This window comes from Manis javanica, chromosome 6 (assembly GCF_040802235.1).
Source record: "Manis javanica isolate MJ-LG chromosome 6, MJ_LKY, whole genome shotgun sequence".
Taxonomy (NCBI): Eukaryota; Metazoa; Chordata; class Mammalia; order Pholidota; family Manidae; genus Manis; species Manis javanica.
Window position 1 is genome coordinate 130,016,989 of NC_133161.1, and position 144,179 is coordinate 130,161,167.

At 42.3% G+C, this 144,179-nt stretch overlaps 1 protein-coding gene and 1 long non-coding RNA gene across 2 annotated transcripts; one reads left to right on the forward strand and one right to left on the reverse strand.

The window, feature by feature from the left end:
* Window positions 1–23,725: 23,725 nt before the first annotated feature.
* Window positions 23,726–26,996, forward strand: LOC140850197 (uncharacterized). The gene is made up of 3 exons (XR_012132882.1): window positions 23,726–23,791; window positions 26,135–26,266; window positions 26,920–26,996. It is a non-coding gene; the product is annotated as an uncharacterized lncRNA (long non-coding RNA).
* Window positions 26,997–43,896: 16,900 nt separating this feature from the next.
* LOC118969721 (uncharacterized) lies at window positions 43,897–120,249 on the reverse strand. The gene is made up of 5 exons (XM_073240024.1): window positions 120,168–120,249; window positions 119,565–119,968; window positions 118,369–118,471; window positions 60,450–60,549; window positions 43,897–44,186 (listed from the first exon to the last, which is right to left on the reverse strand). Exons 1-5 carry the CDS (start codon window positions 120,247–120,249, stop codon window positions 44,066–44,068), a joined length of 810 nt encoding a protein of 269 aa, XP_073096125.1. The 3' UTR covers window positions 43,897–44,065.
* Window positions 120,250–144,179: the final 23,930 nt, after the last annotated feature.

The following is a 144,179-nucleotide window of genomic DNA, read 5'->3' on the forward strand; positions in this document are numbered from 1 at the left end:
GATGGAGCTCTTACAGTCTAACAGTAAGAATGATCTTTTGTTTTGGAATAATATGTCCAGGGTTGAGATTCTATTCATGGACAGTGCCAGATGTAATCTGCAAGTGTTCAGCCAGGTGAATGCCACCGATGCCTCTGCTACCATTGCTCAAAGACACTTGCCTTCATTTGCTTAAACAATAGCTGACTCAGCAAGGGCAGCATTAAACACAGAATCGCTGAAGTGTGTCTAGGCAAAACCCCGCCCATCCCTTTCCCCTGCCAGGAGCAAGAACTACATCAAGGAGCAAAGAGGCCATGTTTAGGTAAGTCATCTCCAGGTTTTTCACTGAAAAAAGTATTTTTAAGCACTTCTCCTTTGCTTCCAGGATACTTTGGGTAAATTTTGAGATGAATGTGAACAGGAGAGCAAAGATACCGAGGGTCCGCAGTTTGCTGTCTTGGAAGGTAGCAGGGAGGAGGGCTGACTGTGGAAAAGAAGCAGATTAATAAAAGGGATGGGAGACTGGAACATGAGCAATTGGAAGTAGGTCAGATAAGTGACGGGGCTAAAGGCCAAAGACATTTAAAGGCTTTAAAATCATGTAATCATTTGAATCTGCTTCTGGAGCCCCAGAAACAGTGGCGATACAAAGTCAGCATGGCTTACATGTGGTTGGGATCTAAGGCCCTCAGGAATTCACCTGATCTAACTCCGGAATTGGGATAGAATGATGTTGCTGGAAGCCTGAAGACAGGAGGCAAAGAGAATAGAGCAGACACGGCTCCAACTGGGCAGGAGCTGGCAGGCTGGGGTGGGAGCCTCAATTCACCCCAGTGTGTTGACTTATCCAGGCAGCAGACTGCTGGTCCTCATTGTGAAGCTCCACGGGGCAGCACCAGAGCCAAAGAAACTAAGGCACCGTCACATCCAAGCGTCTGCCTGCCCTTCTTCACTTTTTTTTACACTAGAAAAATCTTACCCTTTACTGGTATCCTCCACATCTAGACCCTTAACATTGTTTAGCTAAATATATTCCTTAGTTCTTGAGAAAGGGGAGAAACTCTCCCAGATCAAAATTGCTTCAGCCCCTTTGTACCTGAGATAGCACTATGCAATAGACTGAGGACTACAGTGAATAAGCAAAAATTATGTTCGTGACACCTGAGGAAGGTGAAGTCAACCTAAATGAGTTGCGCCATTTGCTCAAGAGAACAAAATCATTTACTTGTGACCTGGTATTGCAGTGACCTTTTTCATGTGCATTCATAGTTTGCAAACCACAATATTTTTGGCAGATGAATTGCTCATCTTTACTCCCAGTGAATGCTCTGATAGACAACAGTATAAATATCCTGTGACCTGGGTCCTTGGTTTTGTACACAACCAGGAAACAATTAAGGCATTTTCCCTGATGACCAAGGGAGACTCACAAATAGGCTTCTATAAACAGAGGGCGATTGTAAAAGGCAAAGATGATGGAACCCGTTACTTTGGTTCATGATTTATGTATCCTGCCTATTACACCACCCAGAGGATGCTCTCAGCCTACACCTATATTAAAAAAGAGAGAGAGAGAAAGAGAAAGAGACCTATTTATGATATGGCTAAGCTCTTGCTTGAATCATGCAGAATACATCAGGTATATTATCTTTCAGGATTTGTTCATGTCACAAAAGGTAGTTGCCCCCTACAGAGTAAAACTGGGAATCATCAGCCACTGACTTGTTGGCAAAGCTCTTGAAATATTCCAAGACACACTATCTCAGAATCCCAGCCCTTAAATGGGAATGTTTCCTTTTCATTAACTGGAAAACTGCAGTTCTTCAGTTAAAAGCTTAAAGAATGATTATAAACACACACATCTGTGTATGCACCTGCACACTCACCTATATACATACACAGGCCCAAGTTCCAGAGAAAACCATCTTTCTTCATTTTGAGAGAGGTTAGAATAAGAGACACATTGCTGTCATTTAATTTTTCCAGGCAGTTAGATTCTTCATTATTTGGCAGTATCTCTGACATGGAGTCCTCTATCTTGGAATGTGATTGAATAGACTAATACAAGACAAAAATGTGCTTTGCAAGCACAAGTGCAAAAAAGATACTTAATGATAAACCTTGCATGTTATCAAGTAGTGGACGCCCTTTAAATAAAAACAGTGATTAATGGTATCTGGAAACCCAAGACATTAAAATTCAGGCAAATTTCCATTGTTATTGAAAAATATGTTATTGTTTATGAAATCTTTAGAAAATACTAATATCAAACATTCATTGAGTGCTTGTAGGAAGGACACTGTCCTAAGCACTTTACAAATTTTTTTTCATTTAATCCTCAAAAAAATCTTACAAAGTAAGTACTAAAAAATGAAATCTGATGAGTTTTTTGTTTGTTTTTATTTATTTTTTATTTTTTTTATTGAACTAGAGTTGACATTCAATATTACATTGGTTTCAATTGTACAACATAGTGATTCAATAGTTACTTACATTATTTTTTTTTTGAGAGGGCATCTCTCATATTTACTGATCAAATGGTTGTTAACAACAGTAAAATTCTGTATAGAGGGGTCAATGCTCAATGCACAATCATTAATCAACCTCAAGCCTAATTCTCAACAGTCTCCAATCTTCTGAAGCATAACAAACAAGTTCTTACTGGTGAACAAGTTCTTACATAGTGAATAAGTTCTTACATGGTGAACAGTGCAAGGGCAGTCATATCACAGAAACTTTCAGTTTTGATCACGCATCATGAACTATAAACATTCAAGTCAGATATGATTATTCGTTTGATTTTTATACTGGATTTATATGTGAATTTATACTTACATTATTTCTCCCTTATTATTATTGTAATTCTTTTTAATAAAATGCTGAGGTGGTAGGTAGATGCAAGATAAAGGTAGAAAACATATTTTAGTGCTGTAAGAGGACAAATGTAGATGATCAGGTGTGTGCCTATAGACTAATATTAATCCAAGCTAGACAAGGGCAACAAAACATCCACGGATGCAGAAGATTTCTCTCAAAACAGGGTGGGGGGATGAGGTTCTAAGCCTCACCTCTGTTGATCCCCAGTTTATCACCTGATGGCCCCCCTGCGACTCTGCCTGTCTTAGGTTGTTCCTCCCTTGAGGAATCTTACCCGTCTCTGGCTAACCAGTCATATTCCAGAGCCATACAGGGAAATGTGAATTTGTTAAGTGAGAGAGAAACAATATTCTTTGAAAAGGTTAGCTTTTTACTTCTTTGCAGATTTATGCCCTGTGGCTTCTATGCCCAGAAATCTGGAGAGTTTTTGAACATTAACTAGATTATACAGTACCAAGATAGAAAAAAAAGGTTCCAATCTCACCCTTACAGGCCTCTTAGAAGATACATTTCAGGTCACAGGTGAAGTTACACTTGTTTAATATGTAAACATTTCCATTTGCTTCCATTCCTCAGCACTTTAGTTCCCCATATACGTATGAATCTCTAGATATTCCCATTTCCTCATATAAATAGAAAATGCCAAGTGGCAGGTCGTGTATATACAAAAATAACAGTTATCTCAACAGCAAGTCTAACACAACCACAGCCCTTCTCATATTGCCCAGGGAAAAGCACCTTTTCCTTTTCTTCCCCATCCACAGTTTTCAAAGGTGTGGCAAAGTGCACCAGCAGAGATGATCCTTGTTGGTAAAAATATATGCATTGCCATTTTATGTTATCCTATATCTCTACATTATTACCCTTTCATGGCCTCCATGTCCTTATGCCAGCAAGAAATGTAAATGCTGTTAACATTTACAAACTACTCATATCATTCCCTTATTTACTCATTCAACAAACGTTAAAGACACAGAGTGAGGATATCAGGGTTCTTGCCTAAGCAGTGTGTAAGAATTGGGCCATACATCTGGATTGTATGAAGAGATCTTAACATATGTGCCTCACTTGATGTAGGGTTTAGCAGATTTTTTTCTGCAAAGACCTAGCGAATACATATTTTACAGGTAGTTGTCTCTATGACAGCTGCTCAGTTCTGCCTTTGTGCAAAGAATTTGGCATCACAGGCCTAGGTTAGATGACCTTTCTTAATTTGCTTGCTCATTATTGAAATATAGGTAGTAATAGTAAATATTTTAAAACATTTTCTGTGTTATTCTAACTGTACATTCATTGGTGTGAAAAATTAATCAAAAGCCAACTATATAATAAACACTACATTTATAAAAATATTTAATTATAATAACCTGTCTATTTAGTACCTGGATAGATACCATATGATTTAGATGGATCAAGAGTAAAACTTTACAAAATCTGTACATACTAAATAAACTTGAAAAACACATTTGTCAGGTCCTTTAGCACACACAATGCTTTATACCTCTTTCGAAGTAACACTTCATCATACCTTGTTTGATTTTAGTAGAAGTGCCATTATGTATGACAGAGCCTTACATTTTAATTAAAGTTGCATTTTGAGAGTTTTCCAAAGTCTAATTTGTATGAATAGTTTGGATTGACATGTCATAGTGCAAAACTAGTCACTAAGAGTCTGAATGTGTTTTGTGCTGGTCCGAGTCCCCAGTTAGAATCTCAGAGCTGTTATTTATACTGTCTTTGAGATCTCAAGTGAAGTGAACAGACGGTAGTTCCATAGACACCCTTTATGGCTACAGATAGACAGTGCAGCAAGCATAGTAGTTTTTCTATAGTAAATACTTCTAAAGTATCGAACTCATTGTCTTATTCCATTTAAGTCATAATTCCCTCCCTTCCTCAACCAACATTCACATTAGCACTCAAGAAATGTGTCACATATTAAGTGAAATGAACACATGCCAGAGCTGACAAAGGTAGTACGTGAATACAGATCTGCATGAGTTGTGGGGGTTGGGAAATGTGTGTGTTGGGAGTAGCGATTCAGTGTAAACAAACCTTTTCTCTGATGACCATTAGGTGATGGCTGTCACTAATTTAGAAATGGAAAACCATTTTTCTTGAAGAATACTTTTTATGGAGATAAACTTGAAAATTTTAAATAAAAAATAATTAAATTCTCACACTGAGCATTTAATCAGTGAATATAAAATGGCACCATTTATTAGGGTTGCACATTTGTAAAAGCATCAGTATATGATGTTTTCAATGGCTGAGATCCAATGATACCAGGAGAATGGCTCAGCCAATGCATAAGTGCAAGATCAGCACCCTATCAAGAATTCGTATTGAAATGAAGATTGACAGCCATGCATTTTAATAATGTGTGCTTCAAACTAGATCAGGTAAGGAGTTCTTTGACCAACTCATTATGATTGTGTATTATTATGACTATATATGGGGAAATTAAATGTACATAACCAAGCACTGATAAGGATCGTCATTCTTATTTTATTCTCTTTTATCGTATGAAGTAGTCACTAATCTGATATACTTGAGGGTCTTTTTTAGTATAATGAACATACAACATTAGATTAGTTTCAGGTGTACAACATAAAGACTTCACATTTGTATACATTGCAAAATGGTCACCACAGTAAGTCTAGTTACTATCACCATATAAAGTTACAAAATTTTTTTCTCGTGATGAGAACACCTAAGATAACTTCCTTTGCAACACAGTATTATTGAACTACAGTCACCAAAGTCATCATGCTGTACATGACATCCCCTTGACTTGTAACTGGAGGTTTGTACCTTCTGATCCCCATCACCCATTTTACCCACCCTCCATTCCTCTCTCCTCTGGCAGCCGCCAGTCTCTTCTCTGTGTCTGAGTTTTGTTTTGTGTGTTTGTTTTTCAGAATCCACGTACAAGGGAAATAACGGTGTTTGTCTTTCTCTGGCTTATTTCACTGAACATAATACCCTCGGGGTCCAGCCATGTTGTCACAAATGGCACGATTTCATACTTTCTTATGACTGAGTAAAATTCCATTATATACATAGCACATCTTTATCCATTCTTCCCTTGATAGACACCAAGGTTGTTTCCATATCTTGGCTATTGTAAATAATGCTGCAATGAACATAAGGGTACATATATCTTTTGAAATTAGGGTTTCTGTTTTCTTTGGGTGAATACCCAGAAGTGGGTTGCATTGCTGGATCATTTTGTAGTTCTAAGTTAAATTATTTGAGGAATCTCCATATTGTTTTCCATAGTGGCTGCTCCATTTTACATTCCCACCAATGGCATATGAATGTTCCCTTTTTTCCACATCCTTGCTAACACTTGTTATTTCTTGTCCTTTTAATAATAGCCATTATGACAAGTATGAGGTGATAACTCATTGTGCTTTTGATTTAATTTCCCTGATGATCAGTGATGTCAAGTATCTTTTTGTATGCATGCTGGCCGTCTGTGTATCTGTGTATCTTTTTTGGAAAAAAGTATTCAGATCTTCTGCCCATTTTTTTAACTGGATCTCTTATTTTTTTTGTTGTTTTTGAGCTGTTATTTGTTACTGTTCTTTATGTATCTTGGGTATTAACCCTTTATTAGACATGTGGCTTTTAAATATCTTCTCCCATTTGGTAGGTTGCCTTTTGTTTTGTCGATGGCATCTCTGTGCAGAAGCCTTCCAGGCTGATGTCGTCCCGCTTGCTTATTTTTCCTTTAGTTGCCATTGCCTTTGGACTCGGGTCCAAGAAAATATCACCAAGAGCGAGGTCAAATCGCTTACCATCTATGTTTTCTTCTAGAAGTTTTATTGTGTCTGGTCTTACATTCAAGTCTTTAATCCATTTTGAATCAATTTTTGTGTATTGTGTAAGGTAATAGTCCAGTTGTCCCAACATCATTTATTGAAGATACTGCTCTTTCCTCTTTGTACACTCTTGCCTCCTTTGTCATAAATTGATTGACCATATATGCTTGGATTTATTTATGGGCTTTCTATTCTGTTGCATTGATCTGTGTGTCTATTTTTATGTCAGTAATACACTATTTTGTTACTATAACTTTGTGAAATAATTTGAAATCATGGCAAGTGATGCCTCCAGCTTTGTTCTTTCCCAAGGTTGGTTTGGCTACTTGGGATCTTTTGTGGGTCCATAAAAATTTTAGGATTGATGCACTTGTTTTTTTTTCTTTTTTCATTAAGGTATTATTGATATATACTTTATGAAGGTTTCACATGAAAAACAATGTGGTTACCACATTCACCCATATTACCGAGTCCCCCCATACTCCATTGCACTCACTGTCCATAAGTGTAGTAAGATGCCACCCAGTCACTATTTGCTTTCTCTGTGCTCCACTGTCTTCCCTCCGATCCCCCCCACACCATGTCAGATGCACTTGTTTTTAAAAAACAACTTCCCAGGATGTATAAGCAGCCATTAGGAAAACATTTTACTTTTAACTGATGTTAAATTTTTTAAACAAAAGCATATGACATCTATGTGTTTTTCTCTTTCTTTGCAAATGATCTTTATTAAAGCTATTGCAGAGAACATGTTTGTCACAATGACAGATGGGAAGGATTGATATTCAATGAGTACCTTAATGATAACTCCATTTAACTTAGAAATTTATAGAAACAATTGGATTTTTTAAAATATTGAGTAAGAAAGAATCTAGCCACCAGTGTAGTACTAGGTGTTTCATCTTTTATTTAGGGTGTCACTGATATTGCACCCTGTTGTGGCAGTGCACTTTTAGCAATTTTAGTTTTTAATAAACCACTGTATTACCATTCACGAAAGGTACTCTGATGTCATAAAAATGAAGTAATTTGTGCTCTTGATCTCCTAACCTGTCCATCACTTTTTCTGTGGCAGGTTTGCATTTCGTGACCATGGAAGAGTAGAGAGCACATTGCTGTTATAAAAGACCATTTCCTTTCATTCTATCTTTATAGTCATTTTAGTGGATTTAGTGTTCATGGATAATTAACTATTTGACAGAGCTGTAGAGCACTTGAAAACTAAAATGTATTGTGCTGCCAGTTGTAGATCAATCAATTCAAGGTAATTTCTAAAATGAATATGTAAGTCAGTGGGAAGTTAAATAGGACTCACAGAAACTTCGTACATACTTGCTGTGGAACATATGTAATGCATAGTTGGTTATTTCTAAGAAAAATTTACATTCAGACACTTCAGTTCTGCTTCACAGATTTATGGTAGATACTTGCTTTTGAAAGCCAGTTGAATTCACAGGGGACACACGCAATATACTGCTGCTCAGGGTTTTAACTTCCTGGATGTCATTGCATCTCACAGCACTTATCCGACCGCTGGAGAACAAGTTTTAGGAATTAACGTCCTTTTCAGATTGCTAGGATTGACTGTACCCCCAACTGAAGCTATTGTTTTTATTTTAAATGGTTCATTTGTGAAAGATTGAAATGATTTATTAACAGGGAATAGCAATTCTGTAAACAAACAAGTCTGTGTGGTGTCTAGGACAGTAGTTCTTGAAGTGTGGTCCTAGAACCAGAGGTGTCACCGTCACCTAGGAGTTTATCAGAAATGCACATTTTTGCATCCCACCCAGAAATTCTGCAGGTGCGACCTGTGTCTGTGTGTTAACGAGGCCTCCAGGTGATTCTGATGCACTCTTAAGGACTGGGAACCGCTGGTCTAGAATTATTAACCAAATGCTTTTACAAATCAGAATTGTATGCATCCATTTTATTTTCAGTATGCATTTTCAGTTGTTTGAGAAATATGGTAAAAAGGAGGATTAAATTAATAAATTGTTTCAAATTAAATTAATACTTTGTCTCTAATCTTTATATGTAATAATGGCAGTAGCAGCTAAGAATCAGGAAAATTCCTCTGATTTATAGATTCGAGATCTTCAGGTACACTATGCTCTTACCCTAAGAAAAGTATAATGCCTCATTTTATTGTTGCTAGATTCTGAGCTTTGTCTTAAGGGAAAAAATAGAGTTGGGTCTTGGACCTCATTTATGATTGAAATAAAGTGAGAATATCTTTTGGGATTGCTTGTTTACATAAAAATAAGTGTTTTAGTGTTGACATTGTTAGACTGATTGGTCTTAACCATCTTAGATTATTTTTATTTCAAGGAATGTTGATGTATTAAGTTTTCATGGTGAAGAAGATTTATCTTGGATATTTTTTCCCTTAAACAGAAGGAGAAATAATATTTACCCTAAAGACAGTTTTAGGGTTGATATCATTGGGATTTTAGAAAATTGTTTTGAGTCTGTTAGCTAAGAGTAAATATGCATGTAAATTATGGGCAGACTTTTTCACCTGTAAACTGGTAGCTTACTCTTCAGTTACAAATGGGATGTCAGAAGGTCATACCAGGAAGCCTGAAAATCGAAACGCAACAGACCTAAGGACTGTGTATTGTACATGGGCTCTAGATAAATCAAAGGGACCAAAGATTGCTCTTTGCAAAGGAAAGACTATTTTCAGTTAGTCGCGGTTCTATCTAGGATAGCGAATATAAATAACTTTGTTTTTGCTTGCATCTAATTTTGAGGTAATTTTCCACACATTGTCTCTAGCTTAGTACTAAATTTAACCTCTGGTGATCTTACTCAGGGAAAATAATGGGCTGTTTAAATTGCATGCCTCATCCCCCTCCCAAATTCTCTTATGCGTTGGTTGCCCCAGAAGCATATTTAATTACTTAATTCTAAACCATGGAGAATGATGCTTTTCTGTTGACCACTTTTCTGTTCTCCTGTGAGGAAGGGACTAATATAGTACCTTAAATAGAACTGTCTCCATGGCAATGGGCAGTCAGCTTTTGACTTTGAGACTCATAAAAAAAGGAAATTCAAAAAAGCATTTTCATGGTCTAAAACAGCAGTAGAGCAAAAGCAAGGTATGAGAATATTTCCTGTCAGTTACTGCATGACTGATAGAGCAGCGTAACATAACTGTTCTTACTTAGCACTTTTTATCTGCCTATTTAAAAATGCTATACTGTAATTCCTTCCCTTAACTAATGAGTGATAATTACTATCTTCAGATTAATAGAAGACTTGGGAAGCTTGGATGTAAGTTTAGGATTGGAGTCCAGCCTGAGAAAAAAGGGTTGCCTAACTAGTCGTAATTTGATTTTCACAAAGATTAAAAATACTAACGAAATCATGGGTCATTTTTTATCATATTTATGCAGAATTATCTCTGGAACACTGGAAGCAATGACAAGACTTAAAAAAAGCTTAACAATTTATGCCATTTTTTTTCTAACTGGCTCCTACAAATTTGATTGTATGGATCACTTCTGTCAAAAAGACTCCACGGGCAGCCCGCCTCCCTAGATCCCTCTTGCTTCCACGCCTACTTAAGAAGCAGAACCCTTTGGTCCTCACTGCTGCTGGGCCATGGAGCCTTCAGGGGAAGTGAGAGTGCTGTGTACTAGGGCCCAAAGAGGAAGATCGCGTTATCTCATGTAATCTTTCTGTTCTTTTCTGTATTTCCTCCTTGACTAAGCCTTCTTTCAGTATAGGGTTAATTTCCAGTTGAATTGTCTCTCACCTTTAAAGTAGTACCAGTAAAATGCTCAATACTCTGAAGTTACTGTTAATGAGGGAATTAGTTAAGCAAATTATGTGATACACATTGCAGCACTGAGCATCTCTGAGGATGTGGATCTATGCGTTGAAGTGAACTGATGTCCATAATCGGTTATTAAGTTGGAAAAACCTGCATTGTTTTTTTTTAAGGACATGAGGCTTTTCATTTTCATTTTTAAGGTAGAGAGATACTCTAGGATGGACACCAAAATAAATGGTTTTCATTTCTTGGTGATGGGATTGGTAGAAATTATTTTTATCATCTACTTCTCTTCATTCTCTTTTGTTTGTGTTAATAATAAATGTGTACGTCATAAAAACTTGAAGAGCTATTACTGTTTTGAAATAAGAGTAGAACAAATAATTTAAGTGAAGGATGGGGCAGAGAGCAAACCTAAATGTGATGGCAAATTAGAGATGCATTAAGGTAAAAACAAAAACTCATATATTCGATAACCATGGTAGCTGTGGGTAGATTGCCAGAGAAGAATAGTGTATGTGTAGGTGGCCATAGATACATTCAGTCTGGAAGTGAATGAAGGTATTGTAGCTGTCTGTATGGCATATTACTTTATTATATCAGTCATTCCAGGGTTTTTCTGAAAACTCATGTTTATTAATATTTAATAAGAAAATTAGTTTTCCTCTTTAATTTTGAATACAAGAGATGATTGCAGTTTTTTTGCTCTACTTTTATACTGTATGCTAAATAAGACTTATTGTGTAAATTTCAGGGATTTATCAAATGTGTAATTTGAACATTGTTTATTAATCTAGAGATGTTACCTATTAGGACCTGAGGATAGGAAAAGGTGGTTATTTTAGGAGATACTTTATTTGCAGTTACTACATTAATAATTACATTTTAGAGTTTTTGAAGAATTAAAAGGTATACAGAATATGACTCAGGTATTAGAGAGCTTACTTTGTGGTTGAACAGGAAGATATTTTCTAAATAATTATGATGGGAGATAAAATGGAAAACATACCCTTTAGCTTTTTATAGATATTAATAGATTGTGCTTATCTTTAACAATTACGAAGGTATACATAAAATTTCAATCATCCAAATATGCTACTGTATGGAAAAGGATAGTAAATATTAAATATTAAATACTTTCAAGGCAGAGTGATGTCATCCTTGTGACTGTATTTTTAATAATTTTGCAACCTAATTTTTAATTCTTGAAAATGATCATCTGCATCAGGTATGCAATGTCGCTTGCTTAGAACTATGACGACCACACCCTCAGCTGCTTCTCTTCCATGTTCGCTTTCCCTCACCCTAGGTGGAAATTCTCAATATCCAGAAATAAAAGGAAAGCATATAGAAATTCAGTGTTCTACCTCCATTTCTGTCTCATAAATAAAAATGAACTATCTCAGTGTTTCTGTTACTTTATTACCAAAGATTTCATCCAAGTGTCCTGATGATTTTATTTCATTTCTTTTTATAAGTCATAAACTCTAATGTAGCTAAATACATGTTGATGTCTTGACTGAAAGTTGCTGGAAAAAGTCATTATACAGAGAGGTAATAGATTTGGTTTTCCTCTTCTAACAGCCTGTAAGAGCAGAATAAATGCTAAGATAACCGCCTTTCATTCTGTGCAGCGTGGAGGGAATGCTCTACTGCCCTTCATTTCTAGTAGCTTGTGCACCTGTGAGTAACTTGTATAAACACATAAAATACCTTCTGGCTGGTAGAAATTTTGTTGGTTTACTTGATATAACTTTGAAATTTGCAAACTTGATTCATCTTTATTGTTTATAAAAACATAATTTATATGCCAGGAAGTAATTGATGATTATTATCTGGTACCTGAGATATACATATATATATATATAAATTTTCACTCTATATTTTTACTCTGATGATAGCAGAACATCTCATTTTCTTGATAAAATTGTATCTTTTTCTGTGGACTTGGTTTTCAAATAGTGCAAATGCAGTTATAAGTTGCCTAAATTAAGTGTGTTTTAATTTTACTTTTGTTGAGTATAGCTAAAACTTTTATGTAAGGAAGACATATTTATAGAGTATTACTTATAATGAACTATGTGACATAATTAAAAGCAGATTTTCCATATTTTAGCTTTTCTCATTCCCTTTATCTTGCCTGTGAATTTTATCAAATTAACTTTTGAAAAAATAAGAGAATCTTGAGTCTAGCATATTATTATAATACATTTCTTAAGTCTTTGTCTTAGTGAGAGCTATGCTTAAGTGTATAGTGTTAGAGTGCAGCATGCCATCAGTTCTGCTATAACACTTACACACATTTGTTCCAGTTGATGTGTCAGGGAATAATTTGAGCATAAAAAAAGGTGAAATTTGCCTCTGTTTAAACACAGTTTCATCTGTGAGAAACACTAGGTGAATTCAGAAAACTGCACCCCTCTGATCTGAATGTCCTTGGAATACCCTAAACATGCACACACCTCAGACACCTAACCTCCACTGCTTCATCACTTACAAGCTGCAGCCCTTCCAACACCCACTTCCACCAGCCACCTTCAGGTCTTTCTCAAGGTAACGTGTCATATTTAATGTAATGTTTATGTATTTTTTAACAGTTTGACATGTGCAGAACTGGTACCATTTTTTGTTAGGTTACTTTTTTTTTTAATGTAAGACTGATAGAGTTTTTTTCAATGTTGTCTTTAACCTCATTTTTCTTGTAAGCCTTCTGGGTTTTAGTGCATGATTTTGTGTGGTGCAGTGACTTTCTTGGAAGCACATATTTTGTGTTATATAGCAGAATGACTGTAATTGAAAAAGTTACCTCTTTTTTCTTTCTAAATTTCTCTAGATCCTAAGATTTTAGTTAATTCATTGTAATAGGGTGATTAATTTAATAAATTTAAATATAAATGTGATCAATCAAGTACAGAAATTCAGTGTTTTTTTAAAAATAATATCATTATGAATCACATGTCTTTGAAGAATGTCACTTGGTAAGAGCAATAGAGGGGACGGTTAAAAACTTGTCACCTAAATTCATAATTAAAAGCATAATCTGTTATTGTGAAGTTACTAAAATTTGTGTTTTGGGGGAAATTTTTGGTAAAAGGAAATTACAAAATTGTATAGAATTATGATCTCTAGTAAATATAGTCTTATGTATACACATATATGCTTACAAAAATATATTGGAAGGATAGAAACTACCATGTTAAAAGTGGTTATTTTCATAAATTGAAATTGTAAAGAATTTTCATTCTTTCGTACTTTATTTTCTACCTTGAATAAATACTACTTTTGTAATCAGAAAAAAAAACTACACAGAGTGAAGGAAAAGACACACAAGAGGGTATGTGGGGGAATATAGTGCTAAGAATAATTTAATTCTTTTCTTAATGAAGGCCGTAGGAAAAAATAGTCCAGAATGGAGGGAAATTAACAAATCTTGCCAGAAATTCTCTCTAAAATTTGAATACAGGTGTACTTTTTATTTTGTGCACTCTGCATTCTTGACACAGTACTAGGTTTTTTCTTCATACCTTATCTTATTTAATCCTCATAACAAGTCTTACGAAGTTGAGATGTCATCCGTTTAAAAAAGGAATAATTTGAGGCTTAAATATTTACCTGATGCTTGGAAGCTACTCTGTTACCATTATAATGTATTACCTTTCTCTGACTCTGTGGAAATGTGTATTTTTGAAGCATTTGCATTTATTTTTTATTTCTGATAAGAAAAACAGTATCATCTTGTATTCTAAATCAGAAAAAAACATGTTTTCTGGGGAAAACAGGTTGTCACCTTTTGTGACGGACCCCTATGCCTTACAGCATTCGAGAATATTGCCGTTCAAGACTTAGGGGCGTGTATTTTGTGTTTTGCCACTATAGGAATAAATGTTACTTCAATGCTTATCAGTAAATTTAATCTGGGGTCTTTTTCCATATAGCATTCTAATTTGATACTTTAATGTTTTCCTCTAAGAAACTAATCAATAGTATTAATAAAAGAATAATAATAGCAATAATAAAAAAATTATTGGCCATCAGAAATTCAGAAATCTGCTGGTATATTAAAAACATTTAAAAATATTTGCCAATTAAATTCTGCTGATTAAATAATCACATATGTCTATTCAAACTGTTATTAAAAATAATTTTATTTGAATTATGGGTAAGAGTGACTTTGGTAAGTTTTCTTAATCATAATAGAATCATGATTTGATTAGTCTTTAAATCCTCTAAAAGCAATCACTGGAATAATTTTATTGATTTGGAAATGTACATTGTCATGTGAACTTAATCCTTAAGTCTTGGTACCACTCATGTAATTGTGCAGAAAAAACAGAGTTGTTCCCACTGTAATACCCACAGAAAAGATAGTTTGCGGTGCAACTAGTGAAACTAAGATTCTTTGCTGTAGAAGGTGAAATTAGGTCTGGAAGGGCTAACCATGAAAACTCCCGGGGAGGATCTGCAGCTTCAGCCACGGTGTCATTGGTGCTTCTTTTTGGAACCAACTGCCGTCCTTGGAGGGAGCGAAAGCAGTCCGCGTGGAGGGAAAGCCAGGCACTCCAGCCGGCAGCCCGCGCCCGCCGCCAGCCACCCGTGCGTGGCGCCTTCGGCCCAGCAGCCAGCCCACAGCTCTGATGAAGCTGGGTACGTGTTTGGCGTACCGGTGATCATGTGACTCTTCTTTTAGAAGAGAAGAATGTGGTTTTTGGAGATTGCATCCTAGTGAGGAAACAGCTGTATTTGCAGACCTGTTAATGTTATATGAACTCCCTGAAAATAAGTTATGGAAAATTAAAATTCACTTATCGGTACAGGCCTAGTAATCCTTAATGCTGAAGTTAAAATTATACAATGTATCTTTTACTAGAAATACCTGAGAACAAGTCCACACGTTATTTTGTGAGGGCTTTAAAAAATCATTTTATAATAATAGATGTTAAAGACTTTAATCTTTTAAGACCACTCTCATCATTTACATAAAGTACTTTATCAGAATCCCTTGATTTATTTTGGGGCTGAGGACTAGAGAAAGAAGAAAATTAAGCAACATGGATCCTTACAAGAAATTGATTTTAAATTTTTTATTTTTATTTTTTTGGAGTGTGGTGTGTTTTCTTAACTGGATCATTCATACAAAGTATAGAGTGTAGAACATTGAAAAAATCTTAGATATATTTAAAATTAGTCATTCTGTTATAAGAATTATGTAAATTACATAATATAATGTGGACTATTTTCTAATCTCAGTTTTATAACATTTACCAAAAACTCAGAATCTAAGTTTACCAACTTATTAATAGACTAAGTAAAATGGTTATTTTAAAAGCATTTATTTTAAACTAGTAAAAAGAATGAGAAGGCAATCTTCAAGCATTTTAGCTATTTTTCTTCTGAAATCTTTCTATCAGCATTTAGAATCTCTCACAACACAGAACCAGAGAATATTAATACAAAAAGGCCCTTAGAGATCATCTCTTTAATTTTTCATATATGAGAATTGATGCCCCAGAAACTGCTCAAAAGTCTTTTAGTATTTGAGAAGAGAAAAGAATTTTTGGTACCCTTTTCATTATGTTGGCTTACCTATAGCATTCGATTACATATCATTCCGTTTACTATTTTTTGAGGTATCAAAAATAACTTTTTGATTATTCACCTACTCGTTTAAGCTCCCTTAGGTAGCTTTCATATTTTGTGTAGTCTTAAAAGAGCTCTTACATAAGCTGTTTAACAGTGAAGAATTCTGGTAGTGCACACTGATTGGTTGTTTGATTTGAGTGTGTGTTTTTAACTCAGAATGCCTAGTGTAATGCTCTCGTTCCCGTTAGATGTCCTTTCCATGCTTAAAAATTAGTAATACTTAGATCACATGAATGATTTATTTATTTTGGGTTAACTAGAAAACTGGGTTTAGTATACTCAAGTTGAAGCTTTAACTAGAGTCTATCCTTAGTTAAAATGTCAGTTAAAATACAATTTTTAAAAACAGTAAGGTGCATGAATAGCATCTGATCTTAGTTTGCAAGCAAGTTAATCTGGAAAATGGGAGGAGGTATCAGAAAATGACAAATTAAGGAAAGTCTTTTTGATTAATAGATAATTACTTTCACAGATTTTAATTGTAACATTATTACAACTCTTTCTTTCCATCAGTGGCTACACTCTCAGAATTTGTTGCCAAAACAGAAATTCAAAACCTGTGCATGTGTGTGTGTGCACGCGCACGCATTTTAGAACTAACATGAGTCCAGGATGCCAATAAACAATTTTTAAGGTGGTTATTGTACAAAAATAGTTGCTTAATGTCACTAAATAGGCTCAGATATATAGAAATATTATGTGGCCAATCAACATTGAGAACCTGATTTGGATTAATTAAGATGGAACACTTCTTTTATAATCAAAATAGTGAAAGAAAAGATAAAGACATGTGAAGGTAGGACCAGGTGTCACCCAAGTGAGAACCCAGAAGGGACAACTCGCTGTGGGTTTGAAGGAGGGTTTGAATCCTCAGTATAGAGCATGTAGGATGAGCTGAGCTGGGCCTTATGAGATGAGTCAGCAACATTATAGCAGATAGGAAGAAGGGATGTGGGATTCCACGTGGAGGTTCAAGGACAAGGGAACAAAGGTGCAGAAATGTGCAAAGTAGTGTCTGGGATTTAGCAGATCAGTGTAGTTCACCAGTCAGGAACACATGGAAAACAAACATTGGAAAGCTACAGAAGGGTCAGAATGTTGAAAACCTACCTTACCTTCTTGTTTCCACTGTCCTTCCCCCACCCCCATCCCCACCCCTCACCCCACTGCCGCCATAGCTGGGGATAAAATGATGTAAAATGGAGTGGTGGTGGTGGAAATGGAATACACATTAGGGGCACTTGGTGAACAGGTGATAAGATAACCTAGCATGAAATGGTTATTAAATGTTAGACTGTTAGGCAGGATTAGAAAATTGGGTGTTTAATTGAGATAAAAATAATGAAAAATTGACTCCTGCCAGCAATTTTATCTCCCTGAAATCCATATCCTTCTGTATACCTGCCTAATAAATAGATATCCCTAGATTATTAGAATAACCTAAATCCAGGCTGCCTCATTCTCTTGATTCCCTTTTTATCAGTTGGTATCCCCATTATTCATCCATCATCCAATTCAGAATTCTTTGAGGCATTCTAGACTTCTCTCACTACTTTACCCTTGTACCCAATCACTCAACTGTCTCCTAAATAGCTCTTATAATTCCTTTTCTTAACCCATACTGCTTAGTTAACGCAAATCTTCTCTTTCCTAGAAATTAGAATGGCCACCTAACATGTTCTATTTCCTCCAGCCTCCTCTACCTTAGTCCATTTTCTAAATGATACAAAAATTTCCTTAAAGGACAAATCTAATCCTTTTTAATATTACCCATTGTTTATATGAAGCTCTTCACTATGTATTTATGATACGACTCTTGCCTGTGTCTCTAGGCTTACTCCCTGAGAGAGGTTCAGGGGTCATACAGAAGAGCATATAGGTACTCAAAGTGTGGTGCCTTTGCATTTTCTATTCCTTTTGCCTGGGATATTGTACCCACAAAGACCCATCTATTTTTTTCCAGGTAGCCTGACACATATCTATTCCTTCCTAAAGATTTATCCCATCTGGAAGGATTTTTTGATCCATTCCCTTGCAGGGAAAGTTAGGCATTCCTATTTTGGTTATCTCCATAATATCTCCTAACATGTATTGTAATTGTACATACATACTTATTTACCTGATGTTTCCTTGCAGTCAGCACGTAATGCCTTATTCTCTTTGTACTTGGCAGTACTTAGCCCAAGACCTTCCAGATAACGACCTTAAAAAAAGGGAAACAATCTGTTGAATGAATTAATAGTTCTTTTTAAAAGCCACCGCTTAATTTTAATCTTAGTAAGGTTTAAATAAACATAACACGTTTTCTTCTTTAACTTATTAATACCAAACGTGTATATTAATAATTGCCATTTACTAAATGTCAGGTGTTTTGCTAGGCACCTTTAAAAAATTATCATGAAAAATGTCAAACTACATAAATATAGAAAGAATAGTACATTGAACCTCCAAAGCCCATCACCAGATTCAGTATTGGCGAGATTTTGCCTCTCTCACTTCATCAGTCCCCTGTTATTATTCTTGAAGGAATTTGAATTAAATCTCAAAACTCATTTCCTTTCACCCTTGCATTCATGAGTATGCACTTCCAAAACATATGAACACATTCTTGTATAACTGCGATGCCAGGATCACATCTAACAAAATTTGCAGAAATTGCTCCATATCATGTGAGATCCCTTCTTAATTCAGTTTCCTTCCAATTGTTCAAATGCCTTTTGAGTTGACTTTCTGAATGAGGTCTACCATTACATTTGGTAGTTATGTCTTTCAGTCTCTGTAAAGAATCATCTCTCCTCTTTTTTGTTTTGTTGGTTTTCATTTTGTTGTTGTTTTCAGCCTTTAGCTGGTTGGGTCAATTGCCCTGTAGAATTCCTGGATATGCTTTCTCATAGCGTCATTTAAATTGTTCCTCTCACTCTCTATTTCCTCTCTTCCCCATCAATTTGAAGTTTGGGCTAAAGGCTTAATTAAATTCAGGTTCAAATTGTTTTTGGTACATAGGCCTTTTCCTCATCTTTTTTTTATGGCTATATTGATAGATTATATTTCTAAAAGTAGGATTGCTGGGTCAAAGCATATATGCATATATACTTTTTCTAGACTTCGTCAAATTCCTGCCTTTGAGGGTTGTTTGATTTTGCATTCCCACAGTTTTGCCTGTTTCTCTATAGTCTTGGCATTAAATATGTTGCCTGACTTGGATTTTTGAAAATCTGATGTATGAAATATATTTGCTTTTCTTCTGAGTAATTTCTTCTGTTACTTGCTCATTCTTTGTCCATTTTTTGATTTGGTTGGTGGTTTTTTCCTCTTAATTTTCAAGAACTCCTTATATAGTTGGGGTAAAATTAGCCATTGTCTGTGTTAAATTGTAAGTATTTGTCATCTGATTTATTATCTTACGGTGTTTTGTTCCCTGCAAAGCGGGTTTTTTTAAAGTTGTGTTTAAATGTGTTTGTGTATACTTTTTATCGTTTCTGTATTTTTAGTCAATTAGGAAAGTTCCATTGGTTTGTGACTCTATACATGTGCCAACACAACTTTTAGTTACAGACATAATGTATCCTACTCTACGGTATAGCCTGTACCCCTCCTACATTGCTCTTTTACAGAGTTTTCTTGGTCATTCATGTTTGCTTAACTGATTGAAAGCTTACTTTACAAGTAAGAAAATGAGCACTTCCATAGAAGTTATATGAACATGGAGTAATGAGAAAAATAAGAAATAATTGTTCTTAAGGGTTTCTTAATACTTTTTCATAATATGAAGGTTAAATGTAGCAATCTTTTTGCAGATGATGAAACTATTTATAAGCATACAAAATTAAAAGGAAGAGAGACGAGAGTGTATTGGAAACATTTATTCCCCTCAGTGGTTCCCAAAGTGTGGTCTGTGGACCTCTAGCCCCTCTGCTGTAGTAATCATGTTTTCCTCAGCATCATATTCATAGTGAAACAATATCAGTTTTATTCATGAATATCCTTGATAAAAGTAAAAATTATATACTTTATTAAATCTCAGCCTTATCTTTTGATTGAATACTTATCTTTTTAATAGTCTCTGTTTCAAATGGAGAATATGTACAAAGCTCTTCCACAGGCCAAAGTGTGGGAAGGCAGCCTGTGACTGAGTTGAGCCAGACTAGTCACTTTTTACTGAACCCCATGTTTACATGAAAGAATGACTGATAATTGTGGTCATTCAGACTCGGGTGTTTGGCAGATGTTTTCACAATAATGAACAAAGTGAGCCTGTTACTTTAAGAAAAACAATTGACAGGATTTATTGCCAATGATAAAATTTGAGCTTTCAGGAGAAAAGAATTTTGAAAAATTGGTATTCTCTACACTGTGAGCCTGACACTTCTAAATACTTACAGATTTTTCTGATGTTATCGGTGGTTGTATTAGCAAACTTTAATTTTATACTAAGTGTGTTAACATTTGGAAGACCTGCAAGTCTCAGTGAGCCAACATCTTCAAAATGACCCAGTGGATAACACTACAGAATGGTGTGTAGGTAAATAATCCATTCAAAATGCAAGAGAAGCAAGTGGATTTTATTTTAACAGAGTAAGAAATTTATTGATATTACTTCAGATTCCACATCGCAACAAACTTAAAAGCTACTACTTGTCAAGCTTTACTGTAATAGCAAAGAATGCCCAAATTATCTGAAAAGGTGACTAAAATACACCTTGCCTCTCTCTTTTCCAACTATATATCTTTGTGTGACTGGATTTTCTTTATGTTATACAATCACAACATATAACAGCAGATTGAATGCTGAAGTAGATAGGACTTCTTTTTAATTAAGCCAGATATTTGCACAACTGTAAAACGATACTACTTTTCTTGTTAATTTTTGTTTTGGAAATTATAGATTCCCCAAAATTCATTTGTGTCAACATGTAACAGGTTTATTATTTCTATTTTTATTTTTTTATATTAATGAATAATTACATTAAAATTTTCTTTGGTTTAATTTCTAATATGGTAATTGACAGATATTACCCACATAAAAGCTTTTGGGGTCAGTAATTTTTAATAATATAAAGAGGTCCTGATATCAGTAAGTTTGTGAATCATATTTAGATAAGCATAACAATTCATGGTTTTAATTTTGATTACAATAGGTTTTACGTTTCCCTGTATACATTAAAGCACAATTTTGTAGTCTTCTGGGTAAAGAATTAGAGGTTGACAAAAAATATAGCTGAGACGAGGTTGAGAATTTGCTATACAGATGAGATTATTCTAAGCAAAAATTAAAACACAACTGTCCTTTTTCAAAACTAAAAACAAAACTTCTGCTTTTTCTTTTAAATTTCATTAAAACTGAAGTTTAATATAATTCACTATAAATTCATACTTTTAATTGTGCTTGGTTGTGTTGTCAGGAAACTGAGCGAAAGATACTTTCTCAATTTAAATAAAAGCATGAGTTCTTGTTATATTTGACTACTCAGTGTGTAAAGAAATACTGGTTTTTAGATGGCTAAAATGCCATCTAGAGATTTGGTAAAGCTCCAGAAATCAACTGTATCTAATGTTTTCCCCTGATTTCTTCAAGCTGAGCAAATGGTCTTGTGTTTTGTTAATTATTGTGTTTTGAAAGATCTGGAAACTATCCTGTCAATCTGTGTTCCATTAGAATAACCTAAAGGCCTTTGATTTAGTTACAACCTAGATATTGATGCTGAGTATAGAGGTTTGATTTGAAATTCTACTTTTCCCTTATATACCAAGGGAACTGCATTCACAGCATATTTTTTTGTTTCTCTTTAAGACCGGTAGCTATCAACAATATAGTGAGTAATATCAGAATTTTATGTAGCTATAATTTTCTCTAATGGGAGTCTTTCTAAAACTCCAAATCCTAATTTCTTTTGATCTAATTGGGGGATAATTTTAATAGATAAAGCTTTCTAAAATTCACCGAGTTTTTTTATTATTACACAAAACCGAACATTTATATAGAAGTAAAGCCCTTCTTTAATACTTGAGACCTGGAAAGAGATCTTATGATTAGTGGGAGGAAAGTATATTATCTATATGTTAATGGGGAACATTGAGTTAGGTAGTTAACTATGGACTCATATTATCTCATACAAGTCTCAAAGACACAGTTCTCTCTTCATTTTCTTGGGCTTTAGCCCAAATAATAGCATATTCAACAATACTGTGTGTTTTGTAGTACTGCATCTCAAAAGAAATGACTCAACATTTTAAAAGAGCTTATATAGGAGCCTTTATTGTTCAAGATTAGTGTCACAGCAGCCAGTATGTTGTCCTGATTTCTCAGAAAACAGTACCTATTATAGGAAATTGCAGATAAAAAGGTTAGAAAATAAGAACACCAATGTGGACAGAGACTTACATGTCCTGCGAAGCCTAAACTACTCACCATCTGTCCCTTTTCAGAATCAGTTTGCCAGTGCCGGGTATGTGATGAGAGAGGGAGAGCAAGCCATCATTTGTTTACTTTTGTTGTACTGCAGTTTTGGGGAGTCATAGCTCATAAATTAAAGATCTTAACACTGTATAGAATGCTTTTTAAGTAGAAAGATGATAAGGGTACTAGGACTTAACCATCTGAATGAAAAATAGAAGAGCTCTTCCCTCCCCACAAAATTCCTTGAATAAAGCTTGGTGCCACACTGCAAATAGTAGGAAGTAAGCATGCACTTACAAAAGAAAGAATTTTAATTGCAAAATGACTGAATTATTCAGGCACAGAGGAAAATTTTCCTATTTTGTGTTCAGTAGAACCTATAATTGGTTTTTCTTTGAGCCAGTACCTTTACTTTAGTTTTTAGGAAACATTGTATTACCTTGTTATATCGAAAGTGTGGATTCTGGAAACTTAACAGAAATAGGCTTGAAATCCCGCTCCCCCTAGTCACTCCCTTAACCTAATTTTCTGATTTTCAGTTTCTTCCTCTGTGAGGTGGGGCCAGTAGTACTCACTGTGTAGGACTGTTGTGAAGATTGTGTTAATGAGGACTAAGTAGGTAAAAGCATGTCGCGCACAGTGTCTGGCAAAACACAAGTCTCGTGTAACCCCTTATTCCTTCTCCTTTCTACTATTTCTCTTTCATTATGTTAAATTTATGTTTGAACAGTAAAGGAGTTATCTTTTAATTTGTTTGTATGGTTATTAAAAAAGGAATATTTTACTGAAAAGGCTATTTAAAAAATTAGTAGTATTTACAACATAGGCATACTTTTTAATTCCCATTATTTAGTAAATTGATTTATGTACTTTGTATGAAATTAGAAAAGCAAGTAATCACCATTTTTTAGTTTTCTTAGCTATCCCTTTGTAGGGATCGTACTTAAAAAATCTTTATCTTATTTAAAAATATTTATTTTATTTAAAAACTTTATCTTTTTAAAAATAAACAGGTCAAAAAATAAACATGATGTTACTTTCTTTTTGTTTTTTTTAATAGCCTGGTTGTTGCCAATGGTGGTCTGGGTAACGGTGTGAGCAGGACGCGGCTGCTCCTGGTCGGCCGAGCGGTGGACGCTCTCCTGATGCCGCCTACGAAGCCCTACTCGTTTGTAAGACACAAAACTACAGAAGAATCCGAGAAAGCCTGTGTTACCCTCAATGGAAAAGAAATAATGAATGATTTAGGACAAAAGATCATTCTGTACTTGAATTTTGTGGAAAAAGGTATATTATCATACAGACATCTTTTTAAAAATACCTCTTTGCTTTTGTATGAGTTTTCTTAAGTTGGGAGGTTCAAAATCGGACCCAGCCCCTTTTTGTTTGACAGACATTCTAAGCGTGTGGTTTTGCCTTTTGTGACCCGTAGTTGAAGGGAGGTGATTTAGATATTGCCTACTTGTAAGGAGCTGGTCCCACCAACCCAGCAATGTATTTATTATACATGTTACTTATTTTGGAATGCTGCTACCTAATTGTGTTTTTTTTTCATTTAATATGTTGAGGATTCAGATGACCAATTTATTTTTCAGTGTCTTCCCAGAAGTTTTCATTTAATTACTTAAGAATTGATTGATCCAAATGTTTATGTACCAAGCTTCATATTTATGGAAGAACATTGTTATTCACAAAAGATCCCCAAAGTTTATAGTAGCACTGTCCAATAAACTTTTTGTGATATGGAAATATTCCTATGTTCGTATATGTGCTAACATGCTTGTTTGAGGAACTGATTTTTAAATTTCTAAATTTCTAAATTTTAATTTTATTTAAATTAATTAAGTTAATTTATTTAATATAAAAGCTTTATAGGCTGATTTACGGAATTACTGCAGGGATTATTACATTGTTTCACTACTCTCCCATGGATAGGAGATGTGTTAAGATGAACTTTGATTTAGACATCTAATCTCCTTCTGTTTTATTTATTTGCCGTCTATTTAAGCAATTAAAGAATTTTGTTTAGATATCCTGGGGGTGGGTAGGTGAGTATAATCTGATCAAATTTATGTTTTTGTAAAATAAGACTTAAAGGAAACTTAAAAAAATTCCTTTAAAGGTATATTTTAAAAGTTGTAATTCTCACTGCCTTTGTATTTGACTTTAAATCTGACTTCACAGATTTTTAAAACTAGATTGTATTTTATGAGTTTCTGAAAAATTGAATAGTTTTGATCATAAAATACTGTCCTTGGGTATTCCCTTAGGTAGTATGTTGAACACTTTAAGAAAGTGTACATAGTGAGTTTTGGAGTGTTCTTTATTTGAAATCCTACATTAGATCCAGATGTACTTCTAAGACTGTTTTAATCACATTTATATCCTTGGAAATCATATTTAATAGAATGAATAGAATAGAACTGTGTCTGAAATGTTTTGATACTTGTTTTGGTATCTACCACCAGATAGTTGCTAAATAGCAAGTACAAGAGATTATTAAAATTTTTTTAAAAAACTACTTAGAAAATTAAATGTGAATCACCTGTACTATAAATTACCTGTCTTAAGGAATTCTTCCCAAAGTTTTCCTTATATAATTTGAATAAATAATGTAATGCCTGGCATATAGTAAGTAGTTGGTAAATATTTATGAGATCATTCACTATTTATATTTCTGAAATATTAATAAAATCAAGTATTTTTATTACTGTTTTTATGAATTTTTATATTAAATGATTCAGAGATGAAAGCTGTTCAGCAGAGAAGGTTCAGAAACCACATTTATAACATGAATGGTCAGATAGCTTAACAGCAAATGTGAATTCCACTATTCCCTTTAGTCAGATTCTTTTTCTTTTCGTTTTAGAACTATATCTAAAATTTTGAAGGACACAGGGACTTAAATTACTTTAAATATACCAAATAAGTCTTCATAAAATGGTATTTTTATTTCTTTAAAAAGTATTATGTTGTCCATTTTTCTGTTACTTGACCATAGCTAGTATCAACAATCTAAGGGCAAAACTGAGCATTTAAATTTTTGTATTCAGTAAAGACAGTCTGACTTTTTTACAGGCATACTGTAGATATTATGAGAAACCTTGTTTCTTATGAGATTTAAAAAGTGGCTTAATCATGCTCAAATAATATTTAGGTAAATTCTATTTTATTTGCTGTTGGTAATTGTAGTGGATAAAATTTACCATAATTTTTATCCTCATCTTTATTTTTATACTTTAATATGTTGTGTGCCTTTAGCATTCTTATTTCTGAAGATGAGAATTGGGATTCTTCTGAACTGATAACTGGCTGCTGGACTGAGTTATTATTATTATTTTTTTTAAGTAACCTATGAATAATTTTTTTTCAATTTTGGTATCATTAATGTACCAATTACATGAGCAACATTATGGTTACTAGACTCCCCCCATTATCAAGTCCCCACCACACACATACCCCATTACAGTCACTGTCCATCAGGGTGGTAAGATGCTGTAGAATCACTACTTGTCCTCTCTGTGTTAAACTGCCTTCCTCGTGCCCCCCCCCCCGACCTACATTATAACTGAGTTATTTGTATGTAGGAACTAAGTTTTGTATGTGACTATCTAATTTGGTTTCCCACAGTACAGTGGAAAGAGTTGGGTCATCAAGCCTTACCTCCAGGCCTCATGGTAGTAGAAGAAATTGTTTCTTCTGATGATGAAAAAATGCTTTTGGAAAGCATTAACTGGTCAGAAGATACAGACTATCAAAATGGTGAGTAAGACTTATAAAAATCTTTATTTAAAAGTTTCTGCAAAATGCCATATTACTGCCCCTTCTCTCCTCCTTCCGTGGTGTATTAAAACTCTTAATATTTCCTCAAAATTACTGAAAGTAGCCTGGATCTAATTTTACGCAATTCATACGAGCATTAATAATAAATAATATTTATATAGTTACCAGTTTAAAACTCCAAGCTAATTAATATTAGGCAACATTTGTAGAGCTAACATTGATAAGTCCTTTCACATATATTATCTTATTTGATCCTGTTCACCCTAAGGCAAATTTCCTATGAGGAATTGGAAGTTCAGTACATACCACTGTAATATAAAGTGATCCTGGAGATATTTGCAAATTAGAGTTACTCTGACTCTTTCCAGATCAGTTAGCAGTCTTATGTGTGCCCGTGTGCATGTTTAACTCTTTCGGATTGATTGGGAGAAACTCTAAGCATTTGTTATAATTTTAGCCTTAAAAGAACAGCAGATATTAGATAAAATGTTTAATTTTATTAAAGACAATAATTTTGCAGTTAACAGGTTACCATTACTAAACAAACCTTATTCTCAGTGTCAACTTTGAAATATATAAAAGATTGCAATTATTTTCTTCCAGGTAGTTCACTTCTTTTTCTTTTCATATAGTTCAAAAGTCCTTAAAACACAGAAGAGTAAAGCATTTTGGTTATGAATTCCACTATGAGAACAACAATGTAGATAAAGATAAGCCATTACCTGGGGGTAAGTAATTGTTAATAAAAAATAATTGCTGGTTCTGAAAAATAATTTAATATATTGGAAGTCTATCCTAGTTAAGGATAATGTTTCATTTGTCATCTTCTGGTAAGCTTTTGAAACATTGAATAAATTTAAAACAAGTTAGATGCATAGTGCAGTTTTGATGTAAAAACATCATATCATGCAGATAAAGCGCCTCTTGAACACTATCCTTAGTTCTATGCTTTTTCCCAGGAGTAGTACTATTAACTGGTTAGTATATATTTTTCTAATCCTTTAAAAAATGAAAAAATGAGTTTATATCCAAATAGAGATACCTATAAAAGTATATAGTTGTTAACATGTAATATATTGTATGTGTTGTATATTCACATATTACATATATCATTCCAACGGACTCTTTTCCCTTTATGGTATGTCTTGGAGATCTTAAAGTTTTTCATTTTATTGATTGTTCAGTAATGGCTTCCTCAGTTCCCTTTTAATAGACATTTAGGTTATCTCTAGCTTTTGACTTTTACAAGTAGTGCTGCAGTGAATATCCTTGTATACACCTTTTTATGCAGTAAGCAAAAGTTTCTCTAGGGAGACAACTGAGAATTGTTGTGTCGAAGTTTTGTTCATTTTGAAATGTCAGTGGTGATGAAGTGCCCCCCAAACAGCCATACCAACATACTCAGACCAAGTGTGAACCCGTTTCCCTTCACTCCTACCAACATGTTGTATTGTAAACTTTTAACTCTCTAATTATCTGATGACTAGTGAGGTTGGCCATTTCTGTGACTTCCTTTTCATAATCTTTACCAATTTTTTTGTGTGTAATTGATTAATAATTTACCATATAATCTGATTATGAATCCTTTGGTAGAATTCTTTGTTGGAATTAAATTTATCTGTATTTTTATGACTTTGGTCTTATTTAAAAATTTTCCTTCCCTCATGAAGTAACATTTATAACTCCAAAGAAAGTAAGTTAGTACCACTTTGAAATAATTAAAATAAATTTAAATTTAACTTAAAGTAAGTGGAATAATTTAAAATAACAAGAAAGAAAGTGGTCAGGCTAATTACCAGTATGTAATAGTCAATTTTATAATTTTATTTTTTACAGAGTACTAAAATTGTCAGCAAAATTGTTCTTTTGGGTGTTTTATTTGATAAAAATCAGTAAAATAGAAGATTCTTTAGAAAATTTTGTTTGCTTGTGGGTTTTTTGTTATATTTAGATCTGACTGCTAAGTTAAAAGCTGTGTGATTATTATCACAGTGAATAATAATTTTTATTTTTGAATAAAACATGCAAAGTAAATATTTTAATGTTTCATCTTTATGATTACTGACTTCAGGTCTTCCTGACATTTGGGATAGCATTTTGAAAAAGTGGTTGAACAAAGGTTTCATTAAACATAAACCTGATCAGTTGACCATCAACCAGTATGAGCCTGGGCATGGTGAGTATTTCTTCTTAAAATTCCAGTCATGTATTTCATAACTAAGTAGATTATGTAACTCCCTAAGATCAAACATATGTTTTAGCTCGTACTAATTCCTAGTTTGCTTATATTTGTTACCTGCACTGACTTGAATCCCTTGGAAATCTACATGTTAGTCCCTTGAGGAATTTGCTTCTCAAAGGGTAAACAGACTGACACAATTGCTATTTGTGATTTTGTTTTTTTGGATCCTCTCTCAGTGTTTTATTTAGAGGGGAGAAGATGGTTTTAAAGCCATAGGAGGCACGTATAATGGAAGAAACCAAATCAGTTTACAGATGCGGAGATGAAGGCTAATTGGTTGGGTAGTCTTGCTCTCCTCCTGTGAGAATGTGGAAGACAACTCTAGGATGACCTGTTAGTAAAAAACCTTCAGGTTATTGATTTTTTTGTACTTGTTAGCAAGATCTGCATGTCCTATTTATAGTAATCAAATGGTCTTAAATGTTTTATTAATGGGGGCATCATGGAGGTTTTGGGTTTTTCTGCATTTATCGTAATGTCTTCTAATTGCCTAGTTACCTATCAGTCTTTCTGCTGGTCTGTATGCTTCCTGAGAACAGGGACTTTGTCTTATGGCAATGTGTACTCTCACTGTGTAGCAAAGTGCCTTTTTCTTAAGAGGTGTTCAGTTAACATAGATTGAAAGATAGGTAGTCAGCCATGTTTTAATTATATATACTCTGTTTTCATACCTGACTATTGCTTTTGTTCTGTACGTACTTTGGGATATAGTGTTTAAGGGAAAAAATGACTTCAATATCTCTCTCTAACATCTTCCTCTTAGGCTGGATTTCAGTAAATGTCCTAGTTAGGCGGTGAGTCTTGAGTCCTGATTTAGAACTGAGTCCCAGTAGTAGTTGAAGTTGAAGGTAAGATCATTTTAATTTATATTTATTTTGATTCTGTTTAGTCATATTCACCCTAAATGTTTCTTTTTAACTAAAATTATAGTACATTTATGATTATCAATGTTTTCACTATAATAGTGTGAGGCTGTATTTAAAGTCATCTTAAATCTACCAAAGAGAAAAATGAAGTGATGTGTTAATCCTATTTTCCATCCCAGGAATTCCTGCTCACATTGACACACATTCTGCTTTTGAGGATGAAATCATTTCTCTCAGTCTGGGGTCAGAGGTAAATGTTCAACATTTTTATTAGCTATCAACAAATATCTTACCTTAAAAATGCCATTTCTTAATTCAAGTGAATTAAGATTTAAAGATGAGAAAGGCACCATTGGCACTTTAATTTCTTACAAAATGAGAAATTATCATAGTCTCTCTTATCAGGTGTCCCAAGTTTTATCTATTAGCTCATCGGATACCTAGAATTTAATTTCACTTTTAGCAGTTAAATAAAATCCAGACTTCCCTTGGTGCAGCATCTTACTTATGCAGCATTGCCATCTAGTGGCAAAATATGATAGCTTCAGGCTATAGAAAAAGAAAAACCGAAGTGTATGTGTCCAGAATTTTGATTAATTTTTTCACATATATTACCTGATTCAATCCCTTCAAAAACTCTAAGCAATAGAGGATAATGTCCTGATTTTTACATGTGAATAATAAGAGGTCCATATCTATGCATTGATTTATTTCTGTAGCTGCACTTCACTTGAACTGCTAAAGAAGATATATAACACCTGATTTAAACTGATCCACACAAGATGCAGATAGAATTTTAATTAGAAATAAAGAGTTTTAAATCTAGAAGAATCCTTAAAATATGAGGGCATCTCATCTAACTGCAGGTTGCTTCAAAATCTGATCTATTCTTGGAAGCAAATACTATTTACTAGTATTTTTTTTGTGTGTTTGTGTAGTTCCCGTTGCTAGGTCTTTAGGGTTTTGGCCTTTTAATTTTTGCTGAGCTTATATGATCATGTTGATACTGTGAGTATAGATTTAGCATTATTTGATAAGACAAAGCCATTTTATCAACTGTGTGTAGATTTTTATTAAACGTTTTCAAAAGTAATGAGGATGGGTAGGAAAAGAGCTCTTTGTCTGGTTTATTTTTACCTCTTATTCAGTCTTGTAGCTCTAGGGACCACTAAAGATCATCCTTGTTTTTTCCCCTCAACTGTATAACCAATTGAAAAATGAGACAAAAGATAAATGGAGGAGAGAGTGACAACTAGATCACTGAGAAACATGGAAGAGCATGGCTTTAGAGCCCTTGCCAGTGGGCTTGTTAATACTTCACCTGTGAGGTAGAGAAGGCATACCACCCTTGTCACTGACCCAGCCAGGCAGCTAGAGATCTCCCCTATAGAGGCAGAGGCTTCCCTGTCATAGAGGCATGAAGGAGCATATACTAGATTCTTCAGAGCAGCTGGGTCTGAAGGAGGCTCAGCCAAGCAGGCTTGGCTCTGGCTAACCAGTCAGCTGAGACATTCCTTCTAGGAGCTAAAAGTGAAGGAGTGGAGAAAAGCACGGTGTGTTCCTCCTGTACATCCTTTCCTGTGGAAATGCCCTCCCCTCCTAGGGAAATAAGAGGAATGGGGACTAAGTGTTTTCCAACACTGCATAGTCACTAAAGTTGTAAAAAAGGGAAACCTTGCCCTTTAGTTGCACTGAAAATCTGCTGTTATTGTTATCTTCATTTGGTGTCTCTGGAGGCATATCATTTTTATCTGCCGATTTGAATGGAGTTTTGGGTTAAAGTCATCTTTATAATAAGCAGGAAAGCATTCATGTTCTAAGTTATGACAAGAACAATAGATTTTCTTTTAAAATACAGCTTTCGAGGGGAAGTGAATCTTTTTGTAACTTTGAAAACAATTTACTAAGTATTTAAGTTTATCATGCTATTTAAATAGTCTAGGATATTTGGGGCCCCTTATTTCATCTGTAAAATGGCACAATCCTCGTGCCTGGCTGAAGGATTGTGATGAGCATGTGAGTTAATGTATGTGGAATGTTTTTCAAATTTAGAGCCATCCTTACAGGTAAAGGTGTGTTAAGGTATGCTGCTTCTTGGGCTCCTTATTTGGAGGCTTCACTTCTGTAATAAAGGAAGTTCTTATTCCCATGGCCTCACCATAGGGTTTCAAGTGTCACCAGAAAGACGGCTTTCATCTTTTCTTGCATTCACCCGCCATTGCACCCTGTCCTGTTCTGGGTTTTCTTGGTACTGTGGGACTGAATTCTCTCCAAACTCCTTGCAACAGACGTAGAGTCTGGGTCCCATACTTTTGTCCCTTTTTCTTTATCTTCCCATCCTTGACATTCTTAATTTTGTAATAAATTTATTGTAATGTCTATTCCAGCTTCCTTTTCATTGTACTAATTTGTCAGTGCACCACACTGCACTGTTTTGGTTTTTAGTGTTTGCTTCTCCTAGGCTGAGGTTATGTCTAATTCTTTACTTTCTTCCTTTTCCCAGAAAATTCCTAAGATCTTTAAATTTTTTTATTAAGTGTAATTGACATACATGATTACATTGATTTCAGGTTTATGATGTAGTAAACTGAAATGTATATACATTATAAAATGATCACATAGTAAATCGTTACCATCTGTCACCATACAAAGTTAATATATTATTATTTTATATTGTCTACTCATTACATTTCCATGTCATTTATTTTATAACTAAGTTTGTACCTCTTGATCCCAATCTTTGCCCATTTTTGCCTACTGCATAGTCCCCTCTCAGTGGCAACCATCAGTCTGTTCTCTGTACCTATGAGTCTGGTTTTGTTTTGTTTTTTAGATTCCACATGTAAGTGAAATCATAGTATTTGTCTTTCTCTGACTTACTTTACTTAGCATAATACCCTCAATGTTCACCTATATTGTCCCAAATGGTAAGATTTCATTCTTTTTTATGGCTAATACTCCATAGTGTGTGTGTGTTGCACATCTTTACCCACTCATCTATTGGTGGATGCTTAGGTTGCTTCCGTATCATGGTTATTATAAATAATGCTGCATATGGAGGTGCAGATATCTTTTCAGGTTAGTTTCTTTGTTTACTTCAGATAAATACCAGAAATGGAACTGCTGAATCATATAATAATTCTATTGTTAAGTTTTTGAGGAACCTCCGTACTGTTTTCTATTGTGGCTGCACCAATTTACGTTCCTGCCAACAGTACACAGGGTCCCTTTTTATCCAGATCCTTGTCAACACTTGCTATTTTTCATTTTTTAATAGTAGCCACTGTAACAGGTGTGAGGTGATATCTCATTGTGTAGCAACCCCTATTGTATGTTTTGCTTTATAGGAAACAGTCTGTGGCCTCAGGAATAGATATACTCATGACTCCTGTGGTTCTTGTTGCTCTGTCTCATTTTGGTTATCTATATCTATATATATATCTGTCGATTAAGTTTGTTTGAGGAGGAAAGTCTAGAAAATAAACAGATGGAATTTCGGAAGCCTTCTGTACAAAAATGTAAGCTGCACCACTCATAAGCAATTTCTAAATTTTCAAATAAATTATTTATGACAAATTCATTTATTCACTCAAAAGTATTTGTTGAGTATAATTTGCTAGACAATCTAGCAAGTAAACAAGGATAAAATCCAAAAAAATTTTTAAGCTAAAATACCTCATTATCACTGTAGCCTTAGCATATACAAAGTAAAACAATTTTATTGAAGTGGTTTGTGATTGACTTTTCTTTTGAGAATCGGTTTTTGGTGGCAGTGGATTCACTCCACAGTTCCTGGAAAGAAAGGAAGCTACAGTGTGATACACGAGAGCTCACAGCAAGTGGTCTCATTGCAGACACGTAAGCGCGATCACCATGGGCCTTTACACTAAGCATTTATAGTACTGAATATTCTGTGGTGGCTAAAGTATCTCCAATTTAGCATCTTTTCTTTTTCAAGCTTATTTTTCTCTTGTGCCGTGTTCATTTTGCTTTCCATTGTGCCGTTTGGCAATGTATTTAATGTACCACGAAACTCCAAGATGCCTTCTTTTTATTTTATATTCCACTTGAGATAGTCAGATAAAACAGTTCAAGATCATTTGTATTTGGGAGTGAAAAGGAAGAGATGGCAGAATCTATGTTCTTAGCAGCTGAGACCTAGTTTTTTAAAGCAGAGCTGTATTTGAAAGGTGGCATTTGCTGACATGTGCTCTAAAGTAGATTTGTTTGTGATGTTTTCTTTTAAAAATTGAGCCTGATATAATTTTGCTTGTTTCCTATATGCAATACTGCAGACAAGTTCCCAGGTGTGTACCCTAAAGGTATGTACACAGTATCTGATCAAGTAGGAAAGTTTTCGCACCAGAAACATCAAATGATGCTCTGCTTCTCGTATCCCACAGAACAATGAGAAAAAGTGTGTTTGGGCTAAAGTGGTATATTCCGCTGCAGATGCCACTTGAGCGACCACAAGCACCATCTCATCTCCGTGTGCTGATATGTGAGGTATTTTTCACCTTATGATGAGAATATTGAAGCCAATACTTTATATAATTGCTCTGACTGCAGGACAAGGGAGCAGAGCTTATTTCATTTACTCATGTCGGATGGGAGATCCTATGTCCTGTAAGTCAGTTCCAGGATGTGTTGCTGTCATGTCTCCTTCGAGTTTCACAAGACTTGGTAATCTTGGATCATTGTTTTTATGAAATTTATCAAATGGATTCAAGGCTCCTAATTTTTAGTTTGTTTTGTTTTTTTAAAACATACCATGCCAGTAGGAGTCAGGGAAGGGAAATGGGTTTGTTGAGGTCCTTGATTTTAACTTGTTTTAAAGCATGGAAATTAAGCAGGTGAATATGGCGTAGGTAAGAGATTTAAAGGTCATTGACATTAGCCACTGGTCTCCAAGGCAAAATTCCTATTAATTCCTCTGCCCTAGAAAAATGTGGTATATCAGCAAGTTGCTTTTCCAGCTACTTTCCAGCCTAGCAAAATATACTTCTGGGAGTATCATCTTTTGTAGAGAGAAAACTATTTGTTTCACTAAAAATATTCGAATTTCTTCTTGTCCACAATGGACCAATTATTTCATGGTAAGTGGGATTGTATATTTGTAAATCCAGGGGAGGCGTGTAACCAGACATTTTTGACATGGCTGTACCTCTTTGTAAATAGTTTGTAGCTTCAATCTCGTGTCCTTGCAGTTTCGTCTGTCTGCCCTTTCTGGCCCTCCTTTCCCACTTACCTAAACGTGGTAGACATGGCCATGAGGAAGTATGTGGAAACCACATGTGTGCTGTTTAAAAGGCAAGCCTTTATTTCATTTGAGTCCAGTGAAAACATTAGTGTAGCTACAGAGGGTTTATATTTGTCAGGGAAACAGGCAGACTTCTCTCTCTTCTGCAAAATCCTCAGCTGTGGTACATTTGCTTCAGTTAAATGTAGTGACTTCTATCCTCTCAGCTTTCATCATTCTGTATGAATCACACATTCTTCACATCATATTGTTTCTTGCCTATTTGCCCTTTGGGGTTTTAAAAGGTTAATGATTGCAGCCTATTTCTGACCAATAAAGATTAGGATTAAATTTGTCTTCTTTCTCAGAAGTGTTCCCAGTAGCAGTATATTCTTCATTTTCGTATTTAGCCAACATGGAGGAGATCTATTCATTCCTTCATGTACTTGCTTGTCATGTATCTTTACCTAAGTGATAGACAGTGATAGATGTGTCTGGGGTTTTCATTCTGTTGTATTTTGGATGTGTAAAGGTTTTATAAGATGAGAATGTCTGGGTTTTTTGTGTGCTTGCTTTGAACTGAACATTATCCTCTGTCATGCCCCAGGAGCCTGCTGGGAACTTGATCTTTATTGACTCTGCCATCTTAGAAAATTAAGAAAATAGGTAAAAACCAGAAAGAATAATTGGAGAAAGCTCCCGTGGAGCAAAGCTGTCACATGACACAATGATTCAGCAGTTGCAGGGGAGCATTACTGATTGTGAACCCTCAGTGAGTTTTTTTAAAATATTTTTTTCTGGTCTTTTAACAAAGATGATTTAGTTAGGAAACAGATGATTTAAATAAAACACTGATAACAGTTTATGATGGAATGTTTCAAGATTAATTTATTCTTCATAGAAAATGTACATATAATTTTTAAATAAAAATGTTTTTTATTAAGGTGTCATTGATATACAATCTTACCCTCAGGTTTCACATGAGCAACATAAAAATGTTTTCTTTAAATAAAAAGAACTGTATTCTCACATTATATACCTACGACATAAGGAAAAAAATATATATTTGTCTGTTTGCCCCAGTTTCTGGCACAGAACTCCTAAAACTGTTATAATTTCCTAAGTGATAAGAGCACTGGAGCATCTTTGCTCTAATGTTTGTTCTCTCATCCTAGTTCCCAACACGGAGTTCCTAAATCCCTTAGAATTTCCCAGGCGGTAGCAGTGTCTTTTGTTTTAATGAGCTGACTCTTGTTAGACCCCTGAATAATGGCTGGTCACCAGAAACACCAAGCAGTGATTACAAGTTTGGAATTTTCAGCCCTCTCCCCCATTCTCCAGAGAGGGGAGAGAGGCTGGAAATGGGGTCTATAATTGATCATGCTTACGTGATGAAGCAGCCATAAAAATCCCAATAGTACAGAGTTCAGAGAGCTTCTAGGTTGTGGAGCGCATGGAGGTTTCTTATCCAAGCACCTGAGTATTGTCTTCCCTTTCATCATACGAGAAGTTTTTACAGAAATCCTTGCAGGGATTAATGCCTGTTTTAGCAAAACTCAAATGTTATCTATTAAAAGATTTCTATTCTTTTTTTGCCTGAGGTGAATTCACTATTAAAAAATAATTTTTATATATAATGGTTAGGTCAGGTGTTGATTTGGAGGTCTGTTTATATATTTTGCTGTTACATGCTCAGAATTTTGGATAGTGTGTGTGCATTTGGGATTAGCAAAGGCATTTGGACCCATCTCCAGGTAGTATCAGGACTTCTTTGTCTAGGGTATGTATGTTAAGAACAGCTCTTCCTTTTTAAGTGTTTCACATGTATCAAACTATTCAATTCTCATAACATAACCTTATAAGTAGGTTTATTATCTTCATTTTACTGTTGGGGAAAATAAAGTACCAACTTTCTGAAGGTCACACCTCCATTGAATAGTGGACTTGGTATTTAACCCATGCAGCCTAGATCCAGAGCCTGGACTCCATGATTAGAGTGGTATATCGGTAAATGTTTTTAACAACAAGCAGTCCTGAGACAGGGATGATGGGGTCTGGTAGTTTGTGTTTCTTTCGCTGATTTCATGAAGTAATGTCATGGTGTAACCAACACCTAGGCTTAACACATGATGCTGTTTTGTCATACTTGATTCAGACTTATTCCCCACAGAAGCAACTGAAGACTTCCCACCCTGTCATTTCCTCTCTCCCTGGTGATAATCTCCATCACACGTACTTGTATTCATTAAATACACAAGCATGTGTATCACTGATGGTTGATGCATAGTGTTATGTATTTATATCCTATATTTTCCCATTACGATTGAAACACCTTCAATAGAGTGCCCATGTGCTAGGCCACTCTCCTACTGGCTTAGACTGGAAGCCCAGATCTTTGATACTTCTGACAGTACCCTACTTTTCCTGTTACCCTTCCTGTGCTCTTTCATGTACTGAATGAGCAGGAAGCCTGCTAAAATGGCTTTCCCCCTCTAAATCCACTCCATCCTTTGCCCTGCTCAATACCCCAGGAAATTGACATCTGTGCACTCTATTAACCAGAACCCCTTTCTCCTGGTTGGCTTTTGCAAATGGAAGAGACCATTAGGAGAAGACTGGTGGAAAGAAAAAGAGGTCCCAGGGTGTTTTCTCATTTTTCCCTGGCATGCAGTGGTATGGAAATACAGTAGTCCTCCCTTATCCACAGTCTTTCACTTTCTGCAGTTGCAGTTAGTCAACCTGGTCTGAAAGCAGTTGGGCCTCTTGACAAATTCAGATGGTCAGCAGTAGGCTGCCGTTATCTCACAGTAACTCCATCACTCACCTCTGTCCATCTCATCATGTAGGCGTTTTATCATCTGTCATCACAGAAAGGTGAGTCAGGGTAATCTGAGGGAGAAAGGTCTTTCTCAAAACTTAATATTATACTTGTTCTGTTATTGTTGCTAATCTCTTATTAATTTATAAATTAAACTTTATTATATGTATGTTTGTATAGGAAAAACAAGTGTTTATAGATATAGCATCCCATACTGTCTGCAGTTTCAGGCACCTACTGGAGGTCTTGGAATGTGGCTCCCAGTGGTAAGGGGGGACTGCTGTAGTGTGCTCCCCTCCATCACACCTCCTGCCGCAGCTCTCCTGCAGACAGAGATCTCACAGGTGCAGGAATCACTTTTCCTTGCCTTTTCATAGGAGTAAAACATCTTGCCCTTGCTTGGCTCAGGCTGCTTCACCATCTCTTGTAACTCTGATTTATCCTTGCCTACACCTTTCATTCACTGCTTTAAGGGTTTCAATGTATTTTTTGCTGCTGTCTTGAATAATATGTAGTTTGTATCTCAAGTAGCCCCTGAAAACAGCCTCAAAGTGAGATTTCTGGGATTGAAATGATCACATATTTGATGGATATGCAAATAACTTTCTTGTCAGGAGAAGTGGATACGTGAATTGGTGGCAAGAGATGATTTCACATTTATTCAAATTATCACTAGTGCACTAGTGCTGTGGCGGGATGGAGGACTGAGTTGGAGGATCACGTGGCTGTAACACTGAGTTGCTGTGACCATGGGGGATTACAAAGGTGGCTATGAGAGCTGGTTGTTTTGGATGTCTATACTGTATACACACAGGAAAAAGGGTACATCGAAAACATCAGAAAACTTGCAGCAGCTCTAGGGGAGTATCTTGTCTTTTGTAGATGACAGAAGCAGCCCCTCCTGAGGGAAACAGTCTTTTCCTATTCCTGTTCCCCCAAGAAAAAAAGGTTTCAGTGATTTCAGCTAAGATAATTCTCTCATAAGGGTATCAGTTATCCAAAGGACCCACACCTACCATCTGTCTATGCAGAAGATACATGTGCCTACACAGGAAAGCTGCAAAATAACACCACTTTCCATCAGTAGGAGTCTGTGGAATAAGCAGGTGTAGAGGTTAAGCCAAAAAAAAAAAAAAATACATGAGGCCAGACATACTGAAACGGGTATTCTCCAAGAAGAGATGTGGTTTAATGCATTCCCTTGAGAACCTCAAAACAGGGGCACCAATGATTCAATGGCTGCCTACAGTCAACTGCACTGAAATGACAGAACTTCGCTGGCATGCTACGAAGGGAAGAGTTCAAAGTCCTAGGGAGATGGGAATGTGGGTCTGTTCTGTGCAAACCTGCTCATCATCAGAAACTTGGTTTACAGTAACAGAAATGTATTCTCTCAGTTCTGAGGGCCAGAAGTCGAAATTAGTTTCACTGGGTGGAAATTAAGGTGTCGGCAGAGTCCTACTTCCTCTGGAGGCTCTAGGGCTCAAGGGGAGAATCTGTTCCTTGCCTCTTCTGGCTTTTGGTGGCTGCCAGGATCCTTTGGCTTGTGTTCACATCACACCGATCTTTGTCTCCATGGACACATGCTTCCTCTTTTGCATGTGTCAGATCTCCCTATGCCTCTCGTACAGATACATATGATTATATTTAGGGCCCACTCAGATAATCCAGGATTCAAGATCACTAATTAAATTTTATCTTTTGGTCTCTTTTGGTACATAAGATAACATCCATGGGTTCCAAGAATTAGGACTTGGTACTTTTGAGAACCATTATTCAGCCTACAGCAATATGTCCTTCAGTGGGCAAATGTTTAAACAAACCGTGGTACATCCATACCATGGGATACTAACTCAGCAATAAAAAGGAATGAACTATTGATACACATTACAGTCTGGTCTCCAGAGAATTAAGCTGAATTTTAAAAAGCCAATCTGAAAGAGTTATATACTATATGATTCTATTTATATAATACTCTTTAAATGGCAGAATCATGGAAATGGAAAGATTAGTGATTGCCAGGGCTTAAGGAGGTGGTGGGGTCAGAAAGTAGGTAGGTTTGACTATAGAAGGAAAATATGAGGGATCCTTGTGGAAATGTGTATGTTATGCATTTTGATTGTGAATTGTTCTATAGTTTTGCATGCAAAGGTACATAGGACATCTCTAGTAATTTACAGCTGTGTGAATTTACAATTGTCAAAATAAAAAGCCTAATTAGAATTCTTGAAATAACGTTTGTTTTTTCCTAATTGGCACTGTTTTACAGACACAATTACTCTTTAAATTCTTTTTTTTCACCTGGCTTCAAGGGTGGAAGAGGCTATGTGTCTCCTCCTCCCACTCTGGCCACTGCTGACCAGTGTCTGTGTTGGCTCCTCCTTGTCTTCCTAAACCGTAGAGCAGTCCACATCACGGTCCCTGAGCCTCGTCTTTTCTACCATACTTACTCGTTCAGTGATTTCATCCAATCTCAGGCTTCAAATCTATTGACTCTGATGTGCTGGTGCCTCCTCAGTTTTTATCTTGGCCCACACCTCTCCAGACCTCACTTGTTTCAAGACGCATAACTCCACTGCATGCTGCACACGTCTATTTGATACCTCCCTGACCTCATCTCCTGTCATTCTCCCCTTGTTTGCTCTACTGCAGCCGCTCTGGCCCCCTCCGTGATCCTCGGCTATATCGGGCACACTCCTGCTTCAGGGCTGTGCTCTCACTTGGCCCACATCTCCGTACGACCCATTCCCCCATTTCCATCAGAGCATCACTCTGACATCACCTCCTTGTGGGTCCCTTCCTAGGTGCTCACGCGAACTAAAACAAGAAATGGCTCCTTTCCTATCCTGACACTCTGACCTCCCTTCCCTACTTTTTCTTCCTGGCACTTACCATCATCTGTTTTCTTGTTTACCATCTGTCTCCTGCCAGACTGTAAGCTTCATGGTGGACAAGGGCTTAAGATAGTTTTGTTTACTGCTAATTCTTTACCATCTTAAGATAGTGCCTAAATCATATGAAGGCTCAAAAACTATTTGTTGAATGAATGAATGATGGGTTTTGTATTAGTTAGCTAGGGCTTCCATAATAAGGTATCAGATCGAGTGGCTTAAACAGAAATTTATTTTCTCACAGTTCTGGAGGTTGAGTCCCAAATCAGGACACCAGGACAAGTGCTTTCCTCTGAGGCCTCTGGTCTCACCTATGGATGACCACCTTCTCTCCCCGTCTTCACATGGTCTTCACCCAATGTGTGGGTGTCCCAATCTCCTTTCAGAAGAACACCAGTGACACTGGGTTAGGGTCCACCCTAACGATCTCATTTAATAATAATTACATCTTTACAGACCCAGAATCCAAATACAGTCACATGGGGAGTTAGGACTTCAACACAGGAATTCTGCGAGCGCAATTAATTCTCTAACAGGTTTCTGTCTATATTACATATTCATTGACTTCCTCAGATGGGTTATTTCTATCCCATTCCTCCTCATTTGCTCAGAGTGTTAGTAGCTTTCTTCTTTACCCTTTTTCCAAGTTGTAACTAGATATCTATCTGTTTATTTGAATAGTGTCTGTCTCTTCCTTCTGCCTCTAATTCCCAGGATTGTGTTAACACTTGAATTGTGTCCTTAACTCTAACATCATAACCTCTCTGTAAGGTTAATACAATTATTCTCATTTCAAAACTACACAATTGGAGAGATTAGGTCATGTTTCTGAGATGACAGTACCCAGTGTCAATCTGATTCTAATTTAGTTCTGATGGACTCAAAAGTCTATTTTCTTTCTTCCACCACACTGGAAGATGGCGGTAAAAAAACCATAGTTCTGTCTTATATAAGTGAGACTGCCTTTGAAGCAGGTCTCACATAATTAGGAAATGGGATTAAATTTAAAATCTGAATAATTATACCCACAGGTTGAATTTGAATTCATTACATGCTTTTTTTACGCTGCAATGTTTTCTTGATGATCATCTAAATTTATGCTTCCCTTTGCAAAATTTAGCAACCAAGAGTATTAAGGAAGTTTGTTACCTTATTAAAGGGTCAGAATCACACAACAAATTCATGGCAAGGCGATAGCTGTTATTTTAGTCTAAAATAGAGGAAAAGGTCATTGCTTTTATGAGAGTTTAACATAGTTCTTGATGACATGGCACTACCTTCCTTTTCTCCCCTGACAGTCCTTAATCATTTAAGAAATTCTAAACTCTCACATTCCTCAGTTCTAAATCTTGATTCTTCCCACTTGCTGGTAAACCTTGGTCATTTTGGCAGGATACATCAGTGTTGTATATTTTGTGTAAGTTCTTGCATGCCTAGACACCCCTAGTATTTTTTTTTTTTTTTTGGTAAATTGAAGCTGAATTTAAGTAAAACTTTTTTGAGTCTGTTTTAAGAAAAGTCTTAAAAGTACAGCTGTCACATGGAAAGAACAAAAAATGTGAAAGTGGCATGTGACTGATGAGTTTGAGAAATACTGGTGTAAAAGGGAATGAAAGGCTTTGGAGTCAAATCTGGGTTTAGATATTGGCTCTATTACTTCATAGCTTTGACATTTTGGCTTCTCTCTTACCTTCCATTTCTTCATCTGTAAAATGGGGATAATAAAGGGTCTCTTAGAGGATCATGAGGACTATAAATGTGCTGGACTCATAGTTGATGATTTTTAAGTGGTAGTTCCCTTCCATGGACAAGGACCTTAGTGAATGAGCTCTGGAGACAGCTCTGGTCTTTCTAGGATAACAAAATAAACTTCTGGAGGACTGTGGGGAAACAGTATCTTGCTATTTATATCTGGGTTCCCAGGGGAGAATACTAGTATCTGCTGGAGTCTTGATGGGCAGACCATTGCGGTAGGCAACAAGGATGATGTGGTGACCTTTATTGATGCCAAGACACACCGTTCCAAAGCAGAGGAGCAATTCAAGTTTGAGGTCAATGGAATCTCCTGGAACAATGACAATAACATGTTCTTCCTGACAAATGGCAATGGTTGTATCAATATCCTCAGGTGAGGGTTTCTAGCTTAGGGGACTGTCATATCTTTGCACTGGGTACTGTGGTATATACAGAGATGAATTAGATGTAAGTCTGTCATGAAGAGCTTAAAGGACAAATAGTAATGAATCCTAACCTCTGTTGAGCACCTCCTTAGATGTTTGAGAAATTATGTTTTCTCTAGAGTCTTAGAGTGATTGTTAATTTTGCTAATGAAATAGGCCTTCAAAATCTGCCCAGTTGGTAAACCTCAGCTCTTCTTCTTTTATATCGTCATTATTGCTTCAGAGTACTGTTTTTCTTTCTAAGAAACACCATTCACTTGCTGGTTCTATTTCTCTTTTCCTCTCTCCATTTTTTCCCCATAACTGTCAAGAGTTTTTTAGATGTATACATAAGTTTTTGGATGCCATGTTAACTATGTTTATCTTCAATGAAATATTCTACAATATTTTTGGTTGTTTTTTTTTTTTCATGTATTTTACCCAGCTCCCATTACAGTTAGGGCATATACTTATTGAAAGTAGTAAAAAAACAAGCATAGTGAGTTAAGAATTTTGACCTAGAGCAGGATTGCTTGGATTTGACTTTGGAATTTATTTTGCCAATCTATGTCTTGATTTCCTTAGCTGTATAGTAGGGGCAATAATGTGTACCTACCCTCTTTGGTTTTTGTGAAGATTAAAGAAGTTAATATAAATAAAGCCTCTAAGACAGTGCTTATGAAAGTTAGCTGTGATTACTATACAAATATTTTTTAAAGTACTCTTTGACTTTTAAAGAACAGTATTTCTTTTTCTCCATATATTGTGTTTCTTCAAGATAAGGATCCACAATGAAGTATGTGCCAAGAGATATGTGTATACAGTGTGTGGGGGTTTTTCTGGATAAAATGTAATTCAAGATAACTGCTGAATTTTATTCTGCTTAAGAATAAGCATTGTTGCATATAGGAAGGTGCAGTCTCTTTCCTTTATAAATCCGCTCAGTTGAGCAGTTTCACCCTTCTTTCCCACTCTCTGTGCTGCTGCAGTAATTCAGAGCCCAGACTATGGGATTTTCTCAGTTTAGCCCCACAGCCCCACTAAATCCGGAATGCTGAGGTTAGAGGAAACTACATCCACCCTAGACTTGGGCACACGGTTTTTTCCTGTTTTTGGCAACACTGCACACACTTTGTGGCTTCTCAACTAATGGTATGAAGTACTGTTTGCCCAAAACAGCCACTCTCACATTAAAGTCTGCGGAGTGTCAATTAGCTATAGATGACACTCACGTGGATCTTTAACAATCCTCAAAAAGATAAATTATGATTTGTTCTCTAAAATGGAAGCTTCTACTAAGTCACAAATATTGCATACTGGTGTTTTAAATAGCACAGCTTTATAACATAAGAATGTGTTAAAGTTCTAAAGATGACAATTTGAAGCAGAAGAGATTTATTTCAAAAGGTTTGGGATTTGATCTTTTATTTTTAAAAAGGAGTTAAAATAGAGAATATTTAAAAAAAATGAAACATGACTTTGAGTACCAGCCGACAGGGCTGTCACTCACACTCCTCACTGCAGGCCCTCCCGCCTGCCCAGGTTGCTGCCCTGCACAGAGGGCTACAGCTTCTGAATCAGCACGGCTGACACACCACCTCCTCCATTGCAAATACTGGCAAGACCATATTCTTCTTGCTTCAGAGGATGAGCCCCATGAATAACAATCCTGGCTCCAGACATCCTAGGATTAAGAAAACATTCTGGTTCTTTAATAAATTACAGATTTATAATTAACCAAACTGAAGGGTCCCCAGCAGTAAGATGGCAAACTTCCGGCTTCTCTTCGGGGGTCCTCAGTTCCCGCCGGCGCCACCTGAAGCCCAATCACCTCTTGCCCCCCTCCCAATCCCAGCACCTAGCCAACAGCCACCAGCCCCGTAGAAGTGACACCTCAATCAATTCATGCCCCTTCCTATATAACCCAGCACCTTTCCCTAATAAAGCGGAACTCTCCGGTGAATTGCTGCTATGTGTCGCTCCTTTCCTTTCATTGGTGCCGAAACCCGGGAGACGGGACACCCCAACTGGGCCCCGTCTTCCCCCCGACACCAGCAGCAGCTTGCCCTCGTCCTCTTTTTCCGGCGCTGGCTCATCACACTCACCACTCCTCTCTGGCCTTTAGGTAAGTTTTCCCCCTGGAGTGGGCCACTCTTCCCCGAGCTATCGCAGTGCCATTGACCATGATCGTCCGGCAAGGCCCTGACGCTTTGGGATGAGGAGGGAACTCTCCCCGCCTCAGGCCTTCATGGCTGCAGCGGACCCTCAGGCCCCTCCTCCGGCAGCCATAAATCCCCACCTCAGGCCTTCACGGCTGCGGCGGACCCTCAGGCCCCTCCCCAAACAGCCATAAATCCCCGCCTCAAGCCTTTACGGCTGCGGCGGACACTCAGTCCCCTCCTCCAACAGTCATAAATCCCCGCCTCAGGCCTTCACGGCTGCGGCCGACTCTCAGGCACCCCCCTCCAACAGCCATAAACGAGGTGACTCCTTTGTGGATGACAACGCTCCCTTTTCCCCCCCTCCTCCTCCTTCTGCTCCGTCCGCTGAACACGCCTAGCGCTAGGTACCTCGTGACTCCGGCACTCTGCCTTCTTAGGGAAGTCTGGGTGATGACCCACACTTCCCAAGAAATTCTGACTCGTACACGAGTTTCCGCAGACCACCAAGGATCATCGGGGACGCCCTTTGTCTCCTTGTGGTCTGCTTCCAGTCCGAGGATCTCCGTTCGTCTTCCCCTGTTTGTCTCCTTCTCTGTCCTTTAGCCATGGGAGCCTCCTCATCCCTCCCTGAAAGTTCACCTCTTGAATGCCTGCTTAAGCATCTGGCTACCCTCTCCCTGATGCCTGATATAAAACCAAAACTTCTCCGTAAATATTGCTCCCAAGATTGGCCGACATACCCCCTAGACAATAACAACCAATGACCCGCAGGGGGAACTCTTGATCCTAACATCACTCGCGATCTGTTTAACTATTGCCAGCGCCTGAAAAAATGGAAGGAGATTCCCTATATGGAAGCTTTCCACCTCCTCCTCCCCCCTTCCGCCCCCTCCCAAGTTCTCCTAGCCTGCAAGCCGCTGCCCCCGCAGAAGCCTCCCATTCACTCCCTTCCCCTTCTTCTCCTACAACAGCCCTTCTCCCTTCCTCCCCAACCATCTCCTCCCCCATCTCACCTCCTCCACCTTCATTCCCTGCAGATTAAGCCTGTGCCTTTCAGCCCCCCTTTAACTAGGTCCCAGGGGCCTCCTCCGTCTTTGCCCTCATCACCTGTTTCTCCCCTGTTAGGGACCGCCTTTGTCTTCTCACATGTTTGTAGAGAGAATGGGAAAGCACCTCCCCCCATGTCTGAACGCAGCATGGGAAAGCACAAGCTAGAGAACAACCGGTGCAGTCCTTCGAAGTTATCTGTCCACAAAAACATATCTTGCCAAGACTCCTCACTCTGAAAATAGGGAGACCTTGAAGATGTGTAGAAACACCGCCCCTGCTTCTAGCTATGCCCTTCCCCCACTTGCCGATGTGGCAGGAATAGAAAACAACGCATTCCATAAGCAATTAACTGGAGCCCTGCTGTAGCTCAGTAGAGCATGGGACTCTTAACCTCAGAGTCATGAGTTCAAGCCCAACTAAAGCAGCAGAGGCAAGCAGCTGGGCTGCTAGCTGGCGACATGTGGGTCCGATTCTATCTTTCTTTATTTTCTTTGCCCCCCTTCTGCACTTCAGGACCTGCTCGACTAGGCACGGCTAGACCGCGTCACTCCCCCACAGACTGAGCCAGAACCCTTCAGTCCCCCTCAGACTCAGTCCCGAGAGCCTCCCAAAATTATCGCCCCCCTCCGGGAGGTAGCAGGATTCGAAGGCATCGTGCGCATTCACGTCCCTTTCTCCTTAAGAGATTTAGCCCAACTAGAGAAATGCCTAAGTTCCTTTTCCACTGATCCCATGACATACATCAGGGAGTTTCAATAGACCCTCCAGTCTTACAGCCTCACACATCATGACATTTTCATGCTCCTGGCCAATACTCTCCTCCCTGAAGAGCGTACACGAGTTTAGGACTCCGCCCAAATGCAGGCTACTGAAACCCACAGGACTGACCCCACCTATCCCCCTGGCCCCACTGCTGTCCCCGAACAAGACCCACACTGAGATTATAACACCGCCATGAGTCTCCGCTCTCGAGATATTTTTGCCTCCTGCTTAATAGCAGGTCTGAAAAAGGCAGCTTGTAAAGTAGTCAATTTTCAAAAGCTCCAAGACATAATTCAAAAGAGAGACGAAATCCCCTCTGAGGTCTTAGACAGACTCACTCAAGCCCTATTACAGTATACCAGCCTGGACCCAGAAACACCTGAAGGAAGACAAGTCCTTATGACATACTTCCTAGCTCAAAGCTACCCCGACATTAAAGCTAAACTCAAAATGTTAGAACAGGGCCCCGCTACCCCACAGACTGAGATCCTAACAGTGGCCTTTAAAGTCTTCCATAAGCGGGAGGAGGAGAAAGAACGCCGTAAACAAAAGGCTGATCAGGCCAATTTCCAGATGTTGGCCCAGCTGATAAAACCACAACCTGGGCGCCCCTCTACAAACAAGACCCCCCAGGAACTTGTTTCAAGTGTGGAAAAGAGGGACATTGGTCAAGGGCGTGCCCCTCCCCCAGATCTACTACCACCCCATGCCCCAGATGCCACAAAAAGGGCCACTGGGGGTCTGATTGCCCAACCACCCGAAGGGGAGGCTGGACGAACAACCCCCATCCTAAGCCCGCCGTAGTGGGGCTGGCAGAAGAAGATTGATGGGGCCCGGGGGCTTCTCGCCCAACCATTTCCATCACCAAACAGGAGCCCAGGGTTACTTTAACAGTAGACGGTCACCCCATCTCCTTCCTCCTAGATACAGGAGCCACCTTCTCAGTCTTGTGAGAATACCGGGGCCCTACCACGCCAGCCATTACTCCTATAGTCAGAGTAGGAGGTAAACAGATTTTCCCATTAAACCCCCCACCCACCCTTTTATGCACAATCCAAGACAATCCCATACCTTTCTCCCACTCCTTCCTGGTTATGCCCCAGTGTCCCATCCCTTTACTAGGACGAGACATCCTTTCCCTCCTCCACGTTTCCATAACTATATCCACTCCCACAGCCCCCAGTACTCCCTTTCTGATGGCCCTCATAGCCGACGACCCCCCTCTACCCAATGAAAGCTCCGGTTCTGCCCTCATACACCCTGTAAATCCCAAAGTTTGGGACATTACAAGCCCCTCCGTGGCCCTATGTCCCCCTGCCTCTATCAAATTATGTGACCCCTCTCAGTATATCTGTCAGGCCCAATACCCCCTAACCACTTCAGCCCTCATAGGCCTCCTACCCATCATTCAAGCAGACCCACTCACTCCCCATTTAATACCCCCATATTAGCTGTTAAAAAAACCAACGGATCTTTCCGCCTTGTCCAAGACCTTCACCTCATCAACATAGCCATTGTCCCTATCCATCCCTTAGTTCCAAATCCATACAGCCTCAGCATCCCACTTCTCAGTCCTAGATCTCAAAGACATACCCCCATATTAGCTGTTAAAAAAACCAACGGATCTTGCCGCCTTGTACAAGACCTTCGCCTCATCAACATAGCCATTGTCCCTACCCATCCCTTAGTTCCAAATCCATACAGCCTCAGCATCCCACTTCTCAGTCCTAGATCTCAAAGACCCATTTTTCTATCCCTCTAGACCCCTGCTCCCAAGATTTTTTCATCTTCACCTGGACGGACCCATACACAAGACATTCTAAACAACTCACTTGGTCAGTTTTGCCACAAAGCTTCCGAGATAGTCCCCATATTTTTAGACAGGTCCTAGCTCAGGACCTCAAACAGTTTCATTATGATCACTCCAAGTCCACCTTATAATACATAGACAATCTTCTACTCTGCAGTCTCTCGTGGGAACAGTCTCAACTTGACACTGCCTCCCTACTTAACCTTCTAGCTTCCAGAAGTTACCGAGTATCCCCCGTCAAAGCTCAAATCTCTTCCCCTCCTGTCACTTACCTCAGATTCCTTCTATCTCAACAAAGAAAGTCCATTACCTTAGACAGAAAATAGCTCCTCTCTGACCTGCCCGTTCCCAAAACCAAGACAGAAATCCTTTCCTTTCTAAGCCTGGCTAGATATTTTAGAGCGTAGATCCCTAACTTCTCCCTGCTCCCTGTTGGCAAGACCCCTATACGACCTCAGCAAGAGCCCCCCCTAAAAAACCATTATCCTCCTCACCCCGACACTCCTTCATTAAGCTCTGTCAAGCCCTTGTGGAAGCCCCAGCTCTCCATCTTCCTGATTTGTCGAAGCCCTTCTCATTACACATTCATGAGAGGTCCAGTCAAGCTCTAAGAGTCCTAGGCCAATATTATGGCCCATCCTTTGCCCCAGTAGCTTATCTCTCCAAGCAATTAGACCCCACAGTTCGGGGATGAGCCCCCTGCCTACGAGCATTAGCCGCTAGACAGCTCTTGCAGAAAGAAGCTCATAAACTGACATTCAGGGCGCCCCTTACCATTCTGTCCCCACATCACTTAAAAGATCTCTTAACCTACAAAAGTTTACAGACTCTCCCTCCCTCCCTCCAGACTCCTGACCTTACTGTCCTCTTTCCTCCAAAACCCCGTTCACCCCCTTTGCCATCCATACCCGAATCATGACTTTTTCCTCCTTTACTGCTCTCTTGCTTTTTTTCCTCATTCCTATTGTCTTCCCCGCCATCCCAGCCTCCTTTGTATGGCGATTCAAAGTCAGACAGACTTACACACAGCATCAAACAAAAGTTACTGCCCTCATTGCCACACCAGACTGCCCTCTGAAAAGCTGCTCTGAGCCTTTATACCTCCATTTTCCTCCCTCCACCGAAGTGTTCACTAGCAGCTACCCTTATTCTCCCTACCTCTGCTTCCTCTATGACCAAAAACAAGCCTATTGCAGGTGATGGCCAGACACCTACGGGAGATGTCCCTACCGGTCTTGTGCAATTAACTACATGAGTAACTTCCAGTACCCACAGTATTACTCCTCCAACCGTTTCATGAAATATCCCAACGGCTCATTCTCCTTATCAATCCCAGATCCCTGGGACTCTCGATGAGCTGCCAGAGTCACAGCCTCAGTTTACTATGGGGGGGTCCTCGACCCCCACAGTACCCTTCATATCTCTCAAAAGTATGTTCCCTCTCATTCCCAGATCTCTCAAGTTGCATCAGATATCAGACATTCCGAAAAAGTCATTATCCAAACTCTTGACGGCGCCTCTTCATCTTCTTATCCCCGCCCCTCTTCCCATTTCTCCTACTCTTCATTACAGCTCATTCAGGACACCACCATCTTTCTCAACCACACCCTTAACACAGCCAATAGTTTCTTGTGCGCATCACTACAGTGCCCACTGCTGGCTGCCGTGCCCCTTAATATTTCCAACTACTCCTTCCATGCAGAAAGACAACCCCTCTGCCCCCTGGCAGACATACCCCTATGGGAACCAGAATAGCAGATATTCTCACCATCCACCACTGTGTAGGCCCAACTCCACCCCCCTCCAGCGCACTTCACTGCCTCTCTATCTACACCCCTACCTCCAGCTCTAAGACTTTTACACAACCGGGACACTTCTTTTGGTGTAATGGCAGCCTTTTCAACTCAGTGCCTCTCAACTCCGATACACCCTGCATTCTCGTCACCCTAATCCCACAGTTTACACTTTACAGCATGGCAGAATTCCTTGAGCTCCAACCTCCCTTGCCCTCGCGCACAAAAAGAGCTACTTTCCTTCCCATCATGGTTGGTATCTCTTTGATCACCTCAGCCATTGGGGCAGGGTTTTTGGGAGAAGCCTTGGGTCACTCTCTATAGGCAGTTAGAGATCTCAACGCCAAACTTGAGGGAGCCCTGACATCCACTGCCGATTCCCTAGCCTCTCTCCAAAGACAGGTCACTTCGCTAAAGTCACCCTTCAAAACCGGCGGGCCCTAGATCTGCTTACAGCCGAGAAGGGCGGCACCTGCGTCTTCCTCTGGGAAGAGTGCTGCTATTCCAGCATTGTAGAAACTAACATCACCAAACTCACTGACCTTGCCTCCAGCCTCCACTCTGCTTCCAATTCCAACCCATTCTCGTCAATACTAACAAACCCCCTCCTCACCTGGCTCTGGCCCATTGCAGGCCCCATAATACTCATTCTTCTCGCCTGTCTCTTCTTACCCTGTATAATAAAGTTCATCAAATCCCAAGTCAGAAAAATCTCTAATCAAGCTTTCAACCAGCTTTTACTCAGGAACTACCAGCTTCTGGCCACAGAAGATCCCTCACCCTCACGTGACCTCCTCACCACATGCTGAGATGGACCCCTCTCTCCACTGGAAACTGTTCCTGGAAACAATGGCCGCAGACGCCTGGCTCCTGACACCCGTATCCTCTTGGCACCATTGGAATCAACAGGTCCTCAACCTATAGTTACAGGGAACCTTTATTGATTTCCAAACCTGAAGAAGTCCACATCTACTCGTCCTTACTGCGGAGAGTCCTATCAACCCTTTCCTCCCAATCCTCAAGCCCTCACTCCCTTCTCCGCCCCTGTTCAGCAGGAAGCAGCCAGAGAGAAAGCAACGTCCACAAACCCATAGAGGAGAAAGGGGGGAATGAAGGGTCCCCAGCAGTAAGATGGCAAACTTCCGGCTTCTCTTCGGGGTCCTCAGTTCCCGCCGGCGCCACCTGAAGCCCAATCACCTCTCGCCCCCCTCCCAATCCCAGCACCTAGCCAACAGCCACCAGCCCCGTAGAAGTGACACCTCTATCAATTCATGCCCCCTATATAACCCAGCACCTTTCCCTAATAAAGCGGAACTCTCCGGTGAATTGCTGCTGTGTGTCGCTCCTTTCCTTTCACAAACAATGTTTCTATCCCAAATTAACTTCTTCAAAAGTTTATTGGCTATTCTTGTAGCTGAGCTTAACTACTTCTCTTAAACATAAGACTTGTTTCAGGAATGGTTACAGCTCTTTTAAAAGAGCAAGCATAACCTTTAATCTAAAATTATCTTCTACCACATAAAACAGTATGTTTCAAGCAAAATATGTAACAGGTCTCTGTGTTCAGTGTTGGATCCTAAAAATACCTTATGAAGGACAGGTGGGAAGAAAAACTGTTAAACAAAGAGCAATACAAATTATCATAGACAATTTAAATTTAGATCGAAATGTATAGACAGCCATTAAAGAGATGTTTTTCATCATTTCACCTACCCAATTCGATGTTCCAGAGAAACAGCTCCTCCATTGATATTCACTTTTTGGGGATCAACCTCCAGCATTTTAATGTTTGCTAGTACGACCACACTAAAGGTTTCATTTACTTCCTACACTGTATCTTCTTCTTTCAATCCTGCATCCTTAAGAACCTAAATTTTTTAAAATTTAGATTATGTTGAAACAACTGTCAAAACTTTTTTTATTTTCCTGAAATTCTGCAATTTTGGTTTATATTACCCTTGGTGCCACATACATTTAAATGTGGAATTTCTTAAGTTTCCAGGAGCAATGGCCCTTTTATTTTCTGACTTGAATTTATCTTTTTGGATTGTATTGTAAAAATTTTGTTTGTTATTTTTTATTCTAGGAAGAGAGGGAAAACTCGATTTTCTTGACTATTCCACAGAGACCTGAAAAGAATATGTACTCTCTGTTTAAGTGAAGGTCTACTTTACTAATGATACATTGTTTAGTTCTAGATTCTTGATCTGTCAAATAAAAGCAGTGTATTTGTCTCCACTATTAGAGTGTTTTCTGTTTTTCACTGCTTCCCTATAGTTTTTGCTTTATAAACATTGCTATGGGATTATTTTGGGCACAGATATTCAGAACTATTGTATATTCATTGTAAATTATCTGTTCCAAATTTTCTATTTCATGATCTCTTGTTCTGGTAGTTCCTCAGCTATGCATGAAGGTATTTTGGTGCTACTGGTTATCCTTAGGCTATTATCTCACTAAACTACTGCTAATGTCCTTTTTCTTTAGAAATTTTTGTGTTGTGAGCGACAATAAAACTAACTTGATCCTATTCCTCCCCTTTCCTCTCTTCCTCCAGTGGGCCCAGCTTCTCAACTTGCACACTCAGCCTCCTCTGTCCCAAGCACAAGACAGCACGGTGCAGAAGTACAGCTGCTTCTCTGGCTCACAGTCTAGTCAGGGCCAGCATCTGGCTTCTACTTTCAGAAGCTGCGTAGTTCTTTTAGCCTCCTGAGATCTGCCACCTCTGGACATATCATTACTCCCTGTGTTTCTGATCCTTCTCTATCCTTATTCCCCAGTGATTTCTGCTTGCTTCTTTTTTTTTTTTTTTAAATAATCTGGGTGCTGCTCTCAGTAGTTCACTCTCAAGGTGAGATCCTTTCCTTCTGAAAGGAAGTATTTGCTGGAGTCTTTGGAGTTCCCTCGACCCCTACACCTCCTCATCACTGTCTCTTTTCCTAAAACCCCTTAGCAACTTCCCACAGAGACAGGCTGACAGTTGTTGCAGGATGTAGACTTTCCCCACCATCAGTAGGTTTTTCTGTACTTCAGTTTTACCTCAAGACCTGCTCCCAGCCATTCCCTTTCAGGATGGGACCTCTCCTACTAGTGAGTATCTGCTTTGAATTAGAGAACCAGGACTGTCGGCATTCCTTTTTTCCTCTGCCACACCATCTTCCCATTTTATGGTTGCCATCGCACAGGTGTGTGGGCTCAGCATCATACTTACTTACAAGCACTTCAGTTATGTAGTATTTATCTGCTCCACTGAAGATGTTATTTGTAGGTTGCTCCTTTAGTGTTTTTGTTTTGTTATGCTTGTTGCTCTAATTGTTTTCAGAAGTGGGAAGATTGGAAGCCAAGCTACCTCTATGCTTTGGCAAATGAACAACATTTAAAATCTAGAACTTGCTAATTTGATTAAGCAAACCCGAAGTTGGCATAATGGAGCACCGTCCTTCCCTTTGTTCTCACCTTAGGCACCGCATATGCAGGCGCAATCGGAAAATCAATAGGTTCTACAGCAGCATCAGCAAATGCTTCATAAAAAAAAAACCAAGTTGTTAAAATTTTTACAAGCACCCAAAGCTATATCCAACACTATTATAGTACACAAATAAATGTATTTGTTCCTTTCCTAAGATTCTACACTTTGTAAAATTACACCAATCATCTAAGCCATTGATTCTCACAGCTTAGGGGAAATGTGCACCCAGGGACACCAGCCTTACCTAGAGACATTTTTGGTTGTCACAACAGGTAAAATGCCACTTGTTGTGTGGTGTCTAGTGGGTCAAGGCCAAGGACACTGCTAACACCCTGCAATGCAGAGGGAAAAGCCCCCACAGCAAAGAACTGTTGCCAAATGTCCACAGTGCTGAGGTTAAAACCCATGGTCTAAACTAAGAATAAAACCAAGTTGCAAGGCTTCTTCTAAGGTAACAGAATGATACCTGTTTAACTCTTTATGAAAAAAGGAAAGCACATTTTACAGCTAAACAGAATAGGCTTAAGGAGACTGAGGGTATGCCAAGGCTTACACAGCTAATAAAAAATGCCAGAACATCTAGATTTCATACTTCTAGACTCCTAATCTCACATTCTGTTTATTCTACCTGTGGGCCACCTTTCCCCACAGTACCAGGGTAAAACATGGACCTTGTATTCTCCCACTTACCACACAGGACAGGAAAAGATTTTTAAAGCTGTACTCATATACAGCAAGCTATAAGGAAAATATTAAATATGTATTAGCTAAGTGCTGTCACAAGCTACAGTCTATAGGTAGAAATAGGCAACTTCAATATTGTGTATTATGTATTACTAACAAGGAAACTCAATTCAGGAAGAGCTTTCAGAGGTTTAGGAATAAACAAGTTCAAAACTTTCTACCTGCTATTCTTGCCAGGGGTGTAACACCCGAGCCTCCTGGCCGCATCTGAGGTCATGAGAACCGCAGCAGCTGCCCTGCCGTTCAGCATGCTGGCACTGGCCTGTTAACTGTGCCTGAAAGCACCAGTGGCATGAAGTCAAACATCCCTTCTCACTGAACTCATTTGGTTCAAATGAACAAATTCTTAACATACATTGCCTGGGTTGCCAGATACATAAATTACAAATATGGATGTAGGTAATTCCTGCCTTCAGGAAACATACACAGCTAACTATAGAACAACTAATACAAGAACACATTTTGTGTTGGTTTTTAGTAACAGTTCATTCAAAACCAGCTCAGGAGCCCATGCAGGATGGCACTAGGTCTTCAAAGATAAGGGCCAGTTCTTATTTTTTTCCCTAGGGTCTAACTCTTTGCTTATCCATAAAAAAGCAGAGATTGATTATATATTTTTTTCAAATCAATGTCAAAATCTTCTCTGTAATCACTTGAAATTGCAATGAATACTAAAAATCACTGAACATTTTAAACAATTTAATGGTATGTAAAGTATGTCAAATTATATTTCACCGAATACTAAAAAATCATTAAACTGTACAATTTAAACAGATGTCATGTGAATTGTGTCAAGTTCTTTAAAAATATCAGTGAAGACAGCTGCTAAAATTATAAAAGTATACTCTTGCAATACAAATTTTTATATGATGCTTAATAAAAACTCATCCATTCCTATAGTTGGTATTGAGAAATTCAATCAAGAAAGCGGGGGAAGAGTAATTTCAGATTGTTACTGCAACTGTATACAGTCAATTTTAAAAGCAGAACTGACCTTTTTTTCTCAAAGGATTTCAATACCATTAATTTAGAACTCTGTGATCCCAGTCATGCTAACATTCAATAACTATTTATTGAGGAACTGCTATGTGCCAGGCACTAGAAATACTACAGTGAACCCAGCTCTTGTATTAGTCCTCAAGAAGCTTACAGATATTTAATAAAACATGTAAATTTGATTTGCCTATCACAATAAACTTTCCAGATGAACTGCACATAATCATTCCACAATCTCTTTCCTAGGCTTTGTATATTGGAGGTGTTCACTGTTAAGCACTTTGAAATATACTATGGACAAATATTTGTTAATTTCACTGAGTGATATATTGAAAATGTTAAATAACATCTGGATGTTCTCTAGAATTACTTTTTTAAAATCCTTAGGCAATTCTAAGCCTAGATACTCTATACTGACTCCATTTCTTACACTTCATTTCTTAATACTAAACATTTTCTTTTTGGAAAACTGTCTTCAGCTTTGGAACTTTGCTAAAATCAACACGTTTATATTCTGCATCTTCTTTCACCACTGTATCCAGTTTACCTAAAGCAAAAGTCTTTTAAGTAACACCAGTCAAGACAACAATTATAGCCACTCAGTAAAAAACTGTTGTACAAGGTGCCTGGCAGTCTGTGCCTCCCTTTGTATGACTGCATATCTTAAACCATCCTGAGTAAATTCTACTCTACAATCTACCAACTGTAATCTCTGTCAGTGTCTTAAAGAATAATTTATTAGATAGCATAATGAAATTTAAATCTCCTATTGGGCCAAATCCCATTCACTTCTCTCTCTCCGCCTCCTTCTGTGATCACAGACCCCATTTCATGATCCCAGGGGCAGGCCTATGACCTAGGCTGGAGTATTCCACCACTCTGAGCACAGTAATCACTGCTAGAGTGGACATGCAACCTAAGCCAAGTTAATGAGTCTTCACTGTGGATTTATTCTGCTGGAGTTGGTGAAGATGTTTCTTTCCTCTTTGGCTGATAGCCCTATAGATGTGACTCTATAGATGGAGGTAGCAACTTAGAAAGGCTGAGAAAATAAAACACAAAGGCATGCAAGACTGAAAAGCCAAAAGAGTACATCCCAATAGTACTGAAAACCAAGTTTCAATCCCTGAAGTTCCCAGAGCTGACTAGTTGCTGCTCAGTATCCTTCAGTTCTGGGAGGGACCCCTCATAGCCTTCTAATAAATCCCTTTTTCACTTAAGCTAATGTCTTATTTGTCACTTATATAAGAAAGTGAGCAAGACATTGCTCAATTTAAAAATGATATGCTTAGTGAAATTTGCAATGGAGATGAAGTTTCATATTAAATCGGAATAAATTATTACCTGTGTCAACATTTCCCTTTATTAACCACATGCAGTAGTGTCAATGTCCTCAGCTGAAATGAACAAAGATAAACATGTTCTAATTTAAAACTCAAACATAAAAAAATATAGCAACATGTAAAGTCTACTAAAAAATTTAAGATTTTGGAACATTATCCCTCTACCTTTTACTGTCACTGTGACAGGAATAGCTTCATTTCCAAATTTTCCAGCTTCCCATGCTGCTTTACTTCTGGTGTAGGAGTTAATAGCATAAGTATCCTATTCATCTTGTGCAAGATTCAGCTTCTTTGAAGCAATCTCAGCACAGTTGCCCTGGTAAAAGTTAGAATATTTAAAAAACAAGTTCACTTTGCATAATGTAGCAGTTAAATTTAGTTTCCTAACATATACTTACTTCTGTACTAAATAACTTTTCACTCATGTCTCTTCTTCAAAGATTTAAATTAGCCCAGAAGTTGCTTTTCAAAGGCAAATAATTAAATAGTTAGGATATCCACTATTACAAGTCAGAAATGTCCTATTCCAGTTTGGGGCAATCTATTCAGAAATTGAGCCAAGTTGATACAATGACCACAGAAAAGTATTTTCCTAAAATGAATGGCTAAAGTCAGCATTTATAGAGCCCATCCTTCAGTTGGGTCCCCTAAATTACATGTATTTTAAAAATCAAACTATACTATATACTCGATGGCATTTTTCCATTAAAACACGATAATTACCATATGAATTTTATTGTAGACATACGTCAGCCCATCTTTTATGATCAAATCTTCAAGCTTCACCCCGCCATATGGTGTTGCCCCTCTGTTCATCACATAGGGGACATTGGACATGCTCTCCGTGCCACTTGCCACCATGACATCCTGCTCAGCAACACAAAGACCAACATCAATTCAAATAGCTGCAAACCCATCATACCCTTTACAGAGCTACGACCAGCAAGCATTCTACATATGACCTATGTTACACAGCGAACACAGGAAGAACCCTCTTAGCCCTGATGAAAGGAAATGCTCTAAAATGTGTAATAATTAAGATTTGAATCAGAAATAAGAATGCCAGGAATCCTTCATGTAAGACCATCTTCTGAAATTCTTCTAACCCTTCATTTCACTTACACTGCTAAAAACTTACTGTCTTCTAAAAGATTAGAAATAATCTCAGTTTGTGGGAATAATCCTTCTACATCCAAGATCTTCTTCATCAATTCTTCCTGGACAACTGTAATGATTTTCTACTTGGTCATCTGACATGCAGCTTCTTCTAACACCAGGTGTCATCTACAGTCACCTAAGTCATTCTGGCTAGAATGTAAGTCTGATCATTTCCCTCTTTAAAGGCCTCCTCAGCATAGTATATAAGGCCCTTTATGATCTTACTTCCCTCTCCCTTTCCAGCCTCATGCCTGGACCTGGACCTCATATGGAAACAAGTCATATGGAACTGCTGAAAGGTCTTCAAAGATATCACGTTCATTCACACAGACCTCTGCCCTTTTTGACCCATCCACCAGCATGCAAAATGCTTACAATAGCCTTTAAAACTAACCCTGACTACCTATTTCTATTCTTTCTTGGAAGTTTCCATTCCTCCTGTTGTGTTCTGCAGTTACTGTGTAATGCTTTTCTTAGTTACACTGTTACACTGTAATGTAGCTATATTTGTACAGTTGAAACTTCTCACTCAACTAAGCTCCACTGACACCAGAAACCTTGTCATATCTATTTTTGTATTATTGGTGCCCGGCATATACCCAAGTTTAATAAGTACTAATCAATTAACCTGTTATTACATAAGTCAACAAAAGACATTAATTTGCATCAGGGGCTAGTTTAAAACATTAATGTAAACTTAAGTTAAAATTAAGGCCAACTATTATTTTCTCACAGCCTTTAATCAGGAATAAAGACAAACAGAAGTTCTACCCACCCCCCCAAAAAACTATTTGAAATACAGAGATTTTCAATTAGTTCTCATCTAAGTTTTATTCAGTTATCCTGAAATACTGAATAGTTTCTGGGGATGATGGCAAGAATAAGTGACAGAAAATATGGTATCAATTATTCTTCAATGTGAAATAGACCGTTTCCTAAAATCATAGATTAAATATTCAAAATAAGGCAATTCCCAGTTTTCTTATGACTCAGATTAATTGTACACATGCACAAATGAATCAAATACTACTAACTGAAGGCATTTCAATGTAGTGCAAATAGCATTTCCTATGGAACCACAATAGCTTGAATGAGACAAAATGTCTGTCTATTCAGTTTTCAAACATCTAAATAATCTCATGACCACTTTTCACCACTGGTTTGACAAGAGTTTGATAACACCCAATGTCAGCATTATCTTGTGAATAGACAAACAAGTTCTCACAACCTTTGTGAAGTGTTTAACTGGCTTTAATGGGAAGCATTTGAAAATATCATTATTTTAAAATATGATTCAAATTTTCCTCAGGAATTTTTCTGAAAGACTTGTACACAATGAGATTAATGTTTTGCTCACCTATCTCCAGTGAATGTCACTAAGTAGGTCCTCAGCCTATAAGAGAAAGAACTGGGACTTGAAATTAGTTTGGCCCCAGACCTTGTGTTCCTAACCACTGCACTACTGCCTCAGTGGGACTGACTCAAGTAGCTACAAGTACACAGAGCTCATGCATAGGGGCACTCACTGCAGTATTATTTAAAATAGTAAAGAACTGGAGACAACCTAGATGTCCATTCAATAAGGACCCATAAAATATATTACAGCTGTTTGGTTCAATAGAATATTCTCTTATGTACTGACACAGAAAGCTCTCCAAGACACTAAGTGGGGCACAGAGTTTAAGCAACTTGCCCAAAACGCTCCTGGCTCTTAAGTGGCAGAATATGAAGAAAGTGGGAGATAAGCCAGAGACTGGGGTGAGAAGAAAGAAGACTTCTTACTCTTTTTATATTTTTCTATGCCATTTCAGTTTTTAGCATGTGCAGATCTTTTATAATAAAGTACCTGATACATTAGCCCAGGCATCACTTTTTCCTCTTTGGTTTGCCTGACAGACGGGAGCAAACAAGGGAGGAGCAGCTGAGCAGCGCGCACCTGTGATTCTCGCACATGGACGAGATCCGTCAAGACCTCACCGCTGAGCTTTAGCCTGGTGTGTTTATGCCGATAGGCTGGAATTCACCAGAAAGGGCAAGACACGTGTTCTCTGATTTCAGCCCGTAACTATGTTTATGGTTGTCTCGACCCCACTCCTCAGCTGAAAGAAGAAAGTCTGGGATCTGATAAACCATGAGTCTAGGTTTAGTCTAACACCACAGCATGTTTACTGAGCAGCCTGTCTTGCTTGACTGAGGTAAAAACAAGATCTAAATAAAATTAGCAAGACCAATGGAAAGCCTACACAATTTAACAAATGAACCCAAATACTCATCAATTCAGGGTTCAAACAATGGCCTGGTTCCCAGGGTCAGTACCTTTATTCTCATTTCAGATGAAAATCCTTCTTATTCTAGCATATACAAATTTTATTATGTTTTAAATCACCCAGAATCTTAGGGAAAGATTCCAAGTAAAGAGTCATCCAAAGACTAAAACATCTTGGCCAAAAACTACTTTTTAACGCAGGACACTGAAGGTGTCATTTTGACCTCTTTGTCAAAGGGAATTCACAAATCCAGACCCACTCCTGAGTATCTGAAACACAGCAACTGTACTTACGAGAAAAAATCTCACTTCTAAAGCATGACCTTAATTAGATTTTAATATCTTTTAATACTGTAAATTACTGTAGTTATAAAATGGAACAGGTGATTCATACCTGATGTCTGCACGTAAGACTCTTGAGAGGCCATCATAATGGCTTTCATTCCTGAGGCACAAACTTTGTTCAGTGGTGCATGGCGTAGAAATATGTAAGCCTAAAAACAATGCAAATAAGTCATACTTCAAAAAAATTCTTCAAACACAACTGTTGAATTAAAATTAATAAAATAGAGCATATTAACCTATAATCTGCAACACTCCTTCTGCCAATATGTCTATAAATGTTAGATTGCATTATCCATTTAATATTTTATTTAAGCTGAAATAGCCTCCACATTGCCATGTCAAACATTCTAAGTATAAAAGCAGAAAATGTATTCCTGGTACCTGCACCCAACACTGCCTGCCTTGTAGGGGCTTGTCCCTCACCTCCTTGTAGAACATTACCCATGTACACTTCCATCCCTCCTTTGTCTCCTTCCAGGACTCCATGTCCCCTCACCCTGGGGCCCCTGGAGGGGTCTCAATGCCTGTGGAGCTCCCAACCCCACCCCACATACAACAATGTCACGATTCACTAATACCATACCCTTGCATTTGATCAGCCCCAACCACAGACATGGCAGGGGGAGCCCCAGCTGCAACCTGCTGGCTCCCGGAAGCATGTATTTCAGAATTTCTAGACCCTGCTCAGTTCCAATAATCTGACCACTTTCCTCTTTCCATTGCGGTTAAGTTCCTCAAACCTACACTTATGGAGCTGCCCCTCCAGCTTCTATGGTAGTTGTCTTAGTCTGTTCAGGCTGCTGTAACAGCATATCTTGTGACTCGGTGGCTTGCAAATAACAGGAATCTTTTTCCTCACAGTGTGAAGTTTGAGGGTCCAAGATCAAGGTGCTTGCAGATCTGCTGTCTGGTGAGAGGCTGCTTCCTGCTTCCTGCTTCTCACACAGCACCTCCTGGCTTTTTCTCCTCCTTCCATGTATGCTTGCCTGCAGGTTGCCAGATGAAGTCAACATCTGCTTCCTGCAGGCAGAACTCCAAAACCCTCTCTTCAGCAGCCTCCTTGCTGGGGGTGAAGCTGCCATGGCTGGCATGGGTTTCAAGGTAAAGGTACAAGTGGGCCCAGGTCTTCACCTGAGCACCCAGGGCTGTGCAGCTGCCCTGGTCCCCATGTCTGTCCAATGGAGGTAATGTGTGCTGCTGGCTCCAGGCCCTTCCCCTGTGGGTCTCCTTCCTCGGCTCCTGGCCACACCAGTGGGAGGTTAATGTGACAGAGACAGGGCAGATGTGAACGTTTGTGTCCCTGCAATGAGGTAATATGGTCCCTCCATCTCTGACCTGTATGTGTTGTCTCATTTTTGGTATCAGTCACTTCTATGATGCCCGGGTTCTGGTTTGGGGAGTCGAAAATGAATTTCGCAAACAACCAAGGTAGGAGAACCAGGGAGAGGTTTTTATTGAGAGATACAGGGAGAGGACAGAGCTCCTGGCTCACACCAGGAGGGGACTAGAGAGCCCATTAATGGGTGTTGTCTAGGGGTTTTATAGGCAGTTGAGGATTTTAGGGAACCGGGTAAAGGCTTAGGGGTGTGGACTTGTTAAGTACTCCCAGAATATTTAGAGTTAACTTAAACTTCCTGTTCTGATTTCTCCCCGAGATATCAGAGTCTTGGTCTGGGAGCATATCAAACAAGGCCGCCTGCCCAGCCCTCAAGGTGGGCTGAGGTATTATTTGTGAGAGAGTAAGTTAAGAACCTTACTTCTTAACTTCCTGGGTGTTAAAATGCAATCTTATCTTCACGGTGGAATCCTTCCTGCCTTTTACTATATGTTGTTTATGGCTGGGCCTGCATGCTAAATTCGTTGCCCAGTTTGCAAATCACCTCATCAGGTCTGAAGGAGGAAAAACAGCACATAGGCCTGGGACTTTTATTACACATGATTACAAATGATTAGCATAATAAAAACATGTGCTACTCTTCTTTATCTGGGTAGTTTTAACTGATCTCACTGAAGAATGACTCTAGAGCTTAATGTTCAGTAGAGTTTGGTAGGGGGTCTCCTTGCATGTAGTTACATTGCTCTGACTGCAGATATCCTGCCTTGCTTTTTCCAGAGGCCCTCACCCTCCTCTGACTATACCCAGGGTCTCAGTCTCATCTACAAACAGCCTTGGTTTTGTTAGGCAGGAAAATAGATATGAGCAGAGTGGAAAGAGAAAAAGGCCATAAAGTCCACTAAAAAGACCCAAAATTAATCAATTAAAGCTCAAAAAGCCAGGAACAATTTGGCCTGGAATGTTTGAATATTACCCAGATAAAGGAGGGTACCCTCAGCATAGCCCATGTCTTTATTGTGTTTATCATGCAGGCCCAGCTTATTTTTTTAACTTTACCTATATGCTGTTTTTTCTCCTTCTGGCCCTAATTAAGTAGTTTGGTAACCTAGGCAACTAATTTAGCATGTGGGCCCAGCCATAATCAACACAGTAAAAGGCAGGAAGAGTTAAGTAATATTCTTAACTTGCTCTTTGGCAAACAGACAATAATTCAGCCCACCTTGGGGGCTGGGCAGGCAGTCTGTTTGACACCCTCCCAAACCAAGACACCGGTATCCTGGGGAGAAATTAGAATTAACAACACAAGGAACTTCTGACCTAAGGTATTCAAAGACCACTTAAGAAGTCTGCACCCCCAGCCCTTAGTCACAGTCCTAAAGAATCCTTAAAAGGGGGAACCCCCAACCTTTCAGGGCGTTCCTCTCTCTGGTGCGTATCCTTTTAATCTTTTCCCAAACTTTCAGGGGTGCCTCTTCTCTAGGGCAGCCAACACTCCCCTTTCTCCAAGTGTGCTTCTTTTGCCTTAAACTTCTCACTTAAACGCATTGTGTCTGCGCCTTTCCAGTAGTGTTTTATTACTTCGCTTTGTCATTCTAATCCTCCGAATTCTGGCTTTAACCTTCACTCCATCCTACCTCAGACAAGTAAGGAGGGGCTGCTGAGCGCTCAGACCTGGGCTTGCAAAATACCATCTCCTGGGGGACCAGGGACTGCAGCTCAGTCAAGCTCTTCAGTAACCTGCCTGTAAGTCTCCCACCTAGGAACGGTGACCCTGGCTTAAGGACTCAGCAGGGGTCGTGCCCCATGCTGAGTAGCTATTCAGTGAACTCCCATTCCCTAACACTCTTGCTTTAATGAATTCCTTCCTCACCTTGTCCTCTGACTTCCCTGTCACCAAACCAGACTCTCCCTGACAGTTTCCTTTATTTGGGAATGGTATTTAAAACTTACATGTGAGACTTACATGTGCTCAGAGGACACCACAGGAAATCTATCAAGTCTCCAACCTATGCATACACTTTTTTTAAGTAGGAAGTTTTCTATGTTGAGCTTTCTGTATACATAGTAAGATAAAGAAGAGTTTATACTAATGTCTCCAACCAGATCTATTATCACATGGGTATTGTCACATACTCTCCTGGCTTATCTGTAACTGTGAGGGGCTGAAGCAGTTTCAGACATAAAATAGGACACAAAGCTCTCTGTAAAGTTAGCCCCAGACCCTAGTCACATACCAACTTCTGAGAAACTAAAGGAAAAGATATAAATCCCATGAGAAACAGGATGTTCAACTAACTCCACACTATTTTTGCTTCTGTACATTGCCTTGAGACCAGCAGTATCACCCGTTTCTGCAGCAGGTGGGCAAAACAGGATGCTTAAGGCCTCCGAACATTAAACAAGGAATATAGCTTGCTGAATTTAGGCAAAGGCGGAAAAGTTGCAAAAACTAAGCAGGATGCGGTAAAAATGCTTAAAAGGCTATTTTAACAGGGGCTCGGGGCTGCACTTGAAGAGCTTGCTCCTTGGCAGACACAGGCCAGCTAAAATAAAGGCTCCCTTTTTATAATGTACTTTTCTGTGAGGACCTGTTTCCTTACTCCTGCTCCGGCCTGCCCGATCTAAGACCCACAACATAACCTCCCACTGCAGTACTGAGAAATCAGCCTCCCACCATCCGTAATTTATTTAATTCATTGATTGCTTTGTTCCAGATTACAGATACAGTAGTTTCAGCACAAAAGTCTCTTATGAACATGACAAAACACCCATTTCAGCTTTAGGACTCTTCAGTGTTTTCAGGAACTGGAGGTGAAGATGACATATACATTAAGTCATCTGAGTGACTAAATGTGTATTTCTTATGACTTGTTATACCACAACTGTACCTTTCTATGTAAGTGGCTGAAACCCAGTAATAAAAGACAGATGAACATGAGAAAACAAATTTAGTATCATTCATCTCTCTGGTTTATATGGAAGATTCTCAGTGAAATTTACTAAATTCCCCAAATGACCCAAACCATCACCATAAGTGCCACCTTCATCTAAAAACAGAAGAAAGGTGTTAGGTGACGGGCAGGCTAGTTAAGGGAAGTTTTCAGGCAAAGCACTGTAAAGAGGGTTCAGTTGTTTCGAGATCTAAGTCTTTGCCTTTGCCTGTGCTAAGAGTTTCTAGATTTAGTCATTCCCATCTTCATGTTTCAGAGGGGCAGACACCCTGTCATTTCATACAAAGGTCAATTTCTAGTGGGTTTTCCAAGCTTCTCTTGTGCTTGCAGTTTCTTAAACCACCTTAGAATAATCACTAACAAAGATGAATATTGTGGGGTGGCAAAATAGGCATCTCCTTCAGATCCTTAACTATGGAGAAGTTGCAGGACATTTGGTTCCATTACAGTCTGAATTTCCAAAATTTAGTGGTTCCCTGTATGGAACCTGGAACCCAACAGAGGTGACTTGCAAATCAGAGAGAAGATGGACTAGTCCACAAATAGCAAAGGGTGGTGCTGGGAGCTTTTACTCAGTATGGGAAGCCATGAAATAAATCCCTGGCATAAGCCATGTTCATTAATTAATTACAGATGATTCAGAGACTTCACTGTGAAAGGCAAATCTTTATAAGGCATTTTAAGATGAAATGTGTTACACCTTAATGGGGAAGGATTCCTTGAATCAGAAACAAAACAGCACATGTCCTGAAAGACTGTTAAACTGACAAATCAACTAAATATTAAAATCAAGAATGTTCAATGTAATGTTGTATTTGAAAGGAAAGGAGCGACACACAGCAGCAATTCACCGGAGAATTCCGCTTTATTAGGGAAAGGTGCTGGGTTATATAGGAAGGGGCATGAATTGATTGAGGTGTCACTTCTACGGGGCTGGTGGCTGTTGGCTAGGTGCTGGGATTGGGAGGGGAGAGAGAGGTGATTGGGCTTCAGGTGGCGCCGGCGGGAACTGAGGACCCCCGAAGAGAAGCCAGAAGTTTGCCATCTTACTGGTGGGGGCCCTTCAGTACTGATGCCAGGGTTCTTGTTTGCGGAGCCGAAGAATGAGCTTCACAAACAGTCAAGGTAGGAGAGCAAGGTATAGGCTTTCATTTAGAGATAAAGTGAAAGGACAGAGCTCCCGGCTCACGCCAGGAGGGGACAAGAGAGTCCATGCTGGTGCGTTGTCTAGGGGGTTTTACAGGCAGCTGAAGATTTTTCTAGAACATGAAAAAACTTAGGGGTGTGGACTTGTTAAGTGGTCCCTCAATATTTAGAATTAACACAAGTAACTTCCTCTGATATTTTCTCTCTGAGATACCAGCATCTTGGTCTGGGAGCATATGAAACAAGGCTACCTGCTCAGCCCCCAAGGTGGGCCGTGGTGTTGTTTGCTAAAGAGTAAGTTAAGAATTTCTAACGTCTTAACTTCTTTGGTATTAAAATGCAATCTTACCTTTAAGGTGGAATCCTTCCTGCCTTTTACTGTGTTGTTTATGCCTGGGCTTACTTGCTAAATTAGTTGCCCAGTTTGCAAAATCATTTAATCAGATCTGAAGGAGGAAAGACAGTACATAGGCCTGGGCCTTTTAGTATGCTAAAGAGAACCTTACACATGATTATAAATGGTTAACATAATAAAACATGTGCTACTCTTCTTTATCTGGGGAACATTAACCGATTTCACTGAAGAATGATTCTAGAGCTCAATGTTTAACGTAGAGTTTTAGCAGGGGGTTTCCTTGCATGTAGTTACATTGCTCTGACTGCAGATATCTCGCCCTGCCCCCTGCGGAGGCCCTCACCCTACACTGACTACATCCACGGTCCCTGTCTTAGTATGTTAAGTAAACTTAATCGAAATCAAGAACTTTTGCTTTATTGCAAAAGCAATAAACATAGTGAAAACAAGCCACGTGTTGCAAGAAGACAGTTCCAACAATTGGTAAAGGATTAGTATCCTGAGTATGTAAGGAATGCTAAGGGATCAATATGAAAAAGAGAAAAACCCGAATCAGACAATGGATACAGGTAAGAAAAAGTACTTTCCAAACCAGAGAAAAGGAACGACCCAACATCATGTTGAGACAGGGACAGTGGGTGTAATCAGAGTAGGGTGAAGGCCTCTGGAAAAAGACTGCTACAAAAACTCCATATTAAACAATTAAACAAAGACAGAGTCACATCAATTCTCTAAAGTAAAATACCAAACTAGGAATATAAGCATTCTTCAGTGAAAATTAGTTAAAACTAAAAAGCCAGGGGTAACTTAGCCTAGAATGTTTGAAAATCTCCCAGACAAGCAAATAACTCAGCACAGCCTATGTCTTGTTTGTATCAATTAAATCAAGTCATTGTAAAATTTACTTTAGCCTGCTAAAAAGCCCAGTTTATCTTTAACTTTACCCAGATGCTGCTTTTCCTCCTCCAGCCCTAATCAAGTCAATAACTCAGCTCACCTTGAAAGCAAAACAAGCAGCCTTGACTGAAAAACTACCAAACCAAGAAACTGCTACTCTGAGAAAGGATCAAAGTAATAAATTTCTTACATTAACTCTACAAAATAGTCTGGAAAACTGATAAGAAACTTAGTGTCTCTTTACACATTTAGAGATCATCTGGTGGATCTTCATCCCTAGCCCTTTGTCTCTCAACTGCCTATAAATCCCCTAGACAATGCACCACTATGGACTGACTCTCTTTGTACCCTCCTGCATGAGCCAGGAGCTCTATTTTCTCACTGTATCTCTAAATAGAAGCCTCTCCCTGGCACTCCACTCCTACCTTGACTGTTTGCTAAGTTCATTCTTCGACTCCGCAAACAAGAACCCTGGCATCAATGTGAATGGAAGTTCTTTACCATCAGTAATTACAGAAATGCAAATTAAGATAATTCAATTTCAGTAGGTAATTCTAATCAGTAGGTAAATATCTAAATATGACAAAACCAAGTGTCATGAAAGTGTTTGAAGCAGGAGAAGCTAATATGCTAATCAGAGATGAATAATTCCATCAAATACAAAATAGCCTCTATTTAATATACCCCATCACTTTAAATGCATCACACACACACACACACACACACACAAATCCCACCAAAACAATGTGTTTATGGCTTGTAATTTTTATGTTATATAGAAAGATCTATTTTAGACTTATTAGAGAAAAAATTTGAGCATATATCACATCTTATTTTGTACATACAGAAGTAAAGAAAACCAAATATATTCCTGGAGGCATTTCTAAATACTTTTACATGGATGGCAGTCTGAATTCTGGAAACACGTTGCCCATGTTTTTCCATGAAGGAGACGGAAACCATTCCCCCAACCATAACACTCTCTTAATTTCTGCTCCACAGAACCTGTGAGCATATAACACGGTTCTCTTTTATGTCACTGACTTTGGGATGGTTCAATAGTCAGCAGTAGATAACTGGAATGTCCCTCATTCAGAAAAAACACTGGCACGCTTGCACAATCTTTTTTTCTAGATCCTTCTGTCCCTTCGGTGACTTGTGTTCACATGAATGACCTTTACAGCACTCCAGTATCCCATTTCCTGTTCTCTCCTCACACAATGATGTCCTTAATTTAAGTCACCTCTCTGTTTGCCAAAAAAGTCAGGGTTCCTCTGGGATTTAAAAGGATGCCTATGAAGGCTTGAGATTCAAGGGACACATGGAAACCTTATCTTACTGCCCCTACAAGGACCCTATGACTTCACCGTGGGGTTACCAATAGGCAGGACTCTGAGCTGAGCCACAGGTCACAAAGTCACCATGCCAACCTCCCATACATCATAAGGGACAACACAAGTAATAGTGTCTGCAGGTTGGGGTAAGGGCCACTCAGGGAGTGGAGCTTCTTGCCTTTGGCTAGTGTTTGCCCCCACCCCCGCCAAATGCTTACCTCTTCTGCCACAGCAGGTACAGGTGGATGTTCACAAGGCCAGGGAGCCTCAGTGAAGGGCGGGAGGGGCTGAGGCCCCTGGGCACTGGCAGAGGCAGGGGCAGGGGCTGGGGCGGAGGGGAACAGGTGCTGACTGCTCTGATCCCTTCCAACCTCAGGAAAGAGGAGAGTGACAGAGGAGACGATGGAAGTGAGGAGCAGGTGCCCCTGGGTGCCTCACCTGTTCCTGGTGCTCCTGCTGCCACATGTGCTTTTGAGCACAGGACAATCCTCGTACAGCCCCTCAGGCTGGAGGAATGTCTATGAGGACACAAGGCAGCCCAAAGAGAAGAGGCTGAAACCCTGTGAGGCTGCCTTCGACATGTATATCATCCTCGACGCGTGAGTGGCCCTCCAACCCTGGCCCCAGGTGCCCCTCAGGGTGTGCCTGTCCCCAGGGTCACAGCTGTATGAAGTGGCCCAAGGGGACCCCTGCCTCAGAGAGGGGGAAGCAGGGACAGTTATCACTGGGTTGTTCTGGAAATAGCAATCATTCATGGAATGCACCTGGTTTATACATACTCAAGAATGATAATCCTGACATCTTTAGAATTCTCAACCCTAGTTTTCTCACCTTCTGTTGACAGTTTTAGATGCAGCCTAGAAAAGCGGAAGGAATGGTAAAGAGGAGAAGGATGCCCTTGTGTCTGTGAGAATCTCACATGTATACGTGACATTCAAAATGTTTGTGGGCATCAGAGAAGGACCTCTTTGCGGGCTTTTCTAAATCGTATGATATACAAAGGACATCAACCATCACAGCTCTAGGGAAAGAGCCCAAGGACAGCATCCTTAGTTACTCCCCTTTCCATCCATGGGATCTTAACCACAATACTCAGGGAGCTTGCCCTCCATAACCTGGAAAGAGCAGACCTACACAGAGGAGCATTTGTTAAAACTTTTGAACCTGGGCAAGTAGGGCTCGTGGACACACTTCCCACCTAGACATACGAGGCCATGAGGCCCCCACCCCCTTCAGCATCCTCACTCTCCATCCAGGGAGTCAGGTGGGAGCTGATGGGAGGGAAAATCTGACAGTAGGGACAGGAAGGGCCTGTGGCTTCCCTGCCAGTCACCGCATGGTGATAGGAGAGCAGTGGCCCCCGCCAGCTCCTGCCTGTCCCTGGCAGCGCTGCTGGAAAAACCTTCCATGTCCAGAGGGGCTCTGCTTTGCAGACTGATAAGAAAGAAGGGAAATAAATAGCCTGAGTAGCACATCCTCCCTGGCCTGAGGAGCAGCACCTCTTGAGAATGTCTCTTCCTGCCTCTGTGGGTGCTGGGAAAATGGTGGAGTGAGCAGAATTTGGGTGCATCAGGAGGAAGTACTGCCATGTCACATATGGACTTCCAAATGGACTCCAAGCTAAGGGGACACGCTGACATAGTGCGATGCCCAAGAACTGAGATCCAGCAGGGGATTATTGGACAGGACTGGGTTAGCCTCTGAGCCTGAGGCTTCTGAGTTTCTAAAAGGCTCACAATGGAGGATGGTGCCAAATGTCCTGCCCCCCTCAAACCCCTGAAAAGGGCAGGACTGGAGCAGACGGCTGGGGATGGACAGTCCAAGGGGAAGCGCAGACCAGGAGAGCCAAGAGAATCAGAATCAGAACGAGTTTTCCAACTGACACATCTTCTCTCAATCCTTGCATAATAGCCTCACCTACCCATGACCAAGCATCCTGGTTTGCCACGAAAAGCCCATCATCCCTGAGGACAAGTATCTGATTTGCCACCCTGCCTCCCCTCACACTGATCAGTCACCACCAGGGGACCCAGATGTTGCTGAGTGTGCATGACCAGCTTCACCTCTGTGGGCCGGGAGGAGCTTGGCAGAGCCTGCTTTAGAGTTCTCAACCCCTCGGACTCACGTCTCCTTTGTTTTCAGGTCACACAACGCAGGAGGAAATTGGAAGGCTATACACCAGTTTACAGAGGAATTCGTGCAGAAGTTCCAAAAGTATGGCCTCTTCATGCTGTAGGGGGTCTGCCTGTGCCAAGCAGCAATACAGCTGCTTAGGCTTGATGGACATGGGAGGCCCTTGGGTCAGGAGCACAGAATCCTTAAACGGGAAAGAAGGAAGATCACACTGGGTCCATTGGGTTTTGGCAGCTTCGTTGGCTCCTGCCTGGGAGTTAGGCCACTTTGCAGGGAACACAGTCTGTCCATGAGGTCCTTACAGGGTGGGAAAGGAAGTCAAGTCAGGCTGACCAGTAACTCAGTAACCCAACACTTGGTTAAATGGTGGTGAGGGCAAAAATGAAAGGACAGAGTCTTGCCATGGTAACAAAGGACAAAGCAAGAATAACAAGGGAAAGAAATCAAGGATGCCCTCCCGCAGCATGTGGAAACTTGAACTAGTTCTTGAAGGATGGGAAAGACAGAGTAACAGGCATCATCAAGGAGACTTCTTGTGTAGTGAGTGGTCCAGATCACAGGGTTGACTCTGGAGGGCTGGGAGGTGATGCTCCACAGGTGAGCCTGGGCCCAAGGCAATAGAGGCTCATAATGCCCGGCTGAGGGGTTTGGATATCTTCTGTGAGCATCAGAGAGCTATGGATGATTCTTGAACAGAGGTCTGACATGCTCAAAGCTGTGCTTCAAGAAAAAAATCTCCATAGTTGAGGGTAAAATGTACAGGGACAAAAGCCAGGACCCCTAGGAAGCTCAGCTAGGGATCTATGGTACCAATTTAAGTAAGGGATAATGAGGGTGAGGGCACCAGAGGAGAATGGCCATGGAGAGCAAATGGATGGATGTGATATGAGTGGCCACCAAGAGGGAGAATGATTTCTTGGAGATGAGAGGGAGGTGAAAAAGTAGGTGGGAAGGAAGGAAGGGTGGTGAGTGTGTAAAGACCTTTTCAGTAGAAAAGAGGTCCATGGGAAACCTCATGCAGGGGTGTGTACGCATCCATTTCCTTGTGAATGCATGGTGTGCATGCGTGTGTGTCACTTTAGGGCAGGATAGGGATGGAGCAGGATGCGATCCTGGTACTCCTTGCTAGGGAGGAAACACATCTTACAGGACTCAGAACTTCCCACTCAAGTTATGGGAAGTTCCAGAGCTTGGAAAATAGGCTCCCAGAGGAGTTCATGGGGAGCAGGGAAATGGGCATGCACACCTCTTCTCTCCAGCTGCTCTTTAGCATCTTTTCGCCTGTCATTATGGCCTCACACTAGCCCATGCTTCCTCCCCAGCCCAAAACTGAGGATATCTTTTATAACCTTTGGAACAGATGCCAACACCCTCATGCCTCTCACCTCGGATAGGTAAGTGATGCTTCAATCCCCTAAGGCAGCACCAGCAGGCCAGGCCATAGGACAGCCAGAGGACTGAGGGGCTCCCTGAGGCTGCAATGGGGGGCCCAGCTGGGCTGTCTGGGCTGCACTCAGTGCCCAGTGACAGCCCTAGATCCCTGGCTCCCAGGGACCCTTCCAGGCCTGACACTGGCTGAATCCTGTCCTACTAGACACTCTCCTCCTCTCTCAGCCCAGCCCTCCATCTGCCCTCAGTCCTTCCCTCCACGCTCGACCCTTTCACTAGAACAGGCTGTGAGGATTCCCAGAATCGGGTGGAATAGAGGTGAGGTCCTTTATATTCACTGCTGGGCACCAACTGTTGTGTGTCATTCTCTACCCTGCGCCACTGGGTAAAGAGACAGAATCAGAACAAGGGAGGAAGGGATGGGTGGTGTCCAAGTGTTGGTGCTTCATTGGAGGGGAGCATGCCCAGTGGTCAGTTGATCTGAAGGACTGGATCCTGAATGCCAGGTTGGGACAGGGTGCTGGAAAAAGGCAAGATAGGCCCACATCCCAGGTGGGTCACAGGTGGGATGTGGTAAGTTTGTGGAGCTTCTGAGTGCTGGGAGGTTAAGATTCTCATGGAGACAAATGACTAGAACCCACCTGAGAGTGGGTGGATTACCAAAGAGAGTCCCAGGACCTGTGGCACTGGGAAGAAATCAGGAGCAGAATGAGCAGAGATGGCCGGCCCTCGGGGGAGGGAGCCTGGTGGCACCAGGGCATGAGGACAGCACTCCCAAGTCTGACCCTGAGGAGCAGGGAGCACACGCGCACTCTGTGGGCTGGGTGACCATGCCTACACATGGTTTGCAGGTAGGGGAGACAGACCTGTGTGGGTTTGAGGTAGTAGAAATCCGTTCCACTGGAGGGACTCTGGCAGAGGAGGGAGAGAGACAGAGAGAGGCAAGGGTGCTCGGCCTGGGCTTCTGGAGGAGCAAGTACCAGATAGGGGGAGGAGGACACTGCCACCCAGGCCCCATGAAATTAGAGAAGCTATGGGTAGGCTCATGGAGGACCTCCGTGACCCTCTCTGGGACAGGAGGTTGAAGCGCACTTCCTGGGTAGTGTTCAGGACAGGAGTGGGCCCAGGAATGGGAAAGATGTGAAACCCCATGTCTTTGGGACAGTGTTATTTTTAAGAGGAGGTGGTCCTAATCAGGATCCTGGTGTCCCTTTCATGAACAACACTGGGAGCAGGGCTGGAGGGGCAGTTCTCCCAGGGGAGGGCCAGCTCAGACAAGAGAGATGCCAGGGTAAGTGGGTCCTGGGCAGGGACTGGGGTGGGCTCAGAGGGGCGGCACATTGGGGAGTGCAGGTGGCCAGTGGGAGATCTCCTTGTGGATCTTCCAAACTGTGGTGAGAGGAGGAGAGGGTGTTTGCATTGGGCTGGACAGGGCAGTGCTGGACCTGGAGCCCTCAGATCTCACCCCTGGGCAGCAACTCTCCTGCCATGGCATGAACCCAGTCTTCAGGGCGCATGTTGTCCTTAGCCTTGCTGTGCCAGCGCACCTCGTAACACAGGGTCAGCCTGACATAGGCCCCCCCACGCCCTCCCAAGTTCCAGTGCCAACCTGAGCTGTCTGCACTTAACAGGGCTCAGTCTGGGGGTCTCCATGCCTTCTGCTCTTTGGGAGCAGCTGATGTCCAGCAGCCTTAGGCCTATAATTCCACAGCTTCTTACCTCCTAAGCACCCATCCAGAAGGGGAATGCCTTGGGGGGACTGAGTCACCTCAGGGTGGGGCAGGCCAGTGGTATGAGAATGACCTTTCCAAACTCAGCCTGGTGTGTGGGAGGACAGTATCCTCCCCAGGGGACCCTGGGGCTGAGCCATGCTGCCAGTCACACTGTGATGGGATCACAGTCAGGATGTCCCCATGCTAACCATGCACAGTCAAGGCATTTCCACAGAGTCAGACAGTGCTGAGCACAGAGAAAGCCTGGCCATAACCCTGGGACCAGCAAAGCAGCATCCCCTCCCCAGCCTGCTCATGAGATGGGGCACTGGGAAGGTGGCAACTAGGTTGGCCAATGCCAGAGACATAGGGCAGAAGGGCAGGAAAAGGGCTACTTGGCCCTCTCCCATCTGGGTGGGTCTGCAGGTGCAGGGGGTCCAGGACAGCCCGGGACTCTCTGTAAAAGGCAAGTCCTCATTCCAGCTCCCACCTGCTCTGATCTTTTTCAGCAAAAAAATCCAAACTGGCTTGAGGCAACTTGCGTCTACAGTGCCTGGAGGAGTCCCAAATATTCATAAGGGATTTCAAAAGGTATCAACTCTAGAGCTCAGAGAACTGACTGCTTTATCAAGCTCTTAGAGGATCATGGGATCTTCTCACACCCCCACACCTCCATTTTCCTTCTTTGTGTTTCAGGCAAGAGAGGAGATCCAGAGGGTATACTACCAGGAAGGTAAGCTGCCTGGTGACTTCTTTGCAGTCAGGTCTGGGGACAGAGCCAGGCCTGGGCCTCAGTGAGGTATGGGGCTGGCCCTCTCCGGTCACACCCAGGCACTGACTCCTGGAGCTAGTTGCTTGTCCTGAGCTGCAGCTTCTTGCTCTGGGCAGTGAGGCTGAAAAACACCCCTAGTGATGTTTCTCGGCACAACATGGGGTCATGTGTGCACCTTCTAGGCTCATAGGAAATATGAGGGGCTGGCCCTGGAGTAGGGCTGCATGAAGAGGAAATGGGAAAACCCAAAGGGGCTCCAGTTTAAGACGAGAGCTTGATCTTCTCCCTTGCCGCCCACACATTCTGGCCCTGACCCTGACTCCTCTCTTCACCTCCTTGCCTTTCATTGATGCTCCTGCTCGGTGTTTCCCACAGTGGAAAAGGCTGTGCCCAGCCCAGAACCATCTTCACCTTGACTGTAGGCTCTAGGAACATGTGTGGGCCCAAGGAAAGGCATTGAGCTAGGTGGGGAGTCTGCTGCCCAAGTGCCTCTGACCTCATGCCCTGAACCTGCGTTTGCAGACGGCCGCAAGAGTGCCACAGCTGAGGTCTGGAGCTGGGCCAGGCCTGCACGGACCTGTGGGAATCTTGCACGGTGGGTGTGGTGTGCCTGCTCCTGCCTTTGCTCATCTGGAAGGCTATGCTCATCCAGTGAAATTGCTGGAGTTGACTTTCAGGGCAAAGGTTGTATGTCTGGTAGAAGTGACAGTTCTGTAGGAAGAACCCTGAGCTGGGCTCAGTCTCCTCATTTGCAAAGTGGGTCCTGGGTTAGGGCCCCTTCTTGTCCCAGGAATAAGCAATGCAGCCTTCCAGGGGTGTGGATGGCAGATGTTCGGGTCTGGGCGTCCGCTCCTCAGGAGGGTGAGTGTGGGGAGCAGTGCCGGGACCCTGGCAGCCTGTGGCAGCTCATCCCCGGTCCTTCAACCAGCGTGGCCACTCTTCCTCCTGCAGATTACAACATCATCAGCCTGGTTGTTGCTTTGTCGGCTGGGAAGCTGTCACCAACGGCCCTTCAGGAGACTAAAAATGAAGTGAGTCCAGTCTGTCCTACCAGCACTGTGCTCCCTGTGTTTGCTGTTTGGGTATTTTATACTCAAGGTCTTCTTTCTCTTAGGCTAAGGCAGCTCAGAATTATGGGGCCAAGATATACCTCGTCGGAATAAAAGATTATTCTAAAGACCAGGTAATTCTGAACAAGTAACCAGGTGTCATCTGTGAGTCTAGCTGGCAAAAGGTTTCAAAGGTGGCTTTCACAGGGTTGCCCAGAAGATGGGCCTGTAACCCACCCCAAGTGTCTGCACAGCAGACGGTCCTGCAGAAAAAATAAAAGTGTTATGTAAAACACACACAACAGAGGTGACAGTGGAAGAACTTTCCATTCTCTGAGGGTGGACTGCTGGCAGATGCCAGGGTCTGGCCCTTGGTGCCTAACATGGCATGAGGCAAGAGACTGTCCCCTGGAATGGTCACCTCTGAGTCACCAATCCCTGGCTGTGGGCCCATGAAATCTTCTCTCCCTTGCAGCTGGATAGTATCGCGGAGAGGAAGAACCAAGTATACGGAACCAAAGGCTATACATCCCTGCAAGACATTGTTTTCCCAGTGAGTGTGCACCTAAATTGAGCAGGGGGAAGGGGTGGCTTTAATCCATGCCCCTGCCAATCACTGTCCCTGAACCTGCCATCCCTCTCTATTCCAGCTCGTGCTGAATGCCTGTAATGAGATTACGGGTGAGGACGCTTACACGTACTGTGTGGGAGGTAAGAGCTGGAGCCACTCTCTCTCTCTCTCTCTGTGTGTGTGTGTGTGTGTAGGTAAGAGCTGGAGCCACTGTGTGTGTGTGTGTGTAGGTAAGAGCTGGAGCCACTGTGTGTGTGTGTGTGTGTGTGTAAGAGCTGGAGCCACTGTGTGTGTGTGTAGGTAAGAGCTGGAGCCACTCTGTGTGTGTGTGTGTGTGTGTGTAGGTAAGAGCTGGAGCCACTCTGTGTGTGTGTGTGTGTGTGTGTGTGTGTGTGTGTGTGTGTGTGTGTGTGTGTTTTGAAGGTGTATGAGTATGTGTTACCTTTACGTTTGCAGGGCAAGAGTTTGTGTTGAAATGTGCAAGTGTGTTGTGTTGGGGTGGTACATGGGTGTTATTAGGGCTAGTGCGGGGATGCTCCCATGTGTGGTATGAGCATATGGTCTGCATGCATGCATGTGTGGGGTGTGGGCTGCATGTGGGGTGGTATGAGTGGACTGTGCAGTCTATGTGTGTGGTGTAGATAGGAGGGGTACTTGCATGGAAGTTTGCAGGGCAAATGGGTGTGCTTTGGGTGTATATTAACGTGTTAGTTTGCAGGGTATACGTCAAGGGTTGTGGGGGGTGTGTGTGTGTGTGTGTGTGTGTGTGTGTAATGACTTTTTCCCCAATACTACTGAGACATAATCGACATGCAGCTCTGGATAAACTGAGGTATACCACATAATGATTTGACACACATGTATTGCAAAAGAAGTAGCACAGTAAGTATAGTGTAATTACTTTTTAAAAAACCAGAAAGAATGTATTATAAAAGTCCTCCAACCTTCCCCATGAGGCTGAAGGCTGGCCAGGTCCCCTCTCAGGCCTTTCAAGCTCTGGACTCACAGCCCCGTGAGCTGAAGACCAGAGTATAGAGTGTCTCAGAGGCTTGTCCCCAGAGGAGCTGCATGATAGCTATGCAGATGGGTGTAGAGCAGAGGTGGCATCCTATGTGGTCATGGATTGGGCACTTGAGATCAGATCCTGGCCCTATGCCTGCCAGGAGTTGGGTGTAAGCCACATGTCCCATCCTGACCCCAGAGTCCATCTCTGTAATGTTGGGGTAGTAATGCCTAGCTCACAGGTGTTTGTAGGTTTAAGTGAGAAAGTGTACAGAATGGCACAGAGTAGATGGTCTGTTAGAGGGAAATGCCCTTTTAGATGAACACACAAGTTGAAGCAATTGCCTTGTGGTTCCTTCTGGCTCCCGGCTGTGGCGGCAAAGACATACTTGCTTTTGTTTCTCACGCAGAGCCTGATCACTCCATGTGCAGGCAGCTGAACCTTCCCTTCCCTGTCCATACTAATATGACTCATTAGTTTACATCTCTGTCTTGCAGAGCATTTGCAAGCTTCACTTTGATCTGATGGCAGGGTGAGGAAGCCCCAAAGCAGGAGGAATTAGGTCTGCCTGGTCCAAGGTTGCACGGGCACCTGAGGAATTGTTTCTCGAGTTAACTAACCTTGGGCAAATAAGCATCAGGTTGGAACTGGCCAGGCCTGGGCTGAGAGGGAGTGGTGGAGTCTAAGGCCCTTGATTTTGCAGCAAGAAGGCCTGCATAATATCCTGGCTCACTCCCTGGGGCTGGGTCACTAGTTGTCCTTTCTGTACCCTCTGGTGTCTGCTCAGGGACCGGGAGTCACTTGGGGATCCGAGCACCCTGGTGAAGGGCTAGAGCCCAAAACTGCACCTCCGCATATTAGTGTCTTCCACTCTGGCTGAAGGAAGTATTGTGAATCTTAGCTAAGTTGATGTGGTCCACAAAGGTTCAGGAAGAGTCAGGGGGAAGAGCAGTCAGCCGCAGACTTCTGGAACTACCACTAAGACGGGACATGTCCTCCCATTTGGGCTTCTCCAGTGCAGGGTCCTGGGCCCCTTGAGGGCCTCACTCCAGTCTGGCCTTGCTTCTCAGGTCTCCAGTCTGCCACAGACACAGAGAAACCTGGGGAGGAGGGAACAGGTGCCCCGGTGGAAGTTCCACAGGGGACACACCGGGCGAGGGTCCTCACGTAGGCCTGAGGCAGAGCTGGCTCAGTCTGGGTGTCTGACTCCTCTCTCATTTATAAGGCTGGGCCTGCCCCCTTTAGGTCTTTCAGGTCAGAAACACATGGTGGGCTTTGCCCCATGTACAGGATGAGGCTGGGTGCCTTTAATGGGCTCCATGGGTCATGGGCAATGAGGAGGGGCCCCTCGAGGGCTCAAGGCCCAGCCCAGGCTCCTGAGAGGAGACCCTCAGTGGCACCAGGTGAACAGCTGGCCCTGAGGGTTATACAGACGTTAGTTCAAATACAGCTCCTTCCTCATAGGAGTCTCCTGGGAATTCTGTTTTTGGGTTGTCTGCCATAATTGAGAACTGAGGGAAGACAGCACTAAGCCCTTCCTCACACAGACCTTTGCATGTTCCCTTTGCAGACCCCTTCACTGCTGATTTTTATGGGCCGGGTTTAAGTGATAAAAAAGATGACATCATCTGTCGAATCACAGGGGACACTGGTGTCGTGGGTAAGTGGCCCCCTTGGTGCATCCAGTGACAGCAGCCCCACAGCAGGCTTACTGGCCCTCAGGGAGCCAAACCTTCAAAGCCCTTGCTGACCATTCACTGTGGTCCCTGTAGGGTAGAGGCCACATGGACAAGTAGAAGGAGGGAAGGTTGGGAGCCTGGACACCTGCCATGCATACCAGGAAGTAATCCATCCCCAGCACCACCATGCACCTGGAAGCAGCCTTTCCTGAGCCCCAGCTGGGGGTGGGGCAGGGTCTGCCCTCAGAGCTGCCATCCCCCTGCCTTTCCTGGGCTCTCACTTCCCTTGAGAGACAAAGACCCAAATCCAAGTGTCTGCTGGAGGTGAGTAGAGGCAGCCCCAGTTCTCCTGAGTCTCTGCCAGGAAAAGAGTGACATAGTTCACAAGGTCATAGCTAGTCTGACAACTGAGTCAGGGCCAAAACTGGTCCTCATGGAAATGAACCATCTGTAGGGAACAGCCCTGACCAGTGGTCACAGATCAGGATGTAAACGGTGCTCAGCAGTGAGATGATGCCGCAGCTACTAGTTATGGAACCTCAAGTGTCCTGAGTGTCACCTCCCGCATTCCACAAAATAACAGAAATACCAGGAAGTAATCCATCCCCAGAGGCTGATGTCTGTCAGAGACGCAGCTCTGGCTTGCCAAGGGCAGACAAGAGGGGAGACATGGCTGTGGAGACATGCCCACTCACATGATTCTCTCTGGTTTTCTCCTAGAAAAAGAACCCATCGAGGTGAACTCGGAGTTCATAATTTGCCCTGCCCATATATTTCAGAAGGAAGGAGAGTAAGTGCCCCGGGTGGGCCACATGGTTAGATTTATGCACCACGATGTGTCCAGCATGGGGGATGCCACCTCTGCTGGAGCTGCACTTGCCTGTTCTGGGAGAGCTCAGGGACATCCTCTGCACCAACCTGTGCCTGTGGTCCCGAGGGGCTCAGTGACGCCCTGTCTCCCAGGCTCTACCAAGGAGGGCAGGATGTAGGAGATGATGGGCCCCAGGGATGGTACCTATGGTCCAGGCAGTCTTCTCAGAGCTAAGCCAACATAGTCATATGGAAGAGTTTGGATGGTGATACCAAGCAGCCAGCCTGGTCACATAGCCCATAGCCACCAGGGCGTCTGCCCCACGCAGGGCTCCTCACGGCCTAGTCAGCCTTCATTGCAGAGGTTGACCTCATCTCGCTTGGGGAGAGCTCTCCTGTCCCATGCTATCGGCTCTTGGCAGACCACATGCCTGATGTTCAGTCATTACACTGAGGACAGCTATGCAGTACAAGTGGAGTAGGTGCAAGAACTGTGTCTCTCCGGGCTAGCAGTCACCATCTGCCATTTCTGTGCTTTAGGGTGGTCGAGATTCAGTATAGCCTGGACAAGGGCATCACCTTCGTCAATGGAAGCCTTAAAGTCATAGGCCTGAATTGTGTGAGTACCAGGGTGGAGACGCCTCCATGCATATTAGAGTCCCTGTACTGGAGGGAGAGAGAGTCTCAGAGGCAAGAGATGAAAACAATGTCCTAGGCAGGCCCAGAATGTAGCGTGGGCAGACAGGCAGCTGAGAGGCACCTTAGAGCCAGCTCTAGGCCCTTAGCCCTTCACCAGGGAACGGTGCCCCTGCTCAGGCTTGGGAAGTACCCTGGGAGTGCCTCCACGAGATCATCTCGGGTGCAGCCAGCTGTCCAGGCCCTCCCTGCAGGACCTCTGCTCTTCAGATGACTTCTTTTCATAGCCCCACATCATCAAGATGCCTAGCCCCCAAGGCAGCATGATGTGGGTAACTGAGAGCATCAGGCTGCAGAAGAGGTGTGCCAGGGAGGAGGGACACCTGGGTCTACCAGCACCACCGTTGTGGCCAGTACCGGCTTCTGAGACTATCAACAGTGCTGATGCTACTGTGCGTGTCTGTTTATACTTGTCCCTGGATGTCCACTCACAGATCAGCAGACTGAAACTGAACTGACCCATTTGCCTGCCAGGTGTCCCAACTGGTGGCAGCTGCCCTTCTACAGGCACATTCAGAGTAGAACTCAGGAGCTGCCTGTGGCTGCAGGCCCAGCACAGTTTCTTCTGTGCTGGCCTCTCCTTTCAACAGCCCTGTTTCCAGGGCACTGAATCTCTCCCCTCGTGTCCCCCTCCCACGTCTGAAGCATTTCACTTGGTCTCAGGGGGCATTGTGTGCTATGAGAATCAAGACAGTTGCCCCATTCCTTAAGGGCCTGGCCTCTGCTAGGACTTGCTATGGACACTCTAAACCTCACAGGGACCTGCTTATTGGCTCCTACAGATGTGAAACATGAGGCGCAGAGAGAATGACCCCAATGAGCTTTGCGGAAGGGTGTGGGATGGGTGGTGCTATGGGGAGATGGCCCAGTGGCCCTGCTGCGCGTTCCTGCCACCCCCATTCACTCTGTCCCCCAGCAGCCCCTTCCACAGCCATCTGTGTGCCTTAAATTCTGTGCTCACCAGTTCCCTGTGCTGTCAGCCCAGGTGTGCAGTGGGCCTGCCTGTGGCCCAGCAGAGGATTCTGGACTTCCTGACAGGGCTCTGGGGTAGAGCCTCTGAGCAGGGTCTGTGGCCCATGACTTCACAGGGCCTCCCTGGGTACCAACCTCAGCCTCCCATCCAGGTGTGGCAACTCATCATGGAGCCACCTGAGGACATGGTGCTTGGACAGATGGGGAGGTCCAGTGTGTAATGGCCAGTAGGGGATGCCTGGGAAGAGGCCACCCAAACCTCCTCAGGTCTCTGCCTGATATGCTTTTGCAGGATAAGCCTCCAGAGGAGCAGCCCACGGAGCCTGTGGTAACTCAGGAGGAGCCCACGGAGCCAACAGTGCCTGAGGCTGCCCCAACACCTGTCAGCCCTTACCTGATACCGTGCCTTGTCCCAACGCTCTTTGTGCTAGTGTTACTGATCTTATGCATCTGGTGCTGCAAGAAGGTGAGGGAGCCCTACCCACACAGCCCTGTGCCCAATTCTCCAGCACCCTCTCAGGTACCCTGGCACCTGCCTGCCCTAGGACCCAGTTCTAAGGTCATCACCTGACCAAATGCTTAGGTACAGATGCTGCCCCCCCAACCCTGGGCCCACATAGCTGGATGCTGAGGGGCTCTGCACCTCAGGCTTGCCTCAAGGAAGTGGCCTATGAGATGCCATGGCCACTGGGGAGAAGTGACCCAGGCTCTGTGATGGGGCTGCCTCACAGGAGCCAGTGCTCTGCGGGACTCAGGTGGACAAAGTCTGGGGAGAGACCTCTACTGTGGAGGGGAAAAGGGATCTCGAAGGGGCAAAAATGGCCACAAAGGGAGAAGCAGGTGCCCCAGGATTCCTGTCCTCTGGGGCAGCTGTGCCCTTCAAACCTGATGCAGCCTCTGTCCATCCCTAGGGACTTGTCATTCCTTCCCAGTCAGTACTCTGGGCCAGGTTGTGCAGGGACCTGCGCTGCGCACGGGACAGAAATAAAGCAGCTGCATTCCTGCCACAGCAGCTCCAGGTCATGTCTGCACTGCTGTTGGTCCCTGGGGTGTCGAGGGTAAAATGTCACCTTCACAGTGTGTGGCAAGTGCCCTGCCTGAGCAGGGCAGCAGCAAAGGCCAGAGGCAGGTCCAGGGCAGGGTGGGTGCAGAGGCGCTGGCCAGCCGGCCCCGCAGGGACGCGTGCAGGGCTCTGGGAGAGGGAGGACCTGGAAGAGGTGGGAGACAGCAGCTCCAGCAAGAAGCCAGCAGGTCCCAGGTGGATGAAGGGGGCCGCGAGGGCAGCAAGCCAGGCTGTGGGGTGGCCTTCCCCGAGGGCGGGGCACTGGGGATGGGGGCTCATAAGCTGGCAAGTGGAAGGGAGAGCAGGAAGGGAAGAGGGAGCAATTGCTGGGTTCATAAAACATGAGGGCCTGTCAATGAACACCCTGAGTGGGACGACTGTACCGGGAGCAGCTGCCTGAGCCTGGCTGTCTCCCCGCGGACCTCCAGGAAGGTGTGGTCTCTGCTCAGGCAGGTAGAGCAAACTGGGCACAGGCCCACAGGCAGCGGGCACTCAGACTGACATTGAAAGCTCTGTTCGGGCCCTCTGCTGCAGCGTAGGGTCCCCTCCCTTTCTGCATGGCTAAGTCAGAGCCCTCCACACCCCTTCCTGATTGTGTTTATCTCTTTATCCTTCTATTTTCCAAAAGCCACCACCAAAACCAGACAGGGTTAGTCCTGTTTGGTTGTCATCGTGTCAGATCCTGATGGGCACACTGGCCTTCCCAGAGGCCTCCTGCAGCCTAAGGATATTTCTTCCCACCCTCCAGCTCTCAGCACCTGGGCAGAGAGAGCTGACAGAAGAAGAGGGTGACAGAGGGGCAGGGTGGGCCCCCTAGAGGAGGTGGGATTCACACAATGTCACCCAGATGACACCCTTATCATGCTCCCATCAAAGCCTAAGGGTTTTCTCTGTCACAGAATAAGCAACCTGGGGGCCTGTTTCAGCCCTGGTATCATGCCCCTGAAACAAAGGGGCTTTTGATCAGTCCCCAAAGGACTGTTGTAGGAGGCTCTTCTGCAGGTCTCAGGCAAGTTTTGGAAAAAAAGCTTATCAGGTTTCAGGACCTGGTCCCCACTCTGGGCTCTGATGTATGTTGGGCTCCATTTCACAGGTGTTCATCCCTGAATCCCGGCTGAGACAGGGGCTAGACTAGGGCTGACCATTAGGGGCAGCAGGGCTGGGGAGGGGGAGGGCATCTTACCTGGCACTAGGCTGTGAGGGAGGCTCAGCCCAGGTGAGCACAGAGCCCATGGACCAGGGAAGCAGGCATGGCTCACCTGCCGTGGGGCCCCAACCAGGGCCCATAGCTGGGGCACAGCATCCCGAGGCAGGGAACGAGTGTCTGGATTACTGGGAAGCAGGCCTCCCTGCCCAGGGCTATACCCTTCATGGGTGCAGTGCAGCCTGGGGAGACCAATTTGCCAGTGTTAAGTAAACACAGCCCTGTGCTTGCAAATGCTCACATCCCTGACAGCCCTATTTCAAGTCACAGAGCCCCAGGACCAGGTTTCTCTAAGGAGCGCTGCCTCAGGGCATAAAACGGACATGGTAGAGTTTCTTGCCCTTTTGGGGAAGAGCCATATTGCAAACTAAAAGGAGTTTGCTGGTTTTTCCCCTGGAGGACTCTCCCCTAAGGTACAGGGCACTACTCCTTTGTCCTTCAGTTCTCCCAGCAAACATTTGCTGAGTGGCCAGTACATGACTGGTGCAGGGCAACAGATACCATATCACTGCCCCAGGAGCTGCCCTGCCAGGAAGCAGACACTGTTTTCTCTTCCTAGGACCCACAGCTGGGTGACCGGATATGCCCCATGGTGATTGTGTCATGTTGTGGGTGCCCAGACAGGGTAAGAGCTATAGAGGTGAGAAGGGCCCTAGGGAGAAGCTGAGGTGTTGGGCGGGGCTGAGGGAGGTCGGGGGCAGCCGCCTCATGCCTCACAGACATGGACCCAGAAGGCATGGCCTGGGCAGAAGCCCTTGCAGAAGGCCCTTCAGCAGACTGGGGGCCAGAGCCAGCTGCAGGGCCCTTGAGGCCCACTGAGAGGAGGGTTGACGGGGTGTGTGTGGAGGGCTCTGAAAGAATCCTGCCCCCAAGGAAGAGCTAAGGCCGCACCCAGTGGGTCTAGCAAAGAGCCAGATGGGACTCTCTCTCTCCCCTCCTCTGGAGGCAGCAACCAAGCTGCAGGCTTCCTGACAGCCACGTCTGCTTTTCAGGGCAAACAGGACACCTGGGGTGACTTCACCCAGAGCTGCACGCAGGGCCTCCAGCGCAGGGCCCTGCGCTGTCAGCGCAGGAACATGATAAGCCAGGCATAGGGATGCTCCTCTTGCACTAGGGGCCTTTGCTTTTTGCACCTGTCCATTTCACTCAGGGACTGATGCTCCGAGAGTGCTGTCCAGGCATCTGCCAAGGAAGACGCCCAAGATATGGAGGCATGGTGCTCATGAGCCCCCCCAGCTGGCCCTGGGCATGGCACCCATGCAGTCCCTTGCACTGTGGACTCATGGGTGTCAGGAAACTTCCTTATCTAGAGCATTACCCAGCCCTTCAAAACTAAGCTAAAAAGGGCTACAGGGAGACAGGCCAGCCAGGCCTTGGCCTCCCAGGTATCATCCCTCTCCTCTGAGCCCCCACCCTGGGGCTGTGGTGGATCCTCCCACCCCACCCGCTGAGACTCAGGACTCAGGAGTGGGCGGGAGCATGGCGATGCCCCCTCAGTACTGCCTGGATGACAATGACTGGTTTTTCCAGGTAGTAAATATTCACTCCTCATATCATTGCCTGTGACAATGGGGGGGAAGCCCAAATACACAATTGTCGCCTGGGAATTCAGTTAACAGTGACAATTAATTTTTACTGAGTTCTCCCTCATGGGACAGATGCTAGCCTTAGAAATGTACATATTTCCCAGTTTCAATCCTCCAAGTAACTGCACATGTAGGTACTAATACCATGCCCCATTTACCAAGACAGCTCTGACACACAGACAGGACAAACGCCTTGCCCTAGGTCACAAGGCCTGGAGGTGGCAGAGCTGGACTGGAACCTCGAGGCCTGGCTCCTCCCTTCTCACTGCCCTGCCCCCCTTTCGGGGCTGCACTCATCACTTACAGTGGCTCTACCCCCAAACCGACAGAGGACTGCCCTACTCATCCTGGGGCCAAGGACAACAGTGGTCCTGGCTCACCTGGGAGGCATGTCCGAGATTCCTCATGTGTAGACTCCTTTCACTGACCAGGCCAGGGGAACTAGAGGCCATTACTCTGCCAACATCTATCTGAGGGCTATATGGCCACATTCAGGGAACCCCAACTCTCAGCAGCTGGACAGGTGAGCATTTAGAGGCTGTGAGCATTATTCTCTTTCTATACCAAGAGGTCCTTGGAAGTGGCTGCCTCCACAGCCTGTCACCCATCTGGAGGTGCCCTACTTCCCTCGCACTAGTGGCCTGCAGCTCATCCCTGCAGCACAGTCACGGACAGGCCCTGCACAAGGCTTGGGCTGCAGTCACAGTCAGATCTTGTTGTCTTCCCTGCCCTCAAATGGCAGCAAGGGAAGTCATAACAAGATCTGAGGAAAGGGAGTCCAGAGCCAGGACAAGGCGCTGCCTAGGGAAGGTAGGGCAGATTTTGATGCCCGGACAGAATCTCAGAGGAGGAGCCCAGGCTGGAGGCCAGCATCCAGGGACAAGAGGGCATCCATAAAGGCCCACCCTCCCAGTCCTGCTGGGTCCTGACCTCGACTCCTTTGAACCAAGGAAACTAAAGCCTTCTGCTCCCAATTCCAGTGGCATCTCAGTGACCTTCTCTGTCTTCTCTTCCCTATAGGAGAGGTACATCAACTGTACTCCAGTGGATCCCCTCTGTGGGCAGTCACACTGTAGCCCAAATATCTGCCTTCAATGCAGACAAAAGTGCTACCTCCGAAACAGCTGCTGCTCAAGGTGCCAATGTCCTGTACCCTCCCTGCCTCCCACCTGGATGCTGCCGCCAAACCCTCCCTCTCCTCAGCACTGTCTGGAACCAGACTGACACTCCCACCCCACACCACAGCACCACAAACCCCAAATCAGTAAGAACCTTTTATTGAGCAAGCACACAATTCAAGATGGTGGCATGAGAGGTGAGACAAGAGAAATCCTCTCAAAACCACACATAACTAATCCTAAAAGAGCAATAGGAAAGAAGGCTGCACCAGACTGCATACACCTGGAGAACAAAGCAGACCTCATGAAACAGGGTAATGTACCAAAGCCTTGATTCGGTGGGACCCAAGCCCTAAAATCACCCCAGCTCACCAGCAGGAAGAAGAGAAATGGAGCAGGGAGGGGGTCGAAGCCTAGGACTGCTGAACACCCAGCCCTGGAGACCTGCTTTGGGAGCACAAACCTACATTGCATGGTGCTCTGGAGATTAGTGGGGTTGGAAAGCTAAGACAGGTATAATATTTGGAGACACTGAGATTCCAGCCATTTGTGGATGACAGGGGTCCACATCCATCTGCTCTGGGACAACGGAAAGGCGGGCAGTCTGAGAGGCTTCCTAGAAGTGAGAGGGCTGCTGAAGGGGTGGGGCTTGCATGGAGTTTGCTGCACAGGAGAAAGGGATAGGTGGACAAAGGATATTACGTAATGATAAAGGGGTCAGCCCAACAAGAGGATATAACTATTATAAATATCTATGCACCCAATATAGGATCACCTACATGTGTGAAACAAATACAGAATTAAAGGGGAAAATTGAATGCAATGCATTCATTTTGAGAGACTTCAACATACCACTCACTCCAAAGGACAGATCAACCAGACATAAAATAACTAAGGACACAGAGGCACTGAACAACACATGAGAACAGATGGACCTAACAGACATCTACAGAACTGTACACCCAAAAGCAGCAGGATACACATTCTTCTCAAGTGTACATGAAACATTTCAAGATTAGACCATATACTAGGCCACAAAAAGAGCCTCAGTAAATTCAGAAAGATTGAAATTGTACCAACCAGCTTCTCAGATGACAAAGGTATGAAACTAGAAATAAACTACACAAAAAAATGAAAAAGCCCACAAACACATGAAGGCTTAACAACATGTTCCTAAATAATCAATGGATCAATGACCAAATAAAAAAGGACATCAAGCAACATATGGAGACCAATGACAACAATAATTCAACACTGCAAAATCTGTTGGATGCAGCAAAGGCCGTGCTAAGCAGGAAGTATATTGCATTACAGGCCTATCTCAGGAAGGACACTCTAAATTCACGAGGCCCAAAGTGAACAAAAGGACAGACATAATAAAGATTAGAGCATAAATAAATAAAATCGAGAAGAATGAAACAGAAAAATTAAATGAAAGCAGGAGCTGGTTCTTTGAGGAAATAAACAAAACAGATAAACCCCTAGCCAGAAACGACAACTTTCTAGAAAAATGCAACCTTCCAAGGCTGGCCCAGGAAGAAACTGAAAATATGAAAGGACTAATTATCAGCAGCAAAATTGAATTGGTAATCAAAAAACTACCTAAGAACAAACCTCCTGAACCAGAGGATTCACTGCTGAATTTTACCAAACATTTAGTGAAGACCTAATACTCATCCTCCTTAAAGTTTTCCAAAAAGCAGAAGAGGAGGAACTCCCAAACCCATTCTACGAGGCCAGCATCACTCTAATGGCAAAATCAGGCAAAGACATCACAAAAAAAGAAAATTACAGACAAATATCCCTGATGAATATGGATGCAAAAATACTCAACAAAATATTAGCAAACCCAATTCAAAAATACATCAAAAGATCATCCATCATGATCAAGTAGGATTTATTCCAGGGATGTAAGCATGATACAACATTCAAAAATCCATCAACATCATTCACATTAACAAAATGAAGAACAAAAACCACACTATCATCTCCATAGATGCTGAAAAAGTATTCGACAAAATTCAACATCCATTCATGATAAATTCTCTGAGCAAAATGGGTATAGAGGGCAAGTACCTCTACATAATAAAGGCCATATATGACAAACGCACAGCCAACATCATACTTAACAGTGAGAAGCTGAAAGCTTTTCCTTTAAGATTGGGAACAAGACAAGGATGCCCACTCTCCCCACTATTATTCAACATAGTTCTGGAGGTCCTAGCCATGGCAATCAGGCAAAACAAAGAAATAAAAGGCATCCAGACTGGTAAGGAAGAAGTTAAACTGTTCCTACTTGCAGATGACATGATATTGTACATGAAAAACCCTAAAGAATGCACTCCAGATCTACTAGATCCAATATGTGAATCCAGCAAAGTTGTAGGATACAAAATTAATACACAGAAATCTGTTGCATTCCTGTACACTAAAGATGAGCTAACAGAAAGAGAAATCAGAAAAACAATCCCATTCACAATTCAATCAAAAAGAATAAAATACCTAGGAATAAACCTAACCAAGGAAGTGAAAGACGTATACTCTGAAAACTACAAGACACTCGAAAGAAACTAAAGAAGATAGCAATAAATGCAAGCACATCCTGTGCTCATGGATAGGAAGAATTAACATTGTCAAAATGAGACCATCCTGCCTAAAGCAATCTACAGGTTCAATGCAATCCCCATTCATCAACAAACTATAGCAAATAGCATTCATCAACAAACTATAGCAAATAGTTCTAAAATACATATGGAACGACAAAAGACCCAAAATAGCCAAAGTAATGATGAGAAGGAAGAATAAAGCCAGGGGTATTAGGCTCCCCGACTTCAAGCTCTACAAAGCCACAGTAATCAAGACAATTTGGTACTGGTACAGGACCAGAACCATAGACCACTGAAACAGAATAGAGAGCCCAGATATAACCCCAACCATATATGGTCAATTAATATATGATAATAAGGAGCCATGGACATACAATGGGGAAATGACAGCCTCTTCAACAACTGGTGTTGGCAAAACTAGACGGCTACATGCCAGAGAATGAAACTGGATTATTGTCTAACCCCATATACAAAAGTTAACTTGAAATGGATCAAAGACCTGAATTTAAGTCATGAAACCATAAAAGTCTTAGAAGACAACATAGACAAAAATCTCTTAAATATAAACATGAGCAACTTTTTCCTGAATGCATCTCCTTGAGCAAAGGAAACAAAAGCAAAAATGAACACATGGGAGAACATCAAACTAAAAAGCTTCTGTACGCAAAGGACACCATCAATAGAACAAAAAGGCATCCTACACTATGGGAGAATAGATTTCTGAATGACATATCCGACAAGGGGTTAACATCCAAAATATATAAAGAATTTACACGCCCCAACAACCCAAAAGCAAATAACCCAATTAAAAAATGGGCAGAGGATATGAAGAGACAATTCTCCAAAGGAGAAATTCATATGGCCTACAGCACTTGAAAAGATGTTCACATTACAAATTAACAGGGAAATGTAAATAAAAACCACAATGAGATATCACCTCACACCAGTTAGGATGGCCAGCATCAAAAAGACTAAGAACAGCAAATGCTGGCAAGGATGTGGAGAAAGGTAAACCCTCCTACATTGCTGGTGGGAATGTAAGCTAGTTCAACCATTGTGGAAAGCAATATGGAGGTTCCTCAAAAAACTAAAAGTAGAAATACCAATTCACCCAAAGAATGTAATTTCTCAGATTCAAAAGACTTATGCACCCCTATGTTTATCGCAGCACTATGTACAATAGCCAAGAAATGGAAGCTACCTAAGTGTCCATTAGTAGATGAATAGATAAAGATGTGGTACATATACACAATGGAATACTATTCAGCCATAAGTAAGAAACAAATCCTACCATTTGCAACAACATGGATGCAGCCAAATGAGATTATGCTCAGTGAAGTAAAGATAAGTACCAAATGATTTCCCTCATTTGTGGAGTGTAACAACGAAGCAAGACTGAAGGAACAAAATAGCAGCAGACTCACAGACTCCAAGGGACCAGTGGTCACCAAAGGGGAGGGGTGGAGAAGGGAATTCAGGGGTATCATAATTGGCACACATGGTGTGAGGGGTCACAGGGAAGACAGTGTAGCACAGAGAAGGCAGTAGTGAATCTGTGACATCTTACTACACTGATGGAAAGTGATGCAATGGAGTATGGGTGAGGACTTGATAATATGGATGAATGTAGTAACCATATTGTTTTTTCATGTGAAACCTTCATAATAGTGTATATCAATAATACCTTAATAAAATAAATAAATAAATAAAAATACATAGAGAGGTTTCCTGTTGGGTAAGCCTGTCACCATTAGAACACCTGAGTGGACCAGGGACTGCCTCTAGGGTTGTTAAGGCCCCCATATTCCATTGGGACTTCCTGGGAGACCCCAGACTCTGAAGACAGGGAATGACCAGGATGGCTGCTGTATGAGCCTCCCTGGGACCTTTGGCCGGTGGTTCCCCTGAAGGAGTCAGTTTCCTTAAATGTCAGGTCTGGGTTGAACCAGATGGAAATTTTCAGCATTAATTCTGCAGCATTTATTTTGCCCAAAGGAAACAGACACAGCCTGAGGGAGAGCTGCCCAGAAGAAATGGTAATGGAGGCCATTCAACATGCAGTCCCCCTGCCCAGGCCACAGAGACCCAAGGGCTCATGGACATGGTGGAAACCCAGGCTGATGGGTCTTCTGGGTTCTCAAATAAAAGGGATTGGCCCCAAACCCTCCAATTTAGTCCCACATTTTCCCCTCCTTCTTTCCCCTCCCCTCAAGAAGGGCTCAGGAAAGTGTAAGACTCTAAATGCCAAAAACAAAGGGATGAGCAGGAAAGGGCTCATCGAAAGTGGAGCCTGGAGGTCTGGAAGGATGGGGGACAGGGGTAGGGTGTGCAGGGAGGGGATTCTGGGTGTGAGGTCTCTGACGTGATCTGGCTCAGCCTGCAGGCAGCGCCTTTTGGGGGCTGTGGTGGGCAGGGAAGGTCCACCACACCCATGAGATGTCCCGTTTCTCTCCATCCATGACTCCACCTGGCTGGTGGCCTGACCACCACTGAGAACAAAGAGGAGGGGCCCCTGGTCACGGCAGGGCAGCAGCGACATCTGTGTGGGGTCAGCCCCTCCCCTCTGGGGCTGTTGATCCAGTCACTGCCACTAGGTGGCTTCGGCTCCTCATCTGGACATGGAGGGTGGCCAATCTTTGGGGAAGCCTCCCAGGCAAGCAGATTCCAAGAAGCTTTGTGTCCATTCCACTTGGAGGTGGAGGGGAGCCATGGTGGCAGCCAGGTGACACTGAGTCCTCACGACCCTGGGAGGCAGAGGGAGGTGGCAGCCAGGTGACACTGAGTCCTCACTGGACTCTGGGAGGCAGAGGGAGTTCACTCACACTCTCAGATGAAGAGTGTGATGATGCCCAGCGGCAGCCCAAGGGCACCCGTGAGTGCATACTGGGGCTGGGACTGTTCTAGAATGAGAGCCCGCTGCAGGTGGGGCAGCATAGAGACCGGGTTACTGGCCAGATGTCCAGGGACCAAATTCTGGTTCCTGGGGGGACACTGGGAGGGGAGCATGACCTTTCTGACCTGTCCTTGACCCTGGAGGAGGTGACCTTCATTTTGGACAAATGGAAGTGGGGCCCCCAGGACAGGCATCAGCAGGTGAGAGGGGAGGGGCTGGTGCCAGGGTGGTGGGGGCACCCCCCAAACACCTGCTCCTGGTGTTGCAGTCCTTGAGCTGCCTGCACTGGAGGGACCAGGAGGAGGGCTGAGAACAAGGAGGATTTTTTCTTTGCAGTGGGGGACAGGGACACAGACCTTGGGATTTGCAAAAAGCCAGTCCTGGGAGGAGACAGGAGGGGAGGCGAGTAGGAGCAAGGTGCAGAGAGACAGCTCAGGATCCTGGCCTCCTTCATGTGGAAGCCTTGAGGGGCTGGAGGCTGAGAATGAGGGGTGCAGGGGAAGGTATGAGGGGCCCGTGAGAGTGGTGGGGCTCATCACCACCCCACCCTGATGGCACGGGGCATGGCCCCCTTCCTGGGCATGTTTCTTTCTGACCTGCTGCTTCTGTACAACCTGGTGGATGACTATTTGGAGGTGAGAGTGCCCCAGAACAGGAGGCCAGGATCCAGAGGTGTGGAGGTGAGAATCTCCACTGAGCCTGGAGCTCTCTGCACCTGGCCACCTACCCTCCAAAGAGCCTCCCCTCTGCCCCTGGAGCTGGACTTCTTAGGGAGGAGTAAACAGGAGGAACCATCTAGGCCTCAGTCTTTCTTTGTCCCAGGGCAGGTGGAGCTCAGGGCTGCAGGGGGCAGTGCCCAAGGGGAGGGATGTTGGCCCTTCAAGGCAGGAAGCACATCAGGAGGCTGCCAGTGTCTTCCTGAGGCCTCAGCCTCCCCACCTGTCATCAGAGAGTTGTACAGGAAGGCTGGCCTCACATCCCCTGTCCCCCCTTTTCTGTACCCTCGAGTCTGGCTTTAAGTCCTGGAAGAGGAAATCCCAGGGCAAAACACCTCTAAAACAGAACTCAGTCAAAGGAAGAAATAAAGTTTAAAATCTGTTAATTGTTTACAAACTGGTCTGGGGCCATCTCCCTTGCCTACTCTAGCAGAAGCAAGCAAGCAAAAACCTACCCCCCTAACCTCTCAGGTTCAGATAAGCCCTTGGTTGCCAAGGTAATTACCCACTGATATGGAGATGGACTTCTCTCCACCCCTGAGGGTATACAAATGCACTAAAGCCAGGGGAGATATTCTGTAAATACTATAATTTTACCCATACCCCCCCACCAGAAATCTCATCTTACATTCTACTCATTCCCCCTCTTCCACAATGGTTCCTGGGGGAGAAAACAGGGGCATTGTGACCAGACTGACACAAAACAGCTCCAGAGGCCACAGCTATCCCAAAGGAGAAGACCACAGGGCCCATGACCATTCCACAGGAAGAGACCACAAATCCCATGACTGTCCCACAGGAAGAGACCACAGAGACTAACTGTTCCATAGAAAGAGACGACAGAGACCTCGACCATTCCACAGGAGAAAAGAGAGCCCACGACCCTCCCACAGGAATAAACCAGAGCCAGTGACTGTTCCCCAGGAAGAGACCACAGAGCCCAGGACTCTCCCACAGGATGGCTACATGGCCACATCTGGGGAACACCACCTCTCAGAGGCTGGGCAGGTGGGCATTTAGGCACTGTGAGCATAATCACTCTCATTCTATCCTAAGAGGCCTCCACAGCCTGTCACCCATCTGGAGGTGCCCCAGTTCTCTTGCACTAAGGGCTGGCAGCTCATCCCTGCAGCACACAGTCCCTGACAGACCCTGCACAATGCTTAGGCTGCAGTCACAGTCAGACCTAGTTATGACTTCCCTTACTACCATTTGAGAAGACAATACCAGAGGAATGGGGCTGCAGAGCCAGGACAAGGGGCTGCCTAGGAAAGGTAGGGCAGATTTTGATGCCTGGACAGAGTCCCAAAGGAGGAACCCAGGCTGGAGGCCAGCATCCAGGGACAGGAGCACATTCACAAAGGCCCACCCTGCCGGTCCTGCTGGGTCCTGAACCTGATCCCTTTGAGCCAAGGAAACCGCAACCTTCGGCTTCCAATTCCTGTGGTAGGGAGCCTTGGTAAAAGGGTGGGAGGGGCCCAGGCAGAGGTGGTGGATGTAGAGACTGAGGTGGCCAGGTGTGACATGCTCTGATCACCCTCCCTCCCCAGGAAACAGGAGGTCATCAGAGGCCAGCCAGGAAAATGGGGAACAACAGCCCCTGGGTGGCTAGCCCTCCCCTCTTTCTACTTACGGGGAACTGCCTGGATAGCCTCCTCCATGGGGAACCCATGTACGAGGAGTCAAAGCACTCTGGGAAGGCACCCGCACAGACCAACTCCTGAGACGGTAATTTCCGCTTCTACTTCACCGTGGATGCGAGTGGCCCTCCCACCCTGGCCCCAGGTGCCCCTCAGGGTGTGCCTGTCCCCAGGGACACAGCTGCATGAAGCGGACCAAGGGGACCCCTGCCTCTGAGAGAGGGGGAAGCAGGGACACAGCTGGTCAGACAAGGAAACCTTTTGTGGCCTCCTTGTTCCTGGGGTGGAAAGAATGCCCCAGTCGTGTTCCCTGGGACATTTCCTTTTCGGAAGGAAGAAAGGCCACCCCCTGGTCTGGATGGCTCTCAGCCCCTCCCTCCACATGGATCTGTGGCCTGCGTACCCCTTAACCAGCTGGAGGGGCAGGGCATTACTGGGAGCAGCTTCTCTGCAGGTGTTAGCTCACTGTGGGGTTGGGTTGGTCTGTTTGCTGTTTTCAGTTGACTTCTTTTCACCCAAATGACTTGTTTAAATGTGCCCCAGCCAGATGGCCATGTCACTTCTGTTGGGGGTGATTATAATAAGAAAAAAGGTGACTACAAAACACTAAATAATCCCTCTGGATCTCCTTTTTCTGAAAGACGGAATAATAATGATTCCAGTGTATGTATACACCACATTTTCCTTATCTGTTCCTCTGTCACTGGACATTTGGTTTGTTGTACAACTTAGCTATTGTAGAACAACTATTGCAAGAAACACGGGAGTACAGATCTCTTTCCAATCCTGATTTCAATTCTGTTCTTTTGGGTACATTCCCAGTAGTGGATTGCTAGATTACATGTTAGTTGTATTTTTAATTTTTTGAGGATCAAGAAACTTTTCCCTAGTGGTGGCACCACTTCCATCCCCATCATGTAGAAGGATTCCAATCCCTCCACATCCCCACCAACACTTATTATTATTCCTTTTTTATAATAGCCATGCTAACTGATGTGTGATTATATCTTTTGGTTTTGTTTAATATTTCTCTGACGATTTGTCATGTTAAACATGTCTTCATGTGTGTGTTGCCCATTTTTATGTCTTCAAAGTAGTACCTATTCAAGTTTTTGGCTCATTTTTAAATTCTTTTTTCTACTGAGTTGTAGAAGTTACTTATTTTGGATATTAACCCCTCATCAGATATATGATTCTCAAATATTTATCCCATACTATAGGTTGCCTTTTCATTTGATTATTACCTTTGTGGTACAGAAGCTTTTTAGTTCTATGCAGCCCCACTTGTTTATTTTTTCTTTTGCTTACTTATTCTTTTGGCATCTGACCCAAAGTGATCTGCAGATTCAGTGCTATCTCCATAAATATTCCAACGGTGTTGTTTTAAACAAATCTAGAAAAAAAATCCTAAGATTCATATGGAACCACAAAAGTCCCAGAATAGCTAAACAATCAAGAGAGAACAAGGTAGGAGGCATCACACTTCCTGATTTATAACTAGACTATAAAGCTACAGTAATTAAATCAGCATGGTACTGGCATGACAGACATACACCACAATAGAAGAGTGAGCACAGATACAAACATATATGATCATCTGATTAAGGAGCCAAGGATAACAAAAGGAAAAAGAGTCTCTCCAACAAACCATATTGTGAAAACTGAATAACCACATGCGAAAGAATGACATTGGAGCCCCATCTCACACCATATGCAAAAATATACTCAAGTGGATTAAAGTCTAAATGTTAAGACATGAAACTATGAAACTCCAAGACAAAAATAACAGGAGAAGGCGGAGCCAGGATGGCGGCGTGAGTAGAGCAGTGGAAATCTCCTCCCAAAAACACATAGAGCTATGAAAATATACCAAAGAAAAATCTTCCTAAAATAGAGACCACAGGACACAGGACAACATCCAGACCACATCCACACCTGCAAGAACCCAGCGCCTTGCGAAGGGGGTAAGATACAAGCCCCGGCCCGGCGGGACCCGAGTGCCCCTCCCCCCGTCTCCCCGCAGGCGGAAAGAAACTGGTGCGGTTTTTTTTTGGCGTGTGCTTTTTGGAAGCCTTAAAGGGACGGGCCCCCGTTGCTAGGGAGGCAGGGTGGCGGGACCGGTGAGCAGGTGCCTGGGACCGGCACCTGAGGGCAAAAAATATCCCGCGTTTCTCCCTGCGGGACCGGCGGGCGGTTGCTTGAGGCCGGCGCTTGGGGACGGAGGAGGTCGCGCGTTTTTCCCTTTTTTTTCCTCTTTTTGGCGAGCACTTTTTGGAAGCCTTAAAGGGACAGGGACCCCGGTGCTAGGGAGGCAGGGTGGCGGGACTGGTGAGCGGGTGCCTGGGACCAACGCCTGAGGACAAAGAATATCCCACGTTTTTCCCTGCAGGACTGGGGGGCGGGTGCCTGAGGCCGGCGCTTGGGGACGGAGGAGGTCGCGCGTTTCCCCCCTTTTTTTTTTCTCTTTTTTGCGAGTGCTTTTTGGAAGCCTAGAGGGGACAGGGACCCCGGTGCTGGGGAGGCAGGGCAGTGGGACTGGTGAGCAGGTGCCTGGGACCGGAGCCTGAGGACAGAGAATATCGCACGTTTTTCCCTGTGGGACCGGTGGGCGGGTGCCTGAGACCGGCACCTGAGGACGGAGGAGATCGCGTGTTTTTCCCCTTTTTTTCCTCTCTTTTTGGCGAGTGCTTTTTGGAAGCCTTAAAGGGACAGGGACCCCGGTGCTAGGGAGACAGGGCGGCGGGACTGGTGAGCGGGTGCCTGGGACCGGCGCCTGAGGACAAAGAATATCAAGCGTTCCTTCCCTGTGGGACCGGTGGATGGGTGCTTTTTGGAAGCCTTGAAAGGACAGGGACCCTGGTGCTAGGGAGACAGGGCAGCAGGACCAGTGAGCGGGTGCCTGGGACCGGCACCTGAGGACAAAAAAAAAAAAAAAAAATCGCGTGTTTTTTCCTTTTTTTTTTCCTTTCTGTTCCCTCTCTCATTGTTGCTGTTGTTGTTTTGGTTTGGAGAGTGCTTCTTGGAAGTCTTAAATGGGCAGGACAGGTCACTTAGACCAGAGGCAGGGAATCTGGGGATCTCTGGGCACTCTAAGCCCCTGGGCAGCAGGGAGCACAGAGGCCCCTTACGGAGATAAATAGCCTCCCATCCGCTCCCCCTCCAACGGGGCTCCACCATTTTGGAGGAACAGCCCCAGCCAGGCCAAGCCCACAGCAAGAGCGGAGATAAACCCCAAAGCAACTGGGCAGGAAGCAGAAGCCCTGTCTGCACACAGCTACCCAGCACAAGCCACTAGAGGTCGCTATTCTCCCAGGAGAAGGCCACAAACCAACAAGAAGGGAAGCTCTTCCAGCAGTCACTCGTACCAGCTCTGCAAACTATCTCTATCACCATGAAAAGGCAAAACTACAGGCAGACAAAGATCACAGAAACAACACCTGAGAGGGAGACAGACCTAATTAGTCCTCCTGAAAAAGAATTCAAAATAAAAATCATGAACATGCTGACAGAGATGCAGAGAAAAATGCAAGAGCAATGGGATGAGATGCAGAGAAAAATGCAAGAGCAGTGGGATGAGATGCAGAGAAAAATGCAAGAGCAGTGGGATGAAGTCCGGAAGGAGATCACAGATGTCAGGAAGGAGATCACAGAAGTGAAACAATCCCTGGAAGGATTTATAAGCAGAATGGATAAGATGCAAGAGGCCATTGAAGGAATAGAAGCCAGAGAACAGGAACGTATAGAAGCTGACATAGAGAGAGATAAAAGGATCTCCAGGAACGAAACAACACTAAGAGAACTATGTGACCAATACAAAAGGGATAATATTCGTATTATAGGGATACCAGAAGAGGAAGAAAGAGGAAAAGGGATAGAAAGTCTCTTTGAAGAAATAATTGCTGAAAACTTCCCCAAACTGGGGGAGGAAATAATCGAACAGACCACGGAATTACACAGAACTCCCAAGAGAAAGGATCCAAGGAGGACAACACCAAGACACATAGTAATTAAAATGGCAAGGATCAAGGACAAGGAAAGAGTTTTAAAGGCAGCTAGAGAGAAAAAGGTCACCTATAAAGGAAAACCCATCAGGCTAACATCAGACTTCTCGACAGAAACCCTACAGGCCAAAAGAGAATGGCATGATATACTTAATGCAATGAAACAGAAGGGCCTTGAACCAAGGATACTGTATCCAGCACGACTATCATTTAAATATGATGGCGGGATTAAACAATTCCCAGACAAGCAAAAGCTGAGGGAATTTGCTTCCCACAAACCACCTCTACAGGGCATCCTACAGGGACTGCTCTAGAAGGGAGCACCCCTAAAAAGAGCACAGAACAAAACACACAACATATGAAGAATGGAGGAGGAGGAATAAGAAGGGAGAGAAGAAAAGAATCTCCAGACAGTGTATATAACAGCTCAGTAAGCGAGCTAAGTTAGGCAGTAAGATACTAAAGAGGCTAACCTTGAACCTTTGGTAACCACGAATCTAAAGCCTGCAATGGCAATAAGTACATATCTCTCAATAGTCACCCTAAATGTAAATGGACTTAATGCACCAATCAAAAGACATAGAGTAATAGAATGGATAAAAAAGCAAGACCCATCTATATGCTGCTTACAAGAAACTCACCTTAAACCCAAAGATAAGCATAGACTAAAAGTCAAGGGATGGAAAAACATATTTCAGGCAAACAACAGTGAGAAGAAAGCAGGGGTTGCAGTACTAATATCAGACAAAATCGACTTCAAAACAAAGAAAGTGACAAGAGATAAAGAAGGATACTACATAATGATAAAGGGCTCAGTCCAACAAGAGGATATAACCATTCTAAATATATATGCACCCAATACAGGAGCACCAGCATATGTGAAGCAGATACTAACAGAACTAAAGAGGGAAATAGACTGCAATGCATTCATTGTAGGAGACTTCAACACAACACTCACCCCAAAGGATAGATCCACCAGGCAGAAAATGAGTAAAGACACACAGGCACTGAACAACACACTAGAACAGATGGACCTAATAGACATCTATAGAACTCTACATCCAAAAGCAACAGGATATACATTCTTCTCAAGTGCACATGGAACATTCTCCAGAATAGACCACATACTAGCTCACAAAAAGAGCCTCAGTAAATTCCAAAATATTGAAATTCTACCAACCAATTTTTCAGACCACAAAGGTATGAAAGTAGAAATAAATTCTACAAAGAAAACAAAAAGGCTCACAAACACATGGAGGCTTAACAACATGCTACTAAATAATCAATGGATCAATGAACAAATCAAAATAGAGATCAAGGAATATATAGAAACAAATGACAACAACAGCACTAAGCCCCAACTTCTGTGGGATGCAGCGAAAGCAGTCTTAAGAGGAAAGTATATAGCAATCCAGGCACACTTGAAGAAGGAAGAACAATCCCAAATGAATAGTCTAACATCACAATTATTAAAACTGGAAAAAGAAGAACAAATGAGGCCTAAAGTCAGCAGAAGGAGGGACATAATAAAGATCAGAGAAGAAATAAACAAAATTGAGAAGAATAAAACAATAGCAAAAATCAACGAAACCAAGAGCTGGTTCTTTGAGAAAATAAACAAAATAGATAAGCCTCTAGCCCAACTTATTAAGAGAAAAAGAGAGTCAACACAAATCAACATAATCAGAAATGAGAATGGAAAAATCACGACAGACTCCACAGAAATACAAAGAATTATTAAAGACTACTATGAAAACCTATATGCCAACAAGCTGGAAAACCTAGATGAAATGGACAACTTCCTAAAAAAATACAACCTCCCAAGACTGACCAAGGAAGAAACACAAAAGTTAAACAAACCAATTACAAGCAAAGAAATTGAAACAGTAATCAAAAAACTACCCAAGAACAAAACCCCGGGGCCGGACGGATTTACCTTGGAATTTTATCAGACACACAGAGAAGACATAATACCCATTCTCCTTAAAGTGTTCCACAAAATAGAAGAAGAGGGAATACTCCCAAACTCATTCTATGAGGCCAACATCACCCTAATACCAAAACCAGGCAAAGACCCCACCAAAAAAGAAAATTACAGACCAATATCCCTGATGAATGTAGATGCAAAAATACTCAATAAAATATTAGCAAACAGAATTCAACAGTATATCAAAAGGATCATACACCATGACCAAGTGGGGTTCATCCCAGGGATGCAAGGATGGTACAACATTCAAAAATCCATCAACATCATCCACCACATCAACAAAAAGAAAGACAAAAACCACATGATCATCTCCATAGATGCTGAAAAAGCATTTGACAAAATTCAACATCCATTCATGATAAAAACTCTCAGCAAAATGGGAATAGAGGGCAAGTACCTCAACATAATAAAGGCCATATATGATAAACCCACAGCCAGCATTATACTGAACAGCGAGAAGCTGAAAGCATTTCCTCTGAGATTGGGAACCAGACAGGGATGCCCACTCTCCCCACTGTTATTTAACATAGTACTGGAGGTCCTAGCCACGGCAATCAGACAAAACAAAGAAATACAAGGAATCCAGATTGGTAAAGAATAAGTTAAACTGTCACTATTTGCAGATGATATGATACTGTACATAAAAAACCCTAAAGACTCCACTCCAAAACTACTAGAACTGATATCGGAATACAGCAAAGTTGCAGGATACAAAATTAACACACAGAAATCTGTAGCTTTCCTATACACTAACAACGAATCAATAGAAAGAGAAATCAGGAAAACAATTCCATTCACCATTGCATCAAAAAGAATAAAATACCTAGGAATAAACCTAACCAAAGAAGTGAAAGACTTATACTCTGAAAACTACAAGTCACTCTTAAGAGAAATTAAAGGGGACACTAATAAATGGAAACTCATCCCATGCTCATGGCTAGGAAGAATTAATATGGTCAAAATGGCCATCCTGCCCAAAGCAATATACAGATTTGATGCAATCCCTCTCAAATTACCAGCAACATTCTTCAATGAATTGGAACAAATAATTCAAAAATTCATATGGAAACACCAAAGACCCCGAATAGCCAAAGCAATCCTGAAAAAGAAGAATAAAGTAGGGGGGATCTCACTCCCCAACTTTAAGCTCTACTACAAAGCCATAGTAATCAAGACAATTTGGTACTGGCACAAGAACAGAGCCACAGACCAGTGGAACAGATTAGAGACCCCAGAAATTAACCCAAACATATATGGTCAATTAATATTTGATAAAGGAGCCATGGACATACAATGGCAAAATGACAGTCTCTTCAACAGATGGTGCTGGCAAAACTGGACAGCTACATGTAGGAGAATGAAACTGGACCATTGTCTAACCCCATATACAAAGGTAAACTCAAAATGGATCAAAGACCTGAATGTAAGTCACGAAACCATTAAACTCTTGGAAAAAAACATAGGCAAAAACCTCTTAGACATAAACATGAGTGATCTCTTCTTGAACATATCTCCCCGGGCAAGGAAAACAACAGCAAAAATGAGCAAGTGGGACTACATTAAGCTGCAATGTTTATGTACAGCGAAAGACACCATCAATAGAACAAAAAGGAACCCTACAGTATGGGAGAATATATTTGAAAATGACAGATCCGATAAAGGCTTGACGTCCAGAATATATAAAGAGCTCACACGCCTCAACAAACAAAAAACAAATAACCCAATTAAAAAATGGGCAGAGGAACTGAACAGACAGTTCTCCAAAAAAGAAATACAGATGGCCAAGAGACACATGAAAAGATGCTCCACATTGCTAATTATCAGAGAAATGCAAATTAAAACTACAATGAGGTATCACCTCACACCAGTAAGTATAGCTGCCATCCAAAAGACAAACAACAACAAATGTTGGCGAGGCTGTGGAGAAAGGGGAACCCTCCTCCACTGCTGGTGGGAATGTAAATTAGTTCAACCATTATGGAAAGCAGTATGGAGATTCATCAAAATGCTCAAAACAGACCTACCATTTGACCCAGGAATTCCACTCCTAGGAATTTACCCTAAGAACGCAGCAATCAAGTTTGAGAAAGACAGATGCACTCCTATGTTTATCGCAGCACTATTTACAATAGCCAAGAATTGGAAGCAACCTAAATGTCCATCGGTAGATGAATGGATAAAGAAGATGTGGTACATATACACAATGGAATATTACTCAGCCATAAGAAGTGGAAAAATCCAACCATTTGCAGCAACATGGATGGAGCTGGAGAGTATTATGCTCAGTGAAATAAGCCAAGTGGAGAAAGAGAAATACCAAATGATTTCACTCATCTGAGGAGTATAGGAACAAAGGAAAAACTGAAGGAACAAAACAGCAGTGGAATTACAGAACCCAAAAATGAACTAACAGGTACCAAAGGGAAAGGAACTGGGGAGGATGGGTGGGCAGGGAGGGATAAGGGGGGGGGAAGAAGAAGGGGGGTATTAAGATTAGCATGCATGGGGGCAGGGAGAAAGGGGAGGGTGGGCTGCACAACACAGAGAGGACAAGTAGTGACTCTACAACATTTTGCTAAGTTTATGGACAGTAACCATAATGTGGTTGTTAGGGGGGACCTGATATAGGGGAGAGCATAGTAAACATAGTATTCTTCATGTAAGTGTAGATTAAAAATTTAAAAAAAAAAAAAAAAGAAAGAAAGAAAAGGGGGATTACTCCTTAACAGGATAAAACTATTGGTAAATCAAAGATCAACGTATGCTTTAAATATCCTTAATGTTGATCACTTAAAGGGTGTCAGATGATCAGCTATGGAGGTACTCTTTTCTGATAATATTCCTTTCTCTTAATTAAAAAAAAAAAAAAAAAAAAAGCAGTTACTGTGTGCTGACCTCCAGTGAGTTCTGCACAGTGGTATAGAGGGCATGTCAAAGTGTGGGCAAAGGGTCTGTTTGTTTCTATGCAGAAGATCAAGGCCTAGCTTGGATACCCAGAAAATGAACTAAGATACGATATGAGGAGGAGCTTCCGGCATCAGCACTCTCTGGAGGACTTGTGCCGGGGGATGATCATCAAAAAGCCTCCACAGGGATCCGGACGATGCTGCGGTTGTGGCTGCATCCAGCCCACCGTCTCCTGGACTTGCCATAGGAATGAGGAGGGAGATGTCTAGGCTGGCATGTGCATACAGTGAGACAACGAATTTGACCGGATCTGTACTGTTGGAACTCAACCAGGAGTTGGGAGGGGTGCAAGTTGTAGCGCTCCAAAATCTCATGACTATAGACTATCTATGGTTAAAAGAACATATGGGATGTGAACAGATCCCAGAAATGGGCTGCTTTAATTTGTCTGATGGTTCAAGTACAGTTGGACAATATCCATCATATCATAGAAAATTTTTCACAAATGCCTAGGGTGCCTAAATGGTTTTCTTGGCTTCACTGGAGATGGATGGTAATTATAGATTTGCTTTGTTTATGTCACCGTATTCCTATTATGTTAATATGTGTGTGCAAATTAGTTAGTAGTTTAAAACCTATACATACTTAAGGTACTATACAAGAAGATATGTCAAAGAAATAATCAATCCTCCCATGTTTCCTTCATATGCTACATCTATAGCTTTTCTTCTTCCTTCCTAATTACAACCCTTAAATAGAATTCGTGCCTCATATCGAATTTACCGAGTATCATAATTCCTCCAGGTGGTAAAGATACCTCGAGACAAGTGCTGGGCATAGAAGCCACAGGGCATAAATCTGCAAAGAAGTAAAAAGCTAACCTTTGCAAACAACATGGCTTCTCTCTCACTTACCAACTTTACATTTCCCTGTATGGCCCCGGAAGATGACTGGTTAGCCAGAGACGGGTAAGATTCCTCAAGGGAGGAACAACCTAAGACAGGCACAGTTGCAGGAGGGCCATCAGGTGAGAATTTGGGGATCAACAGAGGTGAGGCTCAGAACCTCACCCCCCCTGTTTTGAGAGAAATCTTCTGCATCCGTGGATGTCTTGCTGCCCTTGTCTAGCCTGGATTAATACTTAGTCCATAGGCACACACCTGATCATCTGATCATCTACATTTGCCTTCTTACAGCACTAAACTATGTTTTCTACCTTTATCTTGCATCTACCTACCACTTCAGCATTTTATTAAAAATAATAATAATAATAATAATAGGAGTAATGTGGGATCAACATATAAATCAAGTACAAAAATCAAACAAATATTCATATTTGACCTGATTGTTTATAGGTCATAATGCATGATCAAAACCGAAAGTTTCTGTGATGACTGCCCTTGTACGGTTCACCATGTAAGAATTTATTCACTACGTAAGAATTCGTTCACCATGTAAGAACTTGTTATGCTTCAGAAGATTGGAGACTGACGAGAATTAGGTTTGAGATGGATTAATGATTGTACATTGAGCGTTGTCCCCCCTATACTGAATTTTATTGTTAACAACCATTTGATCAATAAATATGAGATGCCCTCTCAAAAAAAAATAAAATAAAATAAAAAAATTAAAAAAAAAAAAAAAAAGTGATTTTGACCAAAGAGTGGGCTACGTTTAAAAAAATTTTTTTAAATACTTGTATAAGAAAGTTTACTTAACATGCTTAATCATTTCTGAATATCTAAATATTCCAAGCCAAATTATGAGGATTTTCCAAAAATGTAATTTGATTTTATAATTTTAATTATAATGCTTCTCTTGAGAAGTCTTTAGAAAAATGAAACTTAAAATGAAGCTTCCTACTTTTAAGTTACCAACTAATACAAATAGATCTAAAATCTGCTTGTTTCTTATCAGTTCTACTTAGTGGATTCAAAACATTCTAAACTTTGAGAAGATGGACCGTGTGCCTCTTGATAGTGCTTTATTATGACTTAAGGTATTTTTAATCAGGATTATATGTATTTTTTGTGCTTTTAAATCACTTGCTCCCAATTACTTTTGAAACATCTGACTTTTCTTCACATTAAAAACGACCAGATTCTCTGAAGGACAGTAATAATAACAATAAAAAAACCTCAATGAGAAAAAAAAAAAAAATAACAGGAGAAAACCTTGACATTAGTTTCGGCAATGAATTCTTGATACCCTTTTAACAAGGGCTTGGAGACGCAGACCATTAAAGAGCTCCCATGCTCGCTCGCTCTCTCTCACAACACACACACATGGTCATTACATATCAAAGATCCTTTGCCATATCTGGAAGTATAAAACCCTATATTTTCACACACCCCTGTTTTAAGTAGAACTGTTTCTGGCAGAAAGGTAGAGGACAGAAAAAACAACAACAGGATCTGGAAATCTCAAGCTGGTCAGTGGAACTGGAAGCTGAGGTAACCTCAGGGCTGTGCAGCCCTGACAGGTAAAGTTAAGAGAACTGTGCCTGGGTCCTGGCCATGGTGGGGGACAGGCATCCCTGGTCCCTGTAACCAGCAGCTCCAGCCCAGCCCAGCTGTGACTACAAGGGCAGTCACAAGAGGCCTTTCAGCAGCCAAGGAGAGGGTGAGCAGCCTACATAGAGTTCATCTCTCCCACCGAGCATTGGGGAGAGACCTACAGCAAGCAGTAACTACACAGCAATGGGGGTGGACCAAGTCATCACCCAATTCAGGGAGAGGGAGAAGTGAATTTGTTTTGTTAATAAGCTCCAGGGTTTACCCAGTGGTATTCTGTAAAACACCAAGAAACTACAAGACATCTTCTTTATTTCTTTTAAAGCCTCTACAAACCTCTTGTTAGGTCACATGATGAAGCCCAGCGGTAACCTGGCAGCAGTGCGCACAGGCAAAGCTGGTCACTGCCCGAGCACCCTTTGCAGGAGTCACACTGGACTCCTCTGGGCTCTGGCCTTGCCCCTGCTGTTCCTCTTCAACGTGACCCACCTTCATGCCTCAGATGAGGGGCCACCCCACCCTGCACCAGGCTCAAGCTACTCAGGCCCATAGCAACACCAGCTCCTTCTGCCTCCCCGCCTGCATCTTAGCTCAGGTGCAGGATGGAGCTAAACAGCTTCTGTGCTGTATTGGTGAGGACGAGTCCAGGGAAGCAAGAATTCAGGGAAGAAGGCAGTAAAGGAACAAGAAAGAAAAGTAATAGGAGGGCATTTTATTGCAGTCTATTCCTTGGTCTGCAAACATGGATTCCTTAACAGCAAAACAATCATGCTGTCACACCCGTACATCTCATGTAGCATTTATACAACAGAACAATAGTACCAATGCAAATAGGCCTGGCATTTGGAGAGACCTGTGTGTGCTGGGCACAGATTTAGTGATAACTCATTTGACCTATAGTCATTACAAACACTTGTATATTGATTCAGTTTGTCAACAGATCTTATCACCCATGTTTCTCCCAGTGATAAAACTCCAGTTTACAGGCTGCCATGCAATCTTGCCCGGTTGCAAAAGCAGAGATGGTCTTGTCAAACATAGTTTCACTCTCTTGGGCATCTTGTATGCTTTGGTTAAGAACTGTGCCTGGGAGATACATTGTTCTCTTGGCCTGAGCCTCTCTCAAGGTAATAATGAAGTGTGGATTTCTCTTGGTGCATAAGCCACTTATCTATCCCTTTTATCCTAAGCTATAGTTTATCCCTCTCTCCATTTGCCATGTATCTTTATCCAGACTTTTCCACCTGTGAAGGGGACATAAGCATGGCTATTGTGAAGGGGACATAAGGTACGCATACTGTGCTGGTCCAGATGGCTGGCACAATACCAGTCTCACAAGTGCCTCCCCTCAGTCCACTCACACTCACGGAAGGTAGGGTTACCCAGGAGCAGATCCAGCTGGCTGTCCTGGCCACAAGGCAGCACAGCTCTGCTGTCAGCCCTGACCTGGACACATGGGGTGAGGGCACAGTCCACCCCATCAGGCCTTTAAGAATTGTGGCATAAATATTTAGGGTGTGGTTACACGTTCTTCCTATTATAAATATTCCCTGCTTCTGGCACCCGGAGAGGAAGCCCTGGACCTGGAACCACTGCATCAGGTAGGAAAAAAGGAAGTGGCAGTGATGTGGGGAAGAACTGTATGGTGGCACTAGCATTCTCCCCCACCACAGCTTCCCCAGGACCCCCGGAAAAGCAGAGGAATGTACCCTGTCTTAGTACCCCTCATGTTCAGTGTGAGCACACATTTCTGAAGTGTGTAAGCCAACCCTCTCATGCCTTTCTCTCTCCCAGTTTTAGACAGCCAATGTTTAAACTGCCCATTCCAATTTCCTATTAAACCACTGCTCTGCGGATGGCATGCTAAGTGGTACATCCATCTGATGGTATGTCTCTTCGCCCACCATGGGACACCATGGGCTGTAAAGTGTGTCCCTTGGTCTGAAATATAACTTGGTGGTTCAAATTGGTGCAGAATCTTCTGTTCCAATCCTTCAATGGTATCTTGTGCATTTGCATCTACCACTGGGTATGCAGAGCCTAGTCCAGGGTAACTGTCTCTTCTGCTCAGGACCCACGTTATAGCTTCCAGGAGTTACTGGCATTGCTCCAATGTATTCCACTGGCCAACTACTAGCAGGTCATGTCCCTGGGGAATTTTCCCCCAACACAACTGTCTCCTTAGTAGATAGAATAGTTCTTGTCGGCACCCTCACAGGGTGCAAGAGGAGTATGTGTTGATTCATCCCGTGTCTGCACTGCTGCAGCTCCCCCATGTCCACTCATTTCATGGACCCAGGCAGCCACCTCTAAGGACAGCACCTGACAGGTCCATCTGGTGGATCCAGTCACCTTCCGCTCGTCGAAGGGGCGTTCTTCTGATGGGAATCTACATCTCCCACTTTAGTGAGCTCCTTAAATTCCCAGAGTGATTTCCATACAGCTGCAGCTCACAAGGGCATTCCTTTCATAGTCGTTTTCCACTGCTCATCTACCTGACCATACAGCCAGGCCATTGGCTACAGCCCATGAATTCGTAAAAATCACTGTTCAATTCTTCCATCGCTGCAAGGAAAACAGCTTGCATTTCAGCCCACTGAGCTGATTTGCTCCTCCTTCGTCCCAACCAGAATCTTGGCACCTGCGGTCTTAAGGCAGCAGCTTTCCAAACAGGGTATTGTCCATTCCGCCTGGAACTACCACCTGCAAACCAAGCAGCTCTTTGTCATTCAGCCGAGAGCTGTTCCTACAGCACAGCCCATGCAGCAGTGGGTTCCAGCAGCTCATTGGGGGGCTTCAGTGTCCGTCTGAGAGGAAACGCGACCTGCTCACGGGTATCGTGTGGGCCTCTAGCATTCCCCGGGCAGCCTGCTCCTGCACAAACCATTTCTGTTTGGTTACAGAACTCTTCTGGGTGCTGCCTTCCCTATTAGCATGTTTCTCTGACATCACCCATGACATTATGGGTTATCTCAGGCTTCAAAAATATTTCATGTGCTCTATCACGGAAACAGCCTCAATTAAGGCCCAAGAGCATACTAATAATTGTCTTTCAAATGGTGTATACCAGGCAGCAGCAACTGGGGATTTTCTGTTCCAAAATCCCAACAGTCACAGCTGGGAGGCACTCATGGGCTTTAGCCCCAAGCCCCAGTGTGCAGGGCTGTGGGGGTCAGACACTTCCAAAGTCATATCTGAGTGGGGGTCATAAGGGCCCAAAGGAGTCAAGAGAGTAACTGCCATTTATAATTCGGAAATGGCCTGCTTTTGTTCAGGAGCCACTCACATACGGCTTTTTTCCATGCAGTCCCATAGACGGGAGCTAGCAATAGTCCCAGGAGTGGAATATGAGTCCTCCAAAACACAAGCCAACCAACCACATGCTGGGCTTCTTGTTTGGACTTAGGGGTGGGGAGGACAGTTTATTCTTAGTCACACTTGTGGAATATTCCAGGTGGCTCCTGCCCATGTTATTCCTCAGAATTTCACTGTTTGAGCAAGACCTTGGATCCTTGCTGGATTTATTAACCAGCCCCATTTGGCCATGTATGTCACTACTGCATCAATTCAGTCCTAGCCTGCTTCTCTGTTTCTGATATTATCATGTCATCATATAGGGTATTATTCCACTCGAGCCCTACACCAAATCCAAATGCCTCCTAACCAAGTGGTGACAATAGCTGGTGAGTTCAGATAACCCTGTGGCAGCATGGCAGAAGCAAACAGATCCTTCCCATGTGACAGCAAACTGTGGTTGACTCTTCAGAGATCAACATGGAGAAGAAAGCATTTGCAAGGTCCATCACTGAGTACCAGCCTCCTTCAGCCTGCTGTACTTTCTGTATGACTGAGACCAGGTCTGGAACTGCAGAGGCTATGGGCAGTACAACTTTATTTAAACCTCGATAGTCTACTCTAGTCTCCACGAGCCATCCACCTTTTCCACAGGCCACCCAGGAGCACTGTACAGTGAATTCATGGGCACCAGCACCCAACTTCCAGCATGTCACTCAAAGTGGTGATCTTTTTGTCCACCAGGTATTCTATACTGCTTCGAGTTAACCACCTGTATGGCTAGGGCAGTTCTAGTGGTTCCCATTTAGCATGCCCAATTAAAACTGGCAAGAGGGTGAGCTTACATGCCTTCTGTTTTACTGTACTAGGCAGGGAAAGCAATCCCCAGTCAGATATAATATCTACCCCCAAATAATACATTCAGGTACAGGGGATACAACCACCTCACAAAATATCTGCTCAAATACCCAATATTCATCCAAACTTCATCTCAATCCCATCAACCACTGCATTTCCATATCCTCCCAATCTAAGCTTAGACCCCATAGAATTCACCAATAGGTTTTGGAATCAGTGCATTGGGGCCCCTGCATCAAGAAGTCCCAGGGAAGATTCCCCTCCTTCCCCTGGCTGTTTTACCCATACACATGCAAAAGGCCTCAGGTCCCAGGCTGGGGGTGCAGCCAGAGGACCCTGGCCCATTTGTTAATCTTTAACTTGTTAACCTGCCTGACCACCAGACCAGCAATCCCTGGTCAGGTTTCTCACTGTAATCTTGGCCTTCAGGCTTTTCAAATTCCTCCAAACTGGGGTACACAGAGCAGTTTTGGGGCTGATGTAATGTTGGTGGAATAGGGGTTCCCACTGGCCCACCCAATTTCTGGAAGTGCTACATTAACAACTTTGTTGTCACCCCATCAGTGTCTGTTGGATTCACCCAATTTTTCCATAAACATCTAAAAACTTCCACTCAATTGGGTGGAGTCCCCTGCCTCTCTCTTTTGTCCCTCCCTATTTTCTTAACTATGGTAATGTTCTTGGTATCATAAGATCCAAAGGGAAGCTGAGAAAACAAATCTCATAAGGCTCCTCAAACTGTTGTTTGACATTATAGCAGTAACATTACATGGGGTGCCCACATAACAGGGGTACCTTGATCACAGCATTCAACATAACGTGTGTAACAGGAATATTCAGTGGGGGAGTATCTTTGTCATCCTAAAGCCTATCCCACGTGGCCTGCATATGAAGCCTATCTGCTATGTCTTCTGGGGTGTTCCATCTGGCATTTACAGGGGCAGCTGGGCAGCCCCCTTCTCAAGATAACCACACCTCACAGGGGCTCTTATCCAGTCCACCAGGTTGTCTGTCCCCTCGGGAAGAACCTCCTGTGTGTCTGCATTACGTAATAGCCCTCTGGAATTGTCCAAGAGTGAGTGGAGGGTCCTGTATCAGCCCAAACATGCCCTTCCACTCCGAAGCATTCAAAACTGGACACAGCCCCAAACTGGTGGCTCTCACAACGCACTTTACTAAAGATTCTTCAGGAAGCTGGTGATGCCGATCTACACAATGACCGGTTCCTTTACACTGTATCCCCTCCTTCCACACATTTCCTGGTTTTCTCCGCCCCCTACATGACTAGAGGTCTTAAGAGGTACTTGCTGTTCCTCTGACATAATTTTCCCTTTCTGGGCAGCTTTGAGGCTAATGGCTGAAGCTCAGATTGAACCAAATCTCACCCTGGTTCAGCATCAAGCCCTTTTTTTTTGTTTTCTTTTTGGCTGTTCCAGTTAAAAACAACCATAGAATGGAATATTTAGCCTGCTTCTTACCAGTCTGCATTTCCTTACCTACCCAAGAAGCCAACTCCACAGGAACTGGGGCCACGGCCATTTCTAAATTCCACTGGTAACTTGTACCTTTAGTAACCGATAGCAGTGCAGCTGCACCTTCATGTGAAGGGTGTGTGCACAGCCATCCAGGCATCAAAGGCTCCTCATCCCCTGCCTTTCATTCTTTCTCTTCAAAACTCACATATTTCTGAGAGCCTGGGCCGTTCTAACAAATCCCAGTACCCACCCTAACACCAAATCTGTTTTCTCATACACATCATGGTACAAACTCCATTTGAGTTTGCAGGCATGATTCCAACAAGGCGCACGTGAGCGTGTGTATGTGTGCGTGTGTGTGTGTGTGTGTGTGTGTGAGAGAGGGAGAGGGAGAGGGAGAGGGAGAGAGGGAGGGGGAGAGAGAGAGAGAGAGAGAGAGCAGGTTGCCTCACACACACCAAGCAATTCTTAAACACCAGCAGCATGTCTGAGAACTCAACAATTTTGATGCTATCTGCCCAGAGACAGCACTAGAATCCTCAGGTTAAGGGCTCCATCCCACAAGACTTCCCACCACCCCCAATTCCAGAAGCCTGTCCCAGGCCCCAGGCAGTTCCCTGTACTGCTGAAGAACCAGCTACAGATTTGAGGGTCCAATGAACTCCAGCTTAGATTAAATTTATTTGCTAGAGCAGCTCACAGAACTTAAAACACATTTGCCAGTTTAATAAAGGGTACTATAAAGGATACAAGTTAACAGACAAATAAAGAGGTACATAGGGCAAACTCCCAAATAAAGGAGCTTCTATTCTTGTGGAGCTTGGAACTTGGGGACTGGCTCTGTGGGGCATGGAATTTTTTGGTTCCACAGTGTGGAAGCTCTCTCTTGACAGAGAAGCTGGATCCAAGGGAAAGAAATGTGCCCTTCTCGTGGGTTTTGCTGAGGGCTGCATTGTCTATATCACTGGTCATTGGCTGATTCAACCTTCAGCCCCCACCACTGGGTCAGGTCTAAAAGTCTCTCATTAACATGACAAGACACCCATTCAATCTTTAAGGCTCCGCAGTGATTTCAGGAAGTGTGGACGAGGACCAAATATATCTGGGATATGTATTTGGGTCACTGAATGACCAAGTATATATTTCATATAACTCATTGTATCACAATACTCAAAACAATGTTACTCCCTACACTATGCTCACTGCAGTGCTAGGCCCTGGGGATAGAATCATGCAAGCAAAACCAGTCTTCAGCATGGAGAGACCACCAATGATAAGTAAGCAAACAGCTAAGTAAACAAGGCAGACGCTGGCTGTAACCAGTCACAGTAAGTCACTAAATAGGACACTGAGATACCAATTCATGAGGGGAGGGAGGACCAGGCTGAAGGAAACCATTTCCAGGAGGTCGCACACAGGCCAAGACCAGACGGAGGACTTCAACAACACAATAAAAGGGTCATGTGTCATGATCAAGTGGGATTTACTCTGGGGATGCAAGGTTAGTTCAATATCCACAAATTAATCTATTTGACATGTCACATTAACAAAATGAAAGATAAAAATCATGATAATCTCAACAGATGGAGAAAACTTAATTTGACAAAATTCAACATCCACTCATAAAAATTCTAAACAAAGTGTGTAGAGACAGAACACACCTAAACATAATAACAGCCAATATGACACACCCACACCTATCAGACTCCACAGTATAAAGTTGAAAGCTTTCTTCTAATAGGAACAAGACAAGGATGCACATTCTTGCCACTTTTGTTCAGCATTATACTCAAATCCCAGTGTTAGCAATTAAGAAAGAAAAATAAAATATATCCAAATTGGAAAGGAAGTAGTTAAACTGTCACTATCTGCAGATGACTTGATACTATATACAGAAAACTCGAAAGCCTTCACTACAAACGCAATAGAACTAATAAGTGAATTCAGTTGAGGTGAAGGATACAAAAGCAATATTCAAGTCCATTGCATTTCTATGCTCTAATAATAAATTACAAGAAAGAGAAATTATGAAATCATTCCTACTTACAACTGCATCAAAAAGAACAAAATACCTAGGAATCAACTGAACCACAGAAGTCAAATGACTAAATGCTCAAAACCATAAAATATAGATGAAAGGAATTTAAAACTACGCAAGTAAATGGAAAGAAACTACCCTTATGGGCTGGAAGAATTAATAGTTATGTCAACACTACAAAAAGCAATCTAGAGATTCAATGCAATCTCTATCAAAGTACTAACAGCATACAAAGCTACTACTACAAGGTTATAAGCTACATTACCTACGCTGTAATTCCATCCCTTTGACTGAATTACTTTATAATTTGATGTTTATACCACATTAACCCCTTTACCAAAAAAGAATAAAGATTAGAACCCTGAAAAAAACCTACCAATCACATTTTTCACAGAACTAAAACAAACCATTCCCAAATTTGTGTGGAACTACAAGACCCCAAAGAGCCAGAGCAATACTAAGAAACAAGTATTATGGAAGTATTAGGCTTCTAGGTATACTACAAAGTACAGTAATCAAAACAATACGGTATTGGCACAAAAACAGATGCTTACATCAATGCAACAAAATATAGAGAGCCCAGAATTAAACCCACACTTACATGGTCAGTTAAAATTGGAGGTAAAAATACATAATGAGAAAAGTCTCTTCAGTAAACTGTATTGGTTATACAGGACTGCTACATGCAAAACATGGACCACTTCCCTAAAGAATATATACAAACAAACTCAAAGTGAATTAAAGACTTAAATGCAGGACTTGAAACATAAAATTTCCAGAAGAAAACACAGGCAGCAAGCTCTCTGACTCTGGCCTTAGCGATATTTTTCTCTCTCTCCTCAGTCAAGGACAACAAAGGCTAAAACAAACACATGGCACCTACATCAAACTAAAATGTTCTATACAGCGAAGGAAACCATCAACCATACAGAAGAATAACCTACTGAATGGTAGATGTTCGAACATGACATATTCAATATGGGGTTAACATCCAAAACATGCAAAGTACTCATACAACTCACTATCAAAAAGACAACCAATTAAAAAAATGGACAGAGGACCTGAATAGACCTTTTTCCAAAAAGGATGTATAGTTGGCCAACAAACACATGCAAAGATTCTCAGTATCACTAAGCATCAGGAAAATGCAAATCAAAACCACAATGAGATCTCAATTCAAATATTAGAATGGCAAGTTCAAATTAAAGACAAAAAATAACAACGGCTGGCAAGGACGTGGAGAGAAGGAAACCCACATATACTATTGCTGGGTGTGTGAACTGGTGTATCCACTATTGAAAACAGCACGTGGGTTCCTTCAACAGTTAAAAATAATATAATACCATATAATCCAGCAATTCTGCTTTAGGAATTTACCCAAGGAAAATGAAAATAATAATCTGAAAAGACATAAGTGATCTTTATGTTCATTGCAGCATTACTTACAATAGCTAAGATATAACCTAAAGCAGCCTAAATGTCCATAGATACATGAATAGGTAAAGATGTGTAACACACATACACACAGCGCAGCATATTACTCAGCCATAAGAAAGAAAACAAATCCTACCATTTGGGCCATCAACAATCTAAGCCTTTGGAGCACATGCCATTGACAGGAGGTACTGTGAACAGTACTTGCCCTCTGTGGCCTTCTTCCCCCAGAAAACACAACTCCAAGTGATCACAAGAAAAACTTCAGGTTAAATCCAACCGGAGAGAAATTCAAAACTGATGACAAATAATCATGCAAATAATAAGGATCATCCAAACTAAAGAATGTCTCAGAAACTCTAACAAAGAGCGTCCTAGGGAGACGAGATCACTAAATGTAATGTGGTATCCTGAGTGGGGTCTTAGGGGAGAAAGGGAACTAGTAGGGAAAACTGAGAAAAAGAAAGGATGGTGGATGGTTACAAGGCAGCAACACTGTTTCATTAATTATAACAAGGAACTATGATGTGGGATGGTAAGAGGGGAAGTAGTCGGAGCAAACAGTGAAATCCTGCAATACCTTTGCAAATTCTCTGTGAACCTGAAACTGTCTTCAAAGTAAAGTGTATTAAAATCCATCAACATCATCCACATCAACAAAAAGGACAAAAACCACATGATCATCTCCATAGATGCTGAAAAAGCATTCGACAAAATTCAAGATCCATTCATGATAAAAACTCTCAACAAAATGGGTATAGAGGGCAAGTACCTCAACATAATAAAGGACATATATGACAAAACCACAGCCAATATTTACTTAAGAGCGAGAAGCTCAAAGCTTTTCCTTTAAGATCAGGAACAAGACAAAGTTGTCCACTCTCCCCACTTTTATTCAACATAGTACTGGAGGTCCTAGCCATGGCAATCAGACCACACAAAGAAATAAAAGGCATCCAGATTGGCAAGAAAGAAGTCAAACTGTCCCTGTCTGCAGATGACATATTGCTCAAAAAAAAAACCCCTAAAGAATCCACTCCAAAACTACTAGATCTACTATCTGAATTCAGCAAAGTTGCAGGACACAAAATTAATATGCAGAAATCTGTGGCATTCCTATACATTAACAATGAACTAGCAGAGAGAGAAATCAGGAAAACAATTCCATTCACAGTTGCATCAAAAAGAATAAAATACCTAGGAATAAACCTAACCAAGGAAGTGAAAGACCTATACCCTGAAAACTACAGGACACTCTTAAGAGAAATTAAAGAAGATACCAATAAGTGGAAACACATCCCGTGCTCATGAATAGGAAGAATTAATATTGTCAAAATGGCAATCTGCAGATTTAATGAAATCCCAATCAAAATAACAATAGCATTCTTCAATGAACTAGAGCAAATCGTTCTAAAATTCATACGGAACCACAAAAGACCCCAAATAGCCAAAACAATACTGAGAAGGAAGAATAAAGCACAGGGGATTACACTCCCTGACTTCAAGCTCTACTACAAAGCCACAGTAATCAAAATAATTTTGTACTGGCACAATAACAGACCCTTAGACCAATGGAACAACTTAGAGAGCCCTGATATAAACCCAACCATATATGGTCAATTAATGCATGATAAAGGAGCTATGGACATACACTGGGGAAATGACAGCCTCTTCAACAACTGGTGTTGGCAAAACTGGACAGCTACATGCAAGAGAATGAAACTGGACTATTGTTTGACCCCATACAGAAAAGTAACCTCAAAATGGATCAAAGACCTGAATGTAAGTCATGAAACCATAAAACTCTTAGAAGACAACATAGGCAAAAGTCTCCTGAATATAAGCATGAGCAACTTCTTCCTGAACGCATCTCCTTGAGCAAGGGAAACAAAAGCAAAAATGAACACATGGGACTACATCAAATTAAAAAGTTTCTGTACAGCAAAGGACACCATCAACAGAACAAGAAGGCATCCTACAGTATGGGAGAATATATTTGTAAATGACATATCCAACAAGGGGTTAACATCCAAAATACATAAAGAACTCAGATGCCTCAACACCTAAAAAGCATATAACCCAATTTAAAAATAGGCAGAGGATATGAAGAGACAATTCTCCAAAGAAATTCAGATGGCCAGCAGACACATGAAAAGATGCTCCACATCACTAACCATCAGGGAAATGCCAATTAAAACCACAATGAGGTAGTATCACCTCACACCACTAAGGATGGCCAACATCCAAAAGACAAACAACAACAAATGCTGGCAAGGATGCGGAGCAAGGGGAACCCTCCTACACTGCTGGCAGGAAGTAAGCTAGTTCAACAATTGTGGAAAGCTGTATGGAGGTTTCTCAAAAAACAGGATTACCACTTGAACCAGGAATTCCACTCCTAGTAATTTACCCTAAGAATGCAGGAGCCCAGTTTGGAAAAGATATATGCACCCCTATGTTTATCTCAGCACTATTTACAATAGCCAAGAAATGGAAGCAACCTAAGTGTCCATCAGTAGATAAATGGGTAAAGAAGTGGTACATATACACAACAGAATATTATTCAGCCATGAGAAGAAAAAAAATCCTACCATTTGCAACAACATGGATGGAGTTAGAGGGTGTTATGCTCAGTGAAATAAGCCAGGTGGAGAAAGACAAGTATCAAATGATTTCACTGATCTATGGAGTATAAGAACAAAGAATAAAACTGAAGGAGCAACACAGCAGCAGACTCACAGAACCCAAGAATGGGCTAACAGTTACCAAAGGGAAAGGAACTGGGAAGGGATGGGTGGGAAGGGAAGGATAAGGGGGGAAAGGAGGCATTATGATTAGCCCACATAATGTAGTGGGGAGGGACATGGGAGAGGCAGTATACACTGCCAACAATAGCATCTTACTACACTGATGTACAGTGACTGTAATGGGGTATGTGGTGGGGACTTGATGACAGGGGGAGTCTAGTGACCATAATGTTGTTCAAATAATTGTACATTAACGATACAAAAAAAAAAAACCACAACTCTATGTTCATCTTGAAACATACAGAAAAAAGCATTTGGCAAAATTCAACATCAATTTATGATAAATATCTCTAAAAATAAAGTGGGTTGAGAGGGAACATGACTCAATTACCCACAGCCAAAATCACAATGGGAAAAGCAGAAAATGTTTCCTATAAGATCAGGAACAAGACAAGGATATCTGCTCTCAACACTTCTTCAACACAGTACTACTACAAGTCCCCGCCACAGCAATCAGAAAGAAAAAGAAATCAAAGAAAGAAAGCTCCCCAAACTGGTGAGGAGTAAGTAGGAGTAAGTAAAATTGCCATTATTTGCAGATGGCATGGCACTCTATCTAGAAAACTCTAACGAGTCCAACAAAATTAAAACTAAGTAATGAATTCAGTAAAACTGTAGGATACAAAATGAATATACAAAAATATATAAAAAAACAAATTTGCAGAAAGAATGTAAGAAAACTATCCCACTTGCAATTGTAGCCAAAGTAGTAAGAGATCTGGAGGATGTTTAACCAAGGAGGTGACAGAGCTGTACTCTGAAGATGCTAAGATTACTGACGCAAGAAACTGAAGGTGACGCAAGTTAACGCAAAGCATCTCATGCTCATGGAATGCAAGAATTAAAAAGGTTGGTATTCATACTAAAATAAAAGTTACTAGTATTGTTAAAACTACCTGTAGCTCTGGGAGGAAATTGTAAGTTGGTGCAGCCACCATGGAAAGCAGGATGGAGGTTTCTCAGAGAACACTGGGAAGGACACTGAATGGTGACTTGCTAAGGATGCTAAAAGGAATTACCTACCTGCCTCATGTGACCCTTGAGGTAGAGAGCAGATGTGTGCAGACATGGACCAAGTAGAACTTTCATGAGTTGACTTTAAGACGAAGTTGTTCCCTGTGGAGACCTTGTAGGGAAAACAAAAATGTCACTAAGGGGGTGAACCTGACCCACTGGGCTTCTCCATTAAGAAGGGCAGTCCACTCGCAGATGGCTTCTTCTCGGAGGCAGGGAGGGTGGGTCACAATGGAAGCCGTGATTTGCAGGCAACCTGCTTCGTGCAACGGGTTGAGAAGGGTGCTCTCACCTGTGACTATTCAAACTTCCTGCTGAGGTCAATCTCCCCAGCAGCCCACCCTAAAGTCTCCCCACCTGACTCCTCCTAGGCGGTTGTGGGGAGCCAGGTGCCCTCCTCAAGCTCTCCTGTGCACAGGCACGCAGAAACACACTATCTATCCTAGGCCGCACAGTGCTCTAACACACACACACACAACACCACACCACACGTGCAAGTGTTACCACACACACAGACACATGGAGGGGAGCCGACACCACAGCGACGCACTCACCAGGGAGCCAGGCCGCGCAATGCAGCCCCAGGGACCTTGACACACCCCCGGCCTTCCACGCTGACCCGTATGGGAGCACAGGAGGCCCCCCACCCCCGCGGATGCACCCTCGCAGAGCCTATGCCTGCGTGCCCACCGACCAGACACCCGACATGGAGGGCCATGCTGGGCGTCCGTTGAGGGCGACTCCGTTCCCTTACGACGTTGCCCCCACCCCCAACAGACACGAAACGACACGGCCAGCCACCGCCAACTGTCGCTCACCACCACCAGTTCTCACCCCCAACCAACGCCATCAACAGCCTTGGATGCTGCCCTGCCCTCCCACTCTCAAGGCCACTGCCTTGCCCTCGCCCTCTAGGTGCACACCTGCCAACAACAGCCTTGGAGGTCCGCCCCGCGCACGGACACCCACTCCCGCCGCTGCGGACGCCACAGCCCACCACAGAGGCCGCCCGTCCATGCTACGGCACACCACAGACCCCGCTCCCCGCCTTCCGCCGCCGCCTCTCAGGGCGCACCTGAAGAAGGCGGGTTGGACTCCGCCCCAGCAGCGAGGCGCCGCAGCCTCCCGCAGCGGACGTCTTCCCCACCCAATTCCTCCTCGACCCTCGACCTGTCGCTGCCCGCCCCCTGGGGATGGCCGCTTACCGTGAGCTGCCGCTGCGAGGACAGGCATGCGTGAGGAAGACGGCGGGAGGAGGCTGCGGGCAGTCGCTGTCGGAAGACGCCTGCAGGCGGCGCAGGGCTTTGGAGAGGCAGGGCAGCGTCACGGGGAGAAGGCTTTGACGGCGGCTGGGTGGGAAGCACCGACGACCAGGCGCAGGCGGAAAGCTTCCTCTGCCTTAGATGGGTGAACACTGTTAGAAGTAAAGATAGCTGGCACCGGAAGTGTACGGTATCGACCGTTGGACGAACATGCGCGCCATAGGCTGCGCGCAGACCCCGACCCCTTAGGGCGGTGCCTTTACCCCGTAGAGAGGCAAGCAATGTAAATGGCAGAGGTAGCAAGCTGGAAGGGCATGCGCGGCTCGGCTCCGCGCCGACACCGCGCCCTTAGGGAGCTGCCCCTCCCCCCAGAGGCGGGATCTGAAACGGGCGGGAAGGCGCGGGGAACAGGCGTGACGACTATGCGCGGCGCGGACCCCGCCCCCTTAGGGCGCTGCCCCTCTCCCCAAAGAGGCGGGCACTTCAAACAGGGGCGAAGGGCGCGGGGAGCGAGCAAGAGGGACGAGCATGCGCGGGGACGTATACGCGCGGACCCCGACCCAGAGGTCGATGGCCCTTCATAGTGGCCGGCATGGGAAATGGAGGCGGGGTCTGGCGGGACGAGCATGCGCGGTGACGTCTACGCAGACCCCGCCCCCCGAGGGCGATGCCCCTTCTCTCAAAGAGTCGGGCACAGTTAGCTGTGGCGCTGGGAGACGGGAGGAGCATGCGCGGCGCAGACTGCGCGAGGACCCCGCCCCCTCAGGGCGGTGCCCTTCCACCCATAGTGGCAGGCACTGGAAACCGGGACGAGGCAGGCGGGAAGAGCCTGTGCGGCTACGTCTACGCGCGGACCCCGCCTCTTGAGGGCGATGCCCCCCTCCAAAGAGGCGGGTAGTGGAAACGGGGGGAGGTGGCAGTCGGGAAGAGCATGCGCGACTTGGCTGTTCGCGGACCCCGCCCCCTTAGGGCGCTGCCCCTCCCCCCAGAGAGGCGGGCACTGGAAGTGGTTCGCTGGGATTCTGGACGAGCATGCGCGGCGGCAGCTGCGCGGGGACCCGCCCCCCTTAGGGCGGTGCTCCTACCCCTAACGACGGGGAGCTCGCGCGTCAATCCCACATTCCTCTGTGGGTGCAGCATCCGTGTGAAATAAAAGAAGATGAGAAAACTGCAAAAGGAAACTGAGCAGTTTATCTAGATGATAAAGAATTAAGGGGTAGATGCTGTGAGAGTAGAAGTGAGAATAACTTTTCAGATTGCATGTAGGGGAATGTTTACTAATAACCTTCAGAACTGCTGTCAAGTAAATGAAATTAGGCATGGAAAAATTATATTGAGTAATGTCATTTCTGGTAATTAAATAATCTTGCAGAGACTGTCAGCTCATCCAAACAGCACAGTCCTGGGAGCCTGCCTGCCCCTCAATCCCCCTGCAGCTCTCTGCTTTCGTTAGGGCACAAGCTGCGCGTTGCATAGTCCGGAGGTGAGCAGTTCCACCATCCTGAACACCTGGGCCCAGATCTGGGGCCCCGGTGCTGCTTCGGTTCTCATGGTCCGCTGGCCTTTAGAAAGAAGGAGAGGGACCAGGGAGGCGTGAGTAGAGTGGCAGCTGCCTGTCTGTCTCTCTTTCCCATGCAAAGCTGCTGCATCTGCGTCCAATCTGGCAGCTTCCTTCCCTGTACAGTGTAATACTAGAATAGTTCAAAGCCAGTTATTGTTCTCTAAAGGGTGAGACTTTTCTATCCTTATACTGTTGCCTGAAAAGCCCATATACTTAAAGGCACTCAGACTAACCTGAATTGGGCAAATATCCATTGCATCCACTTAAAAATAACAAGAACTGGAGATAGAAAGTATAAAAAAACATATACTAGGCAACACATTCATTGTATTTGTTCTTCATTCATTTGAACAACATGCATTCTGCACGTGGCACTGGGGACAATGATGGGTTAGGCAGGCATGGTTCCTGTGCTGGACATGGACATCCACATCCACTCTCCACCTTCCTCTCTGCAGATGACGTCAGTGGGTATCCTCACCCTCAGAAATCTGGAGAGAGGAAAGAGCATTAAGTAAGGGGTACCTATGACCTGGCTCCCTGTCTGTGCAGTCACTTAGGCTGGCTGTGCCCCTCTGTCAGAGGGGACTGCTCCAATCAGGGTGCTCCTCTGCACACCAGTCCCTCCCTGCAGGCCCAGTGACTGCTCCCTTCCCTCACCCCATGAGGCAGAGGATGGCAAGGCCCCACTTTTGCTGTCTAGGGGGCACCGAACCATCCCTGGGGTTTCTCTACATCCTGCCTCAACCAGTATGGCCCCACCCTTCAGTGTCGCTGAAGGCCTTGGATGGCTTGCCATAGACTCCCCGCTCTGACCGTGACTGGCGGAGTCGTCCCCCTGGGGGCTCACTGTCTAGCGGGAGGGACAGACCACAGACAAGTATATGACCACCAGGAGTGATATGATCCATGGAGGAAAACAAAATCGATGGTGTGAAAAAGAATGAGAATCTAATTTAATAACAAAATCTAATTTAGGCAGGATGGAGATGATGTTTAAGCCAAGTCCTGGAGAACAAAAAAGGAGTCAGAAAAAGTGGATTCTAGGTGAAGGAGGAGGCACAAACAGAGGCTCAAAGATGGGAGAGAGCTTAGTGTGCTCTAGAAATTTAAGGAAGAGAGGGAGGGAGGGAGGGAGGAAGGGAAGCAAAGAGAAAGGCGTTGTTGCTAACTGTTGCTAAGTGCCACGATTTAGAGTTAAGTCAGCAGATAGATTCAAAAACACTTGATTATGGTATTTTTAAAAAGATTTTCTCAACCCTATAAATCATATGTGGATTTTATCCCTCCTCCCCTAACTCCTTAACTATGAACATTCTCAGTTTAGCTAATATTTAGTGACATTTTTTATTTCCATGTGAAACATGCTTCTGGTAAAATACATACACACTTAAGGAAATATCTTATTTCAACCTGTGCCCAACATACACCTCACACAAATGCTTTCCCTAACCCCTGCCCCTCACTGCCTCTTCAACTGAAGATGTTGTTAATTCAAACATGCAATTAGCTAAAACCCTCTAAAGTCCGTGAATCTGCTTCTGGTGAATGCAGCCCGAGCGGTATTAGGAGTCCCAGGCAGTTTGGCGGCTCCCAGGCAGCACTGTGATACCAGCTGCTGGGGATGAGGGCTCATAAGACCAGACGTCATTCTGTCCTTTCTTTGGAAGAGGCCATGGCCTTGGGCCCTCACCTGTTGGGTCCATCTGTTGAGGGGGACACAGGTAGAGGATAATAGGGTCCATCCCAGCCCTGATGGTCTCTGTGCATAGCGATCATAAGGCTTCCGGGGAAACGTGTGGACCTTTGAGATAAACTACTTCTTCTAGACCATTTTAACCCAAGCTTTCAGAATGATAAGCCTCTCTGTCAGATTCACGGTCCACATGTGTCTCCACCGCTTCTGGTTCCTTACTGGGAAATGGCGTAGGTGACTCCAACCCTTAAGGGACACATCACTTGGTCTAGTTTGACAGAATTGTGTCATGTAAGGACATCTGTTATTAGCTGTGATGGTTAATTTTACACATCAACTTGGCTAGCCCACAGTACCCAGATATTTGGTCCAGCACTTGCTTGATGTTGCCAGGGAAGAGTTTCTTAGATGACATTAACATTTAAATCAGTAGACTTTGAGTAAAGCAGATGACACTCCATAACATGGGTGGGACTCATTCAGTCAGTTACCGGCCTTAAGAGAAACAGGTGGAGGTTCCCCGCGGAACAGGGAGTCCTGTGTCCAGACTGCCTGAGGATGTGGGCTGCAGCACAGACTCTTCCTGGGGTCTCCCATCTGCCCTAAAGATTTCTGGACTTTCAGGCTTGCACAGTCATGTGAGACAATTCCTTAAAACAAAATCCTCTCTCTTTCTCTCCATCTCTCTCTCATCCCCACCCCATATACACACGCTGTTGGTTCTGTTTTCCTGTAGAACCCTGACTTATATACTAGCTAACCACACATAAAAATATAACCCTTTAGGAAGCTGAATTTGAGAAATCCTAAGCGTTTAATATCATACCTTTGAATGAGGAGTGAGGATCTTTATCTCCTCCCAGAACTGCCACACTCTGGCTACTAACCCCAGTGTTGCTTAAGCTTCCTAAGCCACAAACCCCCATTTGTAAAATGAGAGTAAACTGGCTATTCTGTTAATTTTAGGAGATTGGTACAAAGAATATAAAACAAATGTGTGTGAAAATGCTATGGTATTTTGGTATTGTATAAATGTATATGTATAAATGGTATTATGCAATTAATAATATTAGCCTTATTACCTTTAATAACAATTTGTATACATATATAATTAGGAAATATCTCATCCACAAAAAACACACTCTGTTTCTTAGATTAGTTAAAGAATTTCAGTTTCTGACTGGAGTAAATAGTTCTCCAGTTAACTGACAAATGTAGAGGATCCTCCACTAAGCACAGGAGGGGAGATGTAGAAATAGTAAACACTGTTTTTGTTTTTAATAAATAAGAGCTCTAGTTCACATTAGTAAAATGAGATGAATAAACATTGTAAATAAATGTTTATCCTCCTCACTTAGGTTCTTTGAAGAACAAATTATATAAGCAGAACCCCTGCGGGAGTTATGTGGACAAACACTTATAAAGAAGAAAAGAGAAAGAAAAGGAGAAGATGACAGAAATCACGGAGGGAGGGAGGACGAGCCTCCTGGAAGAGTGACACTGGGAAATAGTGGTCGATCTTGCCTGAAGACCAAAAGCGAGTTGTCTGTGGTCAAATCAGCTTGGGAAATAGTGAGCTAACAAAGTTAAACAAGTTTCTTTGCTACAGGATTTCTTCAAAACCTTAAGACGCTAATGTGCACACTGAAGTCAAAGATGCAACATTTTGCATTTTCTCAATTTTTCTCAGTTTCGTTTCTCATTTTCCCAAAATTCTTTGACAATGGATTCTCCCTCCACCTCACTCTTCTCTCATTGGATCAGCAGAATGGTTTGAGAAATGTTGGCATATGGAGAAAAGTCTTACACTAAACTCAGAGAATTCGAAGTTCTAGCCCACACTCAGCCACTGGCCCTTCTATGGTGTTGGTAGGTTGCTTTAAACTCATTTATCCCCAAGGTCTGCTGTATAAATAAGGTGGTTTCATCATCTAAGCTCTCTAAGATTACTTCCAACTCAAATATTTCCCAGCTCTAATATCCCACGATTCTATACAAGAAAATAAACAAGAATATATGGTATTTCCTGAAAAGTAAGAAACATATTTTGATAAAACAAAAGAGTCACTCTTTGTACAGCACTGAATGGTCACTGAAGGCATTTTTACCAATTTCTTCTCAATTCATACTACCCTGAGCGACAGTAATATTTATTGTGCTCCTTTTACAGGTGAAGAAAGCTTCTAACAGGCTTCCCTGATTAAGACAGTGTACCCTTCAAATTGTCCTCCACATGCTGTCAGGGTGACAGCTCTAAAACTAAAATCTGCCCCTGTCTATACTTTACTCAGAATCTTCAATGGCTCCCCACTACTTACATGAGGAAGTCCAAGTACCTCATCAAGACTTCCTGCTCCCTCCCTATAATTCATGTTCTAGCAACCCTGACCCATTTGTAATTCCCACCCCCACACCCCCAACCCATTCTGCTGCAGGAGGAAAAAGTACAGAGGTGGGTGTCGCCAGGAACAGAAGCAAAAGGAACTTCAGATTGAGGAGGTGCTCAACAGGGTCAAGAAAGATGTGGACTGCAGTGCTTCGATAGTACGGGGCCTTAGGGAGAGCAGCTCCAGGGCCAGTGGGGGTGGAAGGAAGCTAGAAGGCAGGGCATGGAGGAGTGAAACAGAAGTGGGAAGTAGGGAGCGCTCAGCTGACAACTCTCAAAGAACCTGATCTTTAGAGGTAAAGAAGCCATACAAAGGTGCTGAAGAGGAAGCCACAGCAGTCAATGAAAGCTCATAGGAGGTTACATATTTAGGATGGTACTGATAGGTTGATAGGGAAAAATAACAGAGATCCTTACCAGCAAGAGAAAGGGCATCTTATGACAAAGCTCATCTACATCAGGAGGTTTTCTTTGAGCAACCCCTTCCCGCACCCCCAACCTAGCAGAGGGGCACTGCTCCTCCAACTGAACACTGTGTACACCCTTGTCATACTGAACTGAAATCCTCTATTTATGGATCCCCTCATCTCATACACTCTAAACCACTTGAGTGAGCTTTCTATTGCTGCCATTACAAATGACCATAACTTGAGTGGCTTAAAACAACAAAAATTTATTATCTTCCAGTTCCAGATATCAGAAATCCAAGATGAGTCTCATGGGATAAAATCAAGGTGTTGGCAGGACTGTGTCCCTTCTGGAGGCTCTAAGGGAGGATCCAATTCCTGGCCTTTCCCAGCTTCTAGAGGCTGCCTGCCTTCCTTGATTTAAGGCCCAGTCCTCACATCCTTCAGATCTCTGCTTCCATGCTTATGTCTCCTTCTCTCTGATTCTAATTCTACTGCCTCCCTCTTTCCCTTATAAGGACTCTTGTAAATACAGTAGATGTACCCAGATAATCTCCCAGCTCAAGACCCTTAACCACATGTACAAAAACTCTTTCGCCATGTAAAGTAACATATTTGCAGATTGGGAGGACAGAATTGAAGGGAGGGCCTCATTCTTCCTACCACACACTTCAAGGGCAGCTTCCTGTCTTAGTCATCCCTCTATCCCCAATGACTGGACTATAGTATATGCTCAATAAATGTCGGCCCTTTCTGTCTACACCTTATTTAGTGCTCTCGTTTATCCTTTTATATTTAGTTTGCAAACCTACCCTGTTGAGGGGAAAATATTCTTATTTAGGGGAAAGTGCACTAGGCTAGAAATAAAGACCTAGGTTCGTGGTCCCAGGTTTCCCATTTCCAAAATGGGAAAACCAAGGGTCAGTTAATTACTATGTCACACCTACGTGGTAAAGCTAGGATTGGAAGCCCTTTCTGTCTTACTACACTAGTTCATAGGCCTAGAAACAGGTTTTTTACTATACTATGGGGGTAGGTCAAGATCCTGCTCAGCCTCTTATACCAGCTCAGGGGATTGGCTAGAGTGGGTATTTATAACAGTTTTGAACTTCTTCAGCATTTATGGACATAGATTCACTCAAGCAGGAACCATAAAGAAGTCAAGCTTTGCTCTTACTGAGTAATTTTCCTTTTACCTCATTTGATTTCCAAATGTTTATTTCCTAAGGAAAGAATAATCTGTGAACTTTTGGACTTTGCAAGTGCCAAACATAGGCCACACTTCCCTGTATTGTACTGTTGGTGCAATTCCTGACATTAACACCCGCCTCCATCACATGAGGCTGTTTTACATCCTCTCTGGAAATTTCCTCTGGTGCTCGGGCTGCATGTGATAGGCTCATGACCTTAGCTGAGCTGATCAGAATCTTCACTGATTTATATGCACCAAATTGGAGGGAGAAAGGTCCTTTGTGGTCGCTGAGCTGAGCAGATTTTCCTGAAGCCATGAGCCTGGAACAATGTGAGTTTCCTTGGTCTTGTTGCATGGAGAAAATCCACCAGAGAAAGCAACAGCAGGCAAAGTGAGCAGAGAGGTGGGCAGAGATGCAGGGAGAACCTATCCAGTCGACCGGAAGGCCAGTCCCAGCCTGTTCTTTCTAGTTGCATGAATCAATGAATCCCATTTCTTTAAGTTAAATTTAGTCAGGATTTTGTTACTTACAATCAAACAGTTCCAAACTAGTACAATCCTCTTCTCCCAATCCCTAATGCTTTCTTACATGATGCCCAAACTTTATTTCTTCTTTACAGCCAATTTTAAACCCTAAATCATTTTCTAACTAACACACAATTCCCAAAAACCTGTGATAGATGGCTGACCTACACCAATAGCCCAAAGACACACCCTTTCCTGAGACTGAGATGGGCATTTCTGAAAGTTAAAGCCTGTGAGTCAGTTCTATACGTTCTGGTGTGTAAAACATGCTGTATAGTAAGGGACATCACAATAATTTATGTACAGAAAAACCCTAGCTGTCCTAACTGGAGTCCTCTGAGCTATTAACCTTTTGGAACAGCTCTGAGTGCAAAAATGCCTGAGACCTCGCAAAACAAAGCAAAAAAGTTCTCAGCGCTAGAGAAGCCATTTCTGAGAACATCTGAAACTCCTTCAAAGGAAGGAGCTACAGAATGCCGAGGAGTGAGATTCCTCCCGGAGCTGTGACATGGAAGGAGGAACTCTCGTTAGATGATAATGATGCCGGGGTTCTTGTTTGCGGAGTGTAAGAATGAACTTAGCAAACAGTCAAGGTAGGAGAGCCAGGGAGACTTTTATTGAGAGATACAGTGAGAGGACAGACAGAGCTCCTGGCTCACGCCAGGAGGGGACAAGAGAGCCCGGGGTGGTGCGTTGTCTAGGGGACAAAGAGCTAGGGATGCAGACCCACCAGAAGGCCTCTTAAGGTTTATCTTTGAAGAGACACTAAGTTTCTTTTCAGTTTTGCGGACTCTTTTGCAGAGTTAACATAAATTTAGTGTTGATCTTTTCTCAGAATAGCAGTTTCTTGGTTTGGGAGTTATCAGTCAAGGTTGCTTGTTTTGCTTTCAAGGTGAGCTGAGTTATTGACTTGATTAGGGGCTGGAGGAGGAAAAGCAGCATCTGGATAAAGTTAAAGATAAACTGGGCCTTTTAGCAGGCTCAAGTAAATTTTACAATAGCCTCCTTTAATTGACACAATGGAGACACAGGTTATGCAGAGGTACTTTCTTATCTGGGGGATGTTCAGATGTTGCAGGCCAGGTTACTCGTGGCTTTTTAATTTTAACTAATCTTTATTGAAGAATGCTTATATTCTTAGTTTGGTATTTTACTTTAGAGAATTAATGTGACTGTCTTTGTTTAATTTTTAATACGGAGTTTTGGTAGGGGTCTTTTCGCAGAGGCCCTCACCCTACTCTGACTACCACCCCCCCCTCACCCCCGGCCCCGACTCAGAATGTTGTGCCCAAAGTCGCGAATCACAAGGAGACCACCAAGGAGCCAACACCGATGCAAAAGCAAAAGAGCCTTTATTCGAGCTAGCCCGAGCTCAATCTCACACGCGTGCCAACACAGTGGCCAGGTGCCAAAGAGAGCGCGTTTTCCCCAGAACAAAGGTTTTATGGGTTTCCAGGGCGGTTTGGGGGGTGATGGCCGTGGCTCTGGCTGATTGGCTGGGCCTGGGGGTAGTTGGGTGGGTGATGAGTCCTGGCTTTGGTCAGTTGGCAGGGTCTAGGGGTGGTGGGTGTACTTCTTGCTGACTGGAGAGAGACTAAGCTCCGATTGGCTGAAATAGGATCTGGGAGCTTGCCCTTTCAAGAACTACCTCGTCATACATTAAAAAGGAAATTGGATTGCATACAAGTACTTTAACGAGTTTCCTTCGTAGTGCGGTGAGTATAAGTGAGCGAAGCAACATCAGTGACCAGAAGCGGCTCCGGTTACAAATAAACCACCAGCTTCGGAAGGTCAAAGGTGATGGGAAACGGGAACCAGTAGCGAGTCACGCGGTCGCCGGCTTCGGCGCCAGCTCCCACCGCCACGTCTGTCCACGGCCAGCTCGGCACCTGCCCGGTGCTGCTCTGCGGCCCGGCGCCCAGCCCCGCCCCGCCCTCCGAGGCTGCGATTGGAGGAGGCCGGGGGGCCCGCGCCGTGGGCGGGGCGCAGGGGCCGCTGGCTGCCCGCGTCTCCGTGCAGGAATGCCGACTCCGCGCCCGGCGACCTTGGCTGCGCAGGCGGCCCTGCGGCGCGGCGCCCGCCCCCTGCTGCGCAGGCTGCTACAGGTGAGCTAGGAGGGTTCGCGTTCCCGCCTGCGACCCTCCGGGCCTGCAGGGTAGGCCTCTGGGAAGCTGGCCGGCGCCCGGCCCTGGCCTCTGCCTCCGAGGCCCGTCCGCGCCGTGCGGGTCACTGCTGGCCCCTCGGGCCCCAGGAAGGCCCGGGGGATTGGCCCCTGGCCTCCTGCGGGGACTGCGCGGACGCGCCTGTCCCAGTGCCGGGAGACTGCTTGCGAGCTTTTTCAACACCTGGTACCAAGCACTGCTGTCAAGAAATCTGTTTTCCTGTCCTCTTTGGGCCTGCAAGGCGGAAGCACTGCGTGATGACGAAAGGATGCGCCTGCCCTGGAGCAGCTTCGAACTCAGCAGGTAAAATAAACGGCTACTCGGAATAATACAAGAAATAAGTGGTACTCGGTAGATTAGTAAAGTTTACACACTGAGGCTCTGCAAGGCGTGTTCCTCCTCTGGCTGTTAGATTCAGTTTGTTTTGTAAGGAACGAGTTTGCTTCCCACACATCGAAGCGAGGGAGCGCTCTGGTCCACCACAGTCTTCAAAAAGACCTATCTATAAGGCAAACAAATCTTTCTCTTGCTGACATTGACCACTCATTAGAATACAATATTGATAGGTTATTACTCTAGCAAAGTCATTTCTTACTCATGTCCTTCAGAGAAGCAGATGCCTAGATGTGATTAGATATGCAGGAGATTTATTGGGGAAATACCTGTGAAGGTTAAGGGAAGAAGAATAAGCAGAGAGAGCATTTGGCTGTGACCCAAATCCAAAACCTGTGAAAAGGAGAAGAAAAGATTGGGAAGGAAAAGTCTCAGTTTGTGGTACCATTCTCAGAATGTTTTGGTCAGGTTGGTAGGGAGCCCCCAGTTGCTGCTGAGATCATTCCTACACTGGGCAGGAAGGGGACATAACTAGTTTCCCTGTAATGTTCAGTCTTTGCAAGAAGCCAGGCAGAAGCATGGCTTCGGGGTTCACAGCAAGCAGCTCCGAGAAATCATTCAACTATGCTTCTTTCAACATGCTCTTTTGATGATAATCTGACTGTCTATCTCCCTGGCTTCATAGTACTTTACTCCCTCTTGTCAAAGATGCACTCATACAAAATAGACTAAGAGAAGAGTAAAATAACAGAATAAAAGAATACTTCATTTGTCCCATTATTTAATGAAATGAACTCATTTTCCAAGTGGACAATTAGACTTAAATTCATAAACTGGGGTAAAGGTATCTGTGTGTGTGTTTGTCCTGGAAATAAGAAATTAGGTTATTCAGTTTAGTTATCAGGAAGGCATCGGCCTTGCTCCCAAGGCTACAGAAAGAAATGGACAGCAGATGGCAGAATTCCCTCTGCTCTGAGAGATGAATCATTTGTAACTCGTAGGTACTTTGACTCTTGCTTCTTTTTCTGCTCTCAATTAGTTGACCTGAATATATTGGGAGGTAGGAACAATAAAGGGGTTTGTAGATGATTTTCTCATTGTAGGAACCTCAAGATTAGAAGCTGTAGTGTGGGAAAGATGAGCTTTTAAAATAGAAATGATACATGTGGTTTTACAAAATACCTTCCCATTGTCTCTATGTGTGAAATAAGATATTGAAAATATATAAAAGATTTAAAAAATATATTTAAGAAACATAATTGCCTCAGGAAAGATAACTTTTTCAGTGGCAGGAATTCCTTTATACCTGCCACAAAAAATAGGTTTCAAATCAGGTGGCCTCAAGGTTACTTTGTAAAAAAATTGAGGTATAACTGACATACAACATTATATAGGCATATCTTGTTTTATTGCACTTTGCATTATTGCACTTCACAGACATTGCTTTTTTTCTTTTACAAACTGAAAGTTTGAGACAACCCTGCATTGAGTAAGTCTACTGGCTCCAATTTTCCAACAGCATTTGCTCACTTTGTGTCTCTGTGTCACATTTTGGTACTTCTCATAATATTTAAAACTTTTCATTATTATTGTATTTGTTATGGTGATCTGTGATGGTATTACTATTGTAATTGCCTTGGGGTGTCACAAATCATTCACGTATAAGACAACAAACAATTGATGGATGTTGCATCGGTGACTGTTCCACTGACTGGCCATTCCTGTCTCTCCCTATCCTCAGGGCTTCCAGTTCCCTGAGACACAAAAATATTGAAATTAGGCCATATTAGGCCTAAATGGCCTCTAAGTGAAAGGAGGAGCCATATATCTCTCACTTGAAATCAAAGGCTAGGCATACATAAGCTTGTGAGGAAGGCAATGTTGAAAGCCAAGATAGGCCAAAAGCCATGTTTTTGTGCCAGTTAGCCAAGTTGTGAATGCAAAGGAAAAATTCCTCAAGGAAATGAAAAGTGCCTCTGTGAACACATGAATGACAAGAAAGTATAACAGTCTAACTGCTGATATGGGGAGAGTTTTAATTCTCTGGATAGAAAATTAAACCAGCTACAAAAGCCTTAAGCCAAAGCCTAATACAGAGCAAGGCCCTACTTCTCTTCAATTTATTGAAAGCTGAGAGATGTGAGGAAGTTGCAGAAGAAAAGTTGGAAGCTAACAGATGTTGGTTCATGAGGTTTAAGGAAAGAAGCTGTCTCCATATCATAAAATTCCAAGGTGAAGCAACAAGTGCTGGTGTGGAAGCCGCAGCAGCAGATCTAGCTAAGATCATTCAGGAAGGTGGCTCCATTAAACAACAGACTTTCAGTGTAGACGGAACAACCTTCTATTGAAAGAAGATGCCATCTAGGACTCATAGGTAGAGAAGTCAATGCCTGGCATCAAAGCTTCAAAGAATAGACTGACTCTTGGTGAGGGGCTAATGCAGCTGGTGACTTTAAGTAGAAGCCAATGCTCATTTAGCTTTCTGAGAATCCTATGTCCCTTAAGAATTACGCTAAATCTGTTCTGCCTGTGCTCTTTAAATGGAACAAAAAAACAAACAGCACATTTGTTTACAGCCTAGTTTACTGAACATTTCAAGTGCACTGTTGAGATGTATTGTTCAGCAAAAAGATTATATTCAAAATATTACTGCTCACTGACAATTTACCTGGTCGCTCAAGAGCTTTTATGGAGATGTACAATTGAGGTTAATGTTTTCATGCCAGCTAACACAACATTCCATTCTGCAACCAGTGGATCAAGGAGTAACTTCAACTTTCAAGTCTTATTATTTGCAAAATATATTTTGAAGGCTATAGCTGCCATAGATAGTGATTCCTCTGATGGATCTGGGCAAAGTAAATTGAAAATCTTCTGTAAAGAATTCACCCTTCCAGATTCAGCTAAGAACACTTCTGATTAATGGGAAGAGGTCAAAATATCAACATTAACAGGAGTTTGGAATAAGTTGATTCCAACTTTCATGGATGACTTGGAGGGGTCAAGACATGAGTGGAGGAAGTAACTGCAGATATGATGGAAACAGCATGAGAACTAGAATTATGAGTGGAGATAAAAAATATGACCAAATTTCTACAATTTCATGACAAAACTTGACTGGATGAGGAATTGCTTCTTATGGATGAGCAAACAAAGTGGTTTCTGAAAATGGAATCTACTTGTGAAAATGCTGGGAAGATTGTTGAAATGATAAAGGATTTAGAATATTAAACTTAGTTGATAAAGCAGTGGCAAGGTTTGAGAAGATTGGTTCCAATTTTTTAAAAAGTTCTAGTGTGGGTAAAATGCCATCAAACAGTACTGAATACTATAGAAAAATTGTTCATGAAAGAAAGAGTCAGTCAACATGGCAAACTTGTTTTATTTTAAGGAATTGCTACAGCCACCCCACATTTTAGCAACCACTATCTTTACTAGTCAGCAGCTATCAACATTGAGGAAAGACCCTCCACAAGAGAGAAGATTATGATACTGAAACACCAGATTATGGTTAGCATATTTTAGCAATAAAATATTTTTTATTGAAGTATGCACATTTTTAGACATAATACTGTTGCACACTTAATGTGCACCTAGGAAACCAGGAAAATTTATTTGCCTCTCTTTATTGCAATATTCACTTAATTGTAGTGGTCTGGAACCAAACTCACAATATCTTGAGGTCTACCTATATTAGTTTCAGTTGTAAAACATTGATTTGATATTTGTGTACACTGCAAAATACCACTGCAGTAAGTCATTTCCCCCATCACCATATAGTTATGTAATATGCAATACAATATTATTGACTGTAGGCACCATCCTATACATTACATCTTCTTGACATTTATTTTATGACTGGAAGTTTTTACCTCTTAAACTCCTCCTCCATTCTTCACCCTGCCCTCTGGCAACCACCAATCTGTTCTTTGCATCTATGAGTTTTGTTTTTTAGGTTATATATATAACAAATGAAATCATATGATATTTGCCTTTCTCTGTCTGACCTAATTCATTTAGCATAATATCCTCAAGGTCAATCCACATTGTCACAGTGGCAAGATTTCATTCTTTTTCATGGCTGAGTAGTACTCCTGTGTGTGTGTATGTTTATTAGATATTATCTATTCATCCATCAGTATACACTTAGGTTGTTTCCATGTCTTGGCTATTATGAATAATGCCGCAATGAATGTAGGGGTGTATATATCTTTTTGAATTATTATTCTTAAAATTTTTCTTTGGATAAATACTGAGAAGTAGAATTGCTGGATCATATGGTTGTTCTGTTTTTAGTTTTTTGAGGAACCTTCATTTTCCAAAGTGGCCATACCAATTTACATTCTCACCAGCAGTGCACAAGGTTCCCTTTTCTCCACACCCTTGCCAACACTTGTTAGTTCTTGCCTTTTGGATAGTGTTTGTTCTGACTGATGTGAGGTGATATCTCCTTGTAGTTCTGATTTGCATGTTCCTGATCATTAGTGATGTTGAGCATCTTTTCATGTACCTGTTGGCCATCTGTATGTCTTCTGTGGAAAAAAATCTATTCGAATCCTTTGCCCATTTTTTAATTGAATTGTTTATTGTTGTTATTGAATTTTAAGAGTTCTTCATATATTTTGGATATTAACCCCTTATCTGATTCATAATTTGCAAATATCTTTTCTCATTCAGTAGGCTGCCTTTTATTTTGTTGGTGTTTCCTTCACCATACAGTTCTTTAGTTTGATGTAATCCCACTTGTCTGTTTTTTATTTTGTTTGCTATTGCCTTTGAAGTCAGATCTAAAAAAGTATCTCCAAGAGCAACATTATGGAGTTTACTGCCTAGGTTTTCTTTTAGGAGTGTTATGATTTCCGGTTTAATTCTTTTGTATTTGGTTTCCACTTTCTCCAACAATATTTATTGAAGAGACTGTCCTCTCTCCATTGTATATTCTTACCTCCTTTGTTGTAAATTAACCATATATGCATAGGTTTATTTCTGGGCTATTTTGTTCTGTTGATCTGTATCCTTATTTTTGGCAATATCATGTTGTTTTGATTATTATAACTTTGTAATATAGTTTGAAATCAGGCAGCATTATGTCTCCAGCTGTGTTCTTCTTTCTTAAGATTGTTTTGGATATTTGGGGTCCTATTTGGTTCCATACAAATTTTAGGATTGTTTGTTCCATTTCTGTGAAAAAAATGCCATTGAGATTGCATTGAATCTATACATTGCTTTGTGTAATTTGAACAACAATATTAATTCTTCCAGTCCACAAATATGGGATATCTTTTCTTTGTGTCTTCTTCAGTTTCTTTCATCAGTATCTTGTAGTTTTCAATGTACATGTCTTTCACCTCCTTGGTTAAATTTATTCTAGGTATTTTATTTTTTTTGATGCAATTGAAAATGGGATTTTCTTAATTTCTCTTTCTGATAGTTCACTTTTAATGTATAAAAATGCACAGATTATTTGTATATTGATTTTGTATCCTGCAACATTGCTTAATTTGTTCATTAGTTCTAACATTTTTTTGCAGAGTATGGTTTCTATATACAATATCATTGTCATCTGCAAACATTTAGTTTTACTTCTTTATTTCCAATTTGGATCTCTTGTGTTATTTGTTATTGTTTTTGCTACTGATTTGTATGAGTTCCTTACATAATTTTGAAATTAAGCTCTTATGAAACTGACCAGCTATATGGTTTGCAAATATTTTTTCCCATTCTATAGGCTTTGCTATGCAGAAAATTTTTAGTTAATGGAAGTCCCACTTGCCTATTTTTCCTTTTGTTGCCTATGTTTTTGGTGTCATATCCATGAACTCATTAAGAGCAATGTCATGAAACTTTTCTCCTTTTTTTTTCCTCAGAATTTGACAGTTCAGGTCTAAGGTTTATGTCTTTAATCCATTTTGAGTTGGTTTTGTGTAGAGTGTATGATAAGGATCCAACTTTATTCTTTTGCATACAGATATCCAGTTTTTCTAACACCATTTTTTTGAAGACACTATCCTTTCCCCATTTTGCATTCTTGGCACCTTATTGAATACCATTTCACCATATATCTGTGGGTTTATTTCTGAGCTCTCTATTCTGTTCCATTGGTCTGTATGTCTGTCTTTATGCCAATACATTGATGGTAGATACTAAATAAGAGAAAAAAAATGGAAAGACTTCTTGTGTTTATGGATTGGAAGACATATATTGTTAAAATATCCATATTACTACTTTGAGTGTTGTAAAGATTCAATGCTGTTCCCATCAAAATTCCAATGGCAGTTTTTATAGTAATATAAAAAAATTTCTAAAATTCGTTTGGAAACACAAAAGACCCAGAGTAGCCAAAACAATCTTGAGAAAAAAACGAAACTGGAGGCATCATACTTCCTGATTTCAAAAAATTGTTGAAATTAGTTGATGGATATTGTGGGAGACAAAGACAACAGGTAGAGTTAATTGAAGAGGCTATGAGCCTTAGAATTAAGAGAATGAAGGTGAGCAAAATTCCATCTTGGGAATTAAGACTTTCTGGAAGAAGGGAAACACAAAAGTCTACAAATGTGTAAAGAAAAATCAAATACACAGCTGTACAAAATAAATTGCATATACAATATGATGGCAAGCTGGGTGAAGAGAGAACAATGACAATTTGAGTATTTATAAAAAATTGATGTTCAGTATTTGTGGAAATTAATTGGTATCAAATTCTTAAAATGTTGGGTTAAAATTTCCCTATAAATTCATTTCATTTGGTGACTGTGGATAAAATGAGAGTTCCTGTGGCCAGGATTCTCACCTGGCCCTGGTTGACTAGCTCGCTGCTCACCTGTGGGCAATACATGGCTGTTGACTCTATATAAAGAGCTCCTCCCAGTGCTCTATACGTGACGTGGTGGCAGGGCTGCAAGGCTGCAGGAGAGCAGAGCAGAGGCTGGAGTGGTGGCAGCGCCGAGGACAAAGTCCCAGAGGACAGCTGTGCAGGACAACTGTGCAGAGAGGCCGAGGATGGCTGGGCAGACAGAAAGGCCCAGAGGCAGAGACCAGCTTGCTGCCTGCAGACTTACTCTGAGTCAATGGGATTTTAGTGACTGACCTGCCACCTGGAAATAAAGTTGGGTATAACTCTTTCACCCCAAGAATGTTTTGCTGTCATTTTCTTTGGTCACACTGAATCCATAGTGAACCTGCCCTGGGCTGAAGCCCATTGGCAAGGCAGTGACCTTTTGTTAAGGTTCTATTATGTTTGGCTGGCTCAGTTTTCAGTACACACCAGTATGTCAGTCTACCTCTCTATCTAAGATCAAATTCAGTCTGGAAACACTTCGGGACAACAAAGTGTTTCAGAATCGATAATGAGGTGCATTAGTTTTCTATTGCTGCTCTCACAAATTACCACAAATTTAGTATCCTGAAACAACAGAAATTTGTTACCTTATAGGTTAGAAGTCCAGGGGCAGGACAGTGTTCCCCTGAAAGTTCTAGGGGAGAATCCCTTTCCTTTCTCCAGCTTCTGTCGGCTGTCCACCTTCCTTTGACTTCTTTCACCTTTAAAGCCAACAGTGGCTGGTAAAGCTCCTCGTGCCGCGTCATTCTGACACTGACTCTCTCGCCCTCTCTTCCACCTATAAAGAAGCACTGGGTCCACGGCTGATGATCTGGGATCATTGCCCCTATCTTAAACTCAGCAGATCAGCAACTTTAATTCAATCTGCAATCTTAAATCTTCCTTGTCATCTAACAACATATTCACAGGTTCTGGGCAGTAGGACATGGACATCTCTGGAGGCCATTAATCTACTTACCACATGAGCCTATTTAAGGATTCAGTGAGGGAGGGTTACTTATTTATTCAACAAATATTTATTAAACACAGAGTAGGTGGGTCTGGCATGTTTTTGGCACGTACATATTGTGTGTTTCTTCAGTTTATAAACAGTGAGAGCTTATTGGAAGATTTTGTATAAGGAAGGGCTGTGATGAGCTTTGTGTTTCAGAAATGAGTCTTGATTTCAATGGATAAGATAGATTGCAATAGAAAACAGACTGGCTACCAGTCTGGAAATAGAAGTCAGGAAACTACTGCAATGGCACACGTGAAAGATGAAGATTCTGAATTAAAGTAGGAGCAATACAAATATAAAAAGAAAGTGAAATTGAGGAGTTCAGTTCTGTAAACCTGAAGACCTGTTGAGTTGGATATACCCATGGGATTTCTATTTGGCTGTGTCCATAGTTGCCTTTACCTGTAAGTTTGGACTACAAATACAACTTTACTTTAGGTTGTTTTCTAACAGAAGAAAGGTGAGAATGTCACTACTGGCTTCTTTGTGTAGTCCTAGCTTTCCCAAAAGCAGAGTAGGGGAAATCTCCTTACTATATTTCAAATGCGAATACATCATATTGTATTTAAATTTTGTTTTCAGGTATGTATATCTCTTTCCCTGGACTTTGCCATTTCTAAGTCAGTGACTGTGTCTTATTTACCTTGGCCTTTTCGGCACATAGCAAAGTATTCAACCCAGAGTAATTCTCTAGAAAACGATTTATAGAGAAAAAGGAGCACAGTGAAAGAAAGGGCTCCGCTGAGCTTGTCTACCATTTAAAGGAGAGACTGAGTGGAGCAAGATAGAATTACAAGAAGATGAGTTATAAAATCTCTTGAATGAAGAGATATTAGAGAGAAGTTGGGATTGAATAGTTTCATTATTAGATACTTTTGGAGCTTCTGAAGAGAAATGAAGAAACACCTCTAATTTGTTTCATGAAAATGTCCTCAATATCTGGATGTGGTTGGCATTACATCAAAACTCAAATTCTGTATCCTGTTTATCAGGAAATTTGAGACAATTGGAGGATTGTTAGTCGCTGCAGAATTCAGACTCTCATGAGATAACATTTGAAATATAGGATGATCCTGTAAGCAGGTTAAGTGAATTAAACAGCTGTTTGTACAGTAAAATGAGTTATAATCATTGGATTTGATTCATCTGACATGTAGTTATATCCTCAAATATATTAAATCAGGTCATGACTAAGTAATGGGACATTAGATTTTTTTTGAATCTGTATTTTTTAAAATAGCAATGGAGAAATTGTTGTTTAAGGTAAAATTACAGAATTTCTGGTGGGACTTGCTCACTGGTTTTGCAGGGACAGAATTTTTGTAAGAAATATAAAAGTTCTCTTGGAGGCATGTTTTCCTTGACCTGTGAACAAGGGGTAAAGGTAGGTTGCAATTCTTGTGAATGTGAGCCATGGGTGCTGACCTTTCAGAAGGTTTCTCAAGGTGGCCAACAGGTGTGGTAGCTAAGATGCTGACTGACTTTAAAGAAGACAACAGAGCCAAAGGCTTTCCTCCTATTCTCTTTTCCAGGAGAATAATGATCAAGGCTCAAAGAGTGCCACCACCACCGACTGTTGCTTCCAGTCATTCTAGTCAGCTTCATTATGCCACAAAAATCAGCTTTGTGGGCTGGTGGCATGAGCCATTGAGCAGCCCAGCCCGGTCAGGTCACTGAATCAATCTTTATTGTTTTGCATTATTTGCTTCACCTACATAAGCAAGTCCCTGTTTTACTTCAGTGAGATAAATGGAAGCACTTCTTATAACCTTTATAATAGTTTAGTTCCTGCCTCTTTACAATATGACAAAGCATGTTGAAGTTATGCTCTCACTTATCCTTTTCTACCCTTTCCCAGTCAGTCACAAGGTCTGAATAATTCTTCGTGCATTGGGGAGGTGTAGATAATCACTCATGTCATGCATGCCTCTGGTTGTCTTTTGAGTCTTCTTGAGAATAGTCTTCAGGGTGTTTCAAATTCTGTGGAAGACTTTGAAAACCATAATTTAATGGGAGTCATGTGGAAGAGGGATTAAATTTACTCTTTTTGGCTTTTGGATACAGAACAAAAATAATTAGGTGTGTGTCAATTCGATTTCAATTAAGAAACATTGAGTGGCAGCCATATGTCAGGTGCTCTGCTATACCTAGAGATACAAAGATGAATAAAATTCTCACTTCTGTCAGTGATTTTAAAGTTTGGTAGGAAAGTCAGGCAAATAGAACAATAATAACAATGCAATGAGATAAGAGCTATTTAAAAATGACCACACAACACTATGGAAGCAGATTCATCTACCAAAAAATAATACTTAGTTTTGAAGTTCAAAGATAATTTTTTTCTTTATAATCCAATTGTATCCATCCAACAGAGGGATGTTTTTCCCTATAAGAAACTGGTTTCCTGTCACTGGAGGTTTGCAAGCTGAGACTAAACTGGAAAGATAAAATATGGGAAAGAGGCTGGGGTGTGGGTTAACTGTGAGACTGGTGGTGTTTCCAAGTCTGAATTCAAGGAATCATTAACCATCAGTGTAGGGCTGAGTTTTAAGTAGTAAATTCCTATATAAACTCAACAGACTCCCTTGATGGGATTGAGCTGCTCACTCACTGCCTGATACACCTACTCCCAGCCCCCATTCCTCTACCATAACACTCTCCTTTATGGCATTTATCCAAAGAATACGAAAACACTAATTCAAATAAATATATGTACCTCCATGTTCATTGCAGCATTGTTTATAATAGCCAAGAAATGGAAACAACCTAAGTGTCCACTGATGGATGACTGGATAAAGAAAATGTTGTGTGTGTGTACATACATATATGTGCACACAGACATATGTATGCATGTACATACATATGTGTAACACATGCAGTGAAATATTATTTAGCCATTTGCAGTAACATGGATGGACCCTGGAGTTTTATGCTAAGTGAAATAAATCAGACAAGGAAAGACAAACACCATATGATCTCATCTATATGTGGAATCTAGAGAAACAAAACAAACCCCAAACCTAGCTTGTAGATACAGAGAATAGATTGGTGGTTTCCAGAGATGGGGGGAGGGAGGTGGGTGAAATGGGTGAAAGGGTTCAAAATGTACAGATTTCCAGTTATAAAATAAATAAGTCATGGGGATGTAATGTATCGAACAATGACTATAGTTAATAATACTGCATTGTATATCTGAAAGTTGCTAAAACACTAGTTCTTAAAATTCTCATCATAAGAAAAAAAATTGTAACTATGTATGGTAACCTATTTAAGCAGACCTATTGTGATAATTTTACACTACATACAAATACTTAATCACTGTGTTGTACACCTGAAATTAATTTAATTTTTTATGCCAATTATACCTCAATTTAAAAAAATGGTGCAACACATGTTACTATGAGAAAATATTTCTATATCCTATATTTAGGCTTTTCATCTGATTTGCATCTGAAAACATAAGGGATTTTTCATGACACCCTCAAATTTTAGGCCAGGTCACTGGATGTTTCTTTTCTTTTCTTTTTTTTTAGTGCAGGAGATTGCTTTGGAATAAAATTTAGTCCCTAAAACAACAGTAACATTTATTCGCAAAGTGGGCTTATATATAGCTCTTGCAAATTAGGTTTCCTGCGGCTTTTAACAAGATACAATTTCTGCTTCATATCTGTTTGCTCCTAAGACTCTTGATGATTTCAGCTCAGGTTGACAAGGGAGAAACACAAGTCTAGATTTTGTTCCAAAGATTTTCTCACAATAGACCTCAGATATTACAGAATGAGGAAGGGCAATAATAGAGCAGCATTTTTGAGGGGAGAGGTTTCGGCAGACTGCTGGATGTCTACATCTGTTCCTTCATCAAGTATTGACCCGACAACCTCTATGTGCCGAATGCTATTAAATCCTGGCCAAATGAAGAAAAACTAGATATGGCTTCTGGTGCCTAAAAGTTCACATTCTAGGTTGACACAGACTTTTCCTTGGAACTGAAGGGATGGAATTCAGACTGGTGAATGTCAATGTCAAGTTAAGATACAAAGCTTGATGACATAACTCAGAATGGAGAGGGAAACATTAGCACAGTAAAACCAAAGTATTGGTTGACAAGAAATAGAAAGTTGTGTCAATAGAAGGAGTGTTATTCCTATGCACAATCAATTTATGTAGGGGATCATTGGAAATAAATTTCCAGGTAGACCATATAGTTGCTTTTAGAAACTCCGTGGGGGGAAAATAGCAATATTCCTGAATGGAAGTCCTCCGCCTTTCCAGACCCTCCCTCCAGCTACAGGGTCAGAGCTTATCCCTCACTCCTCTTCCGTCCAACCCTCCCTGCTGAACGTCATAGGCTAGAGCAGCAGGAACTGGACAGAGGAGTAAATCATTGACATTCTACAACTAAGAATGAAAATTTCGTGATATATAATAAAAGGTTGATGGAGACTTATTTCTGCAAGAATGCTTAATGGAAATTGTGAGACAGAGGACAAAGACATGTAAATCAGAGGCTAACAGTAGTTTACATGGGGCAGCCTTCTGTAATAGGCAAAGAGGTCTCAACTTAGTCTAGTAGTAGAGATATCAGTAGCTAAATTCATGATATGACTCTTGATTAACTCTTCCATCCCTGCAAACCGTCCTGTAAAGAGCTGCTTAAACCATTACTCGTGTCCAGAAGTTACTTGATTCAGAGAGATATAGAGGAGGCGGTATAAGGAATATCCTTTTGGGGAGAGAAAATCATCTATTCACAGATATAGATCCAATTCAAAAAATTATAAAAATCATTCCCCCTCCTATACCCTTTCCTGAGAATATCTAGAGAAATATCCTATAGGATTCATTTACATTTTTGAAGACTCAGCTCAGATATCACTTCCATTAAAAGCTTCCACTGAACACCCAAAATTGTGTATCCTCCTTTGAACCCTCAAGGCAGAGTAATGAAAATCTGAACTAGTAATGGAAGGGAGATAATGGATGTAAGAGAAAGATAGGCAAGGAAATGAATAAAATTTAGCAGTCCATCGTTACATGAGAGGAGAAAACAATGACCTAGAGACTCTGAGCACTCTGGGCGTGTGAACCAGGAAACGGAAACGCAGCCATCCTCAGGCACACAGACAGACACGCTTGTTGGGTGGGAAACCGTACTCAGATTTGGTAATGTTGGGTTTAGGGTATTACTGGAATGTCAAGTTGTATATGTTCCAACTGTGCATGTAGGACTTGAGTTTTCAGTGCATTCATGGCAAGCACCAAATAAAAATTTGATAATTACCTGTTAGAATATGGTATTTGAAGACATGAGAATATATCAGTTTGCTGAATGATAAAAATACATACCAGGAAGAAAATAGGATCAATGGTAGAACTTGGGGCAATATTTGCATTTCAGGCATTTGAGTAAGATAAAGACCCAGAGAAAGAGTCAGAGGGGTTCAGGAGGATCAAGACTTTATCTTCATCAAAGGTAGAATAACTTTCTCAAGCAGGTTAGGAGGGCCCCAGCAGGCCCCAGCTGGGCAGAATACAGGTTAAATGTTAAAATATTCCATCTTCTATCTTGCACTTATTTAGAGAAATTTTTAATTTGTTAAGTCAACAAATAAGATTAAAATCTCAAGAAGTAATATGTATTCTAATAATAGTGACAGGAATGATGTTAATTGCTAATCAATTAATCCAGTTTTGTTACATTTCTATAGCAGGCTCATTCTAAGACCTGTGGCATATTGGAAAGATTATTGGCTTTGGAAGAAAACTTGCCAGGGTTTGAAATTTCTTGATGCTATTAGTTATATGACATTAGGAAATTTATTTAATCTTTTTGAGTCTCAGTTTATTCATGGGTAAAATGTAAACAGTAATGCTTACCTTGCAGTACTCTTGTATGATTAAGATAATATATATTATTTAGCATTTCATTTATACTAAGTGATAAAGAACGATTATTTGTCCTTTTGCATCCCTTATTCTCAGCATCATTTAACCCTCATGAACATCTCTAAAAAATATATTTATGTGTTCCTTTGCCTTAACATAGAAAACCATAAAGAACATTATTCAAGGCTTTATGGGTATTAATGGAAAGATCCTGAAGAAGTTTGCAAAATTGAAAGACAAATCTAGGAACTAGGGAAACTCTGTAGAAACATACCTAAATTGTAATTGCTCATTCCCCAACTTCCAAGGATGAACACTGGTACAGAGAAGAAAAGAAAAGCCTAAAAATGGGAAGGATAAATATTTTTCAGGAGCCACTTGAACCCTGGCTCAGAAGGACTAGAACCAGGAAATCAGTGCTGTTAGTTGCTTCTTCTTTTGTTCTTTTATTTTTGCTCATCTATGTTTGCTTTCATTCTCTTCTGTTGTAAGTGGATTCACTCTACACGCACGGGGATGTGGTTGTTAGCAGCCAAATTAATTACCTTCTAGCTCTGTGAGAAAAGGAAAGA

Excerpts from the sequence above, each read along its gene's own strand:
- LOC118969721 (XM_073240024.1), bottom strand. The coding sequence starts at position 120,249 with ATGCTCGTCCCGCCAGACCCCGCCTCCATTTCCCATGCCGGCCACTAT. Across the intron at positions 118,472-119,564 it reads CCTCGCAGCGGCAGCTCACG|GTCTCCACAGGGAACAACTT; the intron begins GTAAGCGGCCAT and ends TTTCCCTACAAG. Across the intron at positions 44,187-60,449 it reads GTCTTACGTGCAGACATCAG|GATGTCTGGAGCCAGGATTG; the intron begins GTATGAATCACC and ends TCTTAATCCTAG.